Source organism: Ornithodoros turicata, chromosome 4 (genome assembly GCF_037126465.1).
Source record: "Ornithodoros turicata isolate Travis chromosome 4, ASM3712646v1, whole genome shotgun sequence".
NCBI lineage: Eukaryota > Metazoa > Arthropoda > Arachnida > Ixodida > Argasidae > Ornithodoros > Ornithodoros turicata.
Genome location: NC_088204.1, coordinates 21,333,149 through 21,476,196, shown reverse-complemented (window position 1 = coordinate 21,476,196; position 143,048 = coordinate 21,333,149). Strand labels below are relative to the sequence as shown.

The following is a 143,048-nucleotide window of genomic DNA, read 5'->3' as shown; positions in this document are numbered from 1 at the left end:
GCCCCGCGAAATCTTCAGCACTAGCCGAATTATGTGCATTCACAGATCCTTGACCCTTTGACAGCGCTACTTTGTCCAAAAATTTGTCCAGGAAGTTCATGGGCCAGAAACCGTGTCATAACAACAATCAGCAACTTTAGCTATTCCTATATTTCTAAGGTCAAGTAGAGCAGAAATAGCCGCAACGCAGTCAAATCGTGTAGTCAAAGCAAGCGAGGATATGCACCCTTACTACCCAACATTTTGCACAGCGCCGGTAGGGGACATACAACGCTGGCTCCACCTGCGTGGTGCAAGGAGCGGATCGGCTCGCCGTTGTTGGCCACACAGAAGTGGGCGTCGTCACGACTATAGCCAGAAAAAAAAAAAAATATATATATATATATATATATATATATATAGAAGACGGAAGAAAGAAGGACGGACGGGTGTAGGATAGAGGATGAAGGGTGGAGGAGCGTAGAGGGTGCATGAGTTCGTCGTGGAGGACAAAGTACTAGATGGGTCGTTGAGCAGAAAGAGAATAAGGTTTCTTGCTTTGGCGGAACGTTCGGCAGAAGAACCACACTCTTAAAAATGAACTTCACCGCATAGCACGCTCCTAGCCAACCATCATCTCGAATGATATCGTTATCTGCCCTGATTTGTTGGAAACGGGAGGCGTACGCCTTTTCTGTGACAATTATGAACAGTATAAGTGTCACAGAAAAGGCGTACGCCTCCCGTTTCCAACAAATCAGGGGAGATAACGATATCGTTCGAGGTGATGGTTGGCTAGTTGCGTGCCATGCGGTGAAGTTCATTTTTAAGAGTGCACCTGGGTAGAGGATAGTGGAATGGTCTTAAAAATGAACTTCACCGTATAGCACGCTCCTAACCAACCATCAGCCAGAGTGGCATCGTTCTCTCCCCTGATTTGTCGAAAACGAGAGGCGTACGCCTTTTTGTGACGCTTATGCTGAAATGTTAACTGTTACAAAAAGGCGTACGCCCCGCGCTTTCCTCAAATCAAGAGTGATAGATGTATCGCTGTGTACAATGGTTGGCCTTCAGTGTGCTATATGGTGAAGCTTTGTTTCAAGAGTGCAGGGCGTACGCCCCTTTGTGACAATTAACGTAACTGCATAAGTGCCACAAAAAGGCGTGCTCCTTCCGTTTTCAACAAATAGGACGAGAAAACGATGTCACTCGGTATTATGATTGGCCAGGAACGTATTACGAGATGAAGTTTTCGTTTTCAGAGTTTACAAACAGCACTTGAGGCGTACAGCCAGTGAGTTTATCGGGACCTGTGTCTAACCATCGGTGACAAGCAGTTAGCGCCGCTTTCTGGACCACATCCAGGTCATGGATGTTCCAGACGTCACGCGAGTGAAGTATAGTTGCTCGTTTGCCAATGTCGAAAAGCGCAGGGAACGCTAGGTGGGCCACTGGGCCACTTCAGCGAAATTCCAAATGTTGGCACCGGACGGCAGTGGGAGCAAGGTCAGGAGATATTTTCTTCTCATTGCGTGGGTAAAACGAAAATACGAGGACTCGAATCGTTTTCTCTGTCCTCATTTCAGCGAACGCCGTTGCGTTTTGTTTTGTCTTCTTTTGGGCACCAGACTGCATTGATCGCTTTCGGGCGTTCAATGCTTGTAGGCAGTGTTGTGATAATCGCGCGTGAGCGTGGACGTGGAATTGAATTGAATTACTGTGAATTGAATTGAATTAAATTGTGTGAATGCAAAGAGGTTATGTAAGAGTGGAGGGAAGAGCAAACCGCGTGGCATGTGCGTCGTATGAATAGGGGACCCATTGCATGAAACATTCGTTTAGCACACAAATATGTCGAAGTGATTATGACTATTAGCGCAATGCAACTATTGGGCTTGACTAGAATTAGTAAACGCACAAAGATATTATGTGTATATGTAAAATGCTTTCTCTAAAATGTATATGTAAAATATGTAAAAATGGCTTTCTCAGATTAGGGTGCCTCAATACTATAGCTCCCTCTGCAGAGAGGGAGCTAGTATTCAGGTACCCTATCTCAGGTTTTTTTTTCTTTCACTTTTTTTTTTAATTGTAAAGACTGCAGATAAACCAACTTTTGAGTGTACAAAGACTAATACCCTTGTCACACGGGCACATTTAGGGCCTTTTATCTCAACTGTTTTATTAGATAGGGCAACAAGTTCGATGCCGCAGAGAGCGCGAAACAGTGCTGCGTGAATGTTTTCTATTTCAATTGTGGAATTTCCAAAAGGCCTTGAGATAAGAGGTCCTGAATGTGCTCGTGTGTCAGGGGTATAAGATTCATAAGAGTACAAGCATTTATCGTTAAAGCTAAAATAAAGAAAGATGTTTTCATTTGTAAAAAAAAAAAGCAAGCAGGAAAACTAGTCAAAAAGTAAAAAAAAAACACTATACGTGTTGTTGTTGTTGTTGTTTTACTTTTTACCTCGTTTAATCATTGTATTTTGCCAGAGCTTTTTTTTTTTTTTTAATTGTCGGCATTGGAAAATTTTGACAATTTTGACAATTTTGACAAATACGAGAGAAAAAAAAAAGACGAGGACCTTTTCTTTTTCTTCTTCTTCTTAAATTTATCCGCTCCTTGCGTCTTTTGAAGCCTCTCATCTCGACCAGCGATATATGTATTTCTTTACAAGTGCATTTACAAGTGCGGTTTAACCACCACGCCTTTTTTATGTTTCTATCCGTCTTTTTGGTCTACTATACTTATGCTGCGCCAAATGTTGTGCAATGTGGGTGAGATCTTCTTACTGAGGCTCCAGAAGTAGCCAGCTGTATTTCCAAATACTAAATAAGCGAGCTCGCCAACCAGGCAGCCTCAATTTTTCCTCCCACCTCGCCAGCTACCCGTTCAGAGCAGTACGAAGAAAATAAACCCATTGTATCCCGTTGCGTAAAGTAATTTTCCCGACGTGAATTCATCTAATCCCCGCGTCTTGTACTTGGCCATTGCAGAACCTTGCGCAAGCAATGATCCGAAACGTCTCGACCTATACGGGGAAAGTATGTATGCATCTTCTCGAGCAGCGCGCGCGTGCTTCTCGGCGTGCGACCCCGATAACGTTTTTAAGAATAGCAACCAGCTAAGAATCGTAAGCAGCATACAGCGTGGATAATAAACACGAACCTTGCTGTCAGGTGCTCGTATACGAGCGATCTCCCAAAGGACTATTTATAAAGGCGTGTATACGGCAGACCGGTTACACAACGAACCGAAAGTGATGTGTGCTGGTTCAAGGGCATTGAATCCAGGAAGCGGAGCGGAGCGGCGGCCCGAGCGAGATGCTTTTTTGCAGTGGAGTGGGAGTCGTTGCAGGTAAAGATTTGATTGTATTACCCTACATGGCGATCCTGTTTTGTTTGCGCGCTATTCAAGTGGAAGACGTTATCAGGACAGAGAAAACACACACACGAAATGGGTCGTCTCGTTAACTTCTACGGTATAGTATGTGCAACTAGCTTCCTCTATATAAGGTCGTCACGAATATATCGGATTCGAATAATTCGAATCCAAAAATTGTAGAACACGTACAATACGCGACGAGTCTCTTCTCTAAGTCGTCACAAATAAGGATGGAATTGGAATAATTCGAATCGAAAAATTGGAGGGCACGTGCAATACGCAACGAGCTTCAGGTGTCACGAATTAAAATAATTTCCTGGGCATATGTTTTAGCGCCAATGAAAAGAGCTCATCACTACCATCAACTAGAACGGGGGATAATTCTGGGACTTTTCGTAGCCACTGGGAACGAGGCCCACAATCGGGCATATTGAATTGGCCTTGGAGTCACGATGTTGTGAGTCTGCACGTTTCAGATGGTTCCGCTCTCTTCACATTCTCTCCCGCATGTTTTCTCACACACAGACATACAGCACAGGACGGTGCAACGACATCTGCTTTCCAGTATTCAAGAAACGTCTGTTCAATAGCGTAGCGAGCTGCAACGTGACTGTGGAGTGATCGGACCTGATACACGTGTATACACACAAATCGGGGAAAGTTAGGATAAAAGGCTAGCGCTGAACGTACTTGGACTGATCAAGAGGTACCGTCTTAAAGTCTCTGAGCCATAAGCTGTCAAAAGATCAATGGTTTTGTGGCGAAGCTGGATCTTCCCTTCTGCACCGGGTTGAGCCCTGGTCCTCCCAACATCCATGCCACGGCAGCTTACGTCATTGTTTCACAGGCTCCGGCTCAATGTACCATACAGTGCAAGACCCCTGTACAGGCTTGGGAAGGCGGACTCTCCTAATTGTCCAGTCTGTGGCTCTATCGAAGACGTCGAACATATTATAGTTATGTGCCCAAGATACTCTGAGTGTCGTGACAGACTTGTAGCCGCGTTAGGCCGGGGGGGGGGGGGGGGGATATGTTTATTAAAAAAAAAACGAGGAAAGGTTAGTCGGGCATAGACCGACTTGCTATTCCTTTCATAAAAAGAAAACGGAAAAGGAAAGAAAACGAAAAGAAAGAAAAAGGAAGAAGAAGAAAGAAAAAAGAAAGAAAACTAAAAAGTGGAAAGAAAACGAAAAGAAAGAAAAAGAAGAAGAACAAAGAAAAAAAGAAAGAAAACTGAAAAAAGGAAAGAAAACGAAAAGAAAGAAAGAAAACGAAAACAAAAAGAGAGAAAAGAAACACGCACATACACACAGACAGATACACAAAAGGGCCTTAGAGCCTGGTCGAGAGGCCGGTGGCACGGGGAAAGCTCAAAAGGCCAGTCGTAACTGCCCCCTGGTTGTGCAGGACCGGGCCGAGCAGGGTGGCCAAAGAAAGGTTAGGGTGGCCAAGTTGTCGCAAGTGGCGTTGGAGGACGAGTCTTTGTGAGAGGTACCGGTTACAGGATAGGAGGCAGTGCTCGATGTCGGCTTCCACACAACAAGTTGCGCAATTGGGAGTGTTCGTCTGGCGCATTTTATACAGGAGTGAGGGTGTCCGTGCAACCTTCATTCGAAGACGGTGGAGGAGTGATTCTTGAGCTCTGTTGCACCGGCAGGCAATATAGAGCTGAATATATGAATGGCAATAGGCAGGCAAAAGTCCTGCAGGGGGTCAATGAGACGTACGAAATGATGATATGAGGTAGAGTCCACTCGGAACTGCCGGGTACGGACACAGCGCCACCGGCGAATGTGCAGGGAGCAGACAGAGGTCGTTAGGGGCAGAGGGATGGCAGGGAGATCTCTGGTAGATGTTGCGTCTCTTGCTATTGTGTTTGCGCGGGTGTTACCAAGGAGGCCTACGTGTCCCGGGATCCACTGAAGCGTCACAGAATGACCAGTAGCCACGAGTTGTGTCAGAGCTTGCAATATGAGCGTGTGGAGAGTGCATATGGTGCTGGGGCGAAACGAGAGCAGAAGATCCAGTGAAGCCTTGCCGCCAGTCAGAACAACCCAGACTTGTACAAAATACTGCGCAAAAGTATTTAAAATAAGATACTAAATACTCTACGGAAAAAGTATTTAAAATAGAGTACAAAATACTCAGAACTGAAAGTAATTTGAGTAGAGTACTAAATACTCTAAGAAGTATTTAAGATACTATTTAAAGTACTTTAGTATTAGCAGTAAGTGAAACGCGTATTCTGAACGTGGCCTTACAAATGAAAGGAATAAACTTCATCAGCCATGCATATCTTTCATTTGCAACGTCTTGGTGTCAAGTAATGTTTGGTGAACTTTGGTGAACCCAAGTAAAGTTTGTTGATATGTTCTGACCCAAAACTTCGTAATCCCTCCTGTATGTCGGTTCGGGTCTTTCAACCTCTGGCATGTGTTTATTGCTTTGATGACCAAGTAAATAAATGCCGGGATTATCTTGTACCTAATCCCCTGGTGATTCACATGGCAATATGAGTAGGAACGGTTTTCTGACGAAGCTGGCTATTGAGAAGCAAGGCCAGGCTTGGGACCAGCCTATTGTACAAGAGGATAAATGACAGATTCGCGAAGTCCCGAAAAAAGAAAAACAAAGAAAAATGGGGTTAAATTCCAGTGAGCTGAAAATCTCGGCACGGCGGGAACCGTGCTAGATATGGCTTGACGAGGAAGGAAAGTATTTTGAGTACTGAGTAGCAAATACCGAAAAACCTATTTTAAATACATTAAAAATACTTGTCGCAAGAAGTATTGAGTAGAATACCAAAATACCGGAAAAAGTATTTAAAATACTGTATTTTGAGTACGTACTCAAGATACGTACAAGTCTGGAACGACCCACTGTGCAGCCGGAAGACCGAGCAGGTGCTGTAGAGCCGACAGGATGCCGAGGAGTTCTGCTTTCATAGAAGACATTGGGTATGGGAGGACAAAGGCTTGCTGAAAGTCACTATCCGGGATATAAAATGCAGCACCCGAGCTGTCTGCCGTGACTGAGCCGTCCGTGTATACCTGGCGATGGTTCTGCGTGCAGTGCAGAAAATGGAGAGCGAGTTCGAAGGCTACAGGTGCGAGAGTGTCACGCTTGCGCTGAAGACCGGGGATGGTGGAACAGATATCAGGACGCGCAGGGGTCCACATTGCTGGCGCATAGTTGGGAGTGGTTGAGAAGGAAGGAAGACGATGATCCTTCAGGCGGGCGATGGCCTTGCCGAAAGCTGAGTCAGGGCATTCGTCGTCAATATGGCAAAGATAGTGGTGAGGGTGACTGGTGAGATAGCGAGAATATACTCGAAGTGTATCAGCATCCCGCAGAAGGGGAACAGGCGTCTCCCGTGCTTCAGCAAGAGTACAGTAAGTCTCTGATGTTCGCGGTACTCCCAGACAAATGCGAAGGCCGCGGGCCTGGATGTTAAGTAGCTCGCGCTCCTGTGTTTGGCTGAGGACATGCAAGATAGGGAGGCTGTAGCGCAGTGTCCCCAGCACGAGGGCCTGATGGACGCGATGAAGATCAGAGCAGGACGGGCCCCAGGACGCACCAGCGATACGTCTGAGGACGTGAACTGAGGCAGCCGTCTTTGTGGTAATCCTCTTCACATGGCGGGACCACGTTAGGTCGCGATCAAGTATTAGACCTAGGTATCGGCATGAAGTGGCGAAAGTCAGAGGAGAGCCGTCAAGGTAGAGCGGATACCTGCGGAAGCATTTGCGCGAGAACGCCATGGCAACAGTCTTCGCTGGTGAGACTGTTAGGCCACGGGAGGCAAGATAGGTGGTAATCACATGTAGAGAGTTTTGCAGTTGGCGCTGGATCGTATCTCGACGGGTTGCAGAAGTCCAGATGCAGATGTCGTCGGCGTATATTGTGATGGACGTGTGAGTAGGGATCAACGGGATAAGGGAAGCCATGATAAGATTAAAGAGGAGGGGGCTAAGGACACTGCCCTGCGGGACCCCACGGGTCACGTGGTGCTTGGTGGTGTCACCACCAGCGGTGCGCACGAAGAGATAGCGGCCTGATAAAAAGTCTTGTATCCATCGCAGAGGGCAGCCGCCAACTTGAGCCGCAGCAAGAGCGTCAAGGATGGCAGCATGGTTAACGCTGTCGTAGGCTTTCTTTACGTCGAGGAACACAGCGGCAGTCAATAATCCCTCTGCTTTGGCTTGTTGTACCTGACTGAGTAGGTTGATGACACAGTCCAGCGCTGAGCGGCCCGGGCGGAAACCCGCCCGTTAGGCCGGGTTGACAATCAACCCTTCGGAGTGCAGAAGGTGCTGGGCCCATGGCCAACGAGCACTCAACTGCCAGCTTTGCGAGCCGTTACACGGTTTTTAAGGGACACCAAGCTGTTAGACGGGTTATGACCCTGTCTGTGGCGTTCGTCGCCGCTTCGCGACATCTCCAGTGGGTGGGTGGATGTGTCTGGCATTCCTTTCTTTAGGTGATCTGGGGTAGCCGGCCCTCGTGATGAGGGCTACAATCCCCATTTTTTTCTTTGAATCATCATCATCATAATCATCATCAAGAGGTATCGTATTTTCCGGTGTATAACGCGCACTCCTAAAAACGGGCCGAATTTGAAAAATATGTATAACGCGCACCGCAACGGTGCTACAAGCTTCTGTACTGCCACCACTATACACAATAAACCAAAGCGGTGTATCATATATGCATATGCTATATTTGAAACACATTTAGTCAAATCCGTTAATCTTCGATGCAACGGCGTCCCTGTCAGAGTATACTTCAGTCTCCTCTCTGCTTTCCATTTCGCGTTCCTTCTCAATCACGCCATTCTTCTGAAATGAATTCAAGATTATTTACTGCTGAATAGCATCGTTAAGCAGCATCATTAACCTTTTGTTCAGTGCCCTTTCGCCGGTTTTGTCAACTGACCCTAAGAAATATGGGAGAAAGCCACAGCACACTCTGGCAGAAGCTAGAATTTGTACGTCACCGACCTGAAAAGGAACACTGCAGGAAAATATTTTCGTGTATAACGCGCACCGTTAGATAACGCGCAGGACCTTTTCAGAACACTTTTTTACTGTATAAGGCGCGCGTTATACACCGGAAAATACGGTACTGATAAAAGGACTTACAAATTTGAAACTTATATAGCCGCCATCAAGATAGTCCCCTCTGGGTACCGCACATTTAGCGCAGCGCTATTTCGAATACGCGAAACATTTTTCCGAACACATCCGAAACAGCAAAGAGCTGATGTCTCGTGACACGATGGGTTTGAATCTCCCGACCAACCTGAAACCTTTTTCCTATTGATTTTTGGAGAAAAGGAAAAAGGCACGGAGTGGAATTGTCTCGCGGTGACACAAAAATTGAGAAAATCGCGATACCTCTGAAAGGAAAACAAAAGATATCAAAATGTTAGGGAAGTTCAAAGACACTGACGAGACTGCTCTTCGCTGTTTCCTAAGAAGCCTTCCACGCATGTTTCGGACCGCGGAAACAGTGCTATGGAACAAGTACGTGGCTTCCGTTTGGGAAAAGTCAACCCCCACAAGCAGAGCCGCAGCGACGGGGGGTGCGGGAGGGGCAGCCGCCCCGTGCGCCCTCACCACTGAGGGCGCCGAACGGCAGGATCTAGCATGTTAGTTGGGCAGTACAAAGCGGGAATTAGAAGAATTTGAATTTACGATCTCGGCAGTGCAAATAAGCGTTTCCTTTTCGTTATGTACAGAGCTTCTGGCGGCAACAGGAGAGGGGGGAGGCGCTTCAGATTTGCCCAGTCCCGGGCGCAAACTGGCCTCGCGACGGCTCTGCCTACAAGTTAACTGCAGCCACGGCTCTAAAGGCGCCTAGATTGGCTTAGGCGCCTCCGAGTCACTCACAACGTAGTGCGCCTACATGCTTAAAACATTTTTCTCTTGTACTGATCACGTTGCGAAAACACGTGACGTGGTTAAAACATCCCTTTGGGCTTGTTGGTGTTGGGCTTGGTGGTGGCTTGTGGTGAAACAGAGGTAAGAGGGAGATATAAAAAGCAGAGAGATCGAGAGATCTGGGAGGCTTGCCTGATCAAGAAAGCGGGCAACACGTGTGTTAGCTCGGAAAGTATTTCGATATCTGAAAGGGAAAAGGAGTTCCTGTTGCAATGAATATAAGCACTTGCCATGTGACATGTCAGTAAAGTTGTTGAAAGTGAGCGCTCGATGTTGTGTGTGTCTGTGTTCGTCCTCGTTTTAGCGCTTTTACGTTATGGAACACGTGACGTGAATGCATATTTGCGCACTTGTGAAGCGAACGCGTAAGACGCGGCGAAACATCTCTTGACGGTAGCTCTTGTGTTGTCTCGCGGTATAAGTTTCGAATTTGGAAGTATTTTACTCTTTTAAATATAGATGCATACACGCGGCAGCTAGCGCAGAAGAAACACTTTCTCGAAGAACCTGGATGGGTCCTGGTTCACAGCTGTGTTTGTTTTTCCATTTATTTACGGTGCTTCGTCGGAAGCAAATGCTTTCTTTTTTTTTCTTCTTCTTCTTCTTCTTCTTCTTATTTTTCACAATCGCCACGCGTAGAATTGGGGCACTTTCGTTTCGGCTACAACGGTATACGTGCGCCTCGGGAGACGCCAGTGGCGCGTGACACATGTGAAGGTCACAATATGTAGCTAGTATTATGCAACAGTGCCTCAGTGCAGTTGCTTTTTCGGCGGCAGGCGACAGGCTCGCCAAGAAACCGACCGTTGCGAACGAGTCCTTTACGTCAGCCGGAGGTAGAAATAATAAATGAAGGCTCTTTTGGCACTATCTTTGACGGCTCCTACAAAAAGCAGCAGAGAACACAGAGAGGCTCTCGCTTACGTAAAGGTGTCGCAATCACGTACCGACTTTTCGAGGTTCAGCTGATTTTTTAAACTTTCGGTTCCACATGAATAGTGATACCGTAAAAGGAGTTAATTTGTGCGGAAAAGGAGCCACTATGTGTCCTCGAAATGCTGGTAACGTTTAACGCGACCAAGAAGGAAGGCTGCTTGTAGCGAACGAGTTCCGTGAAGCATGTAGAAGTGACTCACTGAGTGCAATTTACTGTCACGTTTTCACTATCTTATCGCACATCTAGGGCATCTGGCAACGTTTTCTACCGCTGAACATCGAACCCACACTCGTCTAGACATTCTTCGATCTTAAACGGCACTCTTAAAACGGTAAGTAACTAAGTAGGTAATTGGAGTACATTTACTTGTAACTCTGCACTGCGGAGGTAGGGTAAGGTAATTGGATGATGATGATGATGGATAGAAGGGAAGGGAATTGAAGTGAATAGCGCTTCGGAACTTCACTGTATAACATATTCTAACCATTCATCATCCTCCGCGGTATCGTTCTTTGTTGAAAACGGGAGGCGTACACCTTTTTATGACACTAAGAACACTTACGACATCCTCACTGGAAGATTCTAGTGGAAGAAAAAACCAAAAACTGTTCACGGAGCCGAAGTTTCGTCCCGTGATAATTATGTTGAGCCTTCACACCGTGTCGGAATGCATAGAGTGGAATACTGCGCACTTAGCAGACGACATCGTCAGCGTCTTTTCTTGTTGTCTGCAACGGAATATCTTATGGCGATGTCGCAGGAGGTGTTCCCCACGGTTAGCAGTGCACGTGCAGACAACGAGGAGAGCTCGCGTTCACGTGACAGCAGAAAGTTACGACGTTTTTCGAGTCTTCCGCTTGAGTATTCTGGGAAATGTCGCTCGTGTGAATACACGTTAAAGGTCGACCCGCATACGACGTGTTCTCGACGGTTTCGGCTCGGTCCCGAAAACAACAGGCTCAGACCTGTTTCGCCGACGTGTAGGTGAGCGGATGCTTTAGGCGAACGGCGGAAGTGACGCGCTGTCTTGACCAATCGCTGCCTGCCGGATTCGGTCGCCCGTACCCGTATATACGGCAGTGTCAACACCACCTAGATACAGAAAGTCTGCTTACTCGTCGACGGGAGGTAACAACTAAGAGTCAGCTAATCAGGATCGTGTCTTCAACGGTGGTAGCCAATCACGAATGTGCTTTCCAGCGGTCGTAGCCATGGAGACGAACCACCGTCGTCTGCGAGTAGTGATTGGACGTCGCCGTGTACTAAATGGGAAATCCTTAAAATAAAACGCAAAACGGTCCCATATCTTTCTCAAGACTGATTTTCTGGAAAGAGTGTTGCACTTTGCGTCTACAGTATCATCATCATCCATTCATCTATGTTGTTGTTGTTGTTGGTTGCGTCTACAGATTCAGATCTAATCATCTGCGAGTTCTTGAATTCGCAGAACGGCGAATCCCAGTAGCAGACGAATTCTGACCTTATATGTCCACGTAGCAAAGGCGGGAGAGGAGACAATACGCAGGCCTTCTGTACCTAGGTGGCTTTGGCAGTGTGCTCGCGCTTGCGTGGACACGCAATGAAAATAGCGGACGACCAAATTGGCGTGCGGACGAAGTGTGCAACACAATTGAGGACTTGAATAAGGAGTACACAGGAGCTTTCCTGTTGTGGAAGGGACCAAAAAAAAAGTGGTCCCATATATTACAAGACACCCAGATTCTCGCTACGGTGGCTTCCCTCTCCCCTAAAAGCCCAACGGTCCAACAAAATGGAAGGACTGTTTTCGCATTCTTTTTTTTTTTTTTTTTTTCAGCTATCTATACACGAAACTAGGTATATATTTGCAGTTTCCTCTCCTTTTAACCTGACCCAAGAAATCAGCAGCTCCTTTTTTAGAAGAAGAGTAACTTTCGCTGTCCGTCTGTATTGCGGTGACAGCAGTGAACAGCGAACGGAAGCGGAAATACAAGCAAGCAATCAAGTATCGTGTTTGTGGACTTCTGGTTCCAAACTATATGCATGCAGTATTTTGTTTTACATTCTACACGTGAAACCTTAGCTGCCCATATGTTCTTCTAGTTAGCTCTCGTAACTTAAAACGCCGCAAGGGGCTCCGAAGGCCAAGTCGCCGAGCGTCGCCGACGTCGCCCAAGGAACCGTCGAGAAATCTGTGTGTGTGTGTGTGTGTGCGGGGGGGGGGGGGGGGGGGGCTCGGCGGTTTTCAGTCGGGCTGACGTCACGAACGCTGAGCTCGGCGTTTTTCCGTCGAGGAAACGTCGTATGCGGGACCCACTTTATACAGTTCTGTAAATTATCATAAAACGGCGTACGTATACGCCCCGCCCTTTCCGTAGGGTGACAGCGGCATCATTCCGTGCAACGGTTTGCCATCTGCCTGTTATGCGGGGATGTTCTTTTTTAAGAGACCCATCTAATACTTTGCTCTCCCCGACGAACTCGTGCACCCTCACCACATCCCCATCCTTCATCCTCCTCTATCCTCCATCCATCCGTCCCTTCTTTGTGTTTTGTGTTCTTTTTCTTTCCTTTTTGCTTTTTTTTTTTTTTTTGCTATAGTCGTGACGACGCCCACTTCTGTGCGGCCAACAACGGCGAGCCCATCCTGCCATTGCCCCCCCACCCCCCTCTTTTTTAAGAGTGTACGGTTCTTTATATCAGAGGCCTCTCCGCATTGTCGCGCTTCTTGAGAAGGAGAGGGATAGGGAAAGAGTAAATTGTGGTTTCTTTCGCTCATATCTCACGAACGACGCAACTGACGAATCCCGTTCCTTTTGTACTCCTGTCAAGGTAACGACACCTTTCGTTCCGCTAAGAGAAATTTTGGCTCTTTAGGGCCCCTTTAATTTTCTTGTAATAAAGGGAGAACCGAAAGATGGTTCACTGTTAAATATAGTTTTGCTAATAAACTTTTCGTCCTCTTATTCTACTTTCCCGTTTTCCGTTCACAATATATTTGATAATCGTTTCGAAAGATTGATATTCACGAACTTTTTTTTTCTTAAAAAAAAAGAACACAGTCAGTCAATAAAAACGCTAAGCGGATGCACGCAACACAGCTCAGAGCTCAGCGCAAAGTGTGCGCAAAGATTCTGTTCTCCGCAAAGATTTGAAGTGCGTACTTTTATGCGGCAGAATAAACGACCGGTCACGTGTGCGGCAGCCACAGATATACAGAGTACGTATATGAATTCTACGCCGAAAGTTTTGTCTGGCTATTGTGCCACTATTTTTTTTTTTTTTTGGGGGGGGGGGGGGAGTGCTTTGCAGTCATCATGCCTGAAGCGAAAGTTGACCATGGGACGGCTGTGCGTCAAATAACCCTCGCGCGGGCAAAGTTAGTGCGACCAAGGCACTGACCGCTAGATGTCCCTTAATATCCTCGTGCTTCTTATAGGTAGCGTCAAGCAACAAGCAAGCAGCTTCCATGCATATTCGAGTTGTTTATATGTAAATGCATTGCAACTAAGCACGCGCGTGACATACGTGGCTCTGATAATTTGTAATTTGCAGCCAAAATTGCGATAAAATCGGTGCGAGACAACAGTCATTTTAACGTACAGCATTTTCGCTCAGTATACATAATTTTTGTTGTGGTTTACGGTATCCATGCAGCGGGGCCTAGACGTATGGCAGATGTCGCTGCGTTCGACGCAGTGTTATATGCATGCAATGTAGTTTTGCCGCCGAACTTGACGTACAATGCAAAGTTAGAGTCTATTTGGGCCCAGTGTTGCTCCTGAGTTTCAATTTCGATTCGTTTTTAAACTGCGAGAGCGATTCGGAGGAAAATTGTGACGTTAGAGTAAGTAAAGTGTACCCTGGCTGTTTTATTTCAACTCAACTCCAAACGAGCAATAAAAGTAATCGCAGCACAGCCGTTGTAGCCGACGCCGAGAAAGTTCGCAGTGTCCGGAATAAAAACGAAATCGCGCTATAGGCAGTTTCGTAATACGTGTCTGTGACAAACGTTGCACATAGTTGCACTTTCTCGTGAAACGGCGTCGAAATGGCAGAAAAACTGCCACGCGCGTTCATTCTTTCGCAGCTCCACAACAGGAGCGTGCATTATAAAGTTATCTAAACGAGGCTTACAACATGAAACGGAGATTTTCGGCAAGGCCGAGCCACTTTCGAGCGCGTAACTCCTTATGAAACAGTGCCACTTACGTAAGCCAAGCAGGGCTGCGGCCCATTGTTTTCAGCTTTCCGCTAGCATCCGAAAAGTTTGTATTTCCCCATACATCTTCTTAACTACGTTTCGAATGCGTGCGCTGGAACTTGGCCACCACAAAGGCCCGCAAAGTGCGTTTTCGGAAACGCGGGCAGACTGCCCGTTGCGTGTCATCGGATGTGAGAAACCGCGTTCGAAAAAGTTTGGAACAAAATGGCGGCGAAATAGAAAGCAGACGACTATCTGCTGGCGCACTGACATGAGACGTAAATTATCTTACTGCCGAGTGTGACACAGTGTGGCGTAACTTTAAAAGCGCGAACCGTTGAGGGACGTTTCTTTTTGGAAAAGTGCATGTAAACCTGCGGTAACTATAGACGAAGGTTGCCGCGGGAAGTTGCCAAGAAATATATTTATTCTGCTCAGCTGCTACAAAGTTGCTGTGAGGCAAGACACTAAAACAAGTGGGGAAGAAATGGGTGTTATTGTGCAGTTCGAAGGTCTTTTTGAGCGAACGTTAACTGCTTTTGAGTTCTTTAATGAGTAACTAAAGGGAATGTACTTGGTCCTTTTACTCCGTCTTTTTGGTTTCATTTGGCCTTCATTTCTTTCGCTTTGACAGACAGATATGTCTTCACATTAGAGCCCTGCATGGGCCGACTTTTCCGGGCTTTACCCGGCCCGGACCTTCACGCTTTCATGCGGCCCGGCCCGGTGACTCAGCGAATAGAGCCCGGCCTAGTATTCCCAGACGTGACGTACGCGTTTCTAGCTCTAATCAAACAAATTTATAGGTAAATCTATAAGAAGAGAAAACACGGCCGCAAACATACAAGAACTCTCGGTTTAACAACACAACAGCACGAGAATAAATTAAATCCAGAGCGCACGCGGGCAAGTTTTTCTAGAGGTAGAGGATGCCGTCGACAAACTTCTTCCAACCCTTACCCCTATCATCAAGGTTTGCGAACGTGTTTTTGAATTATGGTGAGGAGTCAGGAGCAATGTAGAGTGGCTTGGAGAATGTTATAGAGGGTCGAGTCATACGCATCCCTTGCTTGTTTTTGCAAATATGCATAGAAATGACGCAAGCACGTGATGATATGAACTAAACGTCCTCCATTGCATTGAATTAGCAGCGTGACCTGGTCGAGCCTGACTCTCGGAAACATGTTTGTCGGTCCGGGCCCAGCCCTTCTGGAGCACACAGCCAATAACAAGCCCGGCCCGACGCGCAGGCCGGGTCGGGGACCCGAGCCCGTGCAGGGCTCCATTTCAGATGTAGTGTGACAGGATAAATTGTTACACAAAAAAAAAAAAAAAAAAAAAAAAGAAGCGTTCGTCCTGCGCTTTCTACAAATCGGGAGTGACGACTATGTCCTTCTGTGCAATGGACGGTCTTCAGCTGTAACAACAATTCGATACAAGCAACGTATTTTTTTAATTTTTTTTCCTGTTTGTTATGCAAGCGTTTCCCTAAACTGCAGGAATGCACTTCCATTTACAATGATGCGTATATTTTCCGCAAACTGCCCATCGATATTGTCCTTAGTGTCTAGAGTATATTCCATAAAAAACAGAAGAAAAAAAACAAGCAAAAAGTACAAGTAAGCATTTTGCTTTAGAGACGACCATGCATTAGATTCTTACATGACACAAATTTGATCAGATTAGTAGGACAGTCGCCGTTTCAGATGACCACAGCACGACACAGCCTTTCTCAGGACGCACGTCAACAGCCAGTCGTCCAGTTGGCATATTTATTTTAGACCCCCCTTTCCACAAAAAAAAAAAAGAAGAAGAAAAGAAAAAGTCGCATCAGATGTCACGTCAAATTTGCACCGGCAACGGACGCAAAGGGGAAATATTCGCCCTGGCCTAGATATTACGAAACCGCAGGTGGCATTGTCTGCTCATACTTTAACATCGAACGCTATTTTACTACGCTTCCCTCCTTCCATAGGTTCCAAAAAAAGGAGAAGAAAGAAAACTCCGTGTCGTGAAACCTTCACCTCATCCATGTTCCTCCTCACCCATTTTCACCACCCTAACCCCCTCACGAGAGTCCAAAAGTAGCACGTGAGAAACTCCATCCCTGGGGCAGAAACGCACTCTTGGGTTTGCCCGTTGAATTCAGCTACTTCCTGTTGTTGTTTGCTGCCAACCCTGTGGTCTACCCCTCTCTCCCTTTTCTTCAAGATGCACCACACAGGGTTGACGAAAGTATCTGGGTCAGCGCGTTTTCACGGACGCATACACTGCTTCTTCATCTGCTTCTTCTTCTTTTCTTTTTTTATCCTTGCATCTCTCATTCCTTCTCCGCAACATACGGGACAAACAATCAGGGGTGCAGACATAAAGCACCCCCTCTCCCGCTTTCCCCTCGTCGACTTCAAAACGGTCCCATCCCAGTTAGAACTTCCGTTTTCATCTAACCTTAACCCAAATCGGGTCGGTGAAACTGCCCCAACTGTTTTTTATTCTCATTTTGTTTTGTCTTTGTTCTTTTTTTTTCTGTGCTCTCCTCAAGAAAGTGGAGAGCGAGAGAGAAAAAAAAGCGAGGGTGTGTTTGTGCCCCTCGATATTTACGAAGCAAGCGGTCCCGACCCGAGTTCTTTTGTGAAGAAGGAGCGAGAAAAAATGCACTCCTTCTGGCAACAACAGCGCGGGGAATAGCAGACGACGTCTTTTTCCTCCATTCATGAGATTGTAAAAGTTGCGCCTTTTCAAAGCAGAAATGCGGGCGGGGATCTGTGTCATGGATAAGAGGTTACTTAAGTTCTTCCTAGCATATGTGACTTCTTTCACCGATATTTTTATTTGTTTATTTTTTATTATTATTGCTTCTTGCACAAATGTGTATATTACGCATTCCGCGTGTGCACACGCGGCCACCTTTTTATTTTTTCGTTTCTTTTCGCGTTACATATCACGTTTTAGAGGTTACCGAGAATCGGTAAACAGGCAGTGTTCCACTTCCGGTTCGAACCGTCGTCGTTGTAAGCGTGTTTTATTATTATTTTGTTATTATTTTCTTGCTTGTTCTCGTTGCGAAAATGTTACTACGCACGCATACACGACACACAAAGCTGACGGTGGTTTCCCGCGCAGTCAGGTAACATTGACCTGGTTACGTCAGAAGAAAGAGAGAGGAAAAAAAATAGGAGGATGAAAGCGTGATTTTGCAAGGCCAAGCCCTCATATGCGAAAATACGCGTCCCGTTGTCGAAAAAATATATATAAACGCAAAACAAAGAATGTGTGGCATATAGCAGAGAATGTGAAGAAACCAGATTACATCCGTTGCTTTTTTGTTTTAGCCGGCGCGAGAGGTTGCCTTGGGAGTCCGCCGAGGCTGTGGAGAAGGAAAACGGGTGAGGGGTAAGCTTTCGCTTTTCTTTTAGACGTGGCCGTGAGCTAATTTGTGAGACGAGCATTGGGGAGCAGTTTGTCTGAAGGTATACATGCGGCTGATGAAACCGCACGGAGAGAAAGAAAAAAAAGACCTCGTGTGTTCTTGAAATTAGATTGAAGTGCGTCGAACAACAGCTATAGGAGTCGTTAGGGGTGGCGAAAAATTGAAACACTAGCGCTAAAGGTGCGGTCGAGTGTTTAACGAGACGACGGAGCGGGTTACGTGTAACGAATTGTTAAAGTATATACCATCCCTGATAAACGATGTCCTTCGGCATGGCGGTTGGCTAGGAGCGTGCTGTGCGGTGGTTCTGCTTGTCTGTGTGTAATCCCCGGGTTTTCCTGGGACAAATGTCGGCACGGTTCCCTGTGAAGTCGGGCCAGGACGCATGGTCTCCTCCCTGCGATAGTCGAGACGTTGCCCGGCCTTATCCTGGCTGACTATGGCGAGTAGTTCCGTCGTACCACCACCACCGCAGTGAGTTGTGCGACTTATAAGGGATTAAACCTGCTTAGCCCCAAGAAAGATGCTTTAGAAATCAATTACTCATTTAAAGAGCAATAAGTTTCGATAATGTGCAGTAATGGGCTCGTAATGACATTTCTATTTCTAGAACGAACAAAATCCGCCCATATTATACTGGCGCAAAGTTGTAATGCCAGTGAAGTCTATAAAATGTGTTAAGCTTATCTTGAATATATGTACGCATTTCGTTCAGAACACAAATCAGAAGACCGCCGCGTTGCGTTCCTAAAGGCGGCTTCCCCACAGCGCCCGGGATACACCCTTTGTTATAAGAACAATAATGAACAATAATCGTTTCATTGACAGTGTGCCTGCAAACAGACAAGCCTCAGTAGCAGTGCAGTGCACATTCCGGCTGAGGTGACGAAAACATTTAAAAGATGGATAAAGAAGGTAAAGTTGATTCGATATGAGATTTATAGCAATCTGAACATGTCTAGTAGGTTATTCACACGCGGCGACATCATCCACATAAAATAAGGTAGGACGACGAATAGAGCGCGCCGGAGCATGGAAGCGAGCGAAGTAATTCGCTCACGGATGGCACATCAAAAATATCATATACACACTTGTGTAAAAATTGAAAATCACGACTGGCCCTACGATTTGACAGGAGCGACATAGCTGGGTCGTGGACAGTGACTAGTGAAAATCTACGTTTAACAACATTCAAATAGCGCTTGAGGATACCATCCAGACGTGTCACGTTCGTTTGTGCAATGCAATTCCACTCAACTGAGCCAAACACCGTTGGTCAGACAACAGTGTTTTAAGTTGAAGCGCAAGTTCTGGACCAGTAGCAGCCTCCAAGCCCGTCACATATCAAAATGCATTCTGACTGCATGGTACTCGATGACGAGGAATTTATTTTCACTTCGTTTCATCCTTCAACACTCAAAAGCTTTCGTTCACGACAGCGCCTACGTTCCGACGAAGACCGAAGTCGTGACCCGTCGGCACGCACGAAAACACCTTCGCTACTCAAATCAAAGAGGATGAAAGCAGGCCAATCATTTCCAAATGAGCAGAAAAGCATCCGTGACTCCCCATTGAGCAGGCCACTCCATCCCTCTTCACCTTAAAAGGTGATGATGTCAGGGTCCGTAAAGGGCTGCCTATCGTCATCATCATCATAACCGTACATGTCGTCTGCGATTACCGCGGGGGCTGCGGTTTAGTGATTGCGACACTACAAACACAACTGGGTCAATGTTTTCCGTCGCACTGTGTCAAGAGCGGGACCGCAGAGAGCGACTCCGCCAGTTCTAGCACATATTCACGTTCGTTTGATAACCTTGACGAAGGCTGACGGTGATGACGATGCCGTTGCGGCTTGCATCTGCAACGCGTCACGTTCCAGCCCTTGACACGACGGAATAAGCAAGAAAGGACCTTGTTTACACCACTCGTTGAGTGGGATAAGAAGCGCGTTTCATTAAGTTATTAATTTTCGCTGGGGTTAGATAGTGAAGTCGTGCCTTGGACGTTTTGTTTGGTCAGGGGTGCTGTGCGGGGTGTGAAAAACCACTCACAATTTAATTGTTGCCTAGCAGGGTTAGTTAGGGCTAGATAGATTTAAAATGATGTTCCTAGGGCAATACGTTAGTGTTGTATCGACGATATCGGTAGCAAACTTCAGCAGCATGTCCACGCTGCTAAAGTAGACGGGATGGGTCCACTCTTTTTGTTGGGGGGGTGCTGGTGGGAGACACTTTGCAATTCTGTATACTGTGTCTAGAAGAGGAGTGCACCTCCTGTTTTTAACAAGTCAAGAGAAATAATTACATGGGCTCACAGTGTTATGTTTTTACACTGCAGGATGCGGGAGGTTACGCTGCCGTGTGAAAGGAGATGATCAATTAAGTTGCCCCTCTGGCTATCCTACCATGTACATATTAAACTGAATAAATTGAAATTGAAAATCCAAATTTTGGATTTCTCTGAAAATCGCTAGAGATGGTTCAGCAGGAACTGTTCAGAGCAAGTGACAACAATCGAAAGGACTTACGACCATGCAATTAAAGGTCATGACCCAATGAGGTCACAGTGTACTTGTTTGCAGAGAAAGCCCATGTACAAAAGAAAACGTACGTGTGAGTTCATACACGGAAGTTATTTCTTTCTTTTCTTTTTCAAAATAATAGCACCCTGTATAGGCTTTTTATTGTTGCTATTCTTGTTGAGGTATGAGCATATGAGAATATTGTGGAAGAGGTGTACAGCTTCTCCTGATCCATTTCGACCTCGGCTTCACAGATCCTAGTCATGACAGTGCCATGATTGTGTAGCGAGTATCTCTCGCAACGTGTGGCGACTGGCGATAGCAGCACCCTTATTCTGTCCAGGGGCGTCGAAGTCCACAGGGGAAGGGGAAGCTGAACTTTATAAAGGATTTGCACACGAATAACATTCGGATATATACAAAAAAAGAAGAACAATGTTGCACATTCGGCAATGCGGAAGAAAAGATCAACGCATGCTGCTCGCGGTGCAGAATGACTCCACATACGTCAACTCAACTACCTTCGACTCATGGTATTCAATACTACAGGATATACGGAATACTAACACGGAGTACTGTCAGACGCCCTGGGCCCGATCTCTATATATCAATGAAGGGAGTAGCAGGCTTCCAGGGCTCGAACTCCGAGGGACGGCCGATCCCCCTTGCACACACCTTCCGACTCCACTGCTTCTGTGCCAATATGAAGTAGTATTCACACAATTAAGACCTGCAACACTGAAGCCTTGACCCGCAGACGATTCAGCAGACAGATCTCATTTCCGTGATGTCATGCGTGTGGTAGATGGGGCGGGAAAGATGCAGCTTTTGGCGCGTGCTCGTCGTCAAAAAGAGCGGGGCCCCTCGCTTCCTTCTCGGAAGTTGTAGTAGATGTGAGTAAAAAGGTTCTGCCGGGGAGAGAAGTGTGCCAAGGCCTCTCCCTCCCTACCTTTCGCTGCTTCCTTCTGTTCGTTGACCTTGCAGCGGCACGCGTTTCTGCATTCATGCGTCGTCTGCTGCTCACGTGCGGGCAGACGAGCATCCCCACAGTGGCCAGCATAACGCGAGAAATCGCTTGATTGCGGATGTAATTTTTGTCCGTCTGCCTGTTTATCGTGGGCAGATGCAGAAGGGAGTATGTACTGAGTTGCGTTTCCGTTACCTGTTGTTTTGAAGTAATTCTTTACTTCCGGCAGTTGTCTCGAGTGCGTGGAAAGTATTATTGGGATTTAGGTGGGGGTAACTTGAAAGAGTGGGTTGGCAGAAACGGGTGTTTGAAATTTGGTCCAGGCTCTCCAGTGGTGAATCACGCCAGGTCATAGTCACGATTTAGTTGTTGCTGTTGTTGTTTGAAATTTGGGCAACTACGAAAGAAACAGAACCGAGGAATGCATATTATACATTGAGATGCGGCGAGGCACCAGGAGAAAACGAAAAATTTGGGAAGGAACTAATTTGCGATATCGGAGAAAAAAAAATGTGGTAAAATATAATTTAACACATAAACGAAGCCAAAATATCAACAAAGCATGCGCCTTTTGAGTTTGTTAGACAGAATGAAAGCTATTCTATACTTTTTATTTGTATGGCGACCACTCGCACTCTTATAAATCTCAGCCACTGAACAATGAAAAGTTTGTTCATCTCCAGTTTAAATGTTTACTGTATTTTTTCATCCTTCCTACAAAAAAAAAAAAGAAAAAAACTGAGAAAGCCGTTTTTCTATTTTAGCAAGCCATAAGATTAGGTTCGTCAAGTTCATTGCTCTATACTGCTATTCTATTACTGTTCTGTACGATTTCTATAGACCGCGACCAATTTTCGTGAGATCGTGTCTAGCAGCTTCGGCTCCTTCGTTCGCTAGGTAACTAATTAATAATACACTTAACTTCTTCTTTGATGAGACCAAAGCTTTTATAAAGTGCATTCCAGCGTCGTCAGCAAGGTTTAACGTTCGTACCTGATAGTACCTTATCCAATCAGAAGCGTAACCCCCGGCAGCTCACAGTCATATACTGAAACTGGTATATATATACAGGGTGTCCACGCTAACTGTGAACATATTTTAAAATATATATATAACACTTTTTTCAAGATGAAATCAATTGCAATATAGCATATGCTGAAGGGCACTCCCTAGGAGGGCGTTAGCAAAGTCCAAAGGCAATGTCTTAATTAACTTGTTAATTATAAAAGCGACAAAGTTGTCCCAATGAGAACATCTGTTCGCCCGCAAAAAATTAGTGAAGGAACGCCATTTTTTTCTTTATTTTGTTCACTGCGCATCTTCGCAGACGCGTATTTTCTTCATCCCCAACGTGAGAGGAGAAAGGAGTACAGGGCCGCCTCATGCGTCGAAGATGAGCTTTAACTTGCGGAAACAAAACAAAAACAAATGTATGTGTGACTCTATCGGAACTGGCCTTATCTTGGGTTGCATTTTCTGTTTCCTTTTAATCTTTTTCCAGGACGCGAGAGGCGATAGTGTGCTCTCTCTTCCTCTCACATTGGGGGTGAAGGAAAGACGCGTCTTCTACGAAGCGCAATGACCAAAATAAAGAAAAAAAATGGCGTTCCCTCACGAATTTTTTGCGGGCGATCTATCGAACGGATTTTTGTTCTGAAAACGGCTACGATATCAGGTGACCGAAAGGAACAGATGTTCTCATTGGGACAACTTTGTAGCTTTTATCATTAAAAAGTTAATTAATGAAAGTTAATTGAGACATTGCCTTTGGACTTTGCTAATGCCCTCCTAGGGAGTGCCCTTCAGCATATCCTATATTGCAATTGATTTCATCTTGGAAAAAGTGTTATATATATATATTAAAAATCTGTTCACACTTAGCGTGGACACCCTGTATATATACCGTCAGCCACTGCAATCTGGTCCTCAGATCTCGACGTCCATCCCAGTGCCAACGATCAAATCACGAGCACGGTCCAACAACAGGTCACCATACAGGTCTGTCCGAGAGCGAGCCTTGGTGGGCTCTATGGGTAGTAAAATTACACTCGCGTGTGCTGAACAGTATCCTGTTCATGGAACCTCGGTCTGGACACGGAACCCCGGTTCAGAACTAGTGCTGTAGAGCGTTGCCTAGCACAGTGCGATATAGTGGTCTTCTTATAGGTACCTGTCCAAGGCTGTCCTGGGTGACGCGCAGCTGGGATGTCGCAAATGGAACCTTCAAGCGTATGACAGAGCCATTTTCTGAACCTTCATCTTTTCTGGGTGACGATGCTTGGGTGCAGGAGCGGACCTAGAGATTGAGGGGGGGGGGGGGGGTCCGGATGCCCTGACCCCCTCCTCAATTTCTGTCCTCAAATAGTGTTTACTTAACCCAAGATCGCGTATCTAGCATGCTGTCCATGGCTGGACACCCTCCTCAGAAAGCTCCTGCACTAAGCCCTGATTGGGTGTTTAACCGCCATAGGCGATGCTCTACCAATTCTCTTTTTGCAGAAGGCAGGTTTTGCTCAACGACCCATCTAATACTTTGCTGTCCCCGATGAACTCATGCACCCTCTACGCATCTCGTCCACCCATCATCCTCTATCCTCCATCCGTTCGCCCTTCTTTCTATTTGTTTTTTTTTTTTTTGTGTGTGTTTTATGGCTATAGTCGTGACGACGCCCACTTCTCTGTGGCCAACAATGGCGAGCCGATCCTGCTATTACCCCCCCCCCCCCAATTCAGCTCGCGTGGCCAAGTGGTTAGCGTGCTGCAGCCATGTCACGTCGAGACATGTACAGGGTTAGTCTCACAAACGTTACACATTTTGATCGCATCGTAAAAATAGAAGACTGGGTTTATCCAACACCAAACTTTGCAGACTCGTAGCCATTTGTCTGAAGTTTTGTTGGAATTTTTTGTGGGCATTATGGTCCAGTAGAAGAAAAATTAAAAATCGAGCAAAATTTCACTCCATGCATTTTCTATGGCCTATCTCACTCAAAAGCCGACATTTTCTGCTGTGTGCGCTTAATTTTTATTTCACCACACACAGGTGGAAGCAGCATACGGAACAAGACTGGAACATGAGGATTGGTGCATAACGTCAGAATTGGCCTGTCAGATCGTTGTAGGCAGCGCTACCTGTGTGAAGTGATGTGAACGTGGAGCAGACACAAGAAAAAATGGCGGTGTTTGTGTGGGATAGGCCATTGAAAATGCATGGGGCGAGATTTTGCTTTATTTTTAATTTTCTTTCTACATGACTATAGCGCTTACAAAAAATTCGAATGAAACTTCAGATAAATGGCTATCAGTCCGCAAAGTGTGGGATGGGCCAAACCTAGTCTTCTATTTTTATGGTGCGATTGAAATGTGTAACGTTTGCTAGAATAACCCAGTAGGTACCCGGGCTCGAATCCCGGGGCCGGCTGTGCTGTCTGGGGTTTTTCCTGGGTTTTCCGCAGAGGCTTTCAGACATACGTTGGCACACTTCCCTTAGAAGTCGGCCCAGGACGCACATTCCCCCAGGGCGTTAGTCGGCCTCAACAACGGCGAGCCCTTTCACCGCTACCACCATGCACCTACCAATTCCCAGCGGTAACGGCAGTCGGATTGGTGAAATCACCCGATGAAATCACCCGACTGGTGAAAACATAGTGATGAGTCTCGCAGTGAGGACCCGACTACTTTCATTAACCAGAAAAGTGAGCGGTACTTCTATGGCACCGAGCTCTAAAAGCCCAGAGTTTTGTGGCCTGTATTTGACCGTGTATTTCGTCATAGTGAGACGGTGAAAGTCTAGCTGAGTTAAAGACAGTCCTGAGAAGTTGCTGCAGTGCGGACTGCGGACAATGGGGAAGGATGGCGTTCCAGGTTTTCCAAGTCACCACAGTCACAGCAGCTCGGAGAGTAGTATATACACTCGACGCAAGCGGTATAGACGCATCCCACGAATTAACGCAGCGTCCTAACGAGTGATATTTCGTGGCATCTGTAAAGCGAGCGTCGGACCAGTTTTTACAAGCATGGGCGTAGAAGAAGGAATGTCAGCTGCCCACTGTCGCGAGGCCAACGGGTCCCAGCGATCGGCAGTTGCTTCACAGCACCTAGCGTTACAGAACGGATAGCCCTTTCAATCAGACATTGCGTTTTTTTACTTGACCTGCAGCTTCCATTGTCGTTAGAGACTATTACCAGAGACATTTTCGGGGGGGGGGGGGGGGTTCGAATGAAATGACCGATCCGAGCGTCGCGCATGCGCATTATGAGTTGTAGGACGCTGCAACTAACACACACTCTGAGTCGTTTTGTTTTATACCGCAGCTACAACCGACTGTCATCGCGAAGCATGATGACGGCTCTTTGCATCAGCTGTACCAGCTGAGTTACAGTGCATGTTACAGTGGGATTGCCAGACGTTGACTGTTCCGAACAGGTGTGTCGTCTGCGGGAAGTTGTTGGATGTATCGACGTGATGAGTAGGGCATTTCACACGCTTCAACGTTCAACCTTGTAGTGCTGCTTGGCATTTGGTACAGGTACCCAATACAGATTCGTCCCATTTTCCGCATTTTCAGCCAATATGGGGTGCACGTGGGCAATATGGAGCTCATATTGCCGATATTTTCCCCATACTGGCTCAAACTTGGCCTTATGGGCCCATATTGTCAAGTTTGAGTATGACGAAAGTCATGGCAAAACGCCCGTATTGGACCCGTATTGGACCCGTATCTCCAATGCTCAGCCAATATGGGCCCAAAATTGTGTACTGCCTGGGATATTTGCTCTATATAACTATATGTAGACCGTATTGCCCAGTTGCATCCAATATTATCTGGTCGACTGATATGCCTAAACAATATTAGCAGTTTTTAGCCAACAACTTTGGCTATGAGCGGAGTACAGACGTGGACAGATGGAGAGAGGACAGCAGGGAGGAGTGAGGAATAGAGGGGTTAGTATGCGTCCTGGGCCGACTTCAGGGGGAACTGTGCCGACATTCGTCTGGAAAGTCTTCGGACCCAGGGAAAACCTGAGACAGCACTGCCGGTGACAGGATTACAACCCGTGTCACCTCTCAGTCTCGGCGTGGAAAGCGATCATCCTACCCATTATGCCACGGGAGCTTGTCGGCGGATATATAAACAATATTAGCAGTTTTCAGCCAATAGTCGTTGGCCGACGGCTGTATGTACACCATATTGCCCACTTTCATCCAATATTATTTGGTTGACGGCGATATACAGACCATATTGCCCAGTTACATTCAATATTATTTGGTTGACGGCAATATGTAGACTATATTCAGTCTATATATTGTTTGGTCGCCGGCAATACATATACCGTATTTCCAGCTTTCATGGATTATTGTTTGACCAACTGCTACATCTAAACAATATTGCCAGTTTTCAGGCAATATTCCTTGGCCGACGGCCATATGTAGATCAAATTGCCCATTTTCATCCTATATGTTGTTCAGTCGCCGGCAATATGTTGACCCTATCTCCAACTTTCATGGCATATTGTTTGATTGACGGCTATATATGTAAACAATATTGCCAGTTTTCAACCAACATTCTTTGGCCGACGGCTGTATGTCGACTACATTGCCCACTTCGAGCCAATGTTGTTTGGTCACTGGCTATATTCGGACCGCACTGCCCACTTACAACATCCGATATGGTTTGCTCCTCTGCTATATGTAGATCACATTGGCCATATTCAGCCAATATGGCCTGTTTCATGGCTATATGGCGACCATATTTCCAGTAACCGACGAATATTGACAGGTTGATGGCAACCTCTGAACAACATTCACATGCAACAACAGTTATTAGAAGAACAATGGTAAACGTGGTCCTAAACTTTGGGGATGGGAACATGTCAAGCTGTCCTACAGCTCTTTTTATTTATTTTTTTCATCTCCACATCCTAGTGTTGAAATAAAATTGAACGGACCTTTTTCACAACGGCCTATGCGCATGCGCATGACCTTGAGGCACCTATGGCGGGCTAGAATGAGGCCATAAGGCACCGGAGAGGGTTATCTCCGTCTTCACTAGATGTCGCAGTATGGGGACGACAGAAGTGGGGACAATGAAGAGATCGCACGAAAGGCGCCAGCTCGTCGGTCCCACTGCCGACCGATTTTCGTCCTTTGTGCTACCCACGTGCAGTTGTTTTGACGCGCTCCGAGTGTGGTTCGCTGGAGAGCAGCTAGGATACGACACGTATATGAAAAGGGTCCATTGAATATAGGACTAGTAGTTCCAGTGTCACGACAATGGAGCAGGATAGTGTACTGCCTGGGACGGTTCTTTACATCAATCTGAACCTGCATGGAAAGTTTCACAGACAGGAGGGTAATAGAAGCGGAGAAAACAGGCACCGCGAATACCGAAACTCATGCGGCTCTGACATCACGGCCCTCTCCTCCACCAGTGAGACAGCACACCAGAAGTCACGTGCTTACTGCTGCCAATGGGGATGTACGCAACTCCGAGCTCTGTGACGTCTGCGCTTTGCTAGGGAGTGTGCTCGGGGCTTGTATCTCGCTAAGTACGACACGTAGAGGAATTTTTTTTTTTTTTCAGTATTCTGGCGTGCAGTACAAGGCGCCCATAATGTAATGAACCACATCTGTGAAAGTTGCATCAACGAGGTCCTTGCGCGCACTTTGGTAAGCTAGCTCTGTAGCTGACGTGAGAATGAGCTCTTCCTAATCTTTACAGTGACAAACTTGTGGAAGCAGCCGCCTCTCCGGATGTGGCATCCACGAGAAATTGAAAGGAGCGAAGAGAGGCAGAGAGAAAAAAAAATAGAGATGGAACAGTTATGTGCCAGGGCCATTGTCTTTATTTTTTAGATGTCTCGCTGTTTCTATCCGATTTTTCTATTTCTTTTTCAAGTTGAAACAGTAAGTAAACGCAACAATACGGTGCGTAAATAGGAGACAATTTCAGTGTTCCTAAAGAGGGGGGGGGGAGGTGATGAGGGGATTCGAGCAGTCTGGCTACCTAGATTGGGCGGCACGTTGATCAGGGAAGGAATGAAAGGGGGTGGGGATGGGGTGGGGGTGTTTACAAACAAATGACGTCATATGGTACAACAGCGCCACCAACTTGGTAGACTGGAACTATTATATCAAAAAATCAATAACTCACAAGAAAGCCACTTTAAATGTGGCTCCTCGTATGATAAGATTTTTATGTAATTCCTTACATACTTAGTTGTATAGCCTTGTTCTGTTGCATTCGACCGGTAGCCCTATCTTTTCCGTAGCCCTCTCTAAAGACGGCTACCGGGCTCTTCCATCTTCTGGAGCCTGAAGGACACGAGTTTCTTTCGGAGCGCTCGTGGTATCTCTATACAAAGCAAGCGCAAACTAAGTCGTAATAACAAACCACATTCTGCGCAGGATTACGACATTGAATTTCAGATGGTACAACTCTCGGGGCCTTCTTTTCTTTCCGCGGTGGACTGGGAGTAGGGTTGCCACCAGGCCGGTATTATACCGGCACGGCCGGTTATTTGCTCGCTCTGCCGGTTGCCGGTAGGAAGGTGATACCGGCAGCCTTTTGCCTGTATTTGTGGCTCAAGACCTTTCATAGGGGCTTTTGTGAGCTTTTCCCTTCAACATTCCACTACAGCTTGAGTAAATCTGGAACACAGATCCAGCTCCGCAGTCACCAGTCGTTTTCTTAGTTATTCATTATTATTATTATTATCATTGTTATTTCTAGCATCAATGATACAGCCACACACAGGGACATATGTTTCCTCGTGTTATCTTGAGCGAGCACGTTCTCTCTCTCTCTCTATGTGTGTGTGCTCGTCCAACCCTCACCCACTTTCCCCTTTCCACGAGCCTCTCCTCCTTTCCTTCTATTCCACCTCCTCTCCCTCAGCCGGTATTTTTCACTACGAAAGGTGGCAACCCTAACTGGGAGTGGGAACCCCAATAAAGACGGGAAAGTGACTAAAAGTGTGACCTCATTTTTTCGTACCTCTAATACAAAGAAGCCACCCGGGACCTTCGTGAAGGAATACGGCTTTGTGAAACAGTGGTGTTCTCCACCCACCCGCTTTCGGTTTCGATATGTCTATCAACGTTATTACGTCATCATTACGTCACGGTGATGTCTCTTCCGTAGAGGCCTATTGTTCGTGAAGAATTATGGACGTGTTATACTTGAATCGACTTTCATACGTTCGGCACCCGGTTTGGAAAGGCAGTTAATTTATTGCTCTTGATGCGTCAGGTAGCATTTTTCAGTCATCAATTCAGTCATGAATTGAGATCTCAATCGGGCAGGATAGAAGACTCGCGCCCAAAGCCGTGGAGGGCACGTAAAATATTGATAGTAGCTCTTTATGATGTTAAAATAACAATCGAGAAAAAACTATAGTAAATTCTGTCGTTTCTGTATGGAGCATTCGTTCGCATCGTTCGTAGCGTCTGATGGGTATTGGGGGTTACGTTAAAAGACACGTGGGCAATCTGTTGGATAGTAACTTGGAAAGCAGTCGTTCCTGCGAGCTACTAAAGCTTTTTGGTAATACCATTTTCAACTTCACGCTCTTCGTATTCTTTCAGTAGCGAATTCCAACATCAAAGTATCTTGAAAGGAACGAGTTACTATCAAGAGTGGGTATTTATTGGTTTCTCTTTTGCCCGGTACTCAGCACTACTTTTGTGAGGGTGTACAAGCCTTGATGGTTGAAGAAAAGGCTTTCGACGTTCAACAGAAAACGCCTCTTCAAAGGAGGGAGATGTAAACACCTTTTTCAGCACTGTCATCACACCTTTCAGATAAGCCGGCGGACAAATATTTTCTACCCTGAAAGATATATAAAAGATATATATATATATAAGATAAAGATATATATATAGATATATAAAGAAAATAATTCTGTGTGCTATTTCTGCTACGCAGGCAATCGAAACTGTCGCAATCCTGAAGGTGTTCTTTTTATTCTTTTTATTTTTGCATCGTACACTCTTAAAAATGAACTTCACCGCATAGCACGCTCCTAGTCAACTATTATCTCAAATGGTATCGTTATCTGATATCATTTGTTGAAAACGGGAGGCGTACGCCTTTTCTGTGACAGCTGTGCTGTTCATAATTGTCACAAAGAATGCGTACGCCTCCCGTTTTCAACAAATCAGGGCAGATAACGATATCATTTGAGATGATTGTTGGCTAGGAGCGTGCTATGCGGTGAAGTTTATTTTTAAGAGTGTATGCTGCTGAGCTTGTATGCGGTCTTTACTCACATAGTGGCTCGTATCAGCACATAACGTTTAACTATGTACTGCTGACGCGCATTTAGGCAGGACACAACGAAGATTGCTGTTCAACGGATTCAGTCACGAACCGGACGCTATAGATGAACAAGGACATGCTAAGTATGCATGCAATCTTAAAAATGAACTTCACCGCATAGCACGCTCCTAGCCAACCATCATCTCGAATGATATCGTTATCTGCCCTGATTTGTTGAAAACGAGGGGCGTACGCCTTTTTGTGACACTTATGCTGTTCATAATTGTCACAGAAAAGGCGTACGCCCCCCTTTTTGAACAAATCAGGGCAGATAACGATATCACTCGAGACGATGGTTGGCTAGGAGCGTGCTATGCGGTGAAGTTCATTTTTAAGAGTGTGCCCTTCTGCACCACTTCCGGTTTGTTGCCAAAACGACATCCGGTTTCGCAGCAAACACGGTCTGCGCCAACCGCTATGGCGGCTGATACTGCTATCGCTTCTGACTTGAGGATAGAGAGGGCAGTATACGCCTTTTTATGGCAATTCAAATTGCCACAGAGAGGCGTACGCCTCCAGTTTTCAACAAATCGGGAAAGTGAAAGCTATCATTCTGCATGGTGGATGATTCCGAGCATCCTTAGTCGCGGAAAGACCGGAAGTCTTCGTGACACCGAAAGGCTTGTTTATGTTTACCCGTGAATGTCATGTCCAGTGCTAGTTCGTCATGCAAGATCAACACCACCACGCCCGGTTTTTCACCTTGATGTCATGTATACGTATACGAAAAAGGTGATACAGCATGTAACCAATATCGGTCACCGAAGCTTGACAAAGGTTCACTCTTAAAATGAATTCGCCTCATAGCACGCTCCTAGCCAACCATCATCTCGAATGATATGATAGACGGATATTCGAGATGATGATTGGCTAGGCGCGTGCTATGAGGTGAAGTTCATTTTAAGAGTGCAACCATCATCGAATGATATCGTTGATTTGTTGAAAACGGCAGGCGTACGCCTCCCGTTTTCAACAAATCAGGGCAGATAACGATATCATTCGGGATGTTGGTTGGCTCACAACGTGTTATGCGGTGGAGTTCATTTTTAAGAGTGTGAACATGACATTCTCAGATAAACGTAAACGAGCCCCCCGCCACAACTTCCGGTGCCACGAAGACTTCCGGTCCTTCCGCGACTAAGGACGCTCGGAACCAACCGCCATGCAGAATTATATCTTTCGCTTTCCTGATTCCCGGAGGCGTACGCCTTTTTGTGACAATTTGGATTGCTACAAAAGGGCGTACACGACTCTTCTCTCTCCTCAAATCAGAAGCGATAACTGTATCAATCGGCACGGTGGCTGACGCATCAGAGCGTGTGTTTGCTGTGACACCGGATGCCGTTTTGGCACCAAACCGGAAGCAGTGAAAACGGCATGTATAATGAGCGTCATGAGCACATGATATGACGCCTATGTCAGTTTATCCTTTTATGATCAACATGATAATGATATGCGTCTTCGCGCTCAAAACAGAGCATCACCCGGCTGGGTCGCTGGGTAGACGCTGGGTCAAGCCAAGGGGCTATACACAGAGGAACATCGTAATAGCTCGTTCTCTAAGGAGACAGTCCTTTCTGTGACAATTGACATAAATAGGATGTGTCACAAAACGTCGTACGCCTCCCGTCTGTGGAGAGCGAACGATGCCATTCGGAATGATTGGTTAGCTAAGAGCGCGTTATGAGGTGAAGCTTTCTTTACAGCGCTGCAGGCGTGGTCATCCAGAAAAAAATAATAAAAAGAAAACGTGCAGTGGCGTTATAAAAGTGAGAAGAAAAACAATCAACCTATCATATTCTGCGAGCCTCAGCGCCGATTGGAAAGCATCCACAACGCTTTGTCTTCTGCCAGATAACTCCCGTTAACCTGATACGTGAACCGCTCGGTGTTATAAAATAAGCGAATTTGTTTCGAAACCACTTCGAAGTTTCACAATGACAATTTTTGGTAATTTTTCGCGAACATACTTTCGCGATGCTTGCGCAACGGGCAAAGTGCATGATGAGACGCGCTAACTAATATCGCCTGTGATATCGCTTTACGGAGCTTTTATGCAACGACATGATCCCCTGATGCGTTATTAGTTCCTTTCGTAAGGACATACAAAATGTATACTCATTTTACTATAATCCCGTGCACTATAGGGCAAACAAGCTTTAAAAAGGAAAAAAAGAAATAGAGAGAAACGAAGTTTCATAGATGCTTTTTCGAAAACGTATGACGTAAGATGTTTGGGATGTGCGTGTTGAAAATATTTTGTAAGGTTCTGACTTTGTCGAAACAATTCCACTTGCTGAATGGGTACCGTTCAGTCGAATGAGATACCACGAAACTGCGATAAAACACACAGCGGAAAGAAAAACTCAGAAGCTCCAGAATTACATCCTGTTTCTGAGTTCAAAATTTTGCGCGCGAATTCCTGCAAGGAGTTCGTGACTTTAGTGGAGAACTTGATTTACCCTCATAAATGTCAGTATTGATTATCTCGCCTACCACTCGAATCCTGGATAACGAACTGTGTTCAATGTCGACAATACATTTAGAGCATCTAACCACTCCCCGGTTGCTAGAACTAAATCGGTGGTGTGGCACCTCCTCATGAGCTCCTTGCCAATGACCCATAAACCCAGAACCGTAAGTGATTCACACGCCCATGACACACAAAACAGAGAGATCCCGCTTTCGCTTTGCCTCCAAAACATGTGGCGAGCGCAAGCAGACGACTCTCTGCTCGGAAAGAAAGTAGGTGGTGCCACCTGGCCCCACTAAGGCGAACTAAGGCGGAAGCGATGAGTAAAGGTTGAGAACGCGAGGGGGGGTCGGCTCATTGGTGAAGGCCACGAGTCCGTTATCTGCATCGCACACAGAGAGTGTTTGTCTGTCTCTCTCTCGCGCCTCTTCTTTTTATTCTTTTTGATGGAGAACGCAGAACGTGTTTTTTTTTTCATTTGGGGTTAGCGCCGCGAAGCAACTGTGGCTACGAGCGGCCTACAGCTGTGGACAGATGGAGAGAGGACAGCAGGAAGGAGTGGGAGACAGGGGGTTGGTATGCGTCCTGGGCCGACTTCAAGGGAAGCTGTGCCGGCATTCGTCTGGAAAATCTTCGGAAATATACTTCGATCGGAATATACTTCGATTGTCGATCCTAATTGAGTGATTTTATTCAGGCAGGGCCGCCCCTATGGGTCTCCGATTTTCTCCACAATTTTTTTGTTTTGTTTTGTTAGCTCCGCCTGTGACATATAAACATCGTCGCTTGCCCCAAGTTCAAAACCAAAGCGGCTCGCGAGATATAAAATGAAGAGTGTGAGCACGCAGCCAGAACCCTGGTTTCGCTTCAACGTATCTTTTTTCCTACTTTAAAGCGCTCTATTCTGTCGTCTATAACGGCCACGGCTCTGACGTTTCTATCACGTATATTGACGGTATCAACTGCGCAATGTTTCTCTTACCTTATCATCAGAACGATTTATAGAAATAGCGCAAAAACTTTGTCGCGTCAGTGTTGCGCACTTTTTGTCCCCTTATGTCTGCCACACATACATACAGGGTGTCCCACGAGAGGATGTCACTCAATTCCCCCCCCCATAAAAAATGCTTTTCTTCCAAAAATTATAAAACTACACTCTTAAAAATGAACTTCACCCCATAGCACGCTCCTAGCCAACCACCATCTCCAATGATATCGTTATCTGCGCTGATTTGTTGAAAACGGGAGGCGTACGCATTTTTTGTGACAATTATGAACAGCATAAGTGTCACAAAAAAGGCGTCGCCACCCTTTTTCAACGAATCAGGGCAGATAACGATATCATTGGAGATTACGGTTGCCAAGGGGCGTTCTATGCGGTGAAGTTCATTTTTAAGAGTATACTTGGAACACCAGTACAGACTTTTGCCGCATATTGAGGCTGTTTGCATTCGTGTCACGTATTAATTAAGCTAATTTGCATAATTAAACTCGAAAAATTGCCAAGCAAAGGCAGCGTTTTTCTTCCTGAATTCGGAACAACAACAACAACATAGATGAATGGATGATGATGATAATGTGGGAAGCCGGAATTCGGAAGCGTATGACCGTAACACACTATTTCAACCAAAATCACGTGTTCTTTTTTTTTTTGTGTGTGTGTGTGTGTGTGTGAAGGTTTTTCTTTTTTTTTTTTTTTTTTTTTTTTTTAGAAACGATTTCAGCGTAGTATGCTCGGTGAAATTTGCGTTTGCGGAACTCTTTTCTCCGCCTTTATATCGCGGCGAACTGGAAAGAGCGACACAGTTTTGCTCCGATCGAGGGCCGTGTCGCACAACCCGTCATTATCAATGGCCAGCAACCGATGATAGACACGTTGACTAAGGACGAAAGGTGTGATTGTGGCGTGGTTTGTTTTCTTCTTGTACAGGAGGGAGGGTATTTGAAGGGACGGAGCCAACAGTTCCGCAAACGTAAATATCGTCCGGAAGACAATTCCAGTCATTCGTCGTCTGGTGAAAGAATGGGCGATGGAACTGCACTGTTTGGCACATGATGCCATCCAGCCTTGGTGATAAGGGTGTCTCAGTTAAATCCCCGGGCTAAATAATTCGGGAACGGCCGGTGCACCAATCGAAGAACTTTCTTTTTTACGAGTGTCTCTCCGATACCACATACAAGCTGCGCACCGTGTGAATGAGTGAGAGTCGCTCATTATTTAAATAACAATTCAAATGAGTTTCGTAAAAAACATCACTTCTAAAGCAGAGCGCCGTCGGCATTAACACGGGTACTACCCCTTTTGGGACCTTCAGTGGACACCTTTTAGGGAAAAATCTGCCACAGAAGCGGGTCATTTGTTGCAGTAATTAATTGGTTTCGGTTTACATATTTTTCTCGCGGCCGGTCACGGTGAAGCACAAAAGAACGCTCTTCCACTCCCTTATCCACCAATGAATTACATGTTCTTCAGCTTACTTCGCAACGGGCAGTGCTGAAGAAAAAGTTTGGGTCAGTGACATGTGATATCAAGGTACTATGTGATAAATTGCGTTTCGTCCATGCGATCATAACAGAGAAAGGGCGGATATCAGTCAGATAAGCGGGATGGGGGACTGGCGAAGTCCGTCTGACGCTGTTATTTATTCTTCAGCACTCTCCGTTGCGAAGTAAGCTCAAGAACACGTAATTCATTCGTGGATAAGGGGGTGGAAGAGTGTCCTTTTGCGTTTCACCGCGACCAGCCGCGACAAAAATATGTAAACCGAAACCAATTAATTACTGCTACAAATGACCCGCTTCGGTGGCAGATTTTTCTCTAAGAGGTGTCCACTGAAGGTCCCAAAAGGGGTAGTACCCGTGTTAATGCCGACGGCAGCCTGCTTTAGAAGTTACGTTTTTCACGAAACTCATTTGAATTTGTATTTAAATAATGAGCGCCTCCCACTCATTCACACGGTGCGCAGCTTGTAGTGGGTATCAGACAGACACTTGTATCAAAGAAAGTTATTCGATTGGTGCACCCGTTCGCGAATCATTTAGCCCGGGAATTTAACTGAGACACCCTGTACAGTACGCAGGTCGGATAAAGAAGGGTCTCAAAGAATTGTTATGGAAATCGTTGCGGTAAGCACGAAGACGAAAATACTTCCTGCTTACTGCGAGCTCGGGGAAACTACGTGAAAGTTTAATTGATGTGATACTGGAAGGGTAAGTGTAGTTGTGAGATATAAAGCGTGTTGCACGACTTTGACATGTCTCAAGGAGTATAGTAAGGCTAGAAAGTACCAAAAGAACCTAAACCACCTAAAACCACCCTAAAGAACCTAAAGAACCAAACACTCCTACACTCTTAAAAATGAACTTCACCGCATAGCACGCTGCTAGCCAACCATGATCTCGAATGATATCGTTATCTGCCCTGATTTGTTGAAAACGGGGGGCGTACGCCTTTTCTGTGACACTTATGCTGTTCATAATTGTCACAAAAAAGGCGTCCGCCCCCCGTTTTCAACAAATCAGGGCAGATAACGATATCATTCGAGATGATGGTTGGCTAGCAGCGTGCTATGCGGTGAAGTTCATTTTTAAGAGTGTAGCGTACTCTAGCTTCGACCGAACGATTGTGGTGTATGCAAGTTGTTTAATGCGTCATCAGGCTGAAGGGAGAGAGTGGCTGGTTTGTCCCTTCAGATGCCAGCAGAGTTGTACACGTTACTCAAACAAAGTAATTGATTACAGTTACTGTTACTGCTGCACGAAAAGTAATTCTTTACTGTTACAAATTACTTAATCAAAAATGTAATACTTTACCGATTAAAAATGTAACGCGTTACTTTTCCCGTTACTTTTAAATTGTGGGCCATAGCAAAGCCAACAAGCCTGCAGTGAATGCAACCATGCAGCTCTTGTTGCAAATTCTAATATGAGACACCAACATACACGATAAGTGAAATTCACAATTACATTTCAAAGCAACATACAAAACACATACACGCGTTTATTACAGATTTATACATACATTTAAAACAACATCGAAACTTCGGCTTCGTTTTGTTACTGTTGTCATGTTCAGCCCCAACAATTTATCAATACGGTCACCTATTTTACTGTTGCTCTAGTAGGTCGCGGTTGTAATATTATCATATCATCATATTATCGTGGTTGTATCATATTACTGTGGTAACAACCCGTGTGTATAACACGTGTGGACTAGAGACGGCCGTCACAGTGGCCTCTGCGTCATTGCTTCAGTCGAACTGGTGGTGGAACAGAAGAACAGATTTGCTTGCTGAAAAGGGTTGACATTGTTGACAGAAGGTTAAAGAAGTAATCAATTAGTCAGTAATTGATTACCGTAAATTGTAATCTGATTACTTGGAAAATTACTTGCTCACAAAATTAATTGATTACGGTAAAAATTACTGAAAAAGTAATTGATTATTAGTAACGCAATTACTAGTAACGCGTTACGTACAACTCTGGATGCCAGCCACCAGCCACTCTCTCCCTTCAGATGACGCACCCTGGAAGTCGCTGGGAAGGCCTGTTAGCTTAGCTCAATTGGTAGAGCCCTGGGCCGATAATCCAGCAGATGTGGGTTCGAGTCCTACAGCTGGCTAACCTTTTCAGTAACTTTCATCTTTCATCGTTAATTTCTTAGGCAACTTGAGGCCTTGTATGTGATTGTCCCTTCTATGTTGTTCCAGCCTCAGAACATCAGTTCTCTCGTGACCAAACGATTGACTCCCTTGCGTCGCTCAGCAAGAACTTTTGCCCCAAATTGTGCTGAGTATAAAAATTTTGTCAATGTTCGCGTAGCCCCTAGTCAAAAAGGCCATGTTGTATTCGAAGAAGAAAAATTCCGATTCATGACGAATCCTTTAGCTTCCGATTGGCGTAGAACTCGGCTGTTGTAAGCGCGTTGCTGGTTAGTTACGGCAGTTTGAAACTGTCCCGTCCGGCGAAGACATGTTCTTCCTCGTCGCTTTCCTTTATCGTGACTTCGTGTTTGTCACATGGTCGCAAATGCTGGTGAATGCTTCGGTGACTTCACTTTGCTTGCTGGATATGCAAGCTTCTACGCGCCTCCCCTTCAATGATACTGGGCGTCTCAGGGGGGTTACACCAATGTCAGAACTTGAGATCTGCTCATTTATCCCCTCGATAACCACTTCTGCTGAGACCTATAGTTAGCGTCATGTGCGGCTGCTGAGGGCACAGGGCCCAGAACTCTATCTCCTCAGCGCTGCCACATCCAAGAGGGAGACACACTGTTCCGGTATCCGTTTCTTGCGTCGAAGATCATAGTCCGCACCATACTTGTGCCCGTTACTCGAAAAAAGTAATTGATTACCGTTACCGTTACTTCTGTGGAAAAAGTAATTGATTACCATTGCCAATTACTCGACTTCAAATGTAATTGAGTAACGAATGGAATAGTAACGCGTTACTTCGGTCGTTACTCTGCATTCACGCAAATTATAACCGTCTCTGTGTGCCTCAGAAAAAAAGAAGAAGAAAAAGGTTCAACAGCGGAACAGCTGAAATAACAAGACAAACAAAAACACGTAGGACAAGGAGATCTGTACGCCCGGGAAGACGTTGACCCGATTGTGGAAGAGCATTGCGTGGAACTTCCCCATGACTCACTAAACCTACAAAGCTTCAGGTACCATCAAGAGATTAGGGAGAGAGACTCCAGAGCGTTATTACAATGACCTCCGCTTGCTATAGTAGAACAGCCCAACAAAGGCTGATGGCACCAGGGGCTTGACTTGGAGCAGAACATCTGAAAGATAAGCTAATCTCTTCCGGAAAAGTAATCAATCACTGAGTAATCGATTACTCAGAAAAGTAATTGATTACTGGATAAATTACTTTGACACTAAAGTAACTGATTACTCGAAAAATTACTCAAAAAGGTAATTGATTACAAGTAACGCAATTACTAGTAACCCGTTACGCACAAGTCTTCCGCACAAAACACACTTTTGGCAGCCATGCGCATAATTGGGCTTTCCACACCCGATATGTGTTCGTTGCTCAGTGACGAACAGTACTTCCCACAGCGTGGTTTTATCTAGCCCCTTGAAATCGCGTAACATGAGTTACACTTTCGTGGTCGGGACAGGGAATTCTTTTTGTGGCACTAATATGAAAACGACCGTGTGTGGCGCGCGTCGCCGGACTGCACCGCACTGCGTCCGCGGTAATATAGAGCCCGGATCCCTAGGCAAATGCCTATGTTTTGTGTGTGGTTCTAATAGTGCCTTTTCAATTGACCTTATTCACCTGCGCGTCGTATCCTAGTGGCTCTCCAACGAACCATGCTCGGCGCAAGTCAGAACCACGCCACGTGGGTAGCACACAGGACCAAAACCGGTACGTAGTAGGACCGACAAGCTCGCGTCGTTCGTGCGGTCTCCCCACTGATGGTCCCCACTTCTGTCATCCCCATACTGCGCCGTCTAGTGAAGACGGAGATATCCCTCTCTGGCGCCTCAAGGCCATACGCATGCGCATAGGCCATTGTGAAAAAGGTCCATTCAGGAGCACGAACTGAGTGCTGGGGATCCTTCTATATCGCTTTGATGGTGCCTATCGATGCCTATATTCTGGCGTGAGCGCCTATTTTGGCGTATAGACGCCTAGAACTCCGATTAAACGTCGAAAAATGCTTATAATGGCCTTAGAGCGGTGGCCAAACTCCGTTGTCCATGCGAAATTGACATCGGTCACGTCGCACGTCCTCTTGAAACCATTGATCGCTTGAAAGAAGCGAGCATCTCAAGGGTGCTGGAATGTAAGCTGAGAACTGAACAAGAGATAAACTGATGTTCTGAGGCTGGAACAACATAGAAGGGACAGAACATCTTTCATCGTTGAGAACTGAAAATCGGTTACCCGGTACAGTCGCTTACTCGTTCTTTCTCTCCCTTCCAACGTTGTGTTGTTTCGTGGGTCCTTATTATAAAATACAGTATAGGCACGTTTCGTAATGCTTTTGTCACAATATAGAACTCGAAGCGCTATTGAATGTTACACCTAGAAGGGTCACCGAAGCTTTTTTAATTTCTTCTTTTCTTTTTTGTTGTACAACGAATTTTACACACGGTAAAATGCTGAGGAGGGTGCGTGACGTTCGAAGGTATACGTACAAGTCCCGTAGAATCCCTGCAATTTCGCAACCTGAGGAAGCTGCCTCCCTCGTGGGCAGTCAGGGCTATGGGTACACGAGCGAAAGTGACGCCGCGTCCAGTGTGAGCAGACTTGATGCCCCATATTTGCCCGCTATTGCGAGCCTTGTGGTAATGCCGAAAACTAAGTCTAGAAGGCGAAGCTTGAAACAAGTGAAGTGGGGTAGGGTCCTGTGGCTACCACGGGGAAACATCCCATGTCATCATCACTTCTTCATTTATTGTTGTTGTTATTGTTGTTGAAACATTCGAAGACTAAGATATTTGCGCGTTAGACTAAAGCCTCCGATGCTTGAAGCCCATCTCGCATATCGCAAGTATGCTACCGCGACAAGTCCTCCTGAGAAGTGTCGTGGAACCGGTGGCAATGGCTAGAAGTCTCATATGTGACCGTATTAGAATTCACTTCGTGCAGCAAAAATATTAGAGAAACAGTCACAACTTCCATTTACGGTATTGTTCTTGAGGAAGAAACCGATTTATTCACTTTGTTTTTGCACTTTCAGAGCTACAGGCAAAAAACATCGAAAATTTATAGTGCCTGTGATGCCATTTTTAGTGCCTTTTATAGGCGCCTAAAACAAGGTTTTTCCTTGCCTAAAAATCCGGGCTCTAGTAATAACCTACACAGGAATATTTGATTGGCGAACGTACTCATGGCTTATATCTCAAGAAAATCTTTATTATTGATTATCGATAACGAAACATGAAAAAAGTAATCTACGCCCACGGGATTAATAGCTTTAGTAACTGCAAGTTACGGGGCGTGTTTTCTCTCTGTCTCTCTCTCATTTTTTCTTCTTTTCCTAGGCCGCTTGTGTCGTGGTCCATACCTCAGCAATGCGAGCATGTGACAAACAGGCAAGCGACGAGGAAGAGCATCCGTTCGGCGGACCTGGCGAAGTGGAGCTAGAGTCACTAAATAAGCTCTAAGTGGGGCAGCATTGCCGTAACGACCCAGCAACGCGATTACAATAGTTAAATTTTATGCCAACTGGAAGCTAAAGGATTCGTCATAAATCGCATAAAATAATCGCAATAAAAGACGGCCTTTTTGCGTAGGCGCATATTGCGAGCATTGGCAAAATTTTAATACTCGCCACAATTTCGGCAAAATTTAAGTTCTTACTGAGCAACGCGAGACAGAAGCATATGCTGCACATCATTAAAAATAGAAGAAGATTAGGCTTTCGTTTCGAGTGTGTCTCGTCGCGCTGCTGCCAATATGTGTGGTAGAAATAATGGTAGAGAGAAAATGCTAAGAAATGCAAAACTGACGCGACAACGTTTTTGTGCTAGTTCCATAAAACGTTCTGATTTTTCATTGCCCGAGAGATTATTGCCCGACAGACATTGCCCGACGCACCCTCCTCCTCCTTTTTTACGTGAAAACTGTTTGGAAAAACAGAAGAAAAGCAGGCCAACTACCAACCCCTTCAGGGCCGGTGCTAGGGGTGTGCGGGGCCTGAGGCAAACAACAACTTTATTTTGAGATGGAGAGTGGGGAGTTTCATCGCCACAGGCGATACTCTAACCCCATTGCTGGTGGGGATGTTGGGAATAAAATAATGAGCCCCTTCACAATAACGATCGAAGTCCGATGGTGTCCAGAAATGTCAAAAGAGCTTTGAGCGCAGAGCGTTGCTGGGCTGGACTGGGCAAGGGACCAAGCAACTTCGATAGGGAGAAGGGGCGAGAGTCCAGCTGACTAAGAGACTCGGAGAGTGCGGTTCGGGAAGGTTGGTAGTGGGGGCAATGAAGAAGAATATGCTCTAGATCCTCAAGAGCACCACAGTGGCCGCAGGTGGGAGAGTCAACGTGTCGCAAGCGGTAACGCCACTGAGCTGTAAAGGTCACATCGAGTCGCATTCGGTGGATTAATGCAGCATCTTGACGAGAGGTGTTTCGCGGCATGCGGAAAAGCGAGCGTTGGATCAACTCTGCTCAGCATAGATGGGGGGAGAATGTCGGTTGTCCATAGGGCGGGAAGCCAGGGGTGTCACGAGCAGGGATTTCCCAACACCCCCCAGGGGGGGGGTGTACACCCTACCCGCATTTTTGCAACACCCCCCCTGAAATTTTTCAGGTGACCCCACCCAGCTCGGCCACCAACACATTCTGGTAGTGAGTCCGGCGCTGCGAATTACATCCTGTACTGTCAAACTTATGCTGTAGGACCACAGTCATGCAGATGATCGTACCACGGATTTGTCCAAAATCATTTGAAAGTGACTGTTCAATGCATATATTGCGCGCATATACCAGCAAAAATGCGTGCGGGCGCGCAAACTCAATGTGGATCATCAAGAACCATTTGCGCCCAACTCAATCAAGCAAGGTACTATTCTGATTTTTTCATGTAAGGTTTTCACCTTTGGTGGCGCATTGAGCTTCGTGAGACAAGGTGCTAGTCTTTTTTCTTTGTCGGTCGTGCGATTATGCACTTTAATGTTGAAATGCCATTCATAATGAATCTATATTCTAATGTACTGTGTTCTAACGTAATACCATGTACTAATAAAACGGGAAAGCTGTGCAGATATGTCACAATTGTGCCACGATTCTTTCCGTGTCTAAGAAAAATTCCTTAAGTGGAACGTTCACCAAGCATACCCTGCCCCCCCCCCCCTTGAAAGCTCGGCACCCCGCCAGCAGTGAATTTCTGGGGAAATCACTGGTCACGAGGCGTCGGAGAATGGAACGGCGATCTCCTCTCAGCAGAACAATACTGATCCGTTTCCGATACGAGAGTGCTGCTTCTGCGGCGCTGTCGGCCTGCTCGTTCCCCACGGCACCACAATGGGCTGGAACCCACTGGAGAACTAGCCTGTGGCCTGCTGCGTAGACAGTGTGGTAAGCCATTAACACATCTGTGACTAGGCCTAGGGGTGTGGATGGGCCTCGTATGCCGAAATTTTCAATAGCTTGAAGTGCAGATTTGGAGTCTGTGAAGACTGCCCATTCCCGCAGGGTAAAATCAGCGATGTGTTGTAGAAAGAAAAGGATGGCATAGAGTTCCGCAGCTGTGGAGGAGGTTGGATGTGAAAGGCGTCGTCCTTGCACTACGCCTTCGGATGGTATGACGAGTCCGAGGTGGACTTGTTGTTTCGGGATGCACCATCTGTATATGCTGCCGTAAACGTAGAAAACTTCTAGTCTACCAGAGCATGAAAATGGGCTCGGAGGACTTGAGGGGGACCTGATCTCTTCTTTCCAGAAGGTTTGGAAGGCTTACGAAAGTCGGCGGTACCGGCAGAGACCAGGTGGGTTCCAGCGGTTTAATGTCGTTAGCTATGAAGCCAGTGAGTCTGGCGTGTCCTCTGCGCTACTCAATAGAAGTCGCTTTCAGGGCGGTATCGAATTTTCCTGAGGAGCGGGTGACGGGGAATGTGAGCACGCAAACGTAGGAAGTGCCGAGCCGTTTCACGTTCACGTAGAACCTCAACCGGGAGTTCACCAGCTTGAGCCAGTACTTGCCGTGTTTCAGCCATCCTTGGAACTCCGAGGCATCGACGAAGACTTCGAGCAAACAGGGACCGAAGGGTATTTTATGATGTTGTTGATATCCTGTGCAGAACAGGAAGGCTGTAAAGCACAGTCGCCCTCACTAACGACGCGTGAACTGCGAGCAGAGAACGCTGATCACAGCCCCATCCTGAGCCAGAAAGATGTTGAATTGCGGGGAGCCATCGCTGCACTTTAGCTTCAAGGTGTTTAATGTGGCGAACCCAGCGCAAGTCCGAGTCGATTACCACGCCAAGGAAGCGGTGGAAGCGTACCGGCTCAAGCTTCGTGGCACCAACCCAAAGAGGGAAATTGGTCGTAGCTTTGCGCGTGAAAGGGAGCTCGACGCACTTTTCGGGTGAAAGGTCCATCCCAAGGTGCGTGAGGTACGTATGTACATTATTTAAAGCGAGCTGCAGGCGGCGCTACATGGCTGGGCGTGATTTTCCTACTGTCCAAAGGGCGACGTCATCTGCTTACACGGAAAACGACACTTTGCGAGGAATTACTGATTGTAGGCCGGCGGGCCTGAGACAAAGGCACATCGCGGGGCCTGTTTCACATGATTAAGTGCATACTTGATAATAATAATAAAAAAAAAAGTAATCCCTGGTTGAGGGCTTCGTGCGCGGGGCCTGTGCAAACGCGTTGCCTAAGGCGGTCGCCTTAATCGCCCCCCCCCCCCCCCCCTGCCCCTAGTAGTACGGGTACTACGGTAGTACGGCGCAGCGTGCACCCTTGCAACTCGTAATGTCTCTCGCAATCTCGCACCAGAGCCTATAAATGGCTCTGTCTCGCTCTCGCACACCACTGTGGCGCCATCTGTCGTATAAAATAAAAACTATACAATGTACACTTTGAAGAAGGAAGCAAGCCAAGTACAGCCAAGACAATCCACCGTGTCAATTTTTGCATAGCCCGCCACAACAGATCTCGAGGTGCACACTCTCGCATGCCACGAGAGTGACCGTGCTTTGCGTTCGACGCATGCGCAGTGTCAGCGGTACTATTTCCATGAGTGCGCTGCGCCTTTGCGTATGCTTGCATGCGCAAAGTTGCGTATGTGCAAGGTATGTGCGCAGTTGCGCAAAGTTGCGTAGTGTTGAGCATGCACACTAAAATTCCCTAATATCGTGGCCTGTGTGTAGCGCGCAAGAGATGTCTTTGATTGCGCACCGCCCCCAGCTCCTTCAAGCAGGGACTGAAACAGGAACGGAATCGAAAACCGAAAACCGCTTGGAACCCAAATTTTTTTCGAGAACCGGAACCGGAATGTAACCGCAATTCACCATCGGCAATTAACCGAAACAGTAACCTGAACCGAAATGTGATTTCGGTTACCGGTTCGTATGAATCGGTTCAAGCGTGGACGCGAACAACTTTGGTTGCGATATTTGTATCGTGTTACTTTTTTTTCTTACATAGATATGATGCGTTGTACTCTTCGATGGCTACACTTCTCCTCAAAGTAAAGAGGAAACAGTTCAAGACGTTTTCGTTAATATATACAGTACTTGCAGTACAGTCCTGTTAGGTTTTTCGAATAAAATTTCCTGCAACAGATAAATACATCAATTTTTACCCGTTTCCACTTTGTAAGCTCATTTTGCGACATCCACGCAGCCCGCTACATTCTAGAGAAAACCGAAAACAAAAATACCGCTTCAAGTGTTAGGTTACCGGTAACCCCAGATATTAAAACGGCGAATCCCGTAACCGTAACCGAAATCGCTTTCAGAGTTCTGAAACTGAGTCGTAACCGTAACCGAACCGATATTCGTTTTGGTTTCAGTCCCTGCTTCAGAGAGCTCGTAAGAGAATGAGTGCAGTTGACGTCACGAGGACAGAAGGGAGACGACGGGACCCAGGGGAGTGGGAGGCAGCAGATCGGGCCGTTCCCTCCGAGGTCATGCCGTTCAGGTCGATTTTTCGGGGTATTTTTGTGAACTGAGTAGAGGTGTGCGAATATTCGAAAGTTCGAACACGAATCGAATATTTGCGAATATGCGGTTCGTATTCGAAAATTAGATATTTGAAGTTTCCGAATATTCGCAAAAGGTCGAATATTCGATTTTTTTTTTTTTTTTTTTTTTTTCTAATATGATGAGCAGCTTACTAGGGAGCTGTTGCGGGCTGCGCGCTGGAATTTGTACGTTGCGGTAGCGGCGACAAACATGAATAGTAGAACAGCGGGCAGAGCTTTCGAGGTGCGCTCATCTGCGAATGCGTCTCTACACGTACGGAAACCTAAACTACTATAGTACATATAGGTGGGTAGAAATCCAGCGAACCGGTAGAGAAGTACGAAGGGAGTTGCCTCAGGACAGGAGCCGCCGATATTTCGAACAAAGACTGTTCTTCTTCTGGGCACAGTCCTCGTCATTGGCATGGTATTTAAAGGGTTAGGTGTAGTACATATACGTAGTTGTGTGCAGCGGCCATCAAAGTCCGCCCCAGCCAAACGCGAAACCGTTGTACGCTCCACGCATCGCCAGTACAGTCGACTGCCGACGATTTACAACGAACTCTGGACCCTCTGGACATTCGTAAGAGGCCAACAGTTTGGTGAAATTCCGGTAAGTTTGTTCGTGTTGAGCTGAACACCACTGTACACCGTGCCACTGCACGTGCAGCCAACATCCGCGTCTCGAACGCTTTCTTCTTCTTCCTTGCTTTTGTTTTTTTTCTTTTCTGTTTCTGCTTGTAGTAGTCAGCAATATATCATAGAATGATGGTTGCGTGCGATGACGGCGATAATCGAGGAGTGGGATCTGACAATATTTCGATATAGTTTCTCGAACTCCAGCGCTATACGAAAAGTGCCAACTAGGACGACAATAACGCTGCAAAGACATTTGAAACTGCGCTAACTGTTGTTACAGTGCGCGCGTCGGCGCGACAAACTTTTGAGGGGCGCGCGCGCAGAATTTCACCGTGAAATGAAAGAAGTGCTGGACACGAACATCGCGGAAGCAATCGCGTGATAAGCACAATCATACAACATCGTCGAGTATTGCGGCTTTTCAGCGCGCGCTATTTTTTTCTTTCTTTTTTTTTTATTCGTGTTAGCGCCGCGAAGCAAGGGTGGCTATGAGCGGCGTACAGACATGGACAGGTGGATAGAGGACAGCAGGAAGGAGGTGGGAGGGGGGGGGGGTTAGTGTGCGTCGTGGGCCGACTTCAGGGGGAACTGTGCCCCTACATTCGCCCGGAAAGTCTTCAGAAAACCCAGGGAAAACCTCCGACAGCACAGCCGGCGGAAGGATTCGAACTCACCACCTCCCATGCAGTCTTCAGCACGACCTTGGTCGCGCGCGCTAATGAATGAGGCTGTTCCAAATTATGCATTACTGTCAGGAACGATGGAATGGCCCGTGACGTCACGCGTGAGAGCACAGTGAAACCGTACAGTTTCTCGCCTACACGACAAATGCGGAAGGCAGCGCCAGTGCAAGAGGAGAGTACTGTTGCTCTGTTCGTTTTCATTCTGAGGTGTGCTCATCGGTAAACCATCCCACATTCTAAACGTGTCATTAGCCCTTTACTTCTATTCAGTCTATTTCACCAGCACTTACAACACCAACACAGGTGTTCACTGTATATTAAAGATTTTTGAAGCGCAACTTGTTTTTATGATTTTCAGCTTGCCTCATGAGAACAGTACTGTTTCATTGTAAAACTAAACACGCATATAGGCGTGTATGCCTTATGCTAAGCTAATAGATTAATACGTATTTCTTATTAGTACTTCGCAAACGCGTCCCCGGGGGCTCAGCAGAACACAACTGTGACCATGCTAGTTTTCGGGGATTAATTGTTACTCTTTGAAGCCTTTATCATATATGACGGGATATTCGATATTCGATTCGATATTCGAAGGACAATTTTGCCGATATTCGTATTAGATTCGTATTCGAAAATTTCAATATTCGCACACCTAACTTAAAGTCCCTAGATCACTCTGACCTCTTTACTCTGTGAGACCTCTTTACTCAATGATCCAGGGACTTTAACCTAACTTCGTCCTGTGCGACATCTGCATTGCATCGTAACGTGAGGGCAATAATTTTTTTTTTTTTTTTTTTTCAGAGGCAGAAATTTTTTCCCCGCAACTCCCTAAGACCACCAAAAATCTTGCAACAGCCCCAAAACACCTGCCAGAAATGCCAAAACAACAAACAGCAGATATTGGTATTACGTCCCCGCCTATAGACATACTCGTACTCCCCCCACAGATATCGAAAGCCACAGCTCAGAACCGAAACGGTTCCGAGAAAAGATCACGTGTGTGTAGTTGCAAGGTTGCATCAGCAGCCGCATCCCAGACATTTCTTCATTTATTGAGCAATCTTCCTCCTTGGGGTCACTTGCTAACAATGTTATCGTTCTGCCTGCGGTTCGCGCTCCTGCTATCTCTAGTTTATCGGTAGTGGTGGTGGTGAAGCTGAAAGAGCTCGCCTTTATCGGCCTCACAGAGATGGGCAACGTCACGACCAACGCTCACGGGAGGAATGCGCGTCCTGGGCCAACTTCGAGTTTATTCATTTTGCCTTTGCCCATTTTCAAGCGAATAAGCGGGCCTGTCTCCTGCCGTGGCGCTTCGAGCAGCTGGAGGACAAAGACACCAAAGCCCGAAAAATCCAATCCAATCCAACATGGCGGCTAGTGGTGAATGAAGTTTTGTTATGAGCAGTATGCACTGAATTTACCATTCCACGATGTGGCTAAGATGATTTGAATAGTGTACATAGGTTGCGGACACACAAAAGAAACGAAACATGACCGATTTACTCAGGTCGGCGTTAGGCTATTTTGCCAACACCAACGTGAAAGAGGATCATGAATTCGTAGGGCAAGTAGTGGAGCTTGGACAGCAGAAATTGCGTGTGAAAAGAGTCATGGCTGAAGGTAAGCGAAAATATTTCATTGCAAAGTGCAGAATGCGGTGGTTAGCGTTGCGGTAAAACCACAGAGCAAATGTGGAGCTGCATAAAACGCGAGAAACGCGGGGTCTTATGTCACTCGCGAAGTGCCAGAGGTTGCATCTCAGATGTTGACACCCACCACGCGAGAAACGATCTTTAGCGAGGGTGTTTCCCTGGATACGTTTCCTTGCAAAGCAGTTGCAGGATGAAAAAATAATAACTAGCGGTTTTCAAGATTATCGTTGGCTTACGTTTAGTCGCCGCATATTTATTACCTGCTTGCTTCGCGGTGGGGAGGATACACGGCTCTGGGGAACACTAGTTAAGCGAGCAGGGTACACGCACGAGTTTTCTTTGTCTTGCTGTACAGGAGCGTAATGTTTAGTACAATTGTTGGATTTTTTTTTTTTTTGCATGGTTAAGATTTTTCGTACTTTGTTGGGATCAAATTGACGATGTCGTGCTATAGCAAATGTCGCTAGGTGTCTTTTGCATACTATGCGCCTGTGCACTATCGCTGTCGACGTTGTCTCTTCTAGGTGGATTTGGCTTTGTCTTCGCTGCACAGGACTTATCATCGAATAGAGAGTATGCTCTCAAAGTAAGTGCGACATCGCACACACTCTATGATGGGTCTTTCATGTTTACTTTTTTTACAGCGCATGTTTGCCGGTGACGAAGATGCTAGCAAAGCCATCCTTCAGGAAATCAACGTTCTTGTATCCTTTGAACGTTTTCTGTGCAAAGGCTGTCATAACTGTTTGTGAAGTGTATGATATCCAGCATGGAAATGGCTACACTCTTGCTAGCCTTCAGTGCAGTTGGTCAGGTATGCAACGCAAGTTTGGAGAATTCATCCTTTAACTCCTGAGAGCAGAAAAAGCTTTCGGGACACCCCAATATCATAGAATTCTGTGCAGCTGCAGCTATCGAAAAAAGTCAGTCTAGCCATGGAAAGGCAGAATATCTTCTCCTCACCGAGCTTTGTCCAGGTCAGGCTTTTCTGTAGTTCGTACCATAGAGGCTATTGAGTGTTTCATATGTGAACTGATGCTGAACTTGTTCCAAACTGACAGGCGGCCCTCTGGTGGATGTTATGCAACAAAAAACTACACCACTTTCGCTAGAGCAAGTGGTTAAAACTTTCTATCAGACCTGCTACGCCGTGCAACATATGCACACACAAAACCCTCCTATTATACACAGAGACCTAAAGGTGACTAGGAGATCGGCAAAGCACGTCATGTAGATTTTGACGCAGAAGTGCTACAGTGCTACATACTGATTATTTCAGATCGAGAACATGTTGCTGAGTTCCGAGGGTACCATCAAGTTGTGCGACTTCGGTAGTTCAACGACAAAGTCCTACCATCCCGACAACTACTGGACAGCGATTCAACGGAGTCTCATCGAGGATGAAGTGAGTGCACTTCTGCTGCATAGGTTGTGCGAGTGATCAAAACGCTGCTTTGAGCATTAAGACGTGTTCAAAGTAGTCATAGATTTGAAGCTTCATTTCTTGTGGTGTTGCTGTTTTATTATATATTTTGATCGTTTTTCAGATTTGTAAAAACACCACTCCCATGTACAGGCCGCCCGAAGTGTTGGACACATACAATAACTATCCCATCAATGAAGCCATGGACATTTGGGTATGATAACCCAACTTGTTCTAGTGACTACCCCATAACAAGGTTGAGAGCATTTGCAGTAGGCACTACTGCAAATGCTCTCAACCTTGTCATGGGGTGGTCACCAGATCTATCATACTTTTGATTAATTGCAGCTCTCTGATAGTTGTAATTACACGATGTTTCACACAAACTGCTTTTCTACTTTTTTGGGTTGCGAACCTAACGTATAAATGTGAAAACTTCTAGTTGTCCGAGAACAAAGTCACAGGCAGGAACTGTGAGAGCCATTATGAAAGCAGGGTGCACTAGTGGCCAGTGAAGTTTAATCTGAGCGGATTCAGCACAGACATACCTACAACTGCTGCCTTGTGGTTCTTTCTAATGCACTACTTGACATAGCTCAACTTCAGTTCTGCTCATGGGCCTCTGTTTCAATAATGACACAGGTGTCTATTACTTGTAACTAGGTGTAACATTACTTGTATTAGGTGTCTACTACTTGGGGGGGGGGGGGGGGAATCACAGAACTTCACTGATACTGAAGGAAATATAGGAATTCCACAAATGACATTTACCGAAGCGCGCTGAAGGGTAGTTAAGAAGGCATACCAGCTCTCCGTCCCAATGTATTTCCTATGGAACATATTTTATGCTTTTTCTCGGTAACCACCATGCAGATTTTGACGTGGGTGGTTTCACCATAAAGAGGAAGACAGGATGAACAGAATAATGTTATTAGATTTCTCATACATGTCTTATGTATTTTACGGCGACGTCCCGAACGTGAAAAAAATACACAATTTTTCTCCTGCCTCTTTGAACAGGTTTTTATTAAAGTTCTCTAGCCATTCCGAAAAATACTTTCCCTTTACTTTCTCCCGAAATGTCTCAGGAATCGATAGACACCAAATTTATATGTCTACCACTTTTCGTTTTTATAAAAAAGCATGAGATGTGAGTACACAAAAACACCCACTAAAAGCCCCGTGAACGGCGTCATTCTCTGTGGCCATCTGGTGACGCGACAGCAAAATCGCGCGGACCGTATCCTTCCGCCGAGCGAGCGTGCGCACCGGACCGTACTGCTGGCTCCTCTCTCCTCTTTACTTTCCTGCAGACTTGTGCCCGTTACTCGAAAAAAGTAATTGATTACCGTTACTTGTGCGGAAAAAGTAACTGATTACCATTCCCAATTACTGGACTCCAAATGTAATTGAGTAACGAGTAGAAAAGTACCGCGTTACTCCAGTCGTTACTCTGCATTCACGCAAATTATACCCGTCTTTGTGTGCCTCAGAGGGTGGGGTGGGGGGGCAGGGAAGAAAGAAATCGTTCAACAGCGGGACAACTGAAATAACACGAAAAACAAAAACGTGCAGGACAAGTAGATCTGTATGTCTACTGTATTTATCGCCTGGGAAGACGTTGACCCGATTGTGAAAGAGCATTGCGTGGATCTTCCCATGACTCACTACACCTCCCAAGCTACCACAATGGTACCACCACACTGGTGTTGTAAGAGACTAGGGAGAGAGACCCTGAAATTCCGTAACCTTATGACAATGACCTCCGCTTGGTATAGTAGAACAGTCCAAAAAAGGCTCACTGCACGAGGGTCTTGACTTGGGGCAGAACATCTGAAAGATGAGTTAATCTCTACCGGAAAAGTAATCAATTACTGAGTAATCGATTACTCGGAAAAGTAATTGATTACTCAAAAAATTACTTTGACAGTAAAGTAACTGATTACTCGAAAAATTACCCATAAAAGTAATTGATTACAAGTAACGCAATTACTAGTAACGCATTACACACAAGTCTGCTTTCCTGGACCGCAGACTTAGGGCATGACCTTGGAGACCAGAACAAAAGCTTACTTAGCTGCTCGTAAAGGGATTATCGTCTGAGCCAGCATTGTCGCCAACAACCAGAGACCAACAACAGTCTTCTTTTTTCGGTGTGTGTATAGAGAATTGAGATGAGTTTATTAGCTTCACATGAAACGTCAATTTGCCCGTTTTTGCCGTGTTGGGTTCGTGCTTACTCAGTCAACTGTCTCATAAGGCTAACGAGAATCTGTCGTATTTACGATTAGTGGAAGGCCGACTTTACAAACATTCCAGTAACGTTCAACAGGACTGCCCTGTAATGTTCGTAATGTTTGTGGAAACCCGTGTCTCCACAACCTCGGGGTGTCAGCCCGTCCGCCGCACCCACCAGGAAAACACAGCGATGACAAAATGCAATCAACAACAACAAAGATTTATTGCGTACCTCGAAAAGAGCTCCTGCCAGCCGGGTTCCTGACTGCACACCCCTTTTCCCGTGAGTACCGCGCTTTTGTCGACGTCCTTATCTGCAGCTACAACACATCACTTCCGGATTAGCGCATCCAGCGCTATCTCTTGTTACAAAACAAAACTAAAGTTTTCCACATGCTGAAACAGCGATTAAAAGCAATCCACAGACCGACCGCTGTGGCGTCGCTTATGATCTCAGTTGTCTCGCGACGTAAACACCCAATTATTATTATTATGAAACAGCGATTAAGCGGATTACACACAGATAAATGTTCCTCAGGATAACTGCATTTAGAACAGCAGCTTGCTTTGTTCTTCTCTTTACTTCTGTTATTGGTTGATTTATTTATATTTTTATCTTATTATTTTCTTCTTTTTTTTTCGTCAGTGCTCCATGTGAACCAATTAGAAAAATCGGTCAAGCGACCGCTGCACAATTATTTCCGCCCACGCAATGGGCAACCGCCTTTTCCGGAACCCAAATTCACGTTCGCGAAACAAGGAAAACCAACGACAATGCTCGATTGCTTCATACAATGATATGCCGTGTTTAAAAGTCCAACATCACTATTTACTACACAAAGTCAACACATTTCGATGAAAAAATGGCCAGGAAGCAAGCGGCTGGTGAAGCGGCTGAACCGCATGGCACGAAAAAAACTGGCCGAAAACTGGCCGAACCGAAATCGGGACTGAACGTTTTTCTGTGCATCACCGCATGCTATTGAAATGCACCCCGAATTTCGGCCGATGACTTCTAGCCTTGGGAAACATCGCCTTTCAACAATCCAGCTCAATGAGATAATCCCTGTATTCATAGAAGTAGAAATCGCACACACGGAAACAGTCGACCCGATTGCTACGTCATCATTGCTATGAATTTGAATTCAAATATATGATAATGCTTACTTACCAGAAATATACATACCGAAATGTCATTTTTGCACGAATAATAGAGCTATTATCAAGGTAAATTGCATGTAAGCGAGTGCAGAAAGAAAAAAAAGAAAAAAGGAATACTGTTTCGAGCACTAGATTTTCCTGACTGGCATTGTAAGCGCTGTGTGTTTATAGCCTAATTTATAGCCGCGAGTACATCCAGTTGAGAGCCTCCGAGATATCGACATCTCGGGCGAGCTTTGAGGGCATATGAACTTACCTTTCCTTGGCCATTTCCTGATTTCTTAATTGGCAATTGCCTTGTGCTCAGACTCACTGCTAGCAACATTCGTTTATAATACCATCTGTGTGTGTACTGCCCATATTGCCATCCATACAATCCGATCACGCTTGTACTTCGGCATACACTAAGTATGCACTAGTAAAACAATATGAAGAGCAACTAAAAATTCCATGATATCAGTCAGTACAGACAACAAACACAACAACAAAACAACAAAATAAAAATAACAAAGTACTCATGTATCAATAGGAGACGAGCAAAAACACGTGAATGTCTCGGATCGAACTGCTGACCTTTCGTGTCAAAGTCCGACACTTTACCTCTCGACAAACAGCGCAGAGGGTGTGCGCCGCCTTAAAATCGCGCCGTCAACCATGCACAATGGGGATTATTTCGCAGTCAGAGGCGAACGGCGTGATAAGGACGGCGACCGTGGCTCCATCTAGAATCGAGAAAATCGTGAATCGGAGTTGCTCCCCCACTGGTATGGCCTCTTAAACCGCACTACAATGGTTATTGAGGATCGGGAATTTTGAAATGAAATCAAATCGAAAAAATCAAAGCGCCAGAGTACATCTGGCTGGTTGCAAGTATAGGAGGCAACCAGTTAGTCTGTGATGTTAATAAATTTTCACTAGATAGGAGGCTTATCTCTCGGTGACCCTAATTGTGGCCAGGCCGAGAAACCGTTCCTGGAGAATCGGACCAATTTACTCGACGTGGAGGCTGTTTAGTTCTTCCCCTCATTTTACTAAAGTTCTACAAATCTGCCTGACCATCATAAAGAATGGGTTGCCAGTCCCTGGCTGGCGCCTTCCGCCCCAACGCATCGCGATAACAGCACCTGGAGCAACGTGTCAATGGACACCTTGCGTATAGCATTGTAATCGGCTGCAATACGGATTGAGCCCATTGACCATTCAAAGGGTTAGTGTTTTAGTGTTCCGTGCAACAATGAAAATGCGGGACGTTCTCGATTTGGCTTCTTTAGAAACAAATCCCCATTTCTCATTACAATTGCAGTGTGCTTTAACTATTTTTCAGTGTGCGTCGGCAGCTGTATCTGTAGGACTGGTACATTTCCTTCAGTATAAGTCACAATCTGTGAAAATGTTTTTCCTGATATGGGGCCTTTCCCTGCGTGACTTGAAGTTGAATGGTACAAAAAAGATACTCCCATAATCATCACCCCTTCCCACAAGACAAAAAAAAAAAACGAGTGGTGTGATGAAAGATGAAAGTCACTGAAAAGGTTAGCCAGCTGTAGGACTCGAACCCACATCTTCTGGATTGCCGGTCCAGGGCTCTACAACTTGAGCTAAGCTACACGCCTTCTCAGCCACTTCCAGGGTGCGTCATCTGAAGGGACAAACCAGCCACTCTCTCTCACTCATCCTCCTTTCACTCTTACATTTTTGCTCACTCACACACACATTCATACGACGGGATCGACGCGGGTGGCAACTGATGAACATGAAAGAACTGATATTCTCAGGCTGGAACAACATAGAAGGGACAAATACATACAAAGCCTCAATTTGCCTAAGAAATTAACGATGAAAGATGAAAGTCACTGAAAAGGTTAGCCAGCTGTAGGACTCGAACCCACATCTTCTGGAGTGGTACGAGTTGTCCCGGTATGAGTGTTCCTGATATGAGCTGGAGTAGAGCCCCTATATATTATTTTTAGGGTTGTGCAAATATTCTGATTGTTGTAGGAGAGGAAGCGTAGTTGCACAAGAGGAAGAAGACGAAGGCAATAAATTCATTCTCTCTTTCCTTCTGAGAGCAGATGTATTGTATCTTGGCTGGTTCCATAGGAACTCTACAATTGTTTAATTACCGAGGCAAATAATCATAATTCAATTTGAATTCCGAATCGAATATAGAATTATATTTCAAAAGTATTAATTTCCCCCCACTTTTCAGGCTCTGGGCTGTGTGCTGTTTGTGCTCTGTTTCCGAGAACACCCTTTCCCAGATTCATCGAAGCTGCGTATTTTGAGTGCAAAATATCAAATACCGGCAGGCAATACACAGTACGAATTACTGCATGACCTCATTAGTAAGTCGTCGGTTATTTTGATACAATTGGTACACGTTCTGCGGGGTAAACACCTTTTGTGCTCCTGTGGTCTCCCTCTGAGCAGATGGCATGCTGCAGATCAACCCGACATCACGGCCTACCATTAATGATGTGGTTGAAAGGCTACAGGAAATCGGTGAGGCAAAGGGAATACGATTGTCCGCTCCCCTTGGCCTATCTCGAGCTCCTCCAGTCGATCTTGCCACTGGCCCTGCAGGTAAGAGGTCAGAGGACACTACTACAAGTATGTACATTTCTAAGAAGTCCTTTTATAATTGTGTTGCAGCACTTTCAGGTTTTAAGAGTGCAGAATGAGAATTCAATTCTACATCATTTGTTATGTGCAAAGTTCCTATTTTGTGTTATGGGTTAAAGGAGTTCTGCACAGAGAGACCGAAACGTTTGTAATGTTGGGTGTATAATGCTTGCGGGAACCCAAATCTCGTAGCCCGCTACGATTAGTTTCCGCGGTTGTTACAGAACCCGGATAATGAACTGTGTTTAACCGTTCGGTTTCGGTGTCGCCGTTTCAAGAGAAGCGCCATTTTCGTGTGTAAAACGACGTCACACCTCCATGCCAGCTGTCAGGCGTGCGCCCTTTCGACCTGGGGGTAGCCGGTTTCAGTCAAGGTGAGCTGGACTGCTGCCATTTCACATGAGAATACCGCGAGTCGAAGTCGCGACAGAGCCAAATAGCCGGGTGTTGCCGAATGCGAAGACAGGAAGGCGGCAGCTTGCATTCGTGCAGAACAGGTTGCCAACAGCAGAGAGCCAGCGAGTTTTCACATACGTGTACTTGGGAATGTTTTTAAAATATGTTTGCATCTACTAAATGTGACGAAACTTTGCAGAGTCGTCCTCCTTCGGTGACTTTATGAGATGAATGAAACAGTAGCAGTGTTTTTCGGACTGTGCAGAACACCTTTCATTTGTCATCTTATTAATCTACAACACAAAATAGAAAGATTACAACTAGGCCGAGATACATATTGAACTACCACTTGTAGATCATGGAGTTATCCCAGTGTAGTTATTTTGAGAGTGACTCCCCTCTGCTTGTAAGTGTTTGTACTGTTGTGTTTTGTAACGTCATGTTCCGAAAAGGTGGAATGACATAGCATAGCTCCTTAAAGGAGCAAGGTTTGAAAGGAGCATGGTTCGAAACAATGTTTTATTCATGGAGCAGTCGTTCAGGGCCGCAATATTTTCACTGTGCGGTGTATCACCACTGTGCAATCCCGTTTATAAAAACACTCGCAGAAAGCTGTCACCGACCTTGCAGACGTGCGTGGCTTCAGGCCTTTGTGAGGAACAACAGGCACTGTGAACGTCATGAAGTGAAGTCTACTTCCCTTGTTGCCCTTACACACTTTGATTGGGGGAGGAGGCTCCCGATGGTGTGCAGATCAGAGGCCCCGCGTGCATGCCAGATGCGCTCATCATTCCCTTGCACGGGTTTATATTATTTGTCGTACAAGATGCCGGATCCAAACATAAGACATAAGAAGTTCATGAGTTGTGGAAAATAATGTCAACAGCCATATTGTTCGTGTAACTGAGTGACAAAGTTCATTGAAGAAGTAAAACAGAAATGAACATCATAATTTCATTAGTTTCATGCATTTCACGCATTCAACATTAGTTTCATGCTCAGATTTCCTGTTCTTGTACCATATTTTGCTATTTCGCTGCTTTTCTATTCCTCCCACTTAATTTTGAGACAGGAAGAACAGCAACAGTGCACACGCATACATGTCCACACATTGAGGACAAAAGTCAAAACACCTTCAGAGTCATTATTTGCATTCTGATAAATGAAACCCAATCCAAAAATGCTTCAAACGCGAGCATTGTGCATTTGTGAAAGAGGTCCACCACGGGAACGCGCCGCCGCGACCAAGGTAAAATCTCCACACTGCCTCCTTGTCGCAGAGCCAGCATCATAAATCATCACCATGAGGAAACCTAAAAGTGAAAACGAACCTCATTCTGTAGTGTTTATAGTATGCACCAGATGTCGCCACTTGTCCATATCTCCTTTGGAGGCAGAGTAGCGTGGCTCGTAAACGCCCTACGGGTGCGGTAAGGAGAGTAGAAGTGAAGTAGAACAAAGGGGGCAATGCGGTGTTTTTGTATGAAGTTGTTTTGGGCAGCGTTTGAGATTCTGTTCAAGGCACCATACGATTTCAACAAACTTGGATACAAATTAAGCGTGACACGAGGCATGGCAGCTGTGATGATGGATCTGTATGCATTTGAGTCGCAAGTTTGAAAAATAACTGCCCTGCCTTTCTCCCTGTTTCACAGCTGTACAAAATAATGCTTCAAGTTGACCGTCTGTGTCTAGAATAGAGATGGGACGAATCCAGGATTTCTCGAATCTGAATCCAAGGAAGGTTCTGCGAATCCATGAATCTTTCGAATCTTTTCTTCGAAAAGAGTTTTGAAAGCTAGGGAAAAAGCTCTTCTACTGAAAAGTGTTTTGAAGCAGAATTTGATATATTTGTTTAACAAAAAACAAATTCCGAGAAGACATAACCATCATGTACTTCTTCCTAAGTGTAGCTTATTTAACATGATGTTCATCGACTACAGGAAATACATAAACTCGGGAGTCTGAATTCCCTCCATAAAACTAAGAAACAATCGAAGCAAAACCGTGCTTCTTTTAAACTTCCATCATTGAAGCTTGGGTCTCCACAGGCAATAGGGGAGAGAGGGAAACTGGGGAGCTGCGCAGACAGTTGACCCACTTGCAGAGCGCATTGTACTGGAGCCTTACATGTGAACATGAAACTGACCGCAAGAGGTTGACATCTTTACTTTGTTGTTCTTTGTAATGTCTAGCTTCACCAGCGAGTGTACGAAATTCATCACCAGCCCCTGAGGCAGTGCAGCAGCAGCACTACGGCGGCCCTTCTGCAGCTATTCCTAACTCTGTAGAAGGGGGAGGAAGTTGGGGCTCCGGTGGGGCAGGTCTCCTGACGTCTCTCCGAGGGGGCGCTGGAAGCCTGCTCAAAAAGTTGGGAGACACCTCGTCAAAGGTTATGCAAATGGCACAACAGTGAGTGGTTAACTTGCCTCTTATCTTGTAATGTTTGAAACTGAAACTTTGCTTCCTTTTAAAAGCGTATATTCCACGTAAGCAATTACTTTTTTCAAAACTCAGTAAGAGTTTCCTTTAGTACAATACGCATATTTAATCTGAAATCACCCTGATAATGTTTAAGAAGGAACATCTTTCAGTTGGTTGTGTTTTCATTATAGCAGTTACACACCTTATCAATAAGGAGGAAGAAGAAGTTTTACTGAACCTGCCAGCCTTTACAATCAGTCTGGAGCAGACATGATCCTCGTACGGGAGAAACTAACTGCAAGAAGCTAATTTATGATTGTGGCTAATATATGGGTTGCTATTTTGCTTTCTGATGTCCTGTTTTGTATGAAATCGTTCAGGCATACCAAACTATACCCACATCCTTTCACTTTTCATTTATTTATTTTTTATTTATTGATAATGCTGACCATCTGTTGATGGTCTAAGCATGTCACATTAGAAGAACAGCATCACAAATTAGAGATACTAGGCAGTGCTAAATGTCTGCGTTAGGTACAACTATATGTTTATGTTGCATTTGTACAATTCTGTGCCCTCAGGTCGCGTTATCTTCTGTCCCGCTAGCTCAAGACATTTCTGCTACTAATTCGTTGCAGGTCCATGGGAAAGTCAGATCTCGACTTCAACTACATCACCAGCCGTATTGCTGGTAAGCTCGTCAGCTAATAAAATCACCGCTTACAGAACACGTCGCTAGAAAACACAATTGGCACACTTAATTCTTCTACAGTGATGTCCTACCCAGCCGAAGGTTTGGAATCGGCTTATCGCAACCACGTCGAAGATGTGAGAGCTCTGTTGGACACTCGGCACAAGGGACACTATGCAATCTACAACGTGTCGGGCCGGGCGTACTCCTCGGCCAAGTTCGACTGCAAGGTCACGGAACGTGGTTGGGTGGCCCGTAAGGCCCCTCCGCTTCACGTGCTTGTCTCTCTCTGCCGTTCGATGTTGTCTTTCCTCAACCAAAGTCCGCGTAACATCTGCGTCATCCACTGTCTCGTGAGTCTTTCAGTTCTTGGACATGTAGCTACCTGCACTTGATCCTGTGTGTAAGGCTGTTGTAGACAAATTCGTTATCATGTTTTTCTCTTTTTTTTTTTGTGCGCAGGATGGCAAGATGTCATCCGCTGTGCTTGTGTGTGCATTCCTTGTCTTTTGTCACTTGTTTGACACTCCAGAAGAGGCGCTGCAGATGTTTGCCGTCAGACGGTGTCCCGTTACGTTGTGCCCTTCGCAGTTTAGGTAAGCGCCTGAAATCTTCACTATCTCTTAATGGCCTCAACATATCATGTTGGGACATTCAATTGTGCAACGATTGCTTTGCTACAAACAGTGGCTCCGTGTTCCAAAAAAGGGACTTTCGTCCTCTTCCCTTTTTGGAATATGGTCCCGTACCAACACCCCTATCTTTCAAATCTCAAACAGTGGCTACCCCTGTTGTACAAGTAATGTCTGACATATTCACATTAAACCCGTTAAAATCTTTTCTGAATTCGGTTCAGGTTCTTCTCTGCAGCAGTAAAAAAAAAAACACAAGAATCTAGATGTTACGATCACGAATGATACGGATTCTTTTTGGGTCCCGACAGGAATGCCTATTCTTTCCGTGTAATACAGTTCAGATGATGCGAACGCGTTATCTTGCGCTTACGGATGATACGAATGATCTGGGGCATTGGCAGAGGAAGCAGCAGAGATCATTTCCCCGTGACACGTGCCAGTGTCATGCTCCTGTTCCTAGGTATGAGGATGGAAGGAAGGACTTAGGACAGACTTATCTCATTGGTTCAGAGGGGTGGACCCCCACGCAACAAACGTAAACACGCACACTTGCGCTGCCTCATCCCAAGGCAATTACTGATCAAACCTTGGTGTGTGCAAATGTCTCTCAAACGCAAAGCCGTGGTGGATGACGCAACAGCCGTGATGCTGTGTGACCCTGTCTTTGCGCTGGAAACAATACAAGCACAATCAGTTGTGATCACAATGAATGGCGATCTTTTGCTGACTTCGCTTTGCCAACACAGGGTGGTTGAAACACAGCAACTGGGGCTTTCAGATACCGACAGCGATGTCCCGGCCATGGTGGATGAGACAAAACAGGCGCGACGCCAAGTGCTATCGCCTGTGCTGACGCTGAAAGCAATGGCATTCCTTGACTTGGCTGTGATGCCTCCAATCGTCTACAAGTAAACCGCATGCGCGTGATTTTATGCGCGTCTGCAGGTGGATATTGCAGGAAAGATAAGGTTGAAATCTCTGAGTTAACTTTTCTGATTGGAGAGAAAATACGTGCATTTCCTGCACTTTGGTGTGCTCGTTTACTTCATTTCTCATTATACGAATATTTTCCGTGACCCCGAGAGATTCGTATCATCCAGATTCTACTGTAATGAGGCTTTCTTTTGGGCTGTATGACACCAGCTTAAGGCAACTGTGATTTTGGCCACATCATGATGCACAAAATGTGTTTTCTGTTATCCAAAACAGTACTTTGACAGACGTTTAGAATAACAAATTGGTTTAAAAGATTCCAAAACTTATGCAGCAACAAAGCTATCATTGCAGTATGGAGAGTGACAGCGTGCACATGTGACAGGATTCCATTGCTCAGGGCACTTGAATTGGGCATTCAGGAGGGAAGCTACCCATTATGGTTGTTTATGCAAAATTAAATTGTTGGGTGCCCAGATACACTACACCAAGAAGAGGAGGATAACCAGGGAAGCATAGTGGACATATTTTCGTTACCATTTCCAGTAATGGGATAGTGCCGTGAGTAGACAGCCCTTTAAAGGGGCACTAAACTTCAAAAACAACTTGCTCTCAACTGAAAGTCCGTGTTTCAATTAGTACACCTCAAACAAAATTAGTTCACACAATGCTACCCTTTAGAAGAAAAACGCAATGAAACCAGAGCCATCTTTGGCAGCAACGAATGGGATCCCCAAGAGGAAAAGATTGGCGGCATCCAATGAGACAACAGGAGAAGCGAGCGCGTACCTATCGTGAGTGTCTGGAATGGAGCAGGTCTGATCGTAGTGTTGCGGACATGCGCACCATGATGCGCGCTGCTGCATTTTTCAATCGCGATTCACTGAATTGTAGCCCACAACAGTTTTCGCGAATGTCCCACTGACAACAGTTATCCTTACTTCCTTGGACAGTGATGCCAGACCGCTTCGCAACGCGCACTACGTTTTTAACCGAGACTGCTCCATGACGTGCCCGCGCATCTTGGACTAAAAACACCAATGCACGAGCTGAAGCATCGTTCACTGCTTAGCGCCGAAAGAGTCTGGTATAGTTTTGATTGTAGCTTTGTAACGGAATCAAAGTTTTGAATTATGATAACAAGTACGAAATTAACATAGTGTGTGATTACATAGTGTGTAACTTCTGCCCAAGTGGTGCTTCGCATACATTGGGGCGTAGCGACGGCAGAGATTTTCCCTTTTTTCGTTAAAGAGCTGGTGCTCTAGTGGTCATGAACTGTTTATGGCTCCAGTTGTTTTGCGGCGTTAATAAGGGAGGACCAGGGACAACATGACACCATCTGCACAAAATACGTTATTTACAGCAAGTGATTTTCCCCCTGTCCCTCACTCCTTCCTGCTGTCCTCTCTCCGTCTGTCCACATCAGTACGCCGCTCATAGCCACAGTTGCTTCGCGGCGCTAACACGCAATAAAAAAAAAAACAGCAAGTGATTTATCAGCAGTGCAGTGTCGTGTTGGAACTAGTGTTGGGACCCGGGATATCCCAAATCCCGCGACTCCCGGCTGTTTTGCACATCCCGAAATTCTGGGATTTTGAGATTTGCAGTGAATGCTGCAAGCTATTGTTGGAGTAGTCACGACACAGAACAGCATAACAATTTCCAGTTATGTATTTAATTTCTAGCACACCTTTTGGATGACAGTTCTTTGTCCTTAGCTGTCCTTAGCAGTCATACGCATCTTGTTCGATTCCTTGCAGGGTGCCGCTAAGCAGGCTTCAATTGTTGTTGACACCTCTGGCACACGAGCCAGAGCTCCCTCTGTAGCTTTAATTGTTTAAGGAGTATCGGCAGCGCCAAACAGCCTTTATATAAGGACGCGCACGTGCATAACAGTGCAAAGAAGGGGAGGGGGGAAGCAAATGTTTTCGAAAACAAGCGTTTTCCTGAACATTAAGCAGGTGGAGGCATTCACATCCTGTTGCTTTGCAAGTTTGGAAAGTTCCGTTTCAAAACGTTGTGTTTGCTCATTTCCCTTGCTGAGGGGGACACAATCTCACAATAAAACATACAGGGTACACGACAGTACAACATAAATACAAAAAATCTCTACCAACAAAAAAGACCAATCACCAAAAAAGAAAAATCAAGAAAGAATGCAAAACAAAATGGTAAGAGTAAGGTCTACAATAGCCTGCCATGTAACAGGTACTTTAGTTCTTGCACTGATCTCCTGGTATCAGTAAGGTTTTGGTGCTCATTAAAAATTGTTAGAAATAAAAAGTTTTGTAAGTCGAATCTTTGTTTCGTATTCAGTGACACGTATTGTGAAATAAATCGGCAGATGCCATGCGTGACAACTGCGAATAAAAATGACTTTTATTTGAGGAGAACATATAACGGGCCTTAGTAAACGGGCGTTTGGATAAAACAGGTAACGTATTAAAACATTGATTAATATGCAGTGACAGAACGCCGAGAAGGCAGACACAGAAGGCACACAGGAATCATTCGAGTTACTACACAAATGCTGTGCATGCATGCTGTTTTCATTTTACATCAATCCTGAAATCCCGTCCTGGGGAACCCGAGATTAGTCGCTAAAAATTCCCAAATCCCGGGGTTGTTAAAGGGGCCCGCGATTCCCAACCCCGAGTTGCAACAGCAATTACAAGTTTGCATTCAGAATATAAGCCTAGCAGCCACTCTTTGATGCGACACATTTTAATAGCATTGCCCAGCACCGACATACACTGGAAGGGAAACTGGTACGGCAATATCTCTGATCAGAAGCGGCTTTGCTCACTTCGAAACAAATGTGTCCAAATTAGAGGGTAGTTGTAACCAGGAGAATTGGAATAACAATACATTGTTGAATATCTCTGTACCTACTTCAGCAGGGCTTAACTACAGAGATTAACTGTACTAGAACTACAAAAAAGTGGCCTTCAATGCAGCCTTGAATCTCCTTGCAGGTACATTAACTACTTGTCACAAATGGTATCGAAAGATAATCCCACGTTACCGCACCGATATCCGCTACAGTTGGTGTCACTCTCGATGAAGCCTGTACCCCTGTTTACGAAATTAAGGTGGGATCTAAACCAGACGTACCGGACGTTCACCTTACTTACACGTACATCCCTTTTTGCTCCAAGGGATGGGTGCCGTCCTTTTGCTGAGGTCTGCGTGGGGGAAGAGAGGGTCCTGAGCACTTGCCAGGAGTACGACCGTATCCCGTGAGTAACAAACGCACCATCCTAATGCATGGCACGCTTGTGCTACTGCACACTGAGGAAACAAATGCTACATGTTTTCGCTACTCCTTTCTTCAGCCACCACAACTACGCTGAGAAGCAGGCAGCCATTCCACTCTGTGTGAACGTTGCTGGCGATGTTACCATCGCTGTTTACCATGCTCGGTCGTCATTCGGAAAGGTTTGTTGCACCACTCTACCTTCTAGGTGACATACTCTAATAATTTTTTTTTCACGTTTTAGGTCTCGCCTATTAAGATATGCCAGATTCAGCTCTACACTGGATTTGTTGCTCCTGGCAATAAAGTGCTAACCTTCTGCAAGTGAGTTCCATAGAAAAATCATGTTCCCATTACCGTCTTAAAGGAGCAGGGAAATGTCCCTGTAATTTTTTTTGTTTTGGGCATGCTGCGCAAAAACTAACATGAGCTCTTCCAAGGGAATGGTTCAAGTGCAGCTGACGCTTTGCGTAAGCAAGGCCTCCGACATGCACGCTGCTAGAATACCCCCTACCTTCTCAAAGAGCTCATAAGGAAACCAGGGGAGCTGCCATTTTTTAAATTGAAATTTGGTTATGTTCGGTGACTCGTGACCAGGGAACGGCAATGGTAATGGTAGCAGGAGCAGAAATGGTATATTACCGAAAGTGGAGATGGTAACGGTAACGGAAACGGAAACGCATACCACCGTCCTCCATTACCAAAAACAGACATGTAAATGAAAATGACCATTCGGTATTGATTCAGGTAATGGCTATTCCTGTTGTGCAATGATATTAGTGACTTCATTTGATTTTCATATTTTGGTGATTCCATTCCCTGTAATATATGCTGTGAAAACTACATGAAAGCATGGAAAGCGCAATATTGGATCTCGAGGGTGCATCCATTACTTACTCGTCCCAGTCGGTATTACTCATGATGTAGCGTGCGACATACAAAACAGACTCCACAACATAGCACAAGGATGCAAGTCCACAGCTTCTTTTTCTTTTTCGTTTCATCATGACTGTGGCAGTATTGTTTACTACTTAGAGCGTTAGCCTATGAATGTGATATTGGAAGGAGGTCTGATCACGCCCATCTCGAGTTGCTGGACTCGGAATGTGAATGCGACACTCTACAGGCTGGAGACTTGTTTCTACAGACTTTCTTTTTCAAAATTCTGCAAGACATATGCATCCCACCGATGCGAAATTACTTCTATATTATGTACGCGTGACACCGAAGCGGCACTTGGGCAAAACGGGGTGCTGACAGAGCTGAACGGGCAGCAGTTAACATTACCGGACACAGTAACGGAAATAAAATTTAGAGGCTGGTATCAGAAACGGGTAACGGAAACAAAACGAAAATATTGCACCACCGAAAATGGAAACGGTAACAAAAATATGCCAGTTACCCTTCCCTGCTCGTGACATCACTTGGTGCGGCTGAAGTACCACAGTAGCGCACAGATCTTCTGTGCCCAATGACAGCTAAGGGCTGCTCCCTAAACAGGTCTGTTGACACTGTGAGGGGAGATCAAAGCAGGCCGAATGGACATCTCTCACAGCATTTTTCTAAATTTGATTGTGCAATCACAATACACTGCGCAGCAAAAATATTGTGCATGGTGGCTCCTGGTAGACTGCATGATGAGTGGAACAGGGTTTTGAACCACGTTAAATGTCACTTCCCTGCTCCTTTAAGTGAACCTTAACGAACTTGTAATTAGTTGTAGCTGAACTCATTGAATTGCATGAGGTGCAATTCTGCTGTGACAGGCATGAGATGGACGGGATCGAGGAAGTGGACCGCTACCCTGAGGGATTCACGTTGCTTCTCGAAGTGCGACTCGGAGATCAGCCGAGCCAGCGGCTCAGCAATGGAACCTGGGCTGATTTGGAGCACCTTGAGACGAATGCTGCTGTTCTGTTTGCTAGTGATGACGAATTGGAAGCTTGTGTCAGTAAGTAGTGCAAAGCATCTTTATTGCATATCTGGTATAGGGGGGGACTAGAGTAATGCACGTGCCCAGACTTACCCGAAAGCACAAGCCCGGCCCGTGGGCTGGGCTAGGCCAGGTAATGCCTTCTTTTTGTGGGCATGGGCTAGGCTCGGTACATTGCCAATCCTAGACCGGGCTCGAACCTGTGTACCTTCACTTTTTGCTAGCTACGGTTTACAGCCCGCTTCACTGGGCCAGGCCAGGTTGCCTAGAAATTGCTAAGGCGGGTCTGGGCAGAAAAACATTGAAATTATTTGGGCTTGGGCCGAGCATAGGCCAGGTATGGTGTCGTCGGTCAGGGCCTGGGCTGGTAAATCAAAGGAAGCCTGGGCCTAAGAATACAATCCGTGCAGTGCTCTAGGAGGGGCGAACATACGTAGTGGACTCTCGTGGCACACCTGAAAGAAGGACCGTGGACAGCATCCTACAAGCTTCACCCACTTTTTGTAGTAGCAGGGATATTGTGTCCAGACTTGCACTAACCCACTCTCCATATGATGACTGCGTAACTGGAGGTGGTTGTGGTGTATTCCTGACTGTGCTTGCTGTCAGCAGGAGCACGCAAAATGTGACGTGCACAGCTCTGAGGGCTAAAAAAAGAATGAAACACAAATTGGACAGATTGAAATATGTCATCGAAAAAGCCAGACAGCGGGCTGGCTTTTTCAATGAGTGCCATATTTAAATCTTTTATGTTCCTTTGCAGCTTGAGGCTTGTGTTGTGTTCGTCTGTGTGCATGTTCCAGCCCGAGAACAGTCGCCGTGTTTGACAGCATCTAATGCGAGGTTTTTGTTTTGCCTCGAAAGCGAGCCCTTAAAATTGGAGTCACAGAATATGCGGTACCTAGGCGCCACACTCGCTATCATAGGCCCTTTGCCCTCAGCATTTCCAGTCTGCCCTTCCCAGCTACGCAGTGATTTGTCTACAGCTACACGGCCGGTGATCATCTCACTACATTTCACTACGACACATCATACAACATCTCACAGGCGAGCGGACTGTAGCAAAAATCCTGTGCAACAAATGCGGACCATGCATCACTTATATACAGTCTTCCGACTTTTCGGATTTATCCGACAACCTCCGATAAACTCCCTCCGATGTTTTTTGCAAAAAATCGGATTTACCCGATAAACTCAGATTTTTCCAAGGCCCACGTGGCGGCTTTACGGTTTTTCCCGTTTCCTTTGTCCCCCTTCTTCCACACCTACTTTTCGACTTCAAACTGATCACATCAACAAAAAATGGGTCAGAAGTGGTAGCCTGTCTTCAGGGTCGCTGGACGCATCAATGGCCCAAAAGGAGGATAGTAGACAAACTTGTCCCATCTGTTCTACGCGTCCTCTATCCTCGTGACTCTACTTGACCCCGGGCACTGGGCTAGTTTGGCACAGAACAGTTCTGTGTTCGTCACAGCTGCTACTCATTTTGAGCCTGGGCACCATTCACAATTTGTGTAAATACGCTTGTTTGTACTTCAATAGCTCTGGGTAGCAAAACATCCGTGCGCTATATCGTGTTGTCTCAGTCACTCTTACACTTCTTTCCTTGCAATGTCTCTGTGATGACTACTCAGAAATGCTCCGAAATCGGCGCCGTTCATTTTTTAGACTTTTTATTTCTCCAAGAAACTCAGAATTTCAGAAAAGTTGACAACTCCTATAAACAGCCTCCAAATTTTCCAAAATGAAAACTCCGAAAATTCTGAACCCTACTTATATAGTATAGGCGGGGTGCAGCGATAGCCTGACCTGTTTTTGTGTGACACAGTATTTCAGTTACCCTTTGCTTTCTTCCTTCTCTCCCGGGTAAATAATACAGACCTGGGTAAAGTTGCTAGTGAGCACTTCGTCGTCGAGGCACCAATGCAGGCACTGGCACTGCAGGCACTAAGGACCGCATGTGAAATGTGTAGATGTCGCCTGATGAGCTTGTTTTACAACTCCTGAAATAGAACGAGCGTAGAAATGTGGGGTAGTTGGTAACTGTACATAATGATACACGTAACTGCTGGACTCAGTGGAGGTACAGCAGTTTGTTTGTGCACTTCCTCGTCCGTGTCCCTGGCTGCGTTCCGTGTATCATTATGTCCTGAAATAGACAAAGTTTTTTGCACCCCAAGTCGAAATATATAAAATCCAAAAACAGAAGGGTCTACTCATATTTCAATCCAATACTCCCTTTTTAGGCCACTTTTCACGCAATGCGCCTCCACGTCCCCCACCTCCGGCGACACCAAGCATGCCGAGCAGGGAAGCGTCACCATTACCTTCAGAGCCGAGTGCAAGTCCGAGTCCTTCAGCTGAGGTGAGACCCATCGCTTATCTCGTGACAACTGTTTCTGGACATGTATGTAACCTTCCTACTTAGAACCTCCTGAGCCAACAGAGGTCAAACACTTCCACCTCCAACGGATCGGCACAGCCATTCGTGCAACAGCCAAAAGAAGCAAATCTCCTCAACCTGTCCAGTTTTTCCATTGACGATCATGAGGATCCTTCTCGTAACGCAGCGCCTGGTTCTACAGGGAAAACAGTTGATGATCTTCTCGGTTCCGGTACAACTGCTCCTCCTCTGGCATCTAATTTTGATTTGCTGGTTAATCCACAGGTTAGTACGGAGCAGTGCCCTAGTCATGACACTTGCTGATGAAGAAATTCGGGTTGTAGACGACTCGGTGATGAAGTAGTTGGACGACCAGTCCTTCGGTTTATGATGTGAAAGGCTGCACACTAAAGGGGTGGGCTCGTAGTTCGTGACCTACTCAGAACACATTCCATTCCCCGTCATTGGGCGCGTTAAGCAGGCTCCCGAGCGTCCTTTCCCGGGTCCTGAGCGTCCTTTCTCAGTGGAACGTACCCTTGGTGTCTCTACTTAACGGTGTTTGTGAGACTATTCGGAAACCGAGTGCTCCGCACTCTACACCCTGAGCTTTCTTCTGTCGTCTGCATTCTGTAAACATGGCGAAGGCGAGAGAATTGAAACTGCCAATCAAGCCCGCTGAACGGCACGTACATCATGAACATGCGTCACGGGCTGTACGTGGCATGAGAGCTTTTTGGCATGAGGCTTTTCTCTGACATGAGACCAGGGGCGTGCAGGGAGCACCCAGGAACGTGCACCGGAAGTCGCTTTGGAGGCATTAAGCGATCACTTGAAAGAGGGAACGTTCCCGGAGTACCAACATTGATAATTTGGCAGTGGGAACTCTTTTTACCCCAATGAGGGTGTGGTTAAAAAAAAAAATATCAACAAGTAAATAAATAAATATATAAAGAAATGAAGTTAATAAGAGCTGCATTGCTTCCCACAAGCTGTGCTGGCAACAACATTGACTAGTACCAGTGGCGTCAATAGGGGGCTGTGCGGTCCGCACCGGGTGATGCGACAGAAGGGGGTGACGCGCTGCACCAGTACCGCCTCCTCCCCTCTTTTTCTGTAGCGAGGTGACGCCAAAAACAACATAAGAAGCCCTCAGCGAGCATGTGATTTTTTGCTGTGTACGATATGATACTGTTATTTATCGTGTATCGCCTCGGATGGAAAGGGACACATTATTGTGTGTGTGTGTGTGTGGGGGGGGGGGGGGGGAGTGACGGAGCTCCTGCACCAGGTGACGCATACCCTAGTGACGCCACTGTCTAGTACCATTCGAGCGGTTGCCTTGCCTCGTTGCTGTCTCGGACGATTCTCGGTAGCCAATAAAAGTGCTCTGATGATCTGAAGTCGCAACATGCCAGAAGGAGCTGGAAGAGACCGCTGCTGCTGTGCACACTCTTTTAAACTAGTTTTCTGACAGAAAATGCGCACTTCCCAAAGGAAATATATTGCATGACAGTTCATGACGGCAGTATGTTCATATCAACCGATAAAAATATATATGTGCAAGAAGCCATGCTCCTTTAACATAACTGGCATTCCTGATGGTGGTGGCATGTTTTCTCCTTAATTCCCTATGGAATAGCTAGGCACTGGCCTGGTAAATAGGACACTCGGGTTGAGTGCCATTTGTCGCCTAAAATAATCTGGTTAATGTTGCTTGTTTTCTCAATATGGTTCTTTTACCATAAGTACACAGCATTCTGTACTGCATTTTGAGCATTCCTGCGTATGACTTCTGCTTTATAGGAGAGCTATTACATCCGCGTCTCTTTGGGCTATGGTGTGTTGAACAAAAGAGAGCACGGCGTTGATGACAGTGTTATAATTCTAGGCAGCCCCCTTAATCAGCGACCTGCCAGCTCAGCCCGCAGCCCCATTTGACCCATTCGCAGCAAGTGACTTGCCTTCAATCAATTTGCTGGAAGCTAAGACGCCTACTTCAGTGCCCGGTGCGAAGGGTGATATTTTTGATCCCTTTGGTACAGCTGCTCCTTCAGGAAGTGCATGGAGTGGAAGCAGCCTCAGTGCTGGCAACACGCCACAGGTATGAGGTGTTACATGGTGACTGGTAACAGTGGCGTAACTACCAGCAGCGGGGGCCAGCGACTGCTGCCGGAGCCCAGCCCACATAGGGGGCCAGGCCAATCAACGCCAATCAGACTTCGCCACCAGCCAATTGAAAAACCATTTTCGAACACTACAAGAAACTGACGCACTGTTCGTGTGCGTGAAACCGAACGTTGTACTTAAAAAATGGGAGATGAATTGCTGCAGCTATCAATCAGAAACCTGCTAGGGAGTTACGACTTCCTCTTGGTTAGGCATTCTGAATTATCCTCCAGGTTTTCGGAAGTTACCACTGCATGCCTGCTGTATTGAACACTTCCCCTTACAGTTGCAAGTGCGGAAATAAGTTTTTCAATGCTGAAGTTAATTAAGACGTACCTGCTCGGCACGATGTCCCAGGTTAGGAGGAAATTCGTAATAACTATTTGGGCACCTGGGCAGGGTGTGTGTATCCGTACTGCTGAGTCTGATGGCCTCTCTTGATATTCCTACTCGAACCTCCTAGCTTGTCTGTCTGCAATCTAGTAGCAACAGAGGCTACTTCACTTTTCAGTTAAAGGCATTACAAGGCCAAAAAAAAAGGAACTTTGGAGAGAACCTTCGGATGTGCGTAATATACTTACACCTTGCACCTGCAGAGGGAGGTGGGGGGCATTCCGGGGGGGCCCATCCACATTTCGCTGACGGGGCGCTGCGGATGAAGTTACGCCACTGATTGGGAATATATTTCGGCATGTAACACTGCACGCTCAATGCAGCACAAACAGGGGTGCATTCCGAGCAGCGTGTCGGCATTCAATGTCACCACAACAACAGCGTCCCTCGGTGGGATGACCCCCGGAAGTTCTGGTGCTGCCATGCATGACCCTCTACCAGGTACATTGTTTCCTGGTGGCACTTGGGTTCCCTTGGTTCCAGCGCCAGGAGCTGGAGGGGCTGGCCTTACTCGGAATGCTTCCACTCCAAACTTGGAGGCTCTCTGCCGCAAGAATGACCCCTTCGCTGACCTTGGTGAGCACCATAAATGCTTTCTTTAAGGAAGTGGGCAGTCGAGCGAAGCCAGTGCGCCTGTGCCATAACTGTGCATAATAATATTTTGATATCGGAATCAAATAATCGGTTCCCGTTCCTGTTGCATCGAAACATGTGTAAATTAAACGCTTGTTCTGAAGGTATGTGTGCTCCTGTAGTGATTTGAGCTATTTGTCGTGTGCTTATTATAACTGCCCGATGTGCCAGACTGAAGGAAGGGGCACAGACAGACAACGAGGTGGCCATTTTGAGTTGTCAGCAGGTCGTATGTGCACAATCCATGTTCTTAGTGCCATGTTCATGACTGATAGTGTGCCTTCCTTACAAGAGTAGTAGTGATCACATGCAAAGCATGTATGATAGTCTTCAAAAAACCTGTTCCAGTAACCCAAAATAATAGGGATCACTCCATCAAACCTAAGATGTTTTTATACGTGAAGAAAAACAATGTACAAGTTTCCGGCGATGCAGAATCAAAAATAACAAAGACGGTTAAGAGCATCAACTGTTTACTATATACATTAAAATTTAATGTAATAATAAAATTTAATGTATATAGTAAACAGTTGATGCTCTAACAGTATTTGTTATGTTTTTATACCCCAAACTGGAGTACGCCCCATTGGTTAGTTATCCACGTCAGGAATATTTGATTGACCAACCAGAAGCCATTCAAAACAGTACATAGCTTGTTTTATTTTCTCTAATAACCCTTATTTCGCTAGTGTATCCTTTCTAAAATGCAAAGTTGGTTTACACGATCTTTCACTGTGGTGACAGCTCTAGTGCTTATGAAATCTCATACCATTGTCCGCCTCTCCACGATTGCTGATTAACTCAAGCTGATTAATTTCATCATGTAACGTCATGAATATAGTCAAAACAACTATCCCTCTAAATTAATGACGGACACTTTCAACTTTAAAATGCATCACAGGAACATTATTTTTGTTGATGTTACGTAACATGCTTGTTTTCTTGTCGCTTCTGCTTTTGCTCTGGTTGATTTTCTTGGTTGATTCTCGATTGATTTCTCTTGGATTGATTGCTGCCCTTTTTGTATACAAACTTTGAATTTAATGTATATTGGTAATTCTATTCTTTCACTCCCACTTTTTGTGTTATGCCCATTGGAAGGGGCCCTTAACCTTATTTAAATAGATAAATATATACATAAATATCAAGCAAGGCTGCTTCATTTGCTGTGTAGTATCACAATTTTTTGCTTCAAACTAAAAACGTGCTTCTCTCGTCCTGGTGTGAGCGTGAGTGCATATTTTGCAAAAGTTGTCAGTTTCCTCTTCACTTTTCTGTTGTCTGCATAACACCCGCAGGCAGACTTTGAAATACTCCCATCTAACGCCGTCTATAATGCATCCCCCACAACGTAGTAGTTACAAACTGGGGCACTTTTGCAGCAAACCTGACCGGCGGCTCGCCTGCACCAACAGGCATGTCTGGCGCAACAGCCGGTTTTGGTTCATGGCAGCCAAAGCAAGGGCCTCCTGGTGCAGCCTCTTTTCAACCTCAGGCCACCAATAGTCCACAGCACATGAGCAACAAAGCAGGGGCAGGTAACGGGCAGTGGGCTGGCACAGGGGTCCAAAAGCCCGTAGAAGCAGCAACGGCGACACCGCCTCGACCCAACTACAGTTCCTCGGCCACTCAGGGAGGCACTGCAGGCGTTTTCCAAGACAAGGCTCCTAATTCAGGTAGAGTTAATCATCCTTATTGAGAGCCTGCTTAAAGCTGACATGGACTAGTTTTGTCACAGCTTGCTTCCCCTGCTGTGACTATGCCGTGCAGTGCAACGGCATTGTTTGGGCTGATCTTAACACATGATTTGGGTTGCAACGTCGAACGATACCATATGCCGTATTTTCTCGAATCTAACATGACTTTGAATCGAAGACGACCCCCCGAGTTCAGGGTACACAATATTGGGGAAAAAAAAGTAAACAAAGATTGGGAGCCAGTATAACAGTTGGAAACGATGCACAATACCATTTATTCGTCACCGCTTTCTTCGCCGCCGCTTTTTTTTTCTTTCTTTCTTTCTTTTTTTTTTTTCGTTATCTGCTCACAGCTCATTGTGTTCCGTTCAAAGCGTTAGACAAACCGTTCTTTTTTAAAAGCACGCTCGACAACGTCGTCTGGCACATCGCACCAAGCGTCCAAAATACACTGCGCTGGCACAATCCTTGATCTCTCCCTGTTGCTTCAGCCCTCGTCTAACATTTGCTTGCGATACTTGAAACCGCCTTGCTGCCGCTAAATTGTTACCACACTCAGTGGCTAAAGCGAGAACTTTGCGTTCGAACTTCGAATACAACAGCAACGTCGCTATGACAGGCAGTCCCCATTTGCATTGTTTGCATTCATTTGTTTCGCACTGACTGGCACTGACAACCACAATACGTGGTAGCGGTTGCGCCGCACTATTGGCCTGATCGTGTCGCCCGCTCCCGCCTCTCCCCTGACCTCGTTGTGGTGCGGATATTCGAATGTAGGACGACCCCCGACTTTGAAACACAGGATTTTTTGGGGAAAAAGGTAGTCTTAGATTCGAGAAAATACGGTACGATCTCGGGCAGTTTTTCTGCTATCGGCACTGTATAGCAAACAGAGTCTTAGCATTTAGTTGATCTTATACAGTATTCGCCAGTTGATCCGTACTCCTTGTACAACGAAGTGGATTATTTCGTAGAATGGCTTATGAGGAATGTGACCTGTTATGCCTTTTTCCTCAGCTTTTATGTTCCTCACTCTTTGTCCCCAGTTCTGCGACTCTCTATGTCTAATTTTTTCACTGTCACGTGAATGCCACATTATTCTCTTGGCAGGAGATGTCACACATTTGTCACCCACAATGTCACACAGAGCACACATAACGTGTGCATGAACTCCATTCTGAATCATGCCTTTACGACTCGTGTAGCGTCAGCAAGAACATCAAAGTTTACGTCTGCATTGCGTCATTTCTTTATTACGTCACCAAATTGCAATGGGACTACAATAGAGGCTAACTGCTGTGCACGTGTTGAGACACTGGAGAAAGCACATGCATATCATAAATGTGCTCTCCCATGGACCATGGCTGCTGTACACACAGACAGCTCTACAATGTTGAACACTTGCCTTATGACTTATTGCCAAAATTGACAGCTTTTTGATGCCACCTTGACTGTTTCAAATAAAATGCCTGGACAGAGACATCAGTTCAAATGTTTCACAAAAAATTCATACTGCTCGATAATACAGTTATCTAGCTCCTAGCACACTAGAATCACACGAACATCACAGCTACATACATATCATTACAGGTGCCACAGGACAGAAGGCGAAGCTGACGGAGAACACTTTTGACGACCTGCTGGGTAGCCAAGGTTTCTCTTGTTTTAGTAAGAAAGATACAGGGCCCAAGACAATGGCTGAACTGCGCCGAGAGGAGATGGCTAAGGAGATGGATCCCGTCCGGCTCATGGTAGGACTAGTGTAGCCCTTGCCCGGGTGTCAGTGCAATACATTTTTATTTGACTTTTAATTAATTAATTTAGTTGCTTAATTTATATGTTAAATATTTTGATTACTGAACGCGTTTCGATTTATTTTTTGTTAGATTTTGGATTGGACGGCCAATAAAGAGCGCAACATCCGGGCACTGCTTTGTTCCCTGCATACAGTGATGTGGGAAGGAACACGCTGGAGTGAGGTAGGCATGCACCAGCTCGTGTCTGCCGCCGACGTCAAGAAGATGTATCGCAAAGCTTGTCTTGCTGCTCATCCTGACAAGGTACATGATTGCTTTTCTACTGCATTTTCTAGATACGGACTTCATATAAAGGGGCACTAAAATGCTAAAAACAGCTAAAAACTACTAAACTAAACCACTAAAAACAACTTGCTCTCAAACGAAAGTCCGTGTTTCAATTACAGTGAAACCCGCGTATAACAATATTCACGGTCATCGCGAATTCAATCGTTATGCGAGGGATATCGCTGCAGGGGGGTTGACCGTGGCTAGTGCCATGCTGCGGAAATAGCGAACCGCACGCACGCGACGCAAAAGAGAGACTCAACGATAAAGGCTCGGTAAATCATCTTTTATTGAAAATACGTCTTTATTTTCGATTGCATTTGGCCCTTGTTGCAAAGATGAACAACGTCACGTTCAACTGCGTCGAGGTGGGCGACATACAGTGAAACCCGCGAATAACGATATTGACGGTAATCGCGAATTCCCATCGTTAAACGGGATACATCGTTAAACGAGGGATGACGTAATTAGCGCGTCCCCGGAAAGTCGCGCGTCATCCCGCGTGTAGCAAAAGAAAAAGAAACAGATGCTAAAAAAAAAGGCGAAGCTTTGTGACATCGCGCTGGCTTGGGAAAGCAGCGATCACAACTCGTGGAGGGAACCAGGGAACATAGCAGAACTTCTGGCAACACTACACGTCACCATTCCGCAAGTCGGCTTCACCTAACGCCTGTGTGCTTTAGGTGAAGCTCGCTTTAGAACACTGTCGCGCAACTCGCGGGTGGAAAGCATGTGCTAGGCCTTTTGAATCATCTCGCGAATTTGAGCAGCATTGGCCAAATACGGAGACAAAAAAGCGTTACCACCTACCTCTTTCACTGACAGTATTGGAAAATGAACAGTCGCTGTCTATTTTCTTGCCTCAATTTTTATTTTGGTTTAATTCTTTTGATGTGAATTCCGGATTATAAGAATTTTTTCCGCTACCCCGTGATATTCGTATCATCGAGATTCTACTGTACCTTATCGCGGCGATTTTCGCCGCGAGGTTACGCGCACGGGACAGCGCCCAACATCGTTATACGAGTACTCGGAACCGCTGTTCCATCACTATACGCGGGTCGTTTCCCCATAGAAACAATGTATATTTTGACGGTAAAATCATAAACAATCGTTTTACGAGGAATATCGTTATACGCGATATCGCTATCCGCGGGTTTTACTGTATTGGGCCGGTAGCCCCCGTTCCACGATGAAAGCTCGGAAGACGTCAACATCACGGAGCGCGCTTCCGCATGTTGTCATTGACGAGGCGTCTTCATCCTCATCTGAAGTGCTATCGTCATCTGCGTCGCGGGCCTGTATTTCCTGGACAATTGTATCTTCCATCACCGGTTCCTCCACAAAGACGTCATTGTCAATGCGGAGGTACTCTTCCAACGACATGTTTTCCCTCACCACGCTTGAATTCCTGGGCTGTTCCCACATGCGTTCAGTGTCGGCCGCAGCAAAATCCATGTCGTCGTCGTCGTTGACGAATGTTTTGAGGTTGGGCGGAATGAAGCCTCATTTCAAAAGACAGTATCGTATCGTGGTGCACCGCACCTTGATCCACGCTGCGCTCAGAAACTGAACAGCCATTAACGGCGTTACTTTCAGGTACGCGACATGGTCCTGTCCCTGCGCCCTGCTCCGGTCAATGTTGAAAATAATTCTGTCGACAACACGCCGTCTGTATAGCAGCTTCACGTCTAGCAGATCATGCCCATGTTCATAGGTTGAAGGCCAGCAGTCGTGTTCAGCGGAAGAAAAAGAACCTCCACTGACGTTAGATTTGCGTCAACACGGTGCGCCGTACAGTTATCAAGGAGCAATAGAACTTTCCGTTGCTTTCTTTGCACGTCTGCGTCGAATTCTTCGAGCCACTCCTTGAAAAGTTGGCGGGTCATCCATGCTTTTGTGTTGGTGCGGTACTGCACAGGGATCGCTGTGGCATTCGTGAAGCCACGTGGCTTCTTCGATTTCCCAATGACGAACGGCGTCTATTCGCACAAAAGGAACACTGTGAGTCGTACCTTGCTGTGTTTTCCACCTGCGCAGTCCTCTCCCTTAAGAGCGTGTGTTCCTGAAGGCAACAGCTGGCAAAACAGTCCGGTTTCATCACCATAGAAGATGTCCCTCTCTTCGTACTTTTCAAAGATGTCTAGGAGGTGCTTGCCCAGCCATGCCGCCTTTCCGGCACTGTCCATAGAAGCGCTTTCACCAGCAACCTTCCTGTACGAAATCCTGTAGCGGTCCTTAAAGCGCTGAAGCCAACCCCCACATGGCTTGAAGCTCTCATCTCCAAAAAGAAATGCGAAGTCCTTCGCTTTTGCCATGAGCACTGGGCCACTGATCGGGATATTGCGACTTCGTAAATCAGTAAACCACTTGTAAAGTGCTTCTTCGACATTTTCGTGCGCGCGCTCTCTGACACCTGCGTACCTTCGTCGCGGGCTGCTTCCTTCCGCAGTTTCTGTGCTGTCTTCAGAATCGTTGACACCGTGGACTGCGATGGGCCGTACTTCTGCACGATGGACGACACTTTTCTTCCGTGCTGATGGTCATCGATGATCGCCAGCTTGACACTCAAGTCAATCGCTTTCCGTTTTCTTGTCTGGGACGCCATCGTTGACGGCGCAGCCAATGATGCGCAAGAGCAGGAACCGGGAGCAGAATGTCATAAACAGCAAGTCGCTGGAGTAGAGTGACCATGGTGACCGGCGCAAAATAGGTCACAGGGTCGCGCAAAAAGGGTCGGTGTGCAAAGGGTGCTATGACTAAGTGCACAGCCTCGTGGCCATTCCTGTTTTGCCCCATGTCCTACAATTCGCAGAAGGGCGTAGCGCCCGACAAAGCATTCTCGCGGGCGTCGGCCATCGTTGTACGAGTACTGGGAACGGCGATTTTTATCGTTACAGGAGGGTCGATCGTCCATAGACATAATGTATTTTCTGACGGTAAAACCAGAAACGATCGTTTTATTAGGTTTATCGTTGTGCGAGGGATCATTATGCGCGGGTTTGACTGTAGTACATTCCAAACCCAAATTGGTATACAACGCGCTACCGTTTAGAAGAAAAACGCAATGAAAGCAGAGCCGTCTTTGCCGGCAAACGAATGAGATCCCCGGGAGGCAAAGATTGGCGGCATCCAATGAGACAGCAGGAGAAGCGTGTGCATAGCTATCGTAGCCGTGTGGATTTGGAACGGGTCCGTTCGTAGTGTTCCGTATATGCGCGTCGTGATACGCACTACTGCATTTTTTAATACCGATTCACTGAATTGTAGCCCACAACAGTTCTCGCGAATGTTCCACTGACGACATTTACCTTCACATCCTTCGGACAGCGACGCCAGTCCGCCTCGCAACGCGCACTTGTTTTCCTTTTATAGTTAGATAGTTTCGCACTATCTGCTTCATGGCGTGGCATGTGTGTGCACGCGCAGCATCGGCTAAAAACATCGATGCACAAGTTGAAACGATGTTCACTGCTTAGCGCCGTCACGGAATCATAGTTTTGAATTATGATAACAAGTATGAAATTGGCATAGCGTGCAACGTAATTTGAAATGAACTTCTTTTTGCATTTTAATGTGCCCCTTTAATTTGGAAGCTCTGTATCAGGAGCATCTACTTCTTTTTCTGGTGTTTTTCTGTTCATGGAGCCCTTCCAAAGTGACTATCTGCTACACTGTCCTTAATTTTATCACAAGTTCCCGCTAATTAACGCAAATGTGAAGTCCTTGATGTGCTGTCAGAGGGGTTAAGCTGTATACGTTCTGTATAGACCATAGTATGTACTGCTACCTCAAATGCAATGGGCAAAGAAAGGTTGTAACATTTACGCTATCTACTCGCGCATAAGACAACCTTTCAGGCAAAATTTTGGAGGCCCTTGTGCATCATTGTGCCCTCAATGCTTACATGTGGTATCTTCATATCCCTTGTGTCACATCCAGCTCAGTATTCTTTCACTTCCCTAGTGGCTTTCATTTGGCAGTTTTTTGTCAGTTGAAGCCAGAAGCAGCGCAAGTGCGCACATTTGTTTGGCACGACAGTCATGAGACTTGCTGACAATGTCTTGCAGACTGAGTATGGGCTTCAACATGAAGGTCATCTATTAATAAAGCGAGACACCAACAGGCCTTTGAGGGTTTGTTTTTGTACGTTGTTAGACGGACGAACTCGAGTGGTTGGGATGATAAACATTCAGACACAAAGTGTAAGGCGACAAAAACAATGCCCCTTCCGGTTGCAATTTGATATGTTAACAGTGTGAGCTTTTTCTGTCTACTTTTCTAGTTTTAAACGCTGCATAGTCTGAACGCATTCCCTGTAGCATCTTTCGCACATGCAAATACTTGTGCCTAAAAGGCTTCATCTGAAGGTGTCCTGACTTTCTAGTGAAACCCGCGTATAACGATATTGACGGTAATCGCGAATTCCATCGTTATACGGGGTTCATCGTTAAACGAGGGTTGACCTAAATAGCGAGTCCCGAAAAGTCGCGCGCCACCTGGAGTGTAGCAAAAGAAAAAGAAACAGGTGCTAAAAAAACCTTGAAGCTGCGTAGCATCGCACTGGCTTGGGAAAACAGAGACCAGAACTCGTGGAGGGAACCAGGGAAAATATCAGGACAACTTCTGGCAACATTACGCATCACCATTCAGCAAGTACCTACGCACCTAACGCCTGCGTGCTTTATGAGAAGCTCGCTTTAGAATACTGGTGCGACTTGTGGGTGGAAAGCACGCCTGCTGGGCCCTTTGGATCATCTCGCGAATTTGAGCAGCATTGGCCAAATACGGAGACACAAAACCGTTACCACTGACCTCTTTCGCTGACAGTATTGGAAAATGAACAGTCGCTGTCTATTTTCTTGTCTCAATTTTTATTTTGGTTTAATTTATGGGTGTGCGAATCCGAATATTTTAAGTCGAATCGAATATCGAATCGAATGGAGGGAAAAATTCTGAATACCGAATCGAATATCGAATATTCATGCAAAATTTACAATATGTGACTTTTGCACTAAAAGTTTCCATTTTGTAGCCCATGGCTTTAGTGTAATTTTTCTGGTATTAACTGTCACAAGATAGACGTACAGTTATTCTGTTTAAAGCCCCTACTCTTTAATTTTACATGAGAGTGCTTCCTGCTTTTCAGGTGAGCCTACACTTATACTGGAGTACTGGAGTGGTTACCTTCATTTCAAAATTTGATGTCAGGCAGTAGCATGTTATACAGATGACACTGTAATTGTTTCAGACAAGCACAGGCCATTTGTGAAACAAACAAATTGGCATCCTGCTTCAGCTTTGCCATGAACACCCTTTAGTTTCTTTGCACTTGCCCTAGGAAGTTGCACTACTGAAATTTTAGATGTAAAGGACATCGTTAAGACACCCTTCTTGGTCGTGGGCTGTAGTCATTATTCGAGAGTCCTAACTTTTTAAAGGCGACCTTACAGACATCAAATCAAAGCCCCCGTCGGTACCGCTAAACTGCATATGTGAGGGGCGCCACCCCATCCACAGACGATGTCTACAAAACTAACTTTGGATAACTTTATCTTAAACTAAACACTCTCCCGCCTGTGTTGGTCCTGCAGCACGGGCAATTTCGTAAAGGAGGCTTCACCTCATGCACGGAAGCATCAGGTGAAGCCCACTTTCGGGTTGTGTCGTTCATATTCGTGGAATAGTCGGATATTCGATTCGCGAATCGAATAGTTCGAGCGTTTGATATTCGATTGGATTCGAATTCGAGAACTCGAATATTCGCACACCCCTAGTTTAATTCTTTTGATACGAATTTCGGATAAGAATTTTTTCCTCTACACCGTGAGATACGTATGATCGAGGTACTGCATCTTGTCACGGCGATTATCGCCGCGAAGTTACGCGCACGGGACAGCGTCCAACATCGTTACACGAGTACTCGGAACCGCGGTCTCTATCGCTGTACGCGGGTCGTTTCCCCATACAAACAATGTATATCTTGACGGTAAAATCATAAACCATTGTTTTACGAGGGATATCGTTGTACGAGATATCGTTATCCGCGTGTTTTACTGTATATATCTATATTTGTTTTCCAACAATCACATTACAGCAAGTGGGCACAGAACATGAAGAACTGGCCAAGCTCATCTTCATGGAACTCAATGACGCATGGAGTGAGTTTGAGAAACAGCAAGGACTCGCCTAGTCGCATGACATTTTTTTCCAATTTGTGTCCTGCAACGCAGTGCTGTGTATCCTCTCCACTTTCCTCCGAACACTTTATCGTGTGTTTCTCATACGCTACACGTTAACCCGCTTTGTCTTTTTTCTCCATGACCTCCTAGCATCTCTAGCCATTTCTTCCTGTAGGAGATGCAGTATGACTAAGTCATCAATATAAAATGTATACTTTTTTGGGATGTGTAACCAGAACAATCGGGAGCCTGTCGTTTGGTTACGAAAAGTAGCTCCATAAATATATAATGCCTTTTCCGTGACTGTTCCCGTTTTCGTGTTACTAGTTCTGCGTCTAACCTTGCTGTTCTGGTTGCTAAAATATACGAGCTACTATATTTCATTGTTGGGCCACGCATCCAAGAAGAAAAAAAAAACGTTTTATATTCAGTGAAACGGTGAGCTGAAAGCTTTTTTTTATTTAGCTTCTATTTTAGGTGGTCTTCTAATGCTGTCTAATTGAGAAAAATTTTCGAGCTTCTTTCTCACTTTTTGAGCGTATCATGATGCCATTATATCCGCGTTCACACCTCTCTGGAAAATGAGTTGGTATCCGACAGTTGCAGGTGGTTTCAGCGAAGGTTACAATTTACATCAGGTTGGAACGTTTGTTTACAGTTCTGCATATTGTCATTAGGGTGTTCCTAGATCAGTGTACATAACGAGTTATGTTCATGAGGCCCATTTTTCATTGCACAAAGGTTGCTATGTTTAGTCACTCTTCACGTTTATATATCGAAGGTCCTTCTACACGTTCAACAAAAGCCCTTTGCAGTCATGAAAGGGCGTCAGGATGTGAATAATGTAAATGTCACAAGAAAGATCTGTTTCCTTGGCACCTGTCTGCGTCGCATGTACGAGGACAAAAGAAGTGCGTCACTGTTCAGAGGTTGCTCCTGTGCATTATTCAAATGCTCTGTCGAATTGCAGGGGCAGTGTGAGGAGCTTGCTGTGATAGCTGTAAATTGATTTCAGCATTAGCCAGGCAGTGTACTTTTTCGACAAAATAAGAAATTTCTTGTCTTATTGTTCACTGAGGCGTCCGTTTAACCTTTCACAAGCTCGGTGGTGTTGCCACAAGCTTGGCATTTTGTGTTGTTTTTGTTACGCAAATTGTTTGCTCAGAGTTCTTGCCATGCCAACAGATAGAGTTAAAGTATGGTTTCCAGGAAATGCACGCTTTCTTTCTTTCTTTTTAAATATACTTTTATTAGACATTCCATTTTTTTTTTTTTTTTTTCTACGGTGGAATACTCATGGGTCGTTGTTTGCCTTCTGTGCTCATTTCTTGTATTCCATATGGATTCATAATGCTATGTTTGTTTGTACATAATAGTGGGTAAAACAGTTGGAGCGTTCTAGGATATTGTGTGTTGGAGTACACGTAAACATACTCCTTGCTTGATAGTGATGGAATTATACTACCATGAAATTGTATCCCAAGAGCCGCATATTTCATAAAGTTGAGTTGTTACCGTTGTACATAGTATTTACTGCCCGATGTCACTGCAGGTGCTTGCCTGCACTTAATCATATTTTTTTGAATGTACGCTATACTATATATATTGGTTGTGGTTTGTTTGCAGTAATTGTAGCATAAACGTTCCACGAGAAAAAAACATATTCGAACTGGTGTGTAGTCTGGTCCAGTAAAGATTTTCCTGAAAGCCATCCCACACAAAGCATCGTCTGCCGTTGCTTGCCAACGCATTGGTCTAAGAAAGAACAGGTACTCGTGCCGGGTGCTGACACTAGCTGATGAAGATGTCCAATGACCGGCCAGACTACAGTAAGCGCATAAATCTGGGCGACCTTCGCTATGAAGTCCATTTATTTCACTGTACATTGTTTCAACTCTGGAGTCAACAGACTACGAGAAAACTGAAGGCAGTTGTCTCTGAATATCAACATCTTTAAATTCATGTTGGTACAAGTACTTACAATTTTAATCTTCTGATGATGTGTACTGCTACTACTACTACTACTAGAGCATCATTTTAGACTCTAGAACATAGGCTGTTGCGCCAACATTTGTTTCTTGCTCCAAATGGCCGACCACCTTTGTAGCGTCACTTCTATCCCGGCCGCGGGGGGTCCCCGAAATCCACCATTAAGAATAAACGTTTAAGAATAAAACATTCAAGAATAATCCGCTTAAAAAATACACGGTTACAAATATATCTCCTAAAATAAACCGCTTACTATCCCCACTTAGAGAGCACCGTTTAATGATCCACCATTAAAAATAAACTGTTTCAAAATCCCCTCACCATCTAGCACGGAGGAGGTCTGATTGCAATTTATGCCAGGTTATATCATGTTATGTTAGGTTAGTCTAGTTTGGTTTCGGTTAGTTTGGGATAGTTTAGGCTAGTTTGGTCCTGTGAGGTTAGGTTAAGCCCCTTGCTTGCAGTTCACTTTGATTTGGGCCATACCACATGACTCTAGCAACTGTAGGGTGGATTTGGGGGGATTCTGAAACAATTTATTTTTAACGATATATTCTTAACCGTGGATTCCTTAGCGTTTATATTTAAACGGGGATATTTTGCAGATTATTTTTGTGCGTTTATTTTTAAGCGTATATTCTGGGAGATATATTTTTAGCGTATAATCTGGGAGATACGCGTTTATTTTTGAAATATTATTTCTAATGGTTTCAAACGGGATACACCCCCGGCCGCTACACACCAGACCGAAGCAACGACATTCTGGGGCACTTAAATGTTTGTGCATAATCAGTTTAACTAACTTGCATACATTCTCGTGTCTAATTGTAGCTGCCTTGAACGCTGCACTTTTGAAACGAGTGCGTGAACGAGATGCAGCACTAGCATACATGTAGCAAAGAATGACTAGTCAACACCAGGCACATGGTATGACTTATCTACAAGGACTGGAAAGGAAAAAAAAAAACGTTGTAAGTGTGCACAACATTCCTCGCAAGTCTTGGCTGTTGACGTAGACTTATGTCATGTTTCCACGGCCAAATCAGCTGCTGTCCTGCGAACCTGTGACATGTGTAAATTATTGCGGTGCAACTCTCCATGTGTACAGAATTGAATGGATAGATCAAATAAAGCTCTTCATGAACAAGAGTGAGCTTCCTTCCTGTGTAAACTTCAATGTTGAGGAGTTTCCTGCATGGTAGGAAAGCGCTTAACGCCACTAGTCTCGTTTCTGCTCCCAATGCCTGTTGCTTTTGGGGGGGGATCTCGTAAGGGGGTATGATGCCTCTGTGTGCTTTGTCCTTTTGTGTTTGTTTTGTACGGGGCTGTTATTTCTTTTAAAATGCCCATAGCTGCTGCTTTTGTGGCGTTTTTGGCTATTCTGACTGGTATTTTGGGGAGGTGTTGCAAGATTTCTTGGGATGCATTGGGGGGGGGGGGGGGGGGGTGGAAATCCGATAGACCTCTACCTGTTTGTAAACAAATGACGTCATAATGTTCGACAGCTCCACAATTTGGTAGAGTTGAACTACGTTCAAAGCTAGTGGCGAACAAGGTCGCGCCCGAAAGCCACGGTCTTGAGGGGATTACGATGGTCTCTGAAAAGGACGCGGCCTTCGGTCCTACTTTTCTTCCCTCCCCTTCTGGTCTGTTTTGGTTTCGGTGTGTCTACCAACGTCATGATGACGTTTCTTCGGCAGAGGTTTATTGAGTGGGAGCCATGGGCACAGAAGGATTGATGCTACCTCTGTGCATGGCAACATTCATTCATTTTATCACATTACTATTCTTATCTTGATGCAGAGTTATATAACCATGGTGGATCCGTGAATCCACCATGGTTATATGACATGGTGCGTTACCTGTGGTTACACATGGTTGCGTTACCTGTACCCAGGGATGGGCAGTATTTAAATACATTGTATTTAAAATACGTATTTAAATACAGGCAAGAAAAATGTATTTATATTTAAATACCATTTTAGGCGTATTTATATTTAAAATACACTTAAATACACATATCTCATCCTCCCGTATTTGTGGGCTTCTCTCGAGTTCCACATTGTTAGCCTCCAGCGATGAAGGGTATCTTGGTTACAGGCTACAGGTCACCCATCCCATCCCATGTGTTCGGGGATTTCCGTCCTTCTAGAAAACAGCTCAATGTGTGAATGATGGCATCACCACCGTTGCTTCAGTCTTGGAAGTGGGGAGAGAAATGAGAACACCAATTTGGGAAAAATGTGATTGTCCCTGTGAAAAATGTGACCCTCTTGCGTCACTTGACAAAGCCTGGTGTCTAAAGGGAACCCTTCAAATGCACCTTTAGCGGCAATTCTACTTAGTCATTCACTGGGAACTCAGGACAATGGATGCAGCGCACCAGACAGTTTTTAACGGGGGGTTTCTCACCGTTGTCGCTGAAGATGGAAAGTCGATGAACATAAGTAGAGGAGGCAAGCAAGCTGGTGTATACGATTGAACGAAAACGTCTCCTTGAGTCTCAGGAGCAGTGAGAGGGGTACTAGACAGGACGGACACGGGACAAGAGTCGACGGCAACTCAAAACCTGCTAATGAACTCGTTATCGCTTCTTCCACTTTCTCTATGTTGAATAAAGTGTTCATTTGCTGGTTTTGAGTCGTCGTCGGTTCTTGTCCCGTGTCCGTCCTGTCTTGTACCCCTCTCGCTGCTCCTGAGACTCAAGGGGACGTTTTCGTTCAATGGAAAGTCGGTCCACGCAAGATGCTGAAATCTGTATCACGGAAAATAAAGAAATATGTGGGCATTGTGTGCAGCAGACATGCATCCACAGATGGCTCTATTTATACACTAATTTAAAAGAATAATGTGCCTGGACGGCTCAAAGTATTTACGGAAGAAGATACAGCATTTAAATACTGTCTTAATGTATTTATATTTTGTATTTAATTACTTTCATCATAAAGTATTTATAGGCAGTATTTAAATACATGAAAACATGTAGTATTTTGTATTTATACTTAAATACCCGAAAAGTGTATTTATGCCCATCCCTGCCTGTACCCGATCACGACATGTACACCAGACCCTCAAAAGCACACACTTGAACCAGCTTGACCGTGCAGTCAGTTTATTTGAATGCAAATAATAAGTTGTTGTTTGTGCAATAAGTAAAATCTTTTTATTTCAAAACCACCTTAGAGATATTTGTTAGAGCTGAAACACAAAACAAAATTCTGTACATTATCGAGACACGCGTTCCAGGATCTAATAGTAATGAGTCTTTCAGTAATGTACATCGATGCACATATAAAGTCACTTTGGCACAATCACCCGTCTGCAACAAACGCCACGTTCTGTACTAAAGGGGCAGTAAAGCAAAATAAACCAAATACATTCGTAGTCCTGAAAGGAAACACCGTTACCTACCTCTGGTGACAAGCATATGTCTTTGAGATAGGCCACGAGGCCACTAAAGCAGGCAGATTTTTGCATCCTAGCCCGTTTTGCCATACAAGGCACAAGCAACCTGCGTAAACACAGCAGATAAACACTGCACATGGTCCAGTTATTCATCCATCACCTCTCCGTATGTGTACATAACAAGCCTGTAACATTTGTGTCATAAGCTCCGTATCATTGATATGTCGAGGAATGTCAAATGATTGTTTTTTGTCATATGGACTAGTTGTGGTCATGTGGCTGCATTGTTAAAAAAGTTCTACTTGGTCCCAGACGTGTTTCTTTTGTTTTTGGTCCATCTTACTAAGTACTAATTGTATAATCGTTTGGCAAACACAAGCGTCTAAACACTGTCTACTAAAAATGGGCATTCATTTCTAAGTGGATGACAGAGCCACACGGGATGACTTCGCCCAATGTCTTGGCGATTACCGTGGTACAGTGCTAGATAAAAGTTTACGGAACATGCTCCGGCGCGTTCCTTTCTCGGAGTGACATGCTAGCAGCGAAGGGTACCATATGGACTTGTAAACAGGTGACTGGGTTACCTAGGCACATGTCTGAAAGTCCGTACGGTCCCATAAGCTGCTAGCGTGTCACTCCGAGGGAGGAATTCACCGGAGCATGTTCCGTAAACTTTTGTCCAGCACTGTACAACGAGCTTCTCAATGAAGGGTGCTGAGGGAAGCTCACATGCTCTCTGCGCTGGACAGTAGTTCTGCATTACTCCGTGACACCCCAAATACCCTTCCACCCTCCCCACTTCCCCACCCTTTGGGCTTGGCAAAGTGAACGGCACATCTCCCTTCTGGCCACCGTTCCAATATTAATTGAGGCACGTTTTTCCACATGTAAATTTTACGAATCCTGTGCACCCATTACTTCCTTCCTTTTTCACGGCTTTATTCAGCAGCGTTTTGAGTACGCTTGCGTCAGTATATGTAGATAAAGTGGTAGTAACCAGGGCTCGAAACCGTTATTTTGGGGGGTTCGGGTTCAAGTTCCGGTTCAAGGTTATCAGTTCGGTTTGTGTTTGGGATTAGTGCAACCAAAATAATGGTTTGAACCAATATTAATCAGTTCGAACTGGTTTACGTGTGCTGTGCTACTCAGTGTACCACATGCGAGATGTAATATCAGGTTCCGGCGATGGCTTGCTCTTCCTTCCTTTCTCTTACACCCTCGCCTCTACACTTCGTAGGTACAAAGAACCATGCTTCCACAGCAGATCATCCTTTACTGTACCGAAAAGTGCTAGGAAATGGCATACAGCATATCATTGAACTCCAGTGCAAAAGGCTGTCGCCAATTTCTAGAGCAAAAAAGTGAAGAAAGCAGTCACGTGGTCACGTCGTATATAGGAGTATCCCAGAGTCCCATGCGCAGGCCGGCACGCTGCTCCCCGTTAAAAAGAGGGCGCCCCTGCGTTTCCTTCCTTCATGCTCTGGACCACACACCAACCTCTTTCCCGTGGTCTCTAGAGGTCTGCGTTGCTTGTGGATGTCACTGTGAACTATTAAAATTTACGTCTCCTTCACACTGCGACGCTGAATGAAAGGAAGCAGCCGGGGCAACAATGCAAAGTGTAGCTGTCGTGTAGCACATCCTTTTTTTTACACCTCGAGTCACAAAAATGTGCAAGGATGTCGTGAACCTTTTGGAGGCGAGGCTGTAGGAGGAGCATGGACTCACCACTTCTTGGTTTATCAATTTGTCCACTCTATGAATTCGACAAGATTCTGAGCGATGCAGGGAGCTGGTGCGCGGCAGTCGAGTGGGAAGGTATAGGCGTTTTTACCGTCTGGCAAACCGGTTACTGCATCATATTGTTTCGGTTCAGTTCCGGTTCGTTGAAGGGAAGAGAAAAAGTGTCTACAGTTCGGGTCCGGTTCAGCAAAAAAATAATGTTTTTTTGCGGTTTTCGGTTACGGTTCAGTTACGGCTTCGAGCCCTGGTAGTAACACTTCGCCCAAAGTCACAATGTACAAGACTTCCCTTTTAATTTTCTTCTTTTTTGTTTGCATTGATGAAATATTAATGTACAGGTGTTTCGTCGTTGGTTGATTGTAGTGGCTCATAGTATAGTGACAGTGTAGATTGTCACTTCAGCTGCTGTTACCACTTGGTCGAACCTATAAACGGCAGATAGCTGCTAGGAAAAGTGTTACAGACGTTGCGTCTGTTGGCGGTGGCTGTTTAGTGTCTTCGAAATAATTATGCTCTTTATTCTCGTCTTTGAGAATGTCTCTCTAAATGTAGGGTCACATCAAAATAATTTTGTAACAACGTGCTTCTAAATGCTATGTCATCCCTCCACAATATTAGTAAGCAATGAGATGCCTTTCAGACGGCATCAAATACGTGTTGAAGGGGCACTAAGGTAAAAAAAATTTCTCCTTGCCAGCAATACAAAAGGAACGGTATTCATCTGTTCCATTGTTCCTGATTTATGCACGAAGGAAACTGCAATTTGCGCTTTCTCTCCTCTTCAAAAGGTGTGACAGTGCAGGGCGTTCTCCCATTGGTCCGCAAATGATTTCACATGCTGATTGGTTGGGCACCCTCGCCACCTCATGAGACGAAGCGAAAATGGTGGTTACCTTGGCGCTTAAATCACGGACAGCATCTTTCATTGCATTAGGAGAAATTTTTGCTCTTTAGTGTCCCCTTAATTCTACAGACATGTTACCTTCCTCAAAGAAAGGGAACAAAATTCTAACCACATGTTTTGATGCTGAAGAGATAAGTGACACTGTGGACTTGTGGTTCCGACGAGCCCTCACTCGAAGATTGAAAAAGTGCTTGAAGTAAGTCACCTTCAGACTTAACTGGAACGCAAAACAGCACGGTTCATGCAGATGCCAGCGCGGTGGAACGTTGCCGCTGACTTCAAGACTGGGTCCCGGACTCAGCACACATTTGCGGCTTCATGACAGCGGCTTGGCAAGCTGTATGGGACGGCGGTTACCTCAATTGCAACTTTTCTCGGCTGCAAACCCACGGTGCTCAACGAAGGTGCTCTATGCGCACTAGGCCCTTGTCTCAAATCCAGTGGCAACAATCGTCCTCGTGGGCCATGAGCTCGCACGTTACACTTAAATATAACAGCGGCTACTGATCGTAATACTGAGACAAATTTAAAGTGCCACTACAGACTAAAAAAAAAGTGATAATAATATTTGTGAAAATAAAAATTATTTCGTTAAAAAAACTAACTTGGCTCAAACGCTATCTACGGAAAATATAAATGCCACCAGTGAGCATCACGTGCTTTCACAAATTTTCGAAAGAACCCGCAAGGCATCATATAATTTCGGATAACACGAGTGACGTCACAGAGAGCTATGGCTTCCGCCCGCATCAGCAGCGTGCGTCTCCGCTCTCCACCCCACGTTGAAAGACAGCCGTGGTGAGGAGATGGGAATCGACCCTGGAGGAGCAGCGTTGCCAGAGGTGTGGTCCGTTGGGCACCTCGTGACATCATACTTCTCGACATTATAAATCAATGGCACGTGGATTGTAACAGCATAAATTCGATAGGATTCTGAAAACACGAGATTTACTCCCGTGGTGACGCTTTGAACACAATCTTCCAAGACATCTGCAGTTCTGTCGTGACAGTTCCTAACGAGACAATGTTACTTTGTTGTATGATGTTTTGAATATGGGTCTGCAACACGGGCTTGCCGTTGCTACATGATCTTTCTTTTTTTCTTTTCTCGTAAAATAAACCGAAACTGACAGTGAAGAGAAAGGGCTCTGCGTCTCGATGTCGGCAACACATCGAATCCGGTACCTCATCACACAAACGTCACCTTTGACCCAACATGGGTGGTCTGCGGGATGGCGTTCACGGTGTTGAGCGCTTGCAGAGCCAGTCTGTTCGCGAGCCTCGCTCTGTTTGTTGAGTTGAGGTACTGCTCGTGCGCTGCATTGACATACCTTCTGTACATCTTACACTCTTCCTGTTCCTTGGCTTCCTGCCGCATGTAACGGATCATCATGAACCCGATGCCGAACGAGTAGAAGAAAAGCACGACCACAATGTAGAGCAACGCTTGCCGTTGACTGGCCTCCAACGGACCACCCGTGCTGGTGCTGTTGACGCCTTCCGTAAAATTTGAAGTGCGTGCTGTCAGGTTGGCCGTGATGGAAAGGAGGAGCTTGGTGACGTTGTGGCAATCAATGGCTGGGACTGAACGGCCAACGGCCGCGTGCCCGGACCACGGTAGCGGCACCTGCATAACAAAGCGGGATGGTTATAACGACAGGTCATAGCCTCCTATATACTTCGTCCTCCTTCATAAGTATATAGGAGGCTATGGACAGGCCTACATTTTTTTTTTGATGATGATGATGATGATGGAGTAACCTATAGTGGCATCGACGACGATAGCACCTCCACCTCCTTGAGTTCGAAGAGTTTCAGAACAAGTACGAAAGGGTGGATGACACAGCAGAGAATTACAGACTAGACAGACTTCGCTTTCGTCCTTTTTCTGAAACGCTTCAAACTGAAGGAGATTCATCGCAATATGCTGCGGCAGTCTGTCTCTGCACTGGAAGACCGCAGGAACTGGAACCGAATCGGAACCATAAACTGCAATCAACCCATATTTTTTCCAAGAACCATAACTGGAATGTAACCGCAATTCACCATCGGCAACTAACCGTAACCTGAACCGAAAAATGTGATTTCAGTTACCAGTTCATATGAATCTGTTCAAGCGTGAACACGAACAACTTTGCATGCGATATTTGTATCACTTTACAACTGTGATCAGTGGTGTAGATGCATGCTCGTGTGTTTTTCATTCCAGGGGCGCCGGAACAGGGGGAGCAGGGGGAGCGACGGCTCCCCCTCATTTACAGATCAGGTAGCACGGCTCCCCCAGTCAAAGGGCACTACCACAGGGCGACAAGTTCTTGTGTGAATTTTCGTTTAGTTGCGAGTTAGAGAAGAGTTGTTGCAACAGGAACTGGTTCAGTTGGCCATGACAGCTTCGGGATCCCCAAACTTATTGCTTCCAGATGTTTTGTCAGACGCGTTGGAGGGACAGTCCGGGTGTGCGTCCTCAGGGTAGTTCTCGACCCCCTACGGCGAGACCATGCATGGCATTTTCGAGTCGTTCGGACCGTCTACGGTAACCCGATGCCACGTGTTTTCGCCCAGAATCTTTTGGCCCCCAGACCTGGGAATTGTCTTTGCACCCTGACATTTGGAAAGGAAGTAAATTACTGTTTTTTTACGTAAAGCGGTCATAGTGGGGTTTTGTGACAGTGGCGTCGTGACTCTTTCCCGCCCAAGAAAAGAGGGATGTTCCGTGGAGTTTATAAGGAGGTTTTATAAGGGCTTGTTGGATGAGCTTGAGAGACTCGTCCCGTGGTTGGTCTGGAAGACGGAAGAATGTAAACGCGAGAGGGATAGTAGCAGTTTTCCCGCCGGGGAAGTTTGGGAATAGTGGCGGCGGCAGTAATAGCGGTATGGCCCGACGATCGGTCTGAAGTGTCAACTGCAGGTTGCTGCACCGTGCAGTTAGATTATTTTTGTGACGTGTGCAAGTGTTGTTTGCCACGGTGTGACGTCGAGGAAAATGCCAGAAGACACCCCACCGACAAGAAGACGTCTCAGGCCTCTTCGAGGAATCTTCGGACTTCCCACCCCTACAGCTAAGTGAAGTTGACAAGACTGACGTAAAAGCTGTTTGGTTAGGTAGCCTGTGCGGTAATTTTGAGTTTAAGGATTTGTGCATCTTGTTTGGTAGCCCGGCGAATGTGATTTTAAGAAGCAGAGATTACTTTTGTGCAATTTGTCGGGTAGCCTGTATGGCGATTTTGATTGTGAGGAGCAGAGATCCCTTTTGTGCATCTTGTCGAGAAGCCTGTGTGTACCACCCCTGTATTACCTGCAGGAGCCCTCAAGGAAAATAAATGATGATGATGATAGCATTTTTTTTTGCTCCCCCAGTGCAAAAATAGTTCCGACGCCACTGTTTCATTCAGAAGTTATATACGATCTTACGCGCTTCGACCCATAATCTGATGACATGCGCATCGCATGACATGTATTGCGTACGTCTCTTATGAGTTATGAACTGCATTAATGAGATCATTTAAGATATGAAACGTTGCATGTTGTTTGTTTCCACATCTGGTTGCTTAACCGCTGAACGCACTCAGTTTTTCTTGCCTTGAAGCTTGTTACAGCATGAGCGAAATGAATGTGAACTTGATAATAGAGACTGCAACAAATTATTTTACGGGGAATGTCGCAAACGGCCAAAGTGCGTCGAAGAAAGAGTTCACTGTTTCTTCTGGCAGATGGCAGTGGAGCCCAACAGATAAATACGTTCATTATAGTATTGTGTCTTGTAAAATACAATATTCCAGAGTACTGTAGTTCACGAACGACACAAACCATTTTTAGGTGCGCTTGAAGCATTCATGCAGACTGCCCACATGATGAAACTAACAGGATGGTAAAGTGAAATATAACCACCATGTTTTAAGATAAGTCGAGCCCGTTTATTACGATCTTCGATAGAACCATAACTCTGATATTGTGATCGAATTGCTGGTTCCCGTCAGCTCTCCCATTGAACTACATGTAAACAAAAACATCGATATAACGATCGCCGCGAAAGCGCTTACTCGCATATAGCGATCGGAATTCTCCCGGCGGCCAGTAAAACGCGTGAAAATTAGAAAGCGAGATTGCACCATTTCACTGAAAACGAATTGCATTGGCATTTTCAAGAGCCTTCGCCTCCGTGCGCGCTAAAGTGAAAACGCAGTGCGTTTATCCGCGCATGACTCCCGGGGATTAGATGCGTGCGTTGCAAGGCACGCGACTTCGAAAGGACGGAAGGAGCTCGCGCGAAATAGAGAACGTGTTCCCTCTCCACATCGTTCTCCCGTCTTCAATCTTTTCTTTTTCTTGTTTTGCTGCATGCTTGCTACGATGGCGTCCTGGTTCCGAGTGACGAGGAAAGACGCGTGGCTCGAAAGACCCGAAGTTGTATGCGCTCTACGGGTTTCGTGCTGGTGGTGGTTTCGTGCGTTGTGAAGTACCGCGGCTTCGAAAACGTGTATTGGCAGACAGTTGCGTGTCGCCACCCACACACGCGTCGACAGATTACCCGTGGCGGAGGCGCATTCTGACGAACCACGCAGTCTCGATCGTGAGAACGGTGATGACTACGGCATTGGATGACGAGCAATGGACGATGTCGTCGATCTCAAGAGGTGCGGCGCCTCACACGATATCGGCGGTTATGTTATCAAAAGCTTTCGACACACAGCTGCGTCAATTTAGAGCTAGATAAAATATGCTTCTGCGCTCACAACAAACGCGGGCGTTCTACTTCGTTTACGCGAACCGGAGCGGCAATTTCTCGAAAGCTCGTTTTTAACGATACTCTGATGTAACGATCAGATTGCGCGTTCCCGTCAATATCGTTATAAACGGGCTCGACTGTATAAACTGTCGACTGTCGCTCGATAAACGTAATACCACCATGCAGAACTTGACTTTGTGATGACACACGTACACATGTGATCACCTCTCAGTTCTCCATACATTTCGTACTAATTAATTTCGAACACTTTTAGAAACTTAACGGTGGCGACCGTCTACGTTCGCCGAGGATAACAGTGGGAGCCCGCCTCGGATTGGAGTACAGGTATCACAGGTATCACGTGATATTGAAGTCTACGTAACGCGTTTGGAGGATAACAGCAGCTAGTTCGGTTTAAACTGTTTAACATGTAAGAATATCTGCACGATGTCTGCCATCTGTTGACCTTCCTCTCTTCTCCTCCGCCATTACTCACGGTCCCGGAGTGTGTAGAGTGACCAGGTGATAAAACCTGTGAAAGTAGTTTGGTATCACTGCTGTGTGCAAAACCTCGCATCCAGGCGATTTCTACGGATGTCTGGTTTTCGTTCTTGTGTTCCAGGATGCACCGACCGTCAGTGGCGTATCCAGACCCTCGGTTTGGGGGGGGGGGGGGGTTCTTTGTCGAAGCAGGTAGTGGGGGAGAGGAAGAAGGGGAAATCCAATGTATAATTTGACGTTTTGGGGGGGGGGGCGATCGTCCAACCGCCCCCGCCCGCACCCCTGGATCCGCCTCTGCTGACCGTGCACCTTCGACGGCGAAGTGCACGTTGCAGCCAGGGATTTCCCTACACCCCCCCCCCCCCAGAGGGGGTGTACACCCTCCCTGCATTTTTGCAACACCACCACTGAAATTTCTCAGGTGACCCCACCCCTCTTGGCCACCAACACGTTCTGGTAGTGAGTCCGGCGCAGCAAATTACATCCTGTACTGTCAAACTTGTTGTAGGACGGCAGTCATGCAGATGATCGTACCATGCATTTGTCCAAAATCATTTGAAAGTGACTGTTCAATGCAGATATTGCGCGCATATACTAGCAAGAATGCGTGCGGGCACGTAAACTCAATGTGGATCATCAAGAACCATTTGCGCCCAACTCAATCAAGCGAGGTATCCTAAGGTTTTCACTGTTGGTTGCTAGGTGTTCATTGAGCTTCGTGAGACAAGGTGCTAGTTCTTTTCTTTTTCGGTCGTGTGATTATACATCTTAATGTTGAAATGCCGTTCATAATGGATCTGTATTCTAATGCACTGTGTTCTAACGTAATAACATGTACAAATAAACCGGGAAAGCTGTGCAGATATGTCACCGTTGTGCCACGATTCTTTCCGTGTCTAAGAAAAATTCCGTAAGTGGAACCTTCACAAAGTATAATCCCCCCCCCCCCTTGAAAGCTCGGCACCCCTCCAGAAGTAAATTTCTGGGGAAATCACTGATTGCAGCTGTCCACGACCCGCCAGATGGCTAGGCTAGTTGCTCGCATACTGAATACATGGCACACGAGTCGCCTCAGGGTTGCCGCGTCCTGGAGTCCTCAAATTTTGCTTAGCGCAGCCATCTTTGAAATTAGATTGCTAAAAAATGTTCAGTGTACAGCAGAGCTATTATACGTACCCGAAGCGTCCAAGTTGCAAGCTTTCAGAAATGAACACAGTTTCTATAGGTTTTCACCTTGCAGTCCCTTTGATAACGAGATACAGGGTGTTCTCTTTTATCCTTTGCATATTTTTATTAAAAAGCTGCGAAAGCTACACAAATGCCGTTGTTGCAGGTGGGTTATACGGCCAGGCGGACATCCGTTCGAAGAAGGTATGTAGCTACAGGTGACTAATTATCACAAATTCAGTAATTAGCTCTTTAATTAGGGAATTTCAGGCAAAAGCGAGATAGCAGAACGGAAGACAATCCTCGTTGAAAGGCATTTGATTTCTTCTTTAAAAAAAAAATCTTGAAACGGGTACGGGCGTTGAAATATTCATCGGGAATTTCGATGCGCAAATAAGACGAAACCGAAACTAATCTGAAGCGCAGGGAGGACAGCGGCCTATCGACCTCTACCCGAGAAACGTTATCATGACGTTGGTAGACAGACTGAAACCAAAACAAATCGGAAAGGGAGGGCTGGGTTCCACGAATGGGCATTTGTTCGCTGCCTCCTATTGCAAGAAAAGTAGGACCGAAGGTGGGGTCCCTTTCACGGATTATCGTAATCCCCTCAACACCGTGGCTTTCGGGAGCGACATTGTTCGCCCCTATAGCTTCAAGCGTAGTTCAACTCTACCAAATTGGTGGCGCTGTCGAACATTATGACGTCATTTGTTTAAAAACAGGGAGAGGTCTATTCCACGTCAGAGGGTCACGTGCTTTGCAGCGACAGAGATGATTGTAGTAGGTGCTGATCTGATCTGCTGGCCAGATCAACCGCTTTGCAGCCTAGAAGTCACCGTAGGCCAGGCGCGCTGTATTGGTTTCGGCTTAATTGCATAACGAAATTTGGCGATGAATATTTCACGACGCGCGCTCGTTTCACGATTTTTAAAATGTAGAATGACTTTCAACGAGAATTGCGTCCTATTCTGCTACCTCGCCTTTGCTGGAAATATCCTGATTAAAGGGATAATTAACGAATTTTATGTAATTGGTCATTCTTGTTCTCGTAGTTGCGTACTCTAGCTCTTCGAAAGGATGTACGCCTGGCCACTGTGTTACCGATGGGAACGTTCAGCGAAAAATATTCCAGAGAAAGATCCGCTTCGACAGTGATGTTTCGAGTAATTACTTGGTTTCGGTTTACATATTTCTTGCGTATGGGCTCTTTCGTTCAGCTACGCGGCTGTTCATCCGCCTTTTCACACACGGGGGTGACGGAGGATAAGGAACAGCCACAAGAGAGGCTTCAGTATTCCCTTTTCTTCTGTATCCGATTGGTACGCAGCACTCGCTGTGCTGTCGTTCGGTAGATTGATGATGACGAATGCACCGTGAGTGCTAGCCGGGTAGAAGAGAATAAGGCTCAAGAGTAAACACTTTAGTTGACAGCAGCATAAGGTGTAAGATATGCAACGAATATCTGTCAAGTCACAATTGTGCGCATTACGTCACATATCTGTTACAACACGTTTCCGTTCATTTTAAAAGCGACGAAAGGACAAAGAAACGAGACAACACACAGCGCTTAATAGCAAAAAAGTGATTTTATTGGCTCGTCGTTACGTCAGTAAAATTATTTTGTTGCAAGTCAGCGCTGTATGTTGTCTCGTCTCTTTGTCCTTTTATGTAGTTTAAGCACAAATAATTTTATTGACGTAGCGTTTGCTCTTTTATACCCAATTTACTCAAGTCAATAAAATCATTTTGTTGCTAGCCAGTGCTGTGTGTTGTCTCGTCTCTTTATTTGGCCATGTTCGACGACCAGTATCAAGGCCACCTGAACACCGAAGGAGCGATTTATACGATTCAATAAAAGTCACTTCGTTTGTCCATTACGTTCCGTATGGGTGGATTCGATCGTTTCGTTCCTGCAAGAACGACTCACTAAGATTCCCTATTCACTGACGTCGTTCATGTTTCGCGTGCTGAACCTCTGAGCGCTGTTGGTTTACAATACGAAATATATATATATTTTTTTATACTGGCGCTTTAATTAATCAGTAATTAGGGTCGACCAACCTTGTATGGAGCGGTGTAACCTTGGACCTGATATCGTGACGTAAGGAGCACGGTGTGACGTAGGAGCAATGTAGGGAGCAGCGCCGAGCGAGGGACACGATCGGAGCTCCCGCCATATCACCATTCCGTCGGGTCCCAGCGCGTTATGGAGCGACGTCGACTTCACTCATTCTCTTACGCTTTCACTGAAAGAGTTGAGGGGCTTCTAGAGCGCCGTCCAGATCAAAGACATCTCCCGAGCGCGCTACAGGCCCGCAAAGATCATTGTCTGCCTAGCCTGCCTGCTCGCCGAGCCCACCGCATCCAAAAACGAAAAATTCAAGAAATTAAAACGAAAAAAAAATTCAAAAACGAAAAAAACAAAACTAATTTACTATTCGGTGTTCTTTCGCTACTCCTTTAATAAAAAGGAACTAAAGTAGAAACATTTCTCCTCGCAGAAAGATAAATATCTCGTTACTTTAATGGCAACACGAAAGGAACAGCATTCATCCGTTGCGTGCTTGGCGACATTTATGAGGGAAAAGAAAACGCGATTTAAGCTGTCCCTCTCCTTCTCAAGAAGCGCGACAATGCAGAAGGGCCTCGGATTGGTCTGCTGGAAACGATCTCCCGCGATGATTGGACAAATACTTTGCGGAGGCCAAATAAGAGAGGGCGCTCCGCGTTGCCGGCATGAAAAAGAGATAGGCAGCGTACATCGCGATTTCTCCCGCTCATAAATCACGGACGACACTGGGTGACTCCCGTTCCTTCCGCCATCTTTCATTCTGCGAGGAGAAATTATTGCACTTTAGTGTTCCTTTAATATCTGTTGCCGCATAATTTCTCGCGGGAAGCTCCAACAATATACGACCACACCGACAGGAGATGTTTCTTCTTATACCCACCTCGGCTTGCTGCCTGCCTTCGTGTTTGTCTTACCCTGGCAACAAATCATTTCTGCTTGGCACTTCGACCGCTTTGGAAACTCGCTTAGCTGTCACTCGCAAACGAGCACCCGTGGGGAATGTCAAATCCAATCTAGTCTAATTGCGTACGCCGGGCGAGAGCTCTCATAGGGGAGCGTTTTCATGTGTCTGCCTTGCGTAGCAACACTGCCACTGTGTTTCCCGATATCCCTGGATATGTGTTTACCGGGAGCGAGGTAAAATGTGCGCTATTGAGTTCGCGTCAGGAACGTGAGTTTATTGCCGTTTCGAAACCCAAGGAAGCCGAGTGACTTTGTTGGAGCATGTTCCACACCAGATAGACCAGCGACGTGAACCCAGCATTAGCTCGTTCATGGTAACTTTAAAGGAGTACAGAGGGCCGTCCAAAAAACTGTCAGATTAAGACGTCTGATGAAAGTGTGTGTGCCATTTTACCGAATGGCGCCAAAGGTTTTGATGTGTGCAATTTGTTTCCCAGAAAAAAACTCACATAAACATGGGTCCGCGCCTTCACCCTTAGCTCGCCACTCCAGTTATTACGAGGAGGAGAAGGTATGATGTCACGTCACCGATGACGTTATAAGGAGAACTCGTTCTGGTTCGCCGGTCAGTGAGGGTCAGCGCCTTGTCCCTTTGCCGCCGTAAACCAGGTTTGCCAGTTGTCCCAGAGAAATGGGGATAGAAGGAGCGACCGAATCATTACGGAGCGTGGAGAAAGGCTTTTTCAGAACCCCGAACAGCCGAGTAGCAGACAACAGAGGAGTAGCAGACAACATTCCTCTAGACCAATCAGCGAGCGTTCTCCTTATAGCGTCAGCGCGAGGTTCCAGGCAGATCACAGGCTGGTACCGCCGTTGCGCACGGTCGCTTTTTGCGACGTACTTTGAATCCATTTTCTGCGATAATTATGACTCTGTGGTGTGAATTACTTCGCATGGTGTATCTTACTGGCCTACTTAACAGTTTTATAGGAAGAAAACTGGGTGTTAAAAATGACTTCTGGACTACTTTAAAGTCTCGCTACAAGGGGGCGGGGTCGTGCACCACCGCTGGCGGTGCCATCTCAGGTTTTTCCTGGGTTATTCGGCAGACTTTCCCGAAATATGTCGGCGCAGTGCCCCGTGAAGTCGACCCAGGACGCATGATGTCCCACCTGTCTCTTATTCCTTGCTGATGTACTGGTATGTGCACCGCTCCAGCCATATACAGTTACTTCGCTGTGCTAACACGGATTTTTTAAATATATAATAGATGGGGCACCCGTTCCTTCTTCAGTTCATTTCTCACTTCTCGCTTCCGGCTGTGAAATACATCGCGCCCTTGGTTCCGCTCGGTTTGCTCGCATAATGAACGCATGCCTGTGGAATTCGTCATGGCTCGAAGAGTGCGCGGTCGCTCACGAGCCAAAGTGTATACGGGGTGGTTCACGTAACGTGATAAAAAAATTTAACTGGCGACGTACTCGCCGGAGGATTGTGGGACTTTTGGCAGTTACCTTCTGGAAACTGGAAACATTCTGGGAACTTTTGCCGCCATTTAGGAAGGCTTTGGACAATTTTTAATTGCGGGATTTTTTTTTTTCAATTAAGCTTTTTTTTTACAGAAGTACGAAGTCCTCCACGGATAACCACAGCCCCAACAAAAACTATGCACAGTATCGCAAAAGAAATAGTAAAAAAAAATTACTAAAATTTCCGCTTTAGCCCCACTTGCTCGATTGTCGCAAAGAAGAGCGCACGGGAGATGCGGGAAGAGGAGGAAGTGTTCCCGCATCTTGTTTTACCTTTCTTTCCCGCGCTTTGACCTGGATGCTGGTGACAACCGTCTTATCGCAAAGAAAAGCAAAACACCCGTCATATCACAAAGAAGGCAAAAGGCGGGGACACTTCCTCCTCTAGACGCACATTTGGCGCGCGCTTCTTTGGGAAAATCAAGCGGGCGGGGCTAAAGCGTAATTGTTACTGATTTTTTCCCCATTATTTCTGTTGCGATACTGTGCATAGTTTTTGTTGTGTCTGCGGTTATTTGTGGAGGACTTCATATTTCTGTAAAAAACAGTGAGGTTCGCTTGGCAATTTTCAAAATTCAATTGACAAAAATAAATTTCCCTCAACTGAAAATTGTCCAAAGCCTTCCTAAATGGCGGCAAAAGTTCCCAGAATGTAATTGCCGAAAGTCCCACAATCCTCCGGCGAGTGCGTCGCCAGTTAGAATTTTTTATCGCTTTAGATGAAACACCCTGTATAGACAAACGACCAGACACCTTATGCCAGGAACACTTGACGCTCTCTCAACGGTGAGTGTCGTAGACAGATATTCGTAAAATTTGAGTATACGGCTCTTACGTAAGTCACATTTAATATACGAATATAAATCACACTTATCACACAACGAATCACTTATTATTCGCTGAACACTTGAGGTGTATATATGGAAACGCTCAAGTACTACATACAAACAATCCTCCCAGGGGCAGAATCGATGCCCTTATACCATTAACCTACGGCAGACGCGCACAAATGATCCGCAGAGCATAGCCGACTACCTATATATAGTGGACGACACGCGTTGGTGATGTTGTGAGCATTGCTTGTTGTTCCGGGTCTTTCTGAGGTTGTATAACGATCCGGGGAGCTACTCGATTCGTATAGGATAAATAGCCGTGAACCTGGTCCTTGTATAATAAAGGCCCGGGGTTCGCTTTCGTGGTTTTGAAAGGAGCTAGATATTGATGTTATCGACCTTAGCGCATTCCTCTTAATGTCATGCACTTTCTTCATTCCTTGCCTCGAGTTTATGTGGTACATGTTTGTGTGGTTATGTGGTACGCCCCGGTAGGGTGTGCGGATGCCTATTCATAGCCTCTTTAGTTATCTTTATGTGCCGGGATCCCAATTGTTTCCTCACCCACCCACCCCCAACGACCCTCACGAGCTAGAATTTCTGGATTATCGAGACCTAATCTATATGACCAGTTTTTACCGCTTGCTCACATAGTTCAGCTCAGGCCCTTACTAATACTAATACATAATACTCCACGAAAATGAGTATTATGATATAGTAATACAAATACTTTTTGAAAATGTGTATTATATACACACACACACACACACATACATTCGATGGTGATGAGGTGGGCGATTCACCGCCGCTGAGGCGGTACACTGCCTTATTGCACATTGGGAACGGATGGAGGGACGATGATGGGGTGGGGGGGGGGGACTTTCAGAGATCCGTCACCAGACCGGTGGAGTGCAAGTACTCCGCAAGAAGACGATGGCCTTGCATTTGATGGGCAGCGTTCGGCCACGGTCCAAAGATCTTCGCGAGGCTGAACGGCCGCTTGTCAATACGTTGCATAGAAACTTCCACCAGTGTACACCCAACCGTCGGACACGCTCTACCGTCCAACATGCTCGTGCTCATCGGCGGATCGTAGTATCGGTCTTCCTGGACATTAAGCGCCCCCTATGATACGGTCTCGCACATCTGTGTCCTCCACGGGTTGCGGTCTTTTGGAGTACCTGGTCGACTTTTCAGCTGGCTTCACGATTTCCTTACGGACCGAACTGTTGCTGTCCGCACATCTCACGGCCAAAGCCCCAACACCCTGTTCGTCAAGGCGTACCCCAAGGAAGCATTCTCAGTCCTACACTTTTTAATGGGGTCATGGCAGGACTAAAATCGATAGTTCCATGCAAGGTCGCATTCTCCGTGTATGCCGATGACGTTGCCCTTTGGACAGTAGGCAAGTCACGACCAGCCATTCAGCGCCGTTTACAACAAGCCTTAAACAACGTTCATCTCTACCTTACGCGACTTGGAATGGACCTTTCGCCCGAAAAGTGCGTCGAGCTCCCTTTCACCCACAATGCTATGAGTAATTTCCCTCTTTGGGTTGGTGCACGGAAGCTCGAGCCTGTGCGTTCCCATCGCTTCCTTGGTGTGGTCCTGGACTCCCACCTGCGCTGGGCTCGCCACATTAAGCACCTTGAAACCAAAGTGCAGTGATGGCTTCCTGCCATTCAACATCTTTCTGGCTTCGGCTGGGGCTGTGATCAACGCTCCCTCTTAGTAGTTCTCGCGGCTTTGGTCAGGGCGACTGTGCTTTACAGCCTTCCAGTCTTGCATAGGGTTTCTACAACATCGTTCAATACCCTTCGGTCCCTGTTCGCCCGAAGCCTTCGTCGCTGCCTTGGCGTTCCACGAATGGCTGAAACACGGCAAGTCCTAGCTGAAGCTGGAGAACTCCCGGTGGAGGTCCTCCGTGAGCGGGAAACGGCTCGACACTTCCTACGTTTGCGTGCGAACGTTCCCCGTCACCCACTCCGCTGGAAAATTCGACACCGTCCTGAAAGTGCTTTCCATCGCGTGGCGCAGAGGACACGCCCCGCTCTTACCGGCTTCACACCTAGGGCTGTCACACCGCCAAACGCCCCCTGGTCTCTGCCTGTGCCACCCACCTTCCCACGTCTTCCTGACCTCCAGGTCCGCAGAGCTCAGGTTCCCTCTCAAGTCCTTCGAGCCCATTTTTATGCTCTCGTCGACGCGAAGTTTTCCACCTCTATGCCGCCGCTTACACCAATGGCGCATCTCGAAATGGCAAGTCCGCGTCAGCATTTGTCATTCCCGACGAAGGTGTAGTTCAAGGACGTCGCCTTTGGCATTGTACATCATCCACAGCTGCGGAACTCTATGCCATACTTTTCTTTTTGCAGCACATCGTTCCAGTCCCACCCCGGAATTGGGTGATCTTTACTGACTCAGCACCTGCGCTGCAAGCAATTGAAAGCAATTGAAAATTCTGGCATCCGAGGCGGCTCCTCCGCCCCGTTGGTTATGGATGTGTTAACCGCTTACAACCTTGTCTACGAAGCAGGACATAGGCTCGCTCTCCAATGGGTTCCCGCCCATTGCGGTGTCGAAGGCAATGAACTGGCGGACGGCGCCGCCGAAGCAGCTCTCTCATCTCGGACACGGACGCGTATTGCATTGCTGAGAGACGATCGGCGGTCCATACTTCGAAACCTTGTGACTCCTCTGGCTACCCGCCAACGTACCGCCGACATACTACCCCCCGCCATGCTGAGCAGAGTTGACCCAGCGCTCGCTTTCCGCATGCCAGCCCATATCTCCCGTCAAGACGCCGGATTAGTTCATCGAATGCGCCTCGACGTGGCCTTCACAGCACAGTGGCGCTACCGCTTGCAACAAGGTAACTCTCCTTACTGCAGTCACTGCGGTGCTATTGAAGATCTCGAGCACATTCTTCTCCGTTGCGCACACTACCACCCTTCCTGCACCACACTGCCCGCCTCCCTCAACGAGCTCGACTCCCGTCCCCTCTCTCTCACCATTTTTTTTTATTTATTATTATTTTTTTTTCTACTGACACATTGCTCGTACACTGATGATATGTGCGACTACAAGGCCGCAGCCTGTTATGTAGTCCCGTGTGGGCAAACAATATGGTGGTGGTGGTGGTGGTGATGTTGAAAGGGCTTGCCGTTGTCGGCCTCACGTATGTGGGCAACGTCACGACTGACGCCCTGGGGAAATGTGCGTCCCGAGCCGACTTCTAGGGGAACTGTGCCGACATATGTCTGAAAGCGTCTGAGGAAAACCCAGGAAAAACCCCAGACAGCACAGCCGGCACCGGGATTCGAATCCGGGTACCTCCCGGGCAAACAATATGGAAACTGCGTTACATGTCTTGTGGGTCAGCCTATCAGCACAAGTGTAATAAAGTGAAACCACAGGTATGTAGCAGATGTACAGCTCTCGTCAACCTTAATAATAACACTGGAAAAAATATGGTCTCGTTCCCGAGCGCGATTACAGCAACCCTTGGGGCCATGAAGAAACCTTTGTAGCATCATCGTCATCGCCGCGCACCGAGCTTAACGTCCGGGTCACCAGTGTAGCGCGATCCAAGGAGGGACAACCGGAAGCCTCGGAAGGTCAATCGAAAAGTGATTTATTCGCAGCGCACGGGGACCGTGCTAAGCTCGGTGCGCGGCGATGACGATGATGCTACAAAGGTTCTACGCTTCCCAGACCACGCCTTCCCCAGGTGACTCGGCAGCCTACCTAGTTAAGCTGCAGCAAGCCTTCCGCTGCCTTCGACCTTCCCCGCCTCGCGAGCGGCACAACCAGTCTCCCTCATAGGTCGGCGAATTCAATCATGATGGCCATCACTGACATCATTCACCATCACATCACTCAGAATGATGTGATGTTGAGTGACGGGCAATGATGTTATGTGATGTTGAGTGATGTTGAATGATGGGCAATGATGTGATGTGATGTTGAGTTTGATGTTGAATGATGGGCAATGATGTGATGTGACGTTGAGTTTGATGTTGAATGATTCAATGATGTGATGTGATGTTGAGTTTGATGTTGAATGATGGGCTATGATGTGATGTGATGTTGAGTTTGATGTTGAATGATGGGTAATGATGTGATGTGAATTTGAATTTTATGTTGAATTATGAGCAATGATGTGATGGTGACATTAATGTTGAGTGACGGGCAATGATTTCATGCTGAGTTTGATGTTGACTTATGTGTGAAGATGAGATGTTGAATTTGAAGACCCTGCGATGGGTTTTTCAAGTTGAAATCGGCGTTTTAGGGTGTGGGGTTGACATTAGTCGTGGGTGGGGAGGGGGGGGCGTGCATACAACTGCCTATAGAAGTATGCGTTGACTAGACAGGAATATGGTGCTCCATCTTCAGTGTACCTGTTCTCGTGTACTGTGATAATATGAGCTTACCGGTAGTGGCGGGAAGGCTCCAATTGTATGCGTGACCTTGCTTCTGGAGGGTGGGAGGGGGAGGGATGTTTGCAGTTCAACGTTGTGTTAAGGCTTTGGAGTCTGGATCTCGGTAGTTTGGGCGGAGCTGCACTTGGATGAATGACAAGGAGCAGGGGGGTGGGCTGACCTTGGCGCGCTCGCGCTACAAGTTTTGCGTCGCCTCGCCTCAGAGCAGGTGTGGTGTTGTGAGGATGGCTCGGTGGGCTGTTATATCGGATATATCAGGGGGTGGGAGGGGAAGGGCTTGCCGTTCAGCGTTGTATTTGGAGTTGGGGACTCTGTGGCGCTGCACATGGATGGCATCCGTAAGGGACAGAAAATGAGGGTTAACCTTGGCGCTCTCGCGCTGTTTGACTTGCATCGCTTCAGAACAGGTGCGTTGTGGGGGTTGGCTCCAGAGCATAAAGAAGCGGCGCGGGTATTATGGGACGGGTATCGTGCAGTATGAACTCTGGGTAAGTCATTGTCACGTGAACAAAATGACAGCATCGATTGCCCGACGTTGTTTTCGGCAACGGCAGAATAATGCACTTCTGCGTTACGATTTTTCGTTCACACTGCCCAAAAATTACGCTTCCAAATAGCATGACAGTTTTATATTACTTTTTGCAAAAGCAGAATGCAAGCATAAATGAAAAAACTGTCCAGGGTAATGTAGCATGAAACTGAGATGCATAATTTTGGTTTATAATCACGCGTACACTGCATCGGTACAGCCGGCAACCCAATATATAATGCTAAACAGCTTCGGGACGCAGCCCCAATTTTTCATTGCACACAGTTTTGTTTTTGTCTTTTTGTTATCCGAACTTGTGTGTTGTTTCTGAGTACGACGTTCAGCATTGCCTTCTGTCAGTAACAGCGTAACAGATTTATTACAAAATAGGAGACAAAGTGACGACTGTGATGGTCCGCACGTATATGGTCGGTGAACTGTATTCGGCACTTCAAGGAAGACACTGCAAGAGAGACGAGTCACATAAAAGAAAATACCTGTAGAATGATTCAGCCTCACGTACAGTGTGCTCTCACGCCTGGACATTTATACACTTAATCGTGGCAATGGAATGGGTATATAGACGGTCCGAACTCCCGAAACCGTTGTCCGGCTCCGGCCTGACCTTTCGAGCGCCGTCGAGTTCTTGATACACTCCGGTTCTGGATTAGGATCACTGATTACTACGACGATCCCAAAGGAATTGCGTATGGGTGCGCGGGTTTCTTCCAGGTTTGACATAGAGCGTGACAAACTTGATATTGATGTTGTCCGGCCCACGTCGTATAGGCGATATCAAGCCAAACCAAAACGGGAAAGCGGTTTATCTGGCATGCTGAGCGACACCTATTCCAATCATCTCTACCGCTCCAAATCACGTTGCCCTCTGACGACTGACGTGGGGTGAGCACTGTACCCCACGCGTTCCCGGTCATCGCGGTTTGGGTTTCGTTTCATTTGCATACTAAAATTCGGGGATGAATATTTTTGCGCACGTGCGTGTTTCAGGATTTGTTAAACGTGAAATGGCTTGCAACTAGGATCGTCCTTCAATCTGCCATCTCGCTTTTGCCCGAAATCCCCTAATTAAAAGGTTAACAAATGAATCTTAGGTAACTAGTCACTTGGATTTGCACGCTTTCGTCCAGAGGATGTCCGCCTGGCTGTAGAACTCCGCTGGAAAAACGACATCTTTGCTGCTCTCACAGTTTTTTCTATATAAGCTAAAATAAACATCCTGTATAACAACCTGATTATTACGCGAGCCCTGATTATTATACCCTGTGATTATACGAGCGCAATGTGCAAGAGAGAGCGAAAACAAAACATGCATTTGCATGAAAATCCGCACTCTTATTAGATATTTGCACTGCACTAATTTAGAAGCCGCAGTTCAAACAGCAGCACATCAAAACCACACGACTAGGAAAATAAAAATAAAATAAAAAATGGAGGTCTCAACGCACGCAGAAAAACAGGGGACCACCGAGTACCGATGAGCAGTTTCATCCCCTCCCCCTCCCACACACAACCATCAGCTTCCACGTACGTAGCAGAAGACGGAAATGTTCTATGCTCTATGCCCCAGTTCAGCGGAAATGCCCCAGCTCTATGAGCAGCAGCGCAGCGCGAAGAAAGTTCTACCATAAAGCCACCGGAGGCCTAGGCCAAGACCTGGCATACCACCGCCACGCCGCTCGCCAATCCTCACCCTACGCACCTGGATTTGCATTCACGCTTTCAGTACAGCCCTATCATCGCCACCCCGCCCCGCGAGGGCTCGCTCCGTGCAGTGGGCGGGCGCCCCACCAAGCCCCGCCCGCGACACCACAAACAACACAACACCTGTTTAATTTACGAACGTCACTGTAAACGGCCGCTACCCAAAAGATGACATCTGCCCTTGAGCCGCCGGGACGCACAGTCGCCGAAGCCAAGTCGTCGCCCCGAAACGCAAGCATGCGCAGCATACAAGGCCCTCAGTCTCATAACCGGTCCCTGGAGTTCAGATTCAAAGTCCATCATACACAGTGAAGCTGAACTCAGAAGTCAGAATGAGTTCTGATGTTGAATTCTGACCTATGATATGATGTGCTGTGGTGTAAAATGATGAGTAATGATGTTATGGGCTGTGATGTCAAATGATGAGTAATGACGTGATGGGCTGTGATGTTGAATGATGGGTAATGATGTGATGAGTTGTGATGTTGATGTTGAATGATGGGTAATGACGTGATGAGCTGTGATGTTGATGTTGAATGATGGGTAATGATGTGATGAGCTGTGATGTTGATGTTGAATGATGGGTAATGATGTGATGAGCTGTGATGTTGATGTTGAATGATGGGTAATGATGTGATGAGCTGTGATGTTGATGTTGAATGATGGGTAATGATTTGATGAGCTGTGATGTTGATGTTGAATGATGGGTTATGATGTGATGGGCTGTGATGGTGATGTGATGTTATGGGCTGTGGGCAAGACCGGACATGATGTGATGTTGAATGAATATTTCGAAAAATGCCGACCTATGGTCTCCCTACGTCAGCCCCGATCTCATGAACTCCTCCCACGTGTTCCTGCGGACCGACGCCGTACGCAGGTCTCTGCAACCGCCATACACTGGGCCTCATCCCGTTCTCTCGGGAACCCCCAAGACCTCGATCATCAGGGTCAACGGCAGAGAGGAGACTGTCTCTAACGACAGACTAAAGCCGGCCCATGTTTTGAATCCGGACGTTTCTACTGAAGCCTTGGCAAGTTTCTCTCCACCTTCGCATCCCCCGTCCAGCCCTTCACCCAAGATAGTCACTTGGAGACTAGCTCTCCTCCGGCGGGGGGGGGGGGGGGGGGGGGGCTATGTAGCATCATCATCATCGCCATTTTTGATTGACCTTCCGAGGCTTCCGATTGTCCCTCCTTGGATCGCGCTACGCCTTAATTGAACAAAATTAATCTGCTAGTTTAACGCAAGGATTTTGTTCATTTAACGTTCTCCCAGTGCCTCCAGGGTGGCTGTTATCGCGCTCCGAAATGGGACTGAATTTTTTGCAGTGTTATTATTAAGGTTGACGGGAGCTGTACAACAAATTAACAGCATCAGCAATAGTTATCTCAACTACAACGCTAACACTTAAAGTAAAATGACTAGCCCCAGTAATACTAAATGACATGCATTACTAGCGACAACAATATCATACAGTAAAACAGTGACAAAGATAGCGGTGTATTAATGCCCGGTTAAATGTGCTCGTAGTCGCTGTCCAAATAAGAAAAAGTTATTTAATTGCCGAAGCTCTTTTGGTAATTCATTCCATGATTTTGGTCCGCAATAACTAAATCTATATATATACCAAAATTAGTTCTTGGGAAGGGCATTCTAAGGTGCATGTATGTTCTGCGCGACGAATAAGTTGTGTTGTAATATGTAAGAGAAACAGAACTAAGTACACAAGTGGAGTACACCAATTTGTGTACTAGTAAAATTAATTTATTTTTGATAGGTGTAAAGACATCCATAACCGAAAATAGGGAGAAGGCGTGTGTGATCGAGTCCCTGGGACCCTTGGCCAGTATGATTCTCAGTGCACGCTTCTGAACTATTAGCAAAGGCTGAAGTACACTGCTATAGGTTAGTCCATATACCACGAGAGCATAGTTTAAGTGTGAGTGGATCAAAGCATTGTAGATATTGACCAGCATGCGTGCGGGAAAAAAGGTTCTAACCTTCGACAGTGCCTGTAGGCCGCAACACATTTTCCCTGTAATGTAACTAACATGTTCTTGCCAATTAAGGTGCTCATTAAGTGTGACACCCAAAAACTTTACCGACTCTGCCCGAGAGAGCCTGTGACAACTAAAATACACACTTGAATTCTCAAGATCAAGCGATCTCTGTACTGGTCGAAACACTACGTAGCTAGTTCTTGAAAAATTCGGAACTAACTTATTTATTAAAGACAGCCAGATTGACAGTCTGTTAAGAGCTTGGTTAGCTTTGTGGTGAAGTGTTTCTAGGGTTACGGCATCCACAAACACGCTGGTGTCGTCCGCGTAAAGGGTACACTCTGCTGACAAGAACTCTGGCAGATCATTGATAAAAACTAAAAAAAGCAGAGGGCCCAGGTTTGAACCCTGAGGTACCCCAACTATGTTTTGTAGGCTAGTCGATTTATCATCGCCTATTGATACGAACTGGGTTCTGACAGTTGTTAAAGGCACTGTAAAGCAGCAGCGATCAAAAGACATTTAGTGTGGCTATTCGATAGTCCAAGCCAATAGGACAAAAACTGCGCAAATTTCATTCCAATCGACGGTGCAAGTTAATTAGAAAATTACAATTCAAGATTACGGACAACACTGTACTAGGTATTCGAAACGAATACGTACTCCTGACACATACGGCGGCAACCACATTGCATGCGTATAACACTGGGCCACCACAATCCACCATAAAATCCGCCTCTGCAATCCGCACAACGATCCACATCTGAGGATAAACGGATAAGCGAACTGAAATGAAATGCTAAGCCGTTGAAAAAAATGTGTCAGACATTCAAGAAGCCAGACAGCGTCGGGACTTGTTTGTTCACAGAGGTTCACAGAGAGAGTTTGATCGTTCGAAATAGGCCGCGAACAGAAGGAGCGCGCAGGTGCAGCAGAGAAGTAGGGGAGCCTCCATCGAACAGTGGCCAGCGCTGGGTTACTTCGCAAAAAACACTGTTCACTGGGGTTTCAGAATGCATAGGTGAACGGGAAAACTAATAATATGGTTACTAAAATAACGAAGTTCAGATGTAATAGTGTGTAATACCAAATTTCAGTGTTGCCCGCTGTACAGGGGGTTGTTTGACACCAGGCGTCGCACCACTCCACTACGCTACATCTTTCATGGCAAATTAAAAATATTTATAGCGCGTTGTCGGTCGTATGGTTCCGCATATGGTATTTAGAAGCAACAAAGTCTCTAGTCACATCACCGGCATATCATATTTATCTACTGCTTTACAGTGGCGCACCTCTTATTCCGTACAGTTCTAGTTTCAGCAGTAATCTCTCAGGATCTATGAGGTCAAACGCCTTCCTTAGATCTATAAATATGCCCATTATTAATATTTTTTCTATCTATGGCTGTTCTAACTTTCTCAGCAGTGTTGAGTAGCGCCAAATCTGTAGATTTACCTGGGCGAAACCCGAAATGGCATTCCGACAAGAAGCTATGTTTGTCAAGGTACCTTAACAGTCTACGATGGAGAAGCGTTTCGATCACCTTACTGAGTGAACTCAGCACAGCTATGGGCCTATAATTGGAAATCTGGAGCCTATCCCCCTTTTTGTGTACTGGTATGATTTTAGCGACCTTTAGTTCCGCCGGAAACACTCCTTCTAAGAAAATGTCATTTATAATACGAGACAATGGCCCTGAAAGATAATGTCGAAAATGTTTCAAGAACCTGGGTGAAATGTTGTCGTACCCAGTGGATTTTTTTACTTTCATGTTTAACATTATAGTTTCCACTTCCTCTGCACACGTTGGTTCCAAGAAAAATGTTGGTGAGCGCCTTTCTGGTAGCATAACTAAATCATTTCTCGCTGCAGGTATATACTCGACTTGGTCTGTGATGCTACAAAAGTATTGGTTAAAGAGGTTACACATATCGGATGCATTTATTATAATGTTGCCGTCATAATTTGGCACAGCAGACACTCCTACACTGTCGTTTGACTGGTTAAGTGCACCTTTTATCAGATTCCACACTTTATTTTTGGTTCCCCTCGCATTCACTCAAGGACCGCGAATAGCAATGCACCTTAGCCTCCCTCAGTATCTCGGAAAGAACATTGTTGTATTTTTTATACCTCAAGTACAGTGCATGATTTCCTGGATTAGACCGATGTTTTTTTATAGAGATTGTATTTATGTTTGATTGACCTCAGGAGGCGACTCGTGATTCACGGTTTCCTTGCCCTATTTCGCTTAGTACGCGTAACATAGAAAGTCGACTTTGTGATAATAGTTTGCAAAATATTGTGGAAACATCTAAACTTGTCTTCAGCGTTCACGTTGTCTGGGAACTCCCACACCTGTGTAAACAATTGTGCTTCACCAATTGTGTAATCGACGAACGGGTGCCTTACTCTATGTACTTCCCTTATACTTCGAGCTGCACGAGACACATATATACGAGTTCGTGATCACTGATGTCACATGCAGCAACACCATAAAGCAAATGGTCCTCCCTGAGGTTGGTAAGAATATGGTCTATCAATGTGGAAGATGTTGAGCTAAATCTTGTCGGCGAAGTTATAACTTGCTGAAAACCGTCAACATCTGATAAGGTCACGTGTGTAACGCCGATTTGCGATGCAATGTTGTTTATCTGTTTCAGGATATCGTCTCCTGGTACACATGGAAGACCTTTAATTTCTACGTTGCATCGGCGACTTCATTGTTCAAGGTCGCCAAAACTAGACCTTATCGTTTTGATTTCATCTTCCTTACTTTTTAATGACGCTGTTGTTTTTTCTAACTGCGTTCATTCACGCGCATTATCTGAACTTCATTGTTTACAACACGTGATGTTAGGGCTTCGTGTTTTGATGTTAAGTCGTCTACTTTCTTTTCTAGAGCATCAATTTTCTCGAGTGCCAGGTTCATTTTCGCACCATTCTGACGAACCTCAAGTAATATGGTGGACAGGGACGGTTCTCCCGATAACGACTTGGATCCCCGCTTATCGCATATGTTACATGTACCACTTCGTTCTGTATCTGACAAGGATTTCAAGGAGGTTTTGGTCATATTTGAACGTTTCCCGCCGTGATACAGACTGTGGCACCTAGAGCAACGGATACCATTTATATCCACCGTAACACTTTGCATACAAGAGAAGCACAGTTCATTCTCTGTCGTAGGCATATTTAGACACTCTGGAATGTTTCACCCAAGCAGTCCTAAAACAGTGCAAGAACACAAAGATGAGTTGAAACAGTCTGAAATCCCCCACAAGACTGCGAGGCCCGGTCGCTCCAACGAGCTTAAATGTACTGTTGCAGCATGTCGTCACGGAATTCACCGACGTCACACCGATTGCAGATGCGAGTAGCTGTAGCCTAGCAATTGGCAGAGCGTTATCGTCGAGATAGTATTGTCCTCTGTTGCGTGTTGCTGTAACTTTGCAGTTGTTATCTAAAACAGCGCAAGAACACAAAGATGAGTCGAAACAGTCTGAAATCCCCCACAAGACTTGCTGAATTGCTTGGCCCCTGGCCGCATCCATCTCACCAACGCTCTGTCCTCAAGGTCTCTTCACCTTTTTGGACGCCACAGGACTTCGATCCTCATTGTAACGGGACCCATTCCTTCATTCCCTGCTTCCCCTCCAGCGATGGGGTAGAGCATCGCCCCTGGCGATGAAACTTCCCACCCATTATCCTGAAATAAAGTTGTTGTTTGTTCCACCAGTGCACGCTCGTGGTGATAGTGCCCACAAGCCAGGATGACGTGGCAGAGGTCGCTGTGCATTCCAGAAGTGGAGCAGAGGGAAGACGAGGTGGTGCCGAGACGGTGTTTAAAGGCAGTTGTAAAGGCAACTTTGTGCCTTATGCGGTAGAAGAATGCAGTAAGGGGCGCGGTAGTCGCGGAGGAATTACGAGAGAAAGCGTGAGGTCTACATTCGAGAGAAGGGAGTGAGCTATGTCGTGTTGCCACTGAGCCCGCATCTTGGAGCCGGTGAATGTTGAAAGGAGGTGTCTTCGGTCGCCCAAAGACGTCATTATCGGGGAAAAGGCTGCGTGCTGATGGGCGCTCAAGGCGGCTCTGTCTGCTTCTTCATTACCGCTGATGCCGACATGACCGGGGATCCACTGCAATGCGACAGCCCGGCAACGGCCGCGTTCTTATAAACTTGCAGGATCGATGTCAAAGACAACAGGACTGAGAGACCCACGTATCCCCAAGTTGGCCACACACTGCAGCGCGGGTCCTGAGCCTGTAAAGGCGACCCCGCACTGAGCTGGGCTGGCTGATATTTTTCGCATAGCAAAGAGAATAGTGTAGAGCTCGGTACACGTAGATGATGCTCTGTGAGAAAGATGGTGACCACAGGAAACTGACTGAGATGGAATGACAAATGCCCAGGACAAGCCATCCCGAGTAGATGACCCTACAGTTTATATAGTGACTGTGGATGACCCGTCAGTGAAAACCGACGTCGTGGACGGGTCATTCATCATGCCCAGGGTAGGCTGCTTGGCGACACACGGGGCTGTATCCCTTTTCCTTCCTTGTATCCTTGGGAATTATAATATAGTTATGTATTATAATTCCCAAGGATACAAGGAAGGAAAAGGGATACAGCCCCGTGTGTCGCCAAGCAGCCTACCCTGCCAGCCTACCTGCCAGCCTACCCTGGGGTATGATAATAGAGAAATGCATAACTGTATTATGATACCTTATGGTAATAGAGAAATACATAACTGTATTATAATACCTTATGGTAATAGAGAAATACATAACTATTTGAAAAGTCCAGGGCGTACACAATATTTATTTCACAATTTATAATGCCTGTTGTATGAAACAATAGATGCGTTACTTAATAAATAACGCGAATAATAAAATTCAATCTTTGAGTCTGTCATGGATCCAGGGGTTACATCCCATTTCGCCTAATCCGGATTATCGTATTAAAGAGGCGGGAGGGGTGACTGGTGTTAGGCGAAATGGGTCTGCTGTGCAATCTCATTAGGCGAAACAGGACTGTCGACAAGTGGGCGTTACTTACATGCCCCGTCCCGATAGTGACGTCTGCAAGAGATGAATGTGCTCGTCCGACGACAACCTTACGTCGTCCGGAACAAGGACCCTTTACATTTGCAAACGAAGGTGAGTGCGATACCACTAATAATAAAATGAATCGATTATTATCGAGTAAAACGTTTTCGTTGATTCATGAATGGACGGATGGACGAATGTTTAACGTAAAAAAAGGGGGTAAGTTTCCATACAGACTGGACACGGAAATGGACCTGCTACCACTTTGTCAGGGAATTGGACTTGGAATGAAAAAAAGGGGGCAGACTTTTGAATTTTTGCTCCCTTCAAAATAAAAAGAAAATGAAAGAAAACTCCACTCGTGGAAAGAGCGGAGGGAACACGAAGGCGTGGTGAAGGGTACGCCGTGACCAACCAGACGGTCGTAACGTGTTGCGGTTTATCCAGAATCCCAAGCACGGAGGGGTGTTGGAAAAAATTGGGGGCGGGTCATTACTATAGTTACGTCATTACGGCTTAACCTATCATTACCGATATGCCCTTGAAATCGCAAGGGCACCCCCTGTAGGGGGTACACTGGTGAAAAAGTTAGAGGGTGTAGGGGGGTCTGGATAAATCACTGGTGACGTGGTCCCTGTGCACGTGACCTGTGACAGACCTCATTGGTTTAGCACACAGATACTAAATATAACAGGTAAAGTGACTTTTGGCAGCATGCTTGAATAGAACTAGCAGAGGGATAAAGCTGTTATGTGCAGATGCGTAATTACGTTTGACTTCCGGACAAAGAATAACAAATTTCTCGTATTTACTTTTCAGGAAGTATTAAAAAATGCATTCAATGCAATGCTATGCTTGGATAAAACCAAGGAGATTGTGAAGTTATGTGAAGACGTGAAAGTGACTTTTGGCAGCATGCCAGTGGACCGCCTTCTTTCCTCACGTGACACGGTTCAGTAGGCGGAGTGGGACTTTCTGCAGAATTTGGTGAACATCCTAAGGGGTGGCGAGATAATCTGCTAAAAAGCATTAGGCCAAATGGGAATAGGCGAAGTGGTAAGACACGGGATCCAGGAGTCAAAAAAACGTCAGTTTATACAGTTAGTTACAGTCAGTTTATACAGAATATTTTACAAAAAACGTCAGTTTATACATTGGATTTCCCTCTCTCCCCTCCCCCATTACGCGTCCGACAAAGAACCCCCTCCCACAAACCGAGGGTCTGGATCTTCAACTGCTTCGAGTGTTCTCCTGCATGGTCTAAGCAAAGAACGTCTTGTGACGAATTGAATATGCCACAAGACTTCTAGGATCTGTCTTTTTTAAGACCAGCCAGGGGTCGAGGGCAACTGTCCCTCCTGAGCTGAGGGAAATTTTCCGCATTACAGAAATAGAAGCCGGCCCCGGTGCGTACTTTACCCATGGACACAGAGCTAGAAACACTTCTGATTGTTCCTTTCTTTCCCCGGAATTTTATGACCAGAGAGGGTACACTGACTAATTCCCAGAGGAGTAGGTGTTCAAAGAGCGGATGCCTTATATAACGTGTGGTGTTCTGACCCGCCAGACCAGATTAATCACCATGCTGATAGCGGGTACGGAGTGAACGAACACGTCAAAATCCAACAAGTATTACTGGAGTATTATAATACTTATAATACGTGTTTTTATGTATTATTTATACTGCCACATGTAGGTAGTTAACTGGCCATCACTGCATTACATATTTTTAACAAAAAGACCAGGAACTGCTTGGCTACCGCTTTTTCCTTTGGCTTTTACGACTAGGCTGAACTTTCTGCATGATACCATGCATCTGTGAGACGACCAATTAAGTATACCTGCAAAATTTAATTAACCTATCAATTAGGGCTCCTCAAACCAAATTGAGACAGCAGCACCAACGGTACCCATGTTCAAGGTCACCGCACTTTTCTAAAATCTCGAAACACAATACTTTGAATCGCCTAGATTTTGCTTACAGTAAAACTCGAGCGGAACAGGACATAAAAGCCACTGTTGGAGGACCACTTGTGATGACACAGTACGTGGTAACAGTAGCTGATTGCGGCCAGCACTATGCTCTCAACAGCTCCAGAAGTATGATTCCAGGTCCTACCCCATTGGCGTTTGAAGTGATGCTATGTAGTGAGTCACAGCGCATTACCCCTGGACAGTGGCTCTTTATACTCCAGGATTTAGCATACTGGAAGTTTTTCCACCTGAATTTGCATCAATTTAGAGCACGTTTCTTACCCGATTTTTATCCTGCCCAATTTAGGAGAAATTATTTCTTCAAAACTTCACGCTCTACTCATGACGCTGTGTACTACGTCGACACGACACTTCTACACGACTACGTCGACGTCGACACACATTACTATGTGCAGTGTGAAATTTACCTCACAATTTATGCTAGTATACACTAGAGTAGTCGAGCCCTGATATAGGACATTAGCGTGGAAGGAGCGTGGATTAGGAAGCAATGCGTGTCCGTCTTCTTTTTCTTCTCCATCAGAGCTCAGCAGTCGTTTCTTTTACAAGTGCACATGTTGAAGGAATGCGCTTGAAAAACGTAGGCAACAGAACGAAAGCACACAAGTATTCACACCTACCAGGCGCCCTCGGTATTTTCCACTCCAGTGGCTCGGGTTGTCAACAGCAGCGCCACACGCGGACGTCCGCTTTTTTTGGGTCAGCTGCCGTTGGGGAGTGTGCCGGCGCTCTTCCCACCTGCTGCTTCCCACTATGTTACCCTTCTAGAACACTGTACGTCGAGGAAGACAGAAGGAAAGGGGGGTAGCCTACTTCTCATTGGACGGCTGGCGAGTGACAGGTCGCGGATTAAGCACGCAGATGGATTGGATACGCGATTCTTAGAAGAAGCAATAGCTTCCGAATGATGCCGGATAGCTTGCGTATACTGGAAAACAAGGAAGATTACTGTCTGGATTACTCTGCCTTTTCAGTTGTCCTTCTTCTTTGTTTTTGTCTGTTACCCTCGTATGGGTCTCAGAAGGTTCTCAGGAACCACTTGCTTGTTTATGCTTGCTGGGTTCTAATTTCTTGCCTCTGCGTCACTTTTGATGTGTCGCAAACAAATCAATCTCTCGCGAATCCTTGAGATAGCTGTTTTACGTCGCTCCGATATTCCGTCATCGAAGCTTTCCTCTAAGCTGTCTTCCAAGGGTATTCGTTGAACCGTCTGGGGCAAAAGCTGAAAAGGATTCCAAATGAAGATCTCCCCGTGGCACCTGGCGCCTTTGTCAGCACGTGCCAACGAGCAACGACTGTGGGGAAAGTAGTAGTAGAAACAAGTAAAATACAGCACTATTTATTTATTTATTTATGTTGCGCTGATAAATGGAGTGTTTCATCTCAACATCAGATACAGTATAGCCGTCAACTGAATAATGGCAGTTGAAGAAAAGGCACCGGCAGTGAGATTGAAGAACGTCCCAATGTTCTCGCATCGTACAAAGCCACTGATTATTACCATCAGAATGAGCATGCACTTCGAAAAGAGAGCTTCACCTCATGGCCGCCTTTTGTCACACTTTAAGTTATATCAGAACTAATTACATTTGTTTACATGTCGATGAAACAGGGACGTAACAGTCGGATATAATACAGCAGATGAGAAAGCTGGCCTGCATCTACGCGAGATTTCTTCATGTGTACTGTCCCATATGTTTTGCCCATTAATGTGTCAACGTCTGACCGAGTAACCAACCGCAATTAATATCCCAAGGTACGTAGCAGAAAATAAAATCATGCATGCTGTCCGTTGCATGTATAATGCAATATACCCGACGGGTTGCCCGTCCCTTGGGGCGTTGTCATTTCACCAAACGAGTGTTTTAGATCAACATCAGACCGGCCTTCATGAGTGAGGCATATCTATCTAATGAGAAGGTCGAGACGCGCAAAGTAAACACACATTATATCTAACGAAGCGATCCCCTGCCATAGATCCCACAGTTAAGCAGTCTTGATATTGAAGGGATCTTCCATAATTGCGTACGTAATCTTGGAGATCTATCACGACTATACTACGAAGGTGCTTTTTTGTTTGTGTGTGTGTGTGTGTTTTACGGATGAATCTTGGTCTTAGGATAAGAGTGATTATCGGACTGGATTGGATTGGATATATTGGCCACATTACGCCCAGCTGTTTTGCTTTCCAGCTGGAAAATGGTAAACAGGATTTCACTATACATAACACGCTGAAGACGAACTATGATACTGTTGTTTTCCTTATTTGTGGAGATCGCGGGGTGGACGCGTTTTTGTGACAACTAACGTAACTGCATAAGTGTCACAAGAAAGTGTGTGGCTCCTGTTTCAAAAAAAAGAAAAAGATCATGGGAGTGAACGATGGAATTGTGGTGTTAACAGTGTAGCGCGAACGCTGTGTCTTTTTACTTCTTCTTCTTCTTTTTTCTGGTCACCCTCTCAGAAATCAAACAAAGCATATGAAAGTTATAATATGCACGAGGAGAAAAGACACTACATTTTGAGCTTGCGTACAAATCGGGTATCGTTATGTGCGATTGTTGGCCTTCAGCCTGTTACGTGGTAAAGTTCTGTTCAGGGTTGGGGTGCAGGGGATAACTATTGCATCATGGGACGACTTCGCGTTGGACTGCGCTGACACCCGTCTGCGAAGTCTGCCATCCATCGAAGACATCCATCGAAGACACCTCATACAGACAGTAAAGCGGGTGACCCTCATGATCTTGCAGCTACTGACAAGTAGCAGGTGAGTATGCCGTCTTCTCACAGAGTTGTTTACTCGCTAAGTAACTTTTCTTTGTTGTCATACTTCGAAGTCATGGTTGCATGTGGATCAAAAAATAACTCCCCGCAAGAAACGGATGTTCCGGATATTGATGATTAACATTATGTCTGACTTTATAGCGCAACTTCATTCTTAGCGAACCACTTCAATGCACAAATCGTCAGGAATACCAAAACGGCCTTATTAAAGTGAAGCATACATTGCGTTTACCGAGATGCACTGCTTACACTGGCACTGGCAATACAAAACTACTTGTTTCAGTAATAACTTGCGCGTTTTCAGATAGTGCCGCTTCTGCAACTGCTTTCTTTCCGAGATTTGGAATACAGAAAAACAGAAAGGAAGCATATATTCACATGAGCAAACCATAATATTCTCCATTCAATATAAGCCACAAACTATTACATATAATTTGTTAAAACATCGCACGCACTTACCGTTTTTAGAACAAAAAGAGCGAGGAGGTCTTTTACCTCGCAGATTTTGCGAACGAGTCCACTGACACCCATTGAGCCATTGCCGTGCAAGCCATCGCAGACGACAGCGGGAATGCTAGCTCAGAGTTGCAACCGCTTTGATGCACCGCAGCCAATGAACAGTCGTGCAACACAGACAGACATTGTGGGTTGTTCGAAACGAACGTAAAATGTAAATAAAAAGCAGATGAAACCGAAACGCTTCTCGCAAACGGCGGCAGCCACTTGCACCGCTAGGCGTCGCTCCACATCTTTTTCGAGGAGTAGAAGCTGAAGTGTTCTCTCCCCGCTCATCTGATTGCCATAGCGACAGACTGTTCCACCATTGAACGCTCTTCGTTGTAGTGACGTCACGATTACGTCACCAACCGCTATTTGTTTTGTGTTTCTGCGCTCTCTGGTCTGGACGGCCACTGGGCGCGTCCTAGCCTCTCCCATCAAAACCCTGTGGGCAGTGGCAGCTGAAATGACATCGTTCATTGATATTCTCTGTTCGTCTCTGAACGAGTGACTTTTGTAAAACAGTTTCACAGTAAAACCGACATGCAGGAAAGAGAAATGGAATCGATCCACAAATTTACTGGAAGTTTACTACCGTCCCTTAATCCGAATTTATTCGATTATCTAGTAAAATGCACATTGGCACCGCAGCGCTCCTCACTGTAAAGCGTGCTTCCCCGTGCCATGGTGATTTGTGAGGCGAAGCCCAACTGCAGGACACTTGTATTCCAGGTCCACACTTACTCATTCCATGCTTTTTAACCATGTTTTTTAATCACATTAGCGCACGTTTTTACACTTGGTGATACAGCCTTGTGTCTGCATAGCCAAACCACAAAGTTTTAGAACGATACCAGACATACCACAAGTTTGTGACGAAGTACTTGGCCAGGCGCGAATGAAATCTCCTCGACCTTTATTATTTGCTTCTCTGTCAAGAGTGTCGATAAAAACAACTTTCGAACTTTCGCGTGTCATTTTTCTATTTGTTGTCATTTTGTACGAATATTTCGCTAAATATAAATTTCTTCGGAGTACGTATTTTCTGCTCGCGTGAAGCACGTGCTGTGCCGAACGTGCACCGCCGCTTAGGCATCAGGTACGTGTATTTTTCGAAACAATACTTTCGTTAAACGTTTGTGCGTCTGAAATATTTTCACGAATCTGTCGAGCGGCTTCGCATATCCTAGAGGTGCTATTGAAGCAGGCGTTTCCCGTAGCAACAAAACGTCGCCTCGAGGCTTTTCGAGTTCCCTCTGGTGTACGAAAAGCGTTCCCTCGTTGACTTTTTCACGACTACGCGCGTCGTGTACTCAACTGTTGATAGCAGGTGATAATGCCAAAGGGACGCTTTAATGCGGGAAATGTAGCCGATATTTATATCGGCTATATATAGCAGTAATATATATATTTTAGTGCTGTTCGCAGGGCCAACATAGTGCACGGTCACATTTCAAAGACGGGCAATTCATGGGAACAGAAGAAATTTTCGTATATGAGGCCGTAAAAGTAGGAAACATACTGAGAATGAGACAGATTTCAGTTAAAACTGTTTTGAAGCGATATTCGTCGACATTGTGATTAGCTAGAGCGCTGATTTCCATGTAAATGCGTGTTTTCTTCTCAATATGGTTTCGTATGGGCGATGAAAAAACACTTTTGGTCTTGGTTTGTGACCGATCAGAAGGGTTATGGTGCGTATAACTATAAATGCATTTTGTTTTTAGTTTTTAAGCTGTGGCACATGTCGCATGAAAAGTGCATATTTTGCCATATTTTCAAGTGCGAAAGCTTACTACTACTTTTTCCGTGGATGGTTTTGCTGGTTTCGGGACGGCGTTGGGTCGTCTTTCGCAAAAATTCTGGACGTATTTTCCATGTTTCGGTGAGGTGAGGAGCGGTGTTCAGCCCGTACCCTGGCTGCCGTACTTCACCTTCACCGCATTACCGTTACGATGGCGGGCCGCGTTCGCGTTTTAGTCGGCATGGTGCAGTGTCGAACTCAAAACCCCGACGAAGCAAGCCTAAGCATGGGCAATACGAAAAACACGAACATACACGTTTGTTCGTGTTTTTCGTGTTGCCCATGCTCAGGCTTGTTTCTTTATGGGTTTCGTCCCCACGCTATTTTATCAATCACGAACGCAAATCATTCTGCTCCATGATTTATATATGTGGCGCAAGTATTTTTTGCCGTGCTCTGCAGAACGAATGCTGCTTTATTCGACCGTACTACCCCTAACAAAATACTCAATTCTTTTTTTAAATAGGCATTTTGGTGCATTGCTTTTGTACCAGAAAACAATGAAGAAAACATCGCATATGTTGAGGACTTTTACTGCATATTTCGAATATTTTCAGTGCATAGTTGCATGTATATAGCGACAGTTTTTAGTGCATATTTATCCGCCCTATAGTGATTACCCTGTTCGTGGCCTACGAGATTTTTCGAGATTTTTACGAATTGGCCGGTATTGACTGGTAAATGTGGAACACAGACTGGACTTTAGCTGTTTGTTTGTGCTTTTCATAAGTGTACACAGGACGCTAATATTTATTTCCATTAGGAAATTATTAAAGAACCGTAAGTTATGTGCTTATGGTGTTGTATGGATCAGGGATTGTTGTTGAGAGAGTTGATAGGAGCTGGGAAAATCCCTAATGAAATGTAAACAACACATAACCCCGATAACTCCTCCATTCACAAAAGCCAATCTTACACTCTACCAATCTTTCCAGCCGAGTGCCCTCAACTACCATGGGGTACCTCCGCGGTTGGGTACCATTCCAACCCATGGTCTTCTACGTCCTCCTCAGTTTGAGCGACAAGCTTCAAGCCCCTTACGAGTATGACGTGTACAGGTTCGCCCACTTACCCATCGAGCAGATCACGTACGTGTTCGCGGGAGGCGCCATTGCCTCGCTGCTGGCGGACGTCTTTGCTCGGCCCATTGCGCGACGTGTGGGTTGGAAGATCTCCGGAGCTCTTCTTCTACTGATGCTGGTCCATTCGTGCGTGTTGAAGTACGCGGAAGATCCTCGGAGTCTGATCACGAGCAAGATTCTCGCCAGGGTTGGACTGATCACGATATTCCCTCTAGCAGTGGGCCAGTTCCACCCGTTGTGCGTCCCCGGCGAACTGTTCGTCATATTGACTATCGGGGTGACTGGTATGTTGGCTGGCTTCGTGGGCACGATCGTCTGCGACATTGTGTATTTTCAGCCGACTCAGATGTTCTTCTACGCCTACATCGTGCTCATCGCCACTTTAGTGGTTCACGGGGTTGGAGGATCGTCCCAACCCATAAAGCGTCTGACGCCGCCTGGCTTTCAGGACCCGATTATCAACAACGTAGTGGCGACTTTGAGTTTTGCGTTTTGGACGACTAGTACGGTGGTGGAGATGTACTGGTCGCCGCTGTGCCGCGGAACCGCTCTTCAGGTCGGAATGGTCTACGCGATCTTCTGTCTCTGTCAGGTGCTGGGAAACTGCACGCATAAGATCTTCGTGTTGCAGGAGACGTCTTATAGGTATGCGCTAACTATGTCCACGATGTTGGCTTCGATCGGAATGTTCTTCGCTTTTGTGGGCTGTTTTGTGTACGCGAAGGGGACTGTCGTTTTCATAATGTCCTTGTTCACGTATCATTTCGCCGTTGGCATGCTGGGGTCTGTCATGAGGAACATCCGGTGTCAGACATCTGTGTCCTCGTTCAAGGAGTCCGTCTGCAGGAGTCTCGGCCGCGTGGCCGGAGCCGGCTTGATTCTGTACGGTGACCTGTCGGAGCTTAAGACGCGCAATGTGTTCATGGTATTATTTGTCATCATGTTCTTGACCATTTGGTACGTGCAGTTTCAATTGGCGGAGTGGAAAAGACCGAAGACTGAGAAGGTGCTGCGTGTTTATGAGTGAAAGCATTAAAAGTTTGGAACTGTTGAACGCGTCTTTTATTCTTCGTGTTTACAGTGCAGAACAATACTAACTCCTCATTTGTGCTGGTGTAGCTAAAGCGGGGTTCTGGGTGTTCAATCCTCCTTTGGTAGTGCATTTGGGAGAGGGCAACGAGGGGAAATCTCCCTCTCTCATGTATATAAGGTCTCCGTATAGATCCCTCCCGGAAATATTTTTCTCGCTTTTTGGTCGCAAATAAAATTATTTTCCCGTTACTGCAGTCTTTCCGTCAATGAGGAGGCTACGCTTCCCGGCTTTTGGCATAAACAATGTAGGGAGAGGTTCAAGGAACGATGACGAAGGGTGTGTTCGTTTATTAAACTCGCGCGACCCGCGAGTCGGAGTCGTGACGTATGAGAGCCATTGTACGTCATCGACTCTAGCGACCCACCTCGAAAGGGGAGTCGCTGCGAGTCGACTCTTGAGCACCTCTAGTGTTGAATCCTCGAATTTTAGAACGGGAGTTAGTGTCACGTGGGCGACGTCATGAGAGCCGCGCCGCGGCATTTTCGCCCACCAAGAGTCTACTCTCTCGGCTCTCGAGTTGTTCGAGTCGAATAAACGAACGCAACCGAAGTGTGGCTGCACTACGCTCCAGAAGCGCAAGAATCATCATCATCTTCTTCTTCTTCTAAACAACCAGTGGTGCCTATAACTTATCGAAGGGACACTCAAACTATGGTGAGCTACTCAAACTTCGCACAGACAGAAGCACTAAATAATAATAATAATAATAATAATAATAATAATAAGAAGAAGAAGAAGAAGAAGAAGCAGTAGCTCGAAACCTGAGATGGATACTCTCGAACAAAATACAGAAAGCCAGTGTTGTGTATTAAAAAGGAGTATTAAAAGGGAGTACGCAGAACCACCACGCTATCCTACGCAAAGCGGATGGCGTATGCACTAAAACTCGCTGAGGATACTTGGTGGAAATCACGTGACGAAGTATCTGTCCCATGGGCGTACCGAGATGTGCGGGGGGGGGGCGTGGACTCCTCTGGAGATCCAAGCTCCCTCGTGGAAATAGTGCGATCCTTAGTCACAGATCGTAATGATTATTCTCAGATGTCATAATAAGAACGTCTGAACATCCGCCTACAGAAGAAGAGGTGGTGGGGTGGGGGTTTGCACGCTTGCCCTTCCCCTGGAAGCATTCCCCCCCCCCTTTAAAATAACCCTGGTAACGTCCATGATCTGTCCAATCACAAGACAGCAATGCGGAGTGTCCATGGATCGACATGCTGCATCTGCTTGGGTTCACCGAAGGAACCAGTAGCGCTAGCCTTGATCTGCTACCCCCTTGTTTGGGAGAGGGACCAAGGAAAAAAAAAGCGTAAATGCAGGCTAGCTGCTGGATGAACTCCATAATGTAAAAGCCTGAGTCTGGACACACAGAGAAACGACACGAACAGACGACTCAAACCAGCCAAGGAGGGACCAATGGGCTCGCTCCGTCGACAATAGCGAAGAGAGGGAAACTAGAGAGCTGTGCAGACAACTGGACCTACTTGCATAGCGTGTTGTCGCTTCTTATTTGAGGGGAGCGGGGCGTGCGCCCTTTTTTGCGGCAATTGACGCATATTCAAATTTGCAACAGATAACGACAGAGAACACCATCATTCTGAATGACGGTTTGTTCTGATCGTGTGAAGTTCTGCCTTTAGAGTACACCGGGATGGGTCAAGACGGCTTCCGAGGCGCTCCTCATTGAGAATACCCGCTGGGCACACACTGTCGGGTATGCTGTGTGTCTCAGCGTTCCGAATTCTCAAAACAACAACAACAATAATAATAATAATAATAATAATAATAATAATTGGGGGTTTACGTCGCGAGACAACTGAGTTCACAAAAGAAAGAGGCGAAATGTATAACCATGGTATAACCCTATCATCCCATTAGTTGTTAGTAGTTGGTAGCAGTATTGGTAGTTTCCCCGGAAATCGACCTCAAGGGGTGGCGGAGGATATGTTTATGGATACGTGTCTACGGTTATATGCATTGGTAACCGAGCTGTAGTGGGCAATCGGAGAAATTTCAGTGAGGGAGGGTGGTTGCGAAAAACCAGGGGGCAGGGGGGGAGGGGCTATCCTTATACCATTCGTTCTTTGTGTCATCACGAGTCTACCGTCTTACGAAAGTAAGTTTACGCGTGATTTGAGATATATTCGTCTTTTAGCCAGATCTCCTTTCATGTACACCCGTTGCAATTTCGTTTCAGTTAAATGCACATATTCCGTTTTGATAGCCGTAATATTTTTGTCGTAAACTACGAATGAAATATGGACTGCTCCAGGTACGCGAATTCGGTACCATCCTTCCACATCAAATGTGGAAAGTCTGAAAAGAAAGAGGTGTTAACATTGTCCTCCTAGACGTAAGGTTAACCTGAAGTTCCGTCCTCGCGCTCCTTTGCCTATATTCTCGCTCTCAACTAGGGTATTACACGGGCATACACAAGCACTAACTGTGTATTCACACGAGCGACATCCTTACGGAAGATTCTAGTGGAAGAAAGCGAAAACACTGCTCACAGAGACGAAGTTCCGTCCCGTGTTATGTTGAACATTCACACGGTGTCGAATATCGGGAGTGGCGAACTGCGCACTTAGCAGACGACACTTAGCAGACGACACCGTCAGCGTCTTTCCTGTCATCTGCTACGGAATATCTTGTGCCTGTGTCGCAGGATATTCCCCACGGTTAGCAGTGTACGTGAACACTAGACGTTGAGCGCTCGCGCTCAGAAAGCTATGACGTTTTTCGCGGTTTTCGCTTCTGCGGGGAATGTCGCTCGTGTGAATACACGGTAAAAGTATTGTCCGCCTGTAGGTTTCGAGTCGTGTTGTAATCTCGTCCTTCGACGACACGTCTTTGTCTAAACCCACTGTTCCAGGGTCCATCCTCGCCTCATCCTATAGTTTGTGAGACATGCTCATACTCTTTGTCTGAGGTCTGGCACCTGCATCTCAGCCAACTAAGTTCCCGAGCGTTACTTTCATGAATTTTCTGCGATACCAACGCAGCTGTCGGACATCTACTTATCTGCTGGTGAACAGTGCGATGCTCAGCGCTCCATACTGAGGTCCCCCTACCGATGGCTCAATATTGATATTGCGCTGTGTCTATGTGTGTGTCTAAGAGGTGAAGTCTTTTGCTAACGTCAGGGGCGGATTTAAGGGTCTGTCAAGGGGGGGTCGTAAGTAAATTTCGTGCTTTGCGGCACAGCATCATCCAGGACATAGGGTTTTTACATAGAGAGCACAGCCGTATGGGGCACCGCCCCTTAAATCCGCCCCTGGCTAACGTTACTGCATCATGTACTATTTCTCGCTTTCTTTCTCTTTGCCATTTTTCGCTGTTTTTTTTTTTTTTTTTTTTTTTTCGTAATAGTCACTGTTCAGCGATGGACACCCATCCCCGTGTGAATGAGGCTGTATTCCCTCAGCTTGACCCCAACGCCTATTGAATGATTTCAAGCAGGGTCAGGCAGGGTGGTCCGGTCGACCTCTCAGATTTTTTTTGTTCCAGTATATATTGAAGCCTAGTGCTTAGGAAGCACATTGGCGGAGGAAATAGCTGCAAATATCTTTTTATAGTCGTTTTTTTAAAAAATAATGCTCAAGGCTGACCATTTCGAGCACTGCGCTTCCTCGCAATTCTCAGGCCTTGTATACTTCCTAACAGGCGGACATACTTTCTAACGCGCGTTTAGTGAGTGGTGGTCAAAAATGCGCAACTTTGGTTGCGTGTTTTCTGGTGTTTTCCATATTCGCATACTCGTGACGTGGTTCATATTCCTCACACGTATAAACTCGCATGCGATTTGCGATTTTTTTTATCTCGACATCTGCAAAACCTAGAACCGCAAAGATAGATAAAACAGTGCAGCAGCACATAGGCAATAAGCGTGGAAAAAACTAACTGCATACGAGGCCTGAAAATTGCGAGGAAGCGCAGTGCTCGAAATGGTCAGTCTTGAAGATTATTAAAAATAAAATCAACTGTAATATATTTTCAGCTATTTCCTCCTTCAATATACTTCCTAAGCACTAGGCTTCAATATATTAGGACGAAAAAAATCTGAGAGGTCGACCGGACCGCCCTCCCTGACTCTGCTTGAAATCACCCACACTCTTAGAAATGAACTTCACCACATAGCACGCTCCTATCCATCGTCCCGAATGACAACGTTCTCGCCCCTGATTTGTTGAAAACGGGAGGAGGAGCCTATTTTGTAACGTTATGCACGGCACAAAATAGGCTCCTCCTCCCGTTTTCAACAAATCAGGGGCGAGAACGTTTCATTCGGGATGATGGTTGGCTAGGAGCGTGCTATGTGGTGAAGTTCATTTTTAAGAGTGCAGTTGTATTATTTCTACTTGCTTTTGATGATAATTCGTGGTCTCACGTCGTCTGTGCGCACGGAGCACATTTGCAGGCGTCATTGCGCTGACAATGGAAAATAAATAAGATACGCTTTCTCCGTTTTATACACCTCGCACTCTTGCTCATTTTCCTTGTTGTGACGTTTTCAACTCGCCCTATCCGCTGGCCTGCTAACGCTGAACGCTGAACACAGAACACAAGAGCAAAAACAAAACGGAGAGAGCACAACGTCACTCAAAGACAAATCTTTGATCAGGTGTAAAAAGGCGGGGAGGGGGGTAGAAATACCCCAAATTCGGAATTCCCTGATATCGCGTCAAAACTTGTTTTTAGTTCCTCTCTTATCTCCCAGGTGTCGCCACCACTGAAATTTATAAAGCTCACCCCCGTTCGTCTTCGGCTATGTCGTGCACGTATTTATATTTACGCGTGCGCGGAGAAAAAATGGTAACTATAAACCTCAGCCAAACAAATCTTAATCCCTCAAAGCGTGTGTCTGTAGTGTGTGCTACAACCAACTGTATTCTGTAGAAAAGAGACGAACCTGTTGTTGTGGCCATCAAGTTAATTTCTCTTATGGGTCACTTGACCTTGCGTATTAATACACTTTAACTCATTAAATAGGAATGCTGTATACCACGCTTTTGGAAAGAAGCGCCAACAAGGAAAGCGAAGAGTTTTAGGACCCCAGCAGCTGTAGCATCCTTGCCACTGTTTAAAGCGCTGATAATCTGCAAAATATCGTCTTGATGAAGAAGCGTGGACCCAGCAGCACTGCCAAGCTTTACTTGGCTGGGTACAATGTTGTGCAGTGTGCTGGGCAAGTACATTTCTGCTTATACGGACGTCTCATATTCGGTTGCAAGAAGGAAAATCTTTAGCGTTTGTGTAGCTTGCGGAGCAAAACGCTTCATAAATGCTCCAAGGTCAGGCTACAGCTTCGTAATCCAGTGCGCTATATTTAGCTCACTAGATGGTGCATGTAATTTCAAGCCGTCGTCTGCACCCGCTAGTGTCGTTGCAGTGAGGGTTTCCACAGTCTAGTACTCTATCTTGTCAATCGATCGTAATTAGCTCTGGAACTCGAATGTCCCGCGGGGTTTTCTTCTAATTACCTTTTAGCATTGATATCATCCACGCACACATTTCAGCTGGGGATATGTCCTGTACAGTACCCTCGCCTACCTCCTGGAACACAAGACATACACTGGATTATGGACTCATGTTGCTCAAGCAACGCAGCTCTTTCAGACGTTTGCACTTCTCGAGGTAACGCTGATGCATCATCAGCCTCAATTTCTTAATTAGGAATTAACTAAAGCAGTCACATGACCTTTTTCTTGGTTCCACTTGCGCCGATTATGTTAGAGGAGGAAAGTAATCTCTTCCGGTTCAAAGGTCTTGAGCAACATATACGTAATAAGTTTTTCTTTCATCTAGGTGGTACACTGTCTCATTGGCATTGTAGCTTCTAATTGGTTTTTGACATTGATCCAAATCTTGTCACGCCTGATGGTAGTTTGGGGAATTCTTGTTCCCGTACCTGAGGTAAGCAAAGATTATAGGTTGCATACTCGCATGTTTTCCTCATACAGAACTGAGAGAGTTGACCAAATATTCATACTTTGTTTCAGTCACAAAACCAGTATGGCATCGTCATGCTTCTAGTTGCATGGTGCATAGCAGAAATCACAAGATACTCATTCTACGGACTGACACTGTACAATGCCTGCCCCTACGGTTTAACATGGTGCAGGTAACCATTCCTTCCAGTCATACCTCAGCTGAACCTATTAATGCAACCACATATTCCAGGTACTCCTTCTTCCTCGTGCTGTACCCTACCGGAGTGTCCGTAAGAACTTTTCTGCTCGTACGCAGCACCTCATTTATTGATTCTCGTAACTGCTTTCCCACGTATAGGGTGAGATCATCACAATGGTAGCAGCCCTGCCGTACATCAAGGCTCGTCAGCTTTTCACAACAACTTTGCCAAATGCAGCAAACTTTTCATTTGACTATCACCTCGCCGTCATCCTCATCATCGCGTCGTATGCACCTTGTAAGTGCACGCACATTCGTTACCTTGTTTATGTATATATATATATATATAGTTATGCTACCTTTTATTTTTAGTCTTCCCACAACTTTTTGGCCACCTCTTGAAGCAGCGGACCAAATTTCTGCATTCCAAGCAAGAGACCAAGAAGGCATAAAAAAAAAATGCTTACAGGGTTGCCATATCATTGGGTCATGCTTGGTTGTTCTTCGCTGCTGCAGATACAATCCGTTATGACATGCCACTTCTCAATGCTACATTCCACAAATTTGTCTTGCAATCTCTTTTCTTTTACTATTTTTCATTCTCTGTAGCTCTGGTTTATGGGACTGTCGTAATGTTACGTATTTGGTTGAATGTGACTAAAAACTGTGCTCAATGCCAGGAAAATGCAAAAAAACTACTTAAGTATTTTTATACAATATACACATGTTGTGCTGGTGTGAGACAAAATAAATGACACACTTTTCATATTATACTTTTTGTATTACTATATACTCCAACTCTTACAAGAAGAACCGCCTTCGGCTTGTTTCCATTTCATGTCTCTGCAAAACGAACAGTATAATTACAGTAATTAAAGAGTGAAAGCAAGTGGAGAGAAATAACTTACCTTGAGAACCCATTCGTACTCTCCAAACTTTGAGTCGAATGTTCCCTTCTGCAAGCTTTTGAGTCTCAGAGTGAACCTCGGACCAATTTCCTGAATGTTGACCCTCTCAGCATTTTTGAATTCGTACCTGAAAATGGGAAGAATTTTCAAATATCAAATATATGTAAAACAATAATGGTGTGCACAATGTTTAGAAAGATACTGTATTATTTGAGTGGACTTTTGCCCACTAGAAGGATCCAATGTTTCCAGGCAACATATTATTTGCAGCTTTGTACAGTGCTGGACAAAAGTTTACGGAACGCGCGAGAGGTGTATTTTCTCTGGGCAGAGACACCCTAGCGGTGAGTGGAAGCGGGCGAGTCCACGCGTTCAGAGGGATGAAAGAGTGCGCTTGTGGCGACCCACCGTGGTAGTAGTGGTAACTTTGCTTGTGAGTGTAACGAACGCCAAAATGGCTTCGTTTTCGGTCTGCTGCACCGAGCGCGAGTGGAAGTCCCTCCGCTATCGGAGAGATAACAGGGCGCTAAGATGAATTGAGGTGACAACGGGCTGCAGTGCCTAGCTTTTTTCTTTTTTTTACGCCTCAGCGTAATGCAGCTGACATGGCCTGCGCAGAGCCCGGACTTAAACATCATCGAAAACTTCTGGGGCAGCCTGAAGAATAGGGTGAGCAAGAGACGGACGCCTACAAGGAGCAAGGACGCACTCTGGGAATTTATAGAAGCAGAGTGGTCCTTGCTACGTGAAGACGTGGACCTTGTCCGTCGGCTATACGCTTCCCTTCCTGTGCGTATGGCCCCAGTTATTGCTGCGAAAGGGGGCCGACAAAGTATTGAGACAGTATCGTCTCCCCCTGCCTCTTTTTTGTATGTGTGTTCAAGGGTATACACTCTTTTCTTCTGTTTTTGTCTAATAAAAAAAGAAAAAAGCTAGGCACTGCGAGCCCGTTGTCACCTCAATTCATCTTACCGCCCTGTTATCTCTCCTATAGCGGGGAGACTTCCTTCCCGCAATAGCCACTTGCTCGGTGCAGTAGACTGAAAACGAAACCATTTTGGCGTTCGTTACACCCAAAAGCAAAGTTACCACTACTACCACGGTGGGTCGCCACAAGCGCACTCTTCCATCCCTCTGAACGGGTGGACTCGCCCGCTTCCGCTCGCCGCTAGGGTGTCTCTGCCCAGAGAAAATACGCCGCTCGCGCGTTCCGTAAACTTTTGTCCAGCACTGTACACTGGACTTCATGTGTGCCACAACTTTCAAAGGAGACAAAACCTGGGGCAAAAACTGTGCAATGGCAGCCTTGATTTACTTGATTTACCAGTGTTGAAATTTTAGCTGGAAACTAAAGCTATGGAACTTTTTAAAACTAAAAGTGCAGCTGTAGTAAAAGACCTAAATGTTTATTTTCCAACCTGTGGTGCCTAAAGAAGATATAATCACGTTGGTTATGAAACGTGACAACTCTTCGGCCACGGAACTGCGGGTCATAGTGGAAGAGGCAAGCGAGCATCCGCCCAATCGAGTGTCCGAGTCGGGTGTTGAAGTTGTTGAGGATGACCTCTGGTCGATGTGCGCTGTACGGCGCTTTCTTCTACGGAAGGAAGCATCGCGTTAGTCAACGGCAGTGGCTGTGAGCGTTAAGGGCTACGTACCCTGATGTCCTTGCACATTTTTACGCTGCTTATTCTGAAGTACGCAGTTGGTCCATTGGGAAGATGGGTCAGGAGAAGACCATCTGTAGTGAGATTTCTTAAGGAGAAATATGGTCATGTCAAGCATCAGATAAGCCAATGATAATAGGTGTGAGAATGTAATGCCTTCAGGACATTTGAGGTATAAATATTTAAGTAGGTGTCACGTGCTATGGGAGGGCACCTTGTTCTTGCCACAGTTAGGGTGCCCCTGAATACTAGCGTCCTCTGTGTAGAGTGGAGTAACCCTTTGCGGAAGCGAATGCCGCCATTCTGAATTCACCCTCACCATGCATGAATGCTGTGTTCTGATTTCACCCACTTTTTCAAACCTCCTCTGCTATGTATTTACTCAGCTCCACAATGTAGTGTGTAGCTAAGCGTATCGCTACACTTTTATGAGCGCATCACAAGCTGTGGATGGGCATTAAGATGGTGGAAGTTCATAGCAGATAACACGGTTCTTCACCCTCACAGGGGGAGCCACTATTCAGGCCCCTAACCACAGTCTTCTCATTTGGTTGTGCCAAAATGGAATCCCTATACATCCTGCGTTTCCCCAATCTTCGAAATGAATCTCAGATAAAGGTGATAAAATGTAATCAGCAAGTTTTGTCTCAAACTGATCGCTAGATTATTTTAAGAACAAGATCCAGAAGCCACCGAGAGTGATGCCACGTCAAGGAATGCTCTGGCTACAAAAATTGATTACAAATAAATGGCTACAAATTTAATTGAAATAATTTGCACAGAGAAACCTTGTAACAGCACTTTTTTTTAGGCTTTGATTTTGGTCCGCAATGTCACTGTAACCCATTTGATTCCGAAGCCCGTGATCCACCGGCCTCCAGAAAAGCACTCGTTTTAAAAGCGCGCAAATAGATGGCAACACTGTCAATGCTCCCCCAGAGCCGTTTATAGGGAGAGTTTGGCCATTAGGAGGAGCCTAACTTGAAGCGCGTCATGCGACGTCATGGCTAAGCCACCTCCCTCGCCGTGCTCTATTGTTGTGCAGTTGTCAGCCGGTCGCCGACACCATATTGATGCTGATCGTTGTTTACGATGCAAAGAGGGAAGACACGTGCGTACATTGTCCTTCGAAAGCCCTTCGTCCTTGAACTCTCTCAGTTTGGCAACAAAACCCCCGTTATCAGAGGCGGCTGTGGGTCATAAGCCGGTTATTCCTGTAGACTGCATTCATTGCGACAACAAAGCTGACAGACAGCATCAATATGGCGCGCATCAGATGGCTGATAAGCGGATTCTGCTTGGTCTTTTTTGGCGGCGCAACGACGACTCTGACGTCAAAATAGGCTCCACCCACGAGGCGGCAAAAAATCAGAGAATGGCCAAACTCTCCCTATAAATGGCTCTGTGCTCCCCTCATTTGCTTAGTCCTTTTAACCAGATGGCAATGGTAATCCAGCACTGCGGTGGCAATTTGCGTGGGGGTGTGTTTCTTTTTTTAATGAGAACGTGATCGCTGAGAAGCAGTTGTCTCACCAGTGATGAAACACTGCAGCAATTATTCAAGAGCGACAATTATGAAGATTGTGATGACCCCGAACTTTCAAGAGCTGATGAATTCGAGGATGGGATGAGGATAGAGTGAGGCATCCGATCCAGACGTTTCAGCGGTGTCTGTGCCGTAGACTTCTAATGTACCAAAGTAGGTTGGATCTTCTGCCTGCATGCTTTTAAGCTATATCACACCAAGAAGGTTCTTTAAGTGCATAACATTAGCCTAAGTTTGGGGGGGGGCAAAATAAAGCAAAAATTATTCTCCTGCATCTGTTCTAGCAGATGTTATGGCTTTCATTCCGTTGTACATTGTTAGGAATCAAGCGCAGAATGCTGCCCGCGATGGGGTGACCGATTGGCGGACGTGAAGGGGTTAAGCATTTGTGAAACTTCAAATGCTGAGTGGAAAGGATACTGGGATGTCGCCTGTCCTCGTTAATTACTGCGATGTCAGTGTATCCCAGTTCACCAGCTTTCACAACCAGCTTCTTGATCCGGGCTCGGTTTCTCCACCGAAACTCCGCGTTAGGGACCGACTGCTTCAGTTCTCTGCAGAACTGAATGGTGCGCTGAAATTGCATGAAAAACATTTAATTTAGTTCATATTTAACTGTACTGAAAAAACTGTACGCACCTTGTGTGGGTTATCACTGGTTGTAATGAGAAGTTTCGGGACGTATTCTTTTCGGAAATATGCAGCCATTTCGTCCATGGCTTCGTCAAGTTGAACCTCTTCATCTTCGGGGTCGACCATAGTATCGTCGGGTTCCCGAGTACTCTCAATCGTCTTCGGAACCTGCTTCGGTGGTGCCTGATAAAAAGAAGTTTTCTTTTCAGGTGCTCGCATAAATGACTTGTCTACAACATAAATAGACTAAATACTGCAAAAACGTACTGCATCTCCGAGCCGTTCTGCTTCCTTTCTGCGTTTCTTCTGGGCTGTTCTTTTAACCTATAGAAGATTGACAAATAACGTGTGTCATTTACTGTATAAGGCCTGTGCGAATGTTACAAGATCTACGATATCTTCTTCGAAGGATCACGCAATTAGAAGATAGATTTGATTGACAGGGTGATGTTTGCCACACATATAAATGCTGTTTTACAGCAAGCGGAGCAATGAAAACACCGAAGAAAGTGCGCATCTACGTACCTTCTGCTTCAGACGTTTAAGTTTTAGGTATTCTTCTAACCTACGTTGTTTATTTTTTATCTGCGAGATGTTTCTGACGTGAACGGGAGCTTCCTCGTTGTTTTCGTCCGCCATATTTCCCACGTGCAATGCTAACAAGACCTAGCACCTAGTCTTTACTTTACACTCCTGCTCTATGACGGCGCTACGTTCCAGTGTACTTTATGTGATCTGCTGGGTCCCCTACAAGCCCTACAATTTAACGAGCCTTGTTTTTGTTTTAGAGAAGATGTTACGCTTTGGCGAATTACGCTTCAGTGAAAGAAAGGCTCGCTTTGTCGGAGAACGTGGGGCACGTTTTACAGAACAGCGTTCTCGCGAATGAAGTTTTGGTTTCAGTTTCGACCGAAAGATGTGAAAGTAGGTCCATTCTTTTCGAAAGTGCTGCACCAGTTCTCAAATACATGCGAGGTCCATGACGACAAGAATGCGAGAGGGTTACACGGTTACACTCCTCGAACTAGTTCAGGAGGTGCAGGCGAAAAGAATGGCCTAGTGTGTTTGCGTAGTTTTTTTTTTTTTTTTCCTTGGAAAAGTGCCGATGTTTCGTAGATAATGCGTGCTTCCTTTACGGAATAACACTAATACTTTGCGATAGCTTCATTCAAAAGCATTTATTTCAATGCGCCACTCCCCCAATCAAGCTGTTAATTAACGTCTTCGCTACCTTGGGTCTCAAATGAGTGCCATATTGTTCTGGAGCCACTACAGGAAAGCAAATTCCTTTCTCGTTGTTAGAAACCACTGTACTCCAATGGGGAATGCCTGTTTTACAACTGGGCACAAGAGTGTCACCACCTGGTCGCGTCACTTACAACGATGTTGCTCTTTCTCGACCCAGAGCAATGTCTTTTCTCCTCTCAGACTTTCCCGCTTTTTCCCGGTTTCTCTGTTTGTAATGTTAGTTGCGTATTTGTTCTTGAACTTACTGCCTCGTCGTTCTATCTTCGAGTTTTTTCAGCCGAACGCATCGATAGTTCAACTGTGGAAAGGAGATCTTCAATTGTGCTACTTTCTCCTAATTTCTAGAAAACTGGCGGACACAACTACATGTGCTCCAAATTACATAATCCCCTCTGCCTTGGAAATCCAGGTCACTTATGCAAGCTATAACCAACTTTTCAGTTTAACACACCTTCCGTTAAGAAGACGGTACCAGCCACTACAACCTTGCATGATGTATGATGTAAAACCCCGAGACTACAACCTTGCTTCCTCATAGGCTCACCATACGGCTTTTAGGAATCCCATAAACAGGTACACGTTCTCGCGTATCTCAAAAGAGACAAGAAACAGAAAGGAAACCGAAGCCAACGCGAAGTTTAGGTCATAGATAGAATGGCGTAGATGCAGGCTAGCTGGTGGATAAACTCCAATGATGTCCATCGCTCAGGGCCTATCATGAAGTTTAGGTCAGCTCGCTGAAAACGGCATTCCTGATACAGTCAACATGCTACTGCCTTTCTAAATGATCTCCATGGCTATAAGAGCTTATATATGTACGTCTTTATTTTTGCTTTTTAAAACTCCGTGCTCATTGTCCGTAACGAAAATACGAGAAACAAACGAAGATGAGCAACAGAGAAAGGAAGATCCAGTGGCCGAAGTTGAAACAAAATGGCAGGGAAAAAAAACGCCTACAGGTCTAATAAGAATCTGTCTATACTTACGCAGCAGCTCAATAAAATAGTATCAATAATAATGAGAAAATACAGGGCCCCGAGCACGTGCGCAAGTAAGTCCGTGCAGCGTCCGGACATCTCAGTGTAACTTCCTGTGAGGACAAACGACGGATATTTGTGGGAAGTCCAAACCGTGGCCACTCGGAGGTGTGGCGGACGTCCATCGGAAAAATGTCTGTCTTCCAGGGAGATCCGAATTTCTGGGAAAGGGTGTCCCCAGGAACACCACGGGAAGTTTTGTTCCGTTTAGGTATGTGACGTTGGCATTGCCGTCTCGTGAATTGGGGAGCCCCAAGTATCTTTACTAGTTTGAACCGCACCGGCTTTCAACAAACATAACAAAATACAGTTAACGTTTCGGGTCCCATCATCAGAATGACGCTGTCCTGGTCGTCATCGGGTACCGGTGACGACCAGGACAGCGTCATTCTGATGATGGGACCCGAATGGGACCCGAAACGTTAACTGTATTTTGTTATGTTTGTTGAAAGCCGGTGCGGTTCAAACTAGTAAAGATGTCTACTCCCGGCAATTGGACTATATTCAGAGCCCCAAGTAATCGGGACGGACAAGTCTCCATGCTTTCTCAGTCACTCACACATTCATACATGAGGCAGGCGGCTGGCGAGAATAGAACCCAATGGGGGACGGCTCGGCTCGTTTGTCGGATATCGCTCCCTAGCGTTCATCTTGAGCATCAGCTGGGTGCAGGCTTCGGAGGTGGCCATCGGTGTGTGCCCGCAGTCAGCGCCTATGCTACAGAATAGATGTCATTGCAACCCATGTGTCTCACAGTATGGAAACGAAAACTATCGTCCTGTGTTGGATTCGGGTAATGGCTATTGCTGTTGTGTCATGATATTTCAGTTACTTTTCATTTTATTTTTGTATTTTTGTGCCTCCATTCTCTGTAATGCTCTAAATACTACACGACAGCATGGAAACAAAGCGCAATATTTGATATCGAGGGTGCATCACACGCTTACCTACTCGTGACATAACGGGTCCAGGAAGAAATGTCCCCCCGAAGAAATGTCCCCGGAAAAAATGTCCCCTGAGGAACATTCACTTTTGGTACACGTGAACTGGTTGACTTCGGACGTTGACTCTTTACTAGGACGGTGTGAATATTTGGATTTTTGGAACACCGAAACGAGTAATCGCATATCCTATTCCATTTCCGAATCAAATATGGAATTCAGTGTTCGAATTCCGAATCGAATTGATGTTTCTTCTAAACCGAATATACGAGGGGTGTTCAAGTGAAACCGGGACTTTTCATTTTTCGCAAAAGTAAAATGAGACAGGCGAGAAATTAGTTTTATTTTTCAACGTAGTCTCCAGCTGCACTAATGCACTTGTCCCAGCGTTTCACGATGTTTTGGATGCCAGCAGCGTAGAAATCCTTACTGGCGCGTAGCAGCCATGATCAGACCGCATTCTTGACCTCGTCGTCGCAGCTGAAGTGGCGCCCCCAAGGAACACCTTCAGTTGCCCGAAGAGATGGAAATCGCTGGGGGTGAGGTCTGGACTGTAAGAGGGATGTGGCAACAACTCCCAGCCAAGTTCTTGTAAGGTGCGTGTCGTGAGATGCGCGGTATGCGGGCGTGCATTGTCCTGTAGGAGGAGGACTCCTTTGGTGATGATCAGGCCCGGCCGCTTTTGCTTCAGCGCCTTATGCACATCCCTGATAACCTGACAGTAATATGCACTATTGATGGTGGTACAACTGGGCAGAAAATCAACACTAACAAAACGCCAGCCTTGTCCCAGAAAGCCGTGGCCATAACCTTACCCGCAGACGGGGTGCTTCGGAACTTCTTGGGAGCTGGCGAGCCCGGATGCTTCCATTGTTTTGATGCGTGTTTAGACTCAGGAGTGAAATGGTGCACCCACGTTTCATCGCACGTGATGATCCGATCAAGGAACGGCTATCCTTCAGTGTCGAAACGGTACCTTGGCTCTTGGGAGATTTCCAGTCCTCTCTGCCGGTCAAACACGGGAGCTGCCTCGGGACCAACGGGCACTAACTTTCTGAAACTGGAGGTGTTCATGAGTGATAGTGTTCAACGTTCCCACAGAAAGGTCCGTCTTTCAAGCCAGTTCGTGACAGTGTTATCCGCCGGTCCCTGAGGATCAGGCGCTCCACAAGTTGGATGTTCTCAGGAACTCTGACACTATGGGCTCTGAGCCGCCCCGGCCTGGATCGTCCTGCACTGATGTACGGCCGTCTCGGAACTGTTTGCGCCACTGAAACGCTATTTGCTGCGGCTATGTGTATCGTGACCATACTGAGCCTGAAGTCTTCTGTGAATTTCAGATGTCTTTACGCCTTCATTCACGAGAAACTCCATGAAAATTCGCTATTCGATGTGCGCGCTCACCTCGTTGTCGGCCATTTTTTGTCCAGCACGTGTCTTCTGTTTTGCGCAAGTGTGATGTTCCTAGGAAGTGAGGTTCCTAGAATAACTAAATGGGCTCTCCATCGAGCAGGCCAGTCGTACGAGCATCTTCTTTGTGTGTGTATGAGCACTCCTGGAGTGACAGCGGCCGTTTGAAAGAATGGACAGCACGACATTGTTTGACCGCCCCCACCCAGAGCCAAGTCAACTGTTGACGAACCAACGTCTAGCACGAAGATATAGTGCGGAGAAAACTCTCTTTTTAGCAATTTCCCTGTTTTGCCGACTCTTCCCAAAGCAGGGAATAGCCGTGGCCTGCGGAGGCTAGCAGGGCACGTAAACTGAAGCGACAGATGGGAAGAGGGAAGGCGATCACGACTTCACACGAAACCGCCGATTCCAGGAAGCCGTTTCATTACTTGGCCGGCTTTTCCCTAAGCAAAGGATGTGAGTGGGAACGGTGACCGGAGAGTCCATAAAAGGGGAGCAGCTCCATAACCAGGGAGGGAGAAGTGAGGGCAGACGACCAAGACTCGTCACAGAACCGCCTGCAGCAAGAAGTCATCGCTCGGACGGGGAACCCGGAACAACTGGTGTCGCAAGGCCCGAAACGGACTTTAGACTGTGCAACCTCTCAACAAGCAGCTCGACAGCGTCCATCAACACTGTGCCGTCACAGATTGTGCCCCAAGGACAACGTCCAATTGTGGTGAGCCGGCAGCCTGTGCACAGATCTCTTGTGTTAGATTCAATTGTGTGCCCATTATTTACTGGTGTTGGCCTCATTTCTTCCACAAACTACCCCTACCAAAGGTACCCCTATCTCGTGTGCTGTCGTTCCTACCGGGAGCGGTCATCACACAAGCTTTGGATCACCACGTGGTGAACGCGGAGGCCTGTCGCGTATGACAATGACGAAAAAGAAGTAGCGCGAGCCATTTGTACACTCAGGAGACAGAAAGTCAGGGTTTGACTTGAACACGTACCCCTCGTATTTGAATAGTCCCGAAGCTACACGCGTAATGTAGGCACATGGAGGATGTTCTTCCCATTCTGGACTGTGTTTTCCTCCGACTTCCATTTTATTATCGTAGACGAGACATCGCAATAGCCCGATGTCTGGATTCCTCGGGGCCTCTTCGGGTGCAACGCGCGAGTGACCTTTTGCCTATAAACACGGGACCTGAAAGACGAAACCTGCGGGGGAGTCTTGCTCTCGGTCTCTGAACTCTCACTATTCTCGCCTTCCGCTCTCACTTTGCTTTCGGTTTTCAACCTGTGCACATCTTATGTAATCCCAGTCCGTGTAATAAAGCATCGCTTTTTACCTCTCTCTTTTTAACCATTGGAGGAGGTTTAACTGGCTGAGAAGTCTCTTTATTCGCTATACTTACGGAGTATTGTGATGAGGTCAGCATAGAGAACATAAAATAGAGTGAGTGCTATATCAGCTATCACCTTTCCTTTCAATAAATATATATTCCCCCCCCCCCCCCTATACACATTCCATTGGCAGAGCTGGGTCAAATTTTTTCCCCCGGGAAGGGACAAAGACTGTTCCATTGGCAGAATCGTGTCAGACGTTGAATGTTTCATTGGCGGAGCAAGGGCAAAACGTTTGCTCCAAAGAGCAATAGTTTGTGACCCATGAGACCAAAGCTAACCCAGGAAACACGGGCTCACGTGCTATACACAGCGCGTGCTTCGTACCTCGAACGATTGTTAGCATTCCATTGACGAAGCAAACCCGTGTGACCCCGCCGGGAGCATGTACTCAAACCCCCCAGCGCGGGGCAAAATCTGCTCTCCCAATGGAATACGCCAATACCATACATGTTTATATTCCAACATATATGCTGTATATGCATCCGACACGGTTATTCAACGAGTCGCTTAATTTATTCGCATTCAATTCCGTTTTAAAATGACTATTCACACATAGCATTTCTTGGCCTAGGGAGTCGCTGTGGGTGACAATGGTTAGTTTTGGTGCATTTATTTCGTTGTTTCTTGCACTAGCGGCCTGTACAGTCATGGGGCTCCCGAGGCGCAACGCGTGACACCGCTAGACATATTGAAATACATTTTTGCCTGTCAATTTTGTTGCTTTTCCCCCCGCATTTTATTTTCCTTTTTACGCATCACCCTGCACGTCGATCCGTGCGCGCTTTTAAAAAATAACTTGACATGCTCCTAGCCATTCCGAATGACATCTCCTCTCCTGATTTGTTGAAACTGGGCGGGTACGTCTTTCTGTGACACTTTACATTTGTGTTAATTAGCAGAGAAAATGTTTTTCCGTGTTAGCGCCTCGAAGCAACTGTTGCTGTACGCGATGTACAGGCGTGGACAGAGGACAGCAGGGAGGAGGGTAACAGGGTGTTAGTATGCGTCCAGGGCCGACTTCAGGGCGAAGCGTGCCGACATTCGTCTGGAAAGTCTGCGAGAAAGTCACGCGAAAACGTGAGACAGCACAGCCGCGGTACGGGGATCCGAACCCGCGCCGCTTCCCAGCCTCGGCGTGAAAGGCGATCATCCTAACCGCTACTCCACGCGAGCAGGCGTATACAGAAAAATGTACGTCCCCCTCTTAATTCCCTAAACCTGAAAGGATAGCTGTGTCATCAGGCCTAAACTCTACAGTCGCAAAATCCCGGGGCTCTGATTGCACACCCAGTCAGTGTGACATCACGCAGGA

The 143,048-nt window shown here is 46.0% G+C and overlaps 5 protein-coding genes across 7 annotated transcripts; 3 read left to right on the top strand and 2 right to left on the bottom strand.

Annotated features, from left to right (window-relative positions):
* Nucleotides 1-48,355: 48,355 nt before the first annotated feature.
* On the top strand, nucleotides 48,356-85,174 carry LOC135391312 (cyclin-G-associated kinase-like). 2 transcript variants are annotated; one of them, XM_064621543.1, is made up of 26 exons: nucleotides 48,356-48,751; nucleotides 49,308-49,369; nucleotides 49,428-49,487; nucleotides 49,646-49,760; nucleotides 49,845-49,984; nucleotides 50,063-50,188; nucleotides 50,331-50,420; nucleotides 55,815-55,950; nucleotides 56,036-56,215; nucleotides 58,819-59,035; nucleotides 59,686-59,738; nucleotides 59,820-60,091; nucleotides 60,201-60,334; nucleotides 64,285-64,401; nucleotides 64,468-64,548; nucleotides 64,645-64,747; nucleotides 64,810-64,889; nucleotides 66,332-66,516; nucleotides 68,745-68,863; nucleotides 68,927-69,166; nucleotides 70,770-70,982; nucleotides 71,764-72,016; nucleotides 73,456-73,749; nucleotides 75,361-75,521; nucleotides 75,657-75,830; nucleotides 81,952-85,174. In XM_064621543.1, the coding sequence occupies exons 1-26, from the start codon at nucleotides 48,622-48,624 to the stop codon at nucleotides 82,045-82,047; spliced, it is 3,831 nt and encodes a 1,276-aa protein (XP_064477613.1). In that variant the 5' UTR covers nucleotides 48,356-48,621; the 3' UTR covers nucleotides 82,048-85,174. The 2 variants fall into 2 exon arrangements, with proteins under 2 accessions (XP_064477613.1, XP_064477614.1); XM_064621544.1 differs by having other exon boundaries at nucleotides 48,360-48,751; nucleotides 56,036-56,188.
* Nucleotides 85,175-88,098: 2,924 nt separating this feature from the next.
* On the bottom strand, nucleotides 88,099-121,067 carry LOC135392792 (uncharacterized). Its single transcript, XM_064623508.1, has 2 exons — nucleotides 120,802-121,067; nucleotides 88,099-91,707 (listed from the first exon to the last, which is right to left on the bottom strand). The coding sequence occupies exons 1-2, from the start codon at nucleotides 120,871-120,873 to the stop codon at nucleotides 91,270-91,272; spliced, it is 510 nt and encodes a 169-aa protein (XP_064479578.1). The 5' UTR covers nucleotides 120,874-121,067; the 3' UTR covers nucleotides 88,099-91,269.
* An 803-nt stretch (nucleotides 121,068-121,870) lies between these two features.
* On the top strand, nucleotides 121,871-124,780 carry LOC135392790 (uncharacterized). 2 transcript variants are annotated; one of them, XM_064623506.1, is made up of 2 exons: nucleotides 121,871-121,939; nucleotides 123,580-124,780. In XM_064623506.1, the coding sequence occupies exon 2, from the start codon at nucleotides 123,599-123,601 to the stop codon at nucleotides 124,751-124,753; it is 1,155 nt and encodes a 384-aa protein (XP_064479576.1). In that variant the 5' UTR covers nucleotides 121,871-121,939; nucleotides 123,580-123,598; the 3' UTR covers nucleotides 124,754-124,780. The 2 variants fall into 2 exon arrangements, with proteins under 2 accessions (XP_064479576.1, XP_064479577.1); XM_064623507.1 differs by lacking the exon at nucleotides 121,871-121,939 and adding an exon at nucleotides 121,983-122,170.
* A 5,035-nt stretch (nucleotides 124,781-129,815) lies between these two features.
* LOC135391311 (very-long-chain (3R)-3-hydroxyacyl-CoA dehydratase 2-like) lies at nucleotides 129,816-131,719 on the top strand. Its single transcript, XM_064621542.1, has 7 exons — nucleotides 129,816-130,004; nucleotides 130,336-130,453; nucleotides 130,625-130,732; nucleotides 130,819-130,940; nucleotides 131,000-131,039; nucleotides 131,108-131,246; nucleotides 131,321-131,719. The coding sequence occupies exons 1-7, from the start codon at nucleotides 129,934-129,936 to the stop codon at nucleotides 131,398-131,400; spliced, it is 678 nt and encodes a 225-aa protein (XP_064477612.1). The 5' UTR covers nucleotides 129,816-129,933; the 3' UTR covers nucleotides 131,401-131,719.
* LOC135391310 (ribosome production factor 1-like) lies at nucleotides 131,709-136,380 on the bottom strand. The gene is made up of 8 exons (XM_064621541.1): nucleotides 136,228-136,380; nucleotides 135,970-136,026; nucleotides 135,709-135,885; nucleotides 135,490-135,643; nucleotides 133,515-133,597; nucleotides 133,275-133,453; nucleotides 131,857-131,983; nucleotides 131,709-131,791 (listed from the first exon to the last, which is right to left on the bottom strand). Exons 1-8 carry the CDS (start codon nucleotides 136,339-136,341, stop codon nucleotides 131,750-131,752), a joined length of 933 nt encoding a protein of 310 aa, XP_064477611.1. The 5' UTR covers nucleotides 136,342-136,380; the 3' UTR covers nucleotides 131,709-131,749.
* Between the last annotated feature and the right edge of the window lie 6,668 nt (nucleotides 136,381-143,048).

Coding starts and splice junctions, on each gene's coding strand:
- LOC135391312 (XM_064621543.1), top strand. CDS start 48,622: ATGACCGATTTACTCAGGTCGGCGTTAGGCTATTTTGCCAACACCAAC. Junction 49,370..49,427: donor ATAGAGAGTATGCTCTCAAA/GTAAGTGCGACA, acceptor CTTTTTTTACAG/CGCATGTTTGCCGGTGACGA. Junction 64,549..64,644: donor CAGGAGTACGACCGTATCCC/GTGAGTAACAAA, acceptor TCCTTTCTTCAG/CCACCACAACTACGCTGAGA.
- LOC135392792 (XM_064623508.1), bottom strand. CDS start 120,873: ATGGGTGTCAGTGGACTCGTTCGCAAAATCTGCGAGGTAAAAGACCTC. Junction 91,708..120,801: donor CTCTTTTTGTTCTAAAAACG/GTAAGTGCGTGC, acceptor TTTGTTATGCAG/GTGCCGCTACCGTGGTCCGG.
- LOC135392790 (XM_064623506.1), top strand. CDS start 123,599: ATGGGGTACCTCCGCGGTTGGGTACCATTCCAACCCATGGTCTTCTAC.
- LOC135391311 (XM_064621542.1), top strand. CDS start 129,934: ATGAAGAAGCGTGGACCCAGCAGCACTGCCAAGCTTTACTTGGCTGGG. Junction 130,005..130,335: donor AATGTTGTGCAGTGTGCTGG/GCAAGTACATTT, acceptor CACACATTTCAG/CTGGGGATATGTCCTGTACA. Junction 130,454..130,624: donor AGACGTTTGCACTTCTCGAG/GTAACGCTGATG, acceptor TCTTTCATCTAG/GTGGTACACTGTCTCATTGG.
- LOC135391310 (XM_064621541.1), bottom strand. CDS start 136,341: ATGGCGGACGAAAACAACGAGGAAGCTCCCGTTCACGTCAGAAACATC. Junction 131,984..133,274: donor ATCTTCTTTAGGCACCACAG/GTTGGAAAATAA, acceptor TCCCATTTTCAG/GTACGAATTCAAAAATGCTG. Junction 131,792..131,856: donor AGTACGAATGGGTTCTCAAG/GTAAGTTATTTC, acceptor TTCGTTTTGCAG/AGACATGAAATGGAAACAAG.